The sequence below is a fragment of the Salmo salar genome, chromosome 03 (genome assembly GCF_965601325.2).
Source record: "Salmo salar chromosome 03, fSalSal1, whole genome shotgun sequence".
NCBI classification, from domain to species: Eukaryota; Metazoa; Chordata; class Actinopteri; order Salmoniformes; family Salmonidae; genus Salmo; species Salmo salar.
Window position 1 is genome coordinate 45,645,345 of NC_138293.1, and position 144,179 is coordinate 45,789,523.

General features: G+C 42.5%; 1 protein-coding gene and 1 long non-coding RNA gene across 25 annotated transcripts; both read left to right on the forward strand.

Moving 5' to 3' along the window:
• Positions 1–16,454: 16,454 nt before the first annotated feature.
• On the forward strand, positions 16,455–110,406 carry mbnl1 (muscleblind-like splicing regulator 1). 24 transcript variants are annotated; one of them, XM_014192071.3, is made up of 14 exons: positions 16,455–16,690; positions 16,860–17,010; positions 42,941–43,801; positions 93,223–93,393; positions 93,658–93,708; positions 93,943–94,155; positions 94,653–94,892; positions 96,135–96,188; positions 97,198–97,351; positions 98,265–98,300; positions 99,756–99,841; positions 101,671–101,715; positions 105,785–105,856; positions 106,515–110,406. In XM_014192071.3, exons 3-13 carry the CDS (start codon positions 43,625–43,627, stop codon positions 105,839–105,841), a joined length of 1,284 nt encoding a protein of 427 aa, XP_014047546.1. In that variant the 5' UTR covers positions 16,455–16,690; positions 16,860–17,010; positions 42,941–43,624; the 3' UTR covers positions 105,842–105,856; positions 106,515–110,406. The 24 variants fall into 24 exon arrangements, with proteins under 24 accessions (XP_014047546.1, XP_014047548.1, XP_082829651.1 ...); XM_014192073.3 differs by lacking the exons at positions 16,455–16,690; positions 16,860–17,010 and adding an exon at positions 17,593–17,818; XM_082973525.1 differs by lacking the exons at positions 16,455–16,690; positions 16,860–17,010 and adding an exon at positions 17,700–17,722.
• A 31,687-nt stretch (positions 110,407–142,093) lies between these two features.
• Positions 142,094–143,559, forward strand: LOC145877578 (uncharacterized). Its single transcript, XR_014391904.1, has 3 exons — positions 142,094–142,244; positions 143,170–143,250; positions 143,360–143,559. It is a non-coding gene; the product is annotated as an uncharacterized LOC145877578 (long non-coding RNA).
• Positions 143,560–144,179: the final 620 nt, after the last annotated feature.

Here is a 144,179-nt window from a genome sequence, read left to right on the forward strand (position 1 = left end):
TAATATATTATGGTATTTTTCACAGCAATAGAATACACAATGGTTGATTGTTTCTGCTTATTCTATTGTGGGTGTTATGTTGAATGCCACATCTGGATTCAAAATTATTCACAGTTCAATTAAATTCACAATCAATCTAAACTGAATTCAACTCAACACGATTGATCAACTCAATTAAATGAAATTCAACCCTGAACCCCTTTCACCACTACAACATCCAGAGGTTTTCCACGTGCGACCAGGACCAGGACAGCAGCCATGTGAACTGTGCTGAAAGTTACCTGGAAGGCGTCTAGTAGACCAAGCGCTACAGCGCTAACCCCAACTGTGTCTATAGCCAGAATAGTCTGCAAAATTGCAAATTGATCACAACTAAGCACAAAAAAAGATAGTATTTGAAAATAACAATAATTTTATTCCTTGATTACATTATTTTAAAAATTGTTTCACATAATTATGTCTCTTTTTTTTATTTTGTGCGAATACTTGGGAACAGATTTCTGAAATTAATTCCTTTCTACTAAAAACTTTGGGGGGCCCAAGAAAATCACTCACGGCTGGTTTTGGTCACCTGTTGCCGACCGCTGCTATACTACAATGTATGTAGGCCTATAATGTTCTTTGTTTTGTTTGTCTGTGAGTGAGACAGCTTGAAATAAAACAACCAATGTTATTTTATTGAAAGCTATGTGTTAATAAGTCATTCAACGTTCATTGGCCTACATAAGCACATAGGTATGTGTGTACATGTTTGTTTAGGAGAGTGTGTGCTGTTTGTGGCTGCCTCGCAAATGGCACCCTATTCCCTATTTAGTGCAATACTTTTGACCAAGTAGTACACTATATAGAGAATAGGGTGCCATTTAGGATGCAATCTGTGAGTGCATATTGGCATGTATCAACACTGTAGCCCATGATCTGAGTTCCTCCCATTCCACAGAACAGTGGCTCAGCTACTGTTTGCTTGCTGATAATGACAGCAACTGACAGATAGACTGACTTCCTCTCTCTCTCTGTCATGGTGTTGTGTAAACACATAAGTTGACCCAGAGGTCTGAAATGCATCTGTAGATAATGGGGCAAATGAGGATCTTAGGGTACTTTAGGGAAATGAATGGTAATGCGAAATTGAATTTTGGTTACATTGAAAAGAAACCTTTACTGTATCATAGTTGCATATCATATATTGTACGTTTAGCACATTAGTAATATACACTGCTCAAAAAAATAAAGGGAACACTTAAACAACACAATGTAACTCCAAGTCAATCACACTTCTGTGAAATCAAACTGTCCACTTAGGAAGCAACACTGATTGACAATAAATTTCACATGCTATTGTGCAAATGGAATAGACAACAGGTGGAAATTATAAGCAATTAGCAAGACACCCCCAATAAAGGAGTGGTTCTGCAGGTGGGGACCACAGACCACTTCTCAGTTCCTATGGTTCCTGGCTGATGTTTAGGTCACTTTTGAATGCTGGCGGTGCTTTCACTCTAGTGGTAGCATGAGACGGAGTCTACAACCCACACAAGTGGCTCAGGTAGTGCAGCTCATCCAGGATGGCAAATCAATGCAAGCTGTGGCAAGAAGGTTTGCTGTGTCTGTCAGCATAGTGTCCAGAGCATGGAGGCGCTACCAGGAGACAGGCCAGTACATCAGGAGACGTGAAGGAGGCCGTAGGAGGGCAACAACCCAGCAGCAGGACCGCTACCTCCGCCTTTGTGCAAGGAGGAGCAGGAGAAGCACTGCCAGAGCCCTGCAAAATGACCTCCAGCAGGCCACAAATGTGCATGTGTCTGCTCAAACGGTCAGAAACAGACTTCATGATGGTGGTATGAGGGCCCGACATCCACAGGTGGGGGTTGTGCTTACAGCCCAACACCGTGCAGGACGTTTGGCATTTGCCAGAGAACACCAAGATTGGCAAATTCGCCACTGGCGCCCTGTGCTCTTCACAGATGAAAGCAGGTTGACACTGAGCACGTGACAGACGTGACAGAGTCTGGAGACGCCGTGGAGAACGTTCTGCTGCCTGCAACATCCTTCAGCATGACCGGTTTGGCGGTGGGTCAGTCATGGTGTGGGGTGGCATTTCTTTGGGGGGCCGCACAGCCCTCCATGTGCTCGCCAGAGGTAGCCTGACTGCCATTAGGTACCGAGATGAGATCCTCAGACCCCTTATGAGACCATATGCTGGTGCGGTTGGCCCTGGGTTCCTCCTAATGCAAGACAATGCTAGACCTCATGTGGCTGGAGTGTGTCAGCAGTTCCTGCAAGAGGAAGGCATTGATGCTATGGACTGGCCCGCCCGTTCCCCAGACCTGAATCCAATTGAGCACATCTGGGACATCATGTCTCGCTCCACCCACCAACGCCACGTTGCATCACAGACTGTCCAGGAGTTGGCGGATGCTTTAGTCCAGGTCTGGGAGGAGATCCCTCAGGAGACCATCCGCCACCTCATCAGGAGCATGCCCAGGCGTTGTAGGGAGGTCATACAGGCACGTGGAGGCCACACACACTGCTGAGCCTCATTTTGACTTGTTTTAAGGACATTACATCAAAGTTGGATCAGCCTGTAGTGTGGTTTTCCACTTTAATTTTGAGTGTCACTCCAAATCCAGACCTCCATGGGTTGATAAATTGGATTTCCATTGATTATTTTTGAGTGATTTTCTTGTCAGCACATTCAACTATGTAAAGAAAAAAGTATTTAATAAGATTATTTCTTTAATTTAGATCTAGGATGTGTTGTTTAAGTGTTCCCTTTATTTTTTTGAGCAGTATATAATATGAAATGGGTTTTGGACAGCCACAAATTAATACATACCATACAAAACGTAACATATCATACTAAATGTAGTGTCTCAGATTTACTTACAGAATAATACAAAATGCTCTGAGACCAGGTTGAAAGAGCAGGTGTTCTTAATGTTTTGTATACTCAGTGTATATCTATAGACCCTTTTCCAGTACACGTCACACTGATGTCAGTGACTCTTGTCGGCAGTATGAAAGATATAGCCATCTGTGCACATTCAACATAGCCTAGATTTACTTTTTTGGGGTTCTCATACGCTTACAATTTTACCGTTTAAGTTTTTTAAAGAATAATGCAGCTGATTTGCTATGATGACACAAACATTATATCAACCAGGACATTTATACGAGCCTTAAAATCGAAGTATAATCCAAAAGTAGTGTGAAATGCACTCATAAGCAACATGTAAATAGAGGCTATTTTTGCAGACGTCCTGTATGAACTCCCCCTTGTTCTGCCACCAACTTGCGCGCATCGCCCCGGTGCGGCAATGTTTGTAAACACAGAAAGGTCTATAGAAAATGTAGTCTTTTGTTTTTAAACTGAAGTAACAATATCGACCTGCTGATGTCAGTGTCGTGTCGTGTGCTTTTTTCTGTTGTTGCTGAAGTGTGGGCCTATACCTGGCAATATGCTGTAAATTAGCTAATTGAGGAGGAGACAGAAATTCAAAGTCAGGACAGACAGGTACGAGAAAAATGTCAACGTTTGTGCGTTTGTTTGTTAAAGTTTACGATAAACGGTAGATGCACGTTGTGGTGAAGGCAGAACAGTCATACCTGTAGTTTCTTCAGTAATGCTGAAGTGCTGTGAACGGCTGTCGTTGATTTCTGCTACGATGGCCCAACGTTCACGTTGCACAGCCACTGATGCAAAAAGCGCTGACATCAAGGAAGGTCAGGAAAACAAACGCTGCTTATTACTGTATCCCTGTTTCATCATTTTAGTCAGGTCACTTGTCTGTGTGCCAACATCACAACATTGGAGGACTCATTTAATCCCCTACTGGTGTTGACCTTGAAACAGTGTATGCTTCACATTGGCTACTGAGAAAATATCAAGGGATATATTCAGGGCAACAGGGATGAGATGTATTGCCATGTTGTCCACTGTATAATGGCCATGAGTTTCTCTCTGCACCTCTGGGCTTCTGTGTTGTAAATTCTACTGTGTACTGTGAAAGTCAATACACATTTTTTGTTTACTTTCATATACAAGGGTTGATGCATAGAATGCATACATTGTTCGTATAACTTCAGTAGGCCTAGTACATCAATAGAGTTGAAAACACCCCATATCAGGCACAACAAGAGAAAACAGAGTTGCTAAGCTTACTTAGTACATTAGAATAGGTGTACCATGTCAGTCACAAGAGTATTCAAGTTTACATTGACTTTGGATGAGGGAAATCAGAGTTGCCCCAGTGTTTGCAGATCCATTGCCATGTCTTCTATAGCAACGGGTTGGGTCACAGTAACATTACAGAACAAAGTGAAATGCATGGTTAGAGTCAGAGAGACATCACACTGAGGTTCAGAAAGTGGCACCACTTGGAGTGTGAGCTGCCTAATGAAAGTGAGAGGGAAGGCAGCAGACATGTAGGACACATCTGTTTTATTATCTGATAACTGCCAAAGGGCGTCTCAGTGCACTTGCATCAGTCACCATTCCTCTTTCTGATCACTCAGGGGATATTTCAGTGTGGTTGCCGTAACTACTGGATCATATGACATTGTCACTTGGGTGTAATGTTATGGCTGCATCAAGAATGTAATGACTGTAGTAGACAAGGGAACTGAATTCCTGGTAGGCCTACTTGAGACCCACAAGGGTTTGTAGGGTTTTGTTCCAGCCTAATGTAACCGATGTGAAATGGCTAGCTAGTTAGCGGTGGTGCGCGCTAATAGCGTTTCAATCGGGTGACGTCACTCGCTCTGAGACCTGAAGTAGTTGTTCCCCTTGCTCTGCAAGGGCTGCGGCTTTTGTGGCGCGATGGGTAACGATGCTTCGTGGGTGTCAGTTGTTGATGTGTGCAGAGAGTCCCTGGTTCAATCCCAGGTTGAGGAGAGGGACGGAAGCTATACTGTTACATTGATGCTGTTGACCCGGATCACTGGTTGCTGCGGAAAAGGAGGAGGTCAAAAGGGGGCTGAGTGTAACCGATGTGAAATGGCTAGCTAGTTAGCGGTGGTGCGCGCTAATAGCGTTTCAATTGGTGACGTCACTCACTCTGAGACCTGAAGTAGTTGTTCCCCTTGCTCTGCAAGCCGGAACAACTACAGAGAGTCCCTGGTTCAATCCCAGGTTGGGGCGAGGAGAGGGACGGAAGCTATACTGTTACATTGATGCTGTCGGTTACACTCAGTCCCCTTTTGACCTCCTCCTTTTCCACAGCAACCAGTGATCCGGGTCAACAGCATCAATGTAACAGTATAGCTTCCGTCCCTCTCCTCGCCCCAACCTGGGATTGAACCAGGGACTCTCTGCACTCTCTGTTCCCCTTGCTCTACAAGCCGGAACAACTACTTCAGGTCTCAGAGCGAGTGACGTCACCAATTGAAACGCTATTAGCGCGCACCACCGCTAACTAGCTAGCCATTTCACATCGGTTACACTAACAATAATAAAACGGATTGAACTAATCAAGGAGTTGATTGTTAAAACGTTTGTTGATTCACCAATGTTAGTGTTGGGCTGGAACAAAAGCCTGAACACACAATGGATCTCCAGGATCAGTAGCGAAGAACACTGCGGCCTAGACCGCAGCCTAAAAAAGGAGTGACTTCTGAAATGTACACAGGAAAAACAGTAATCATTGCCAAAACAGATTGAGTGTTGAGATGCCAACGCCCTGAAATGATAAGCAGGGCTTTGGAATCTTTGGAAGGGCGTTACACATTATTAAGAGTCTTCATATACACCTCGCTAACTCTTATCTTTCAGCACCCACCCAGTATCTTTAGAAAAAGATCTCTCCAACAAACCATGTTGTGATGTGATAATAATTTTGGCTGTAACTTCTTGTCCCGTCAACAGTAACACCGTAGATAACTGGTGAAAAGGGGGGGGATTCAATATTCTTCAGAAAATCTAAAGATAGTTCCCAAAGGTTCTAGGGCCGATTTGCAGAACTCTGGATTAGCTGCCAATAGTCCACCAGGCAATTAGTCTTTAAAATATTTGATATATAGAAGATCTGGCCGTTGAAAACCATTAGTAACTATAAAGCAGTGTTGTCATAGTTGTAAGGCCTTGTAAGCTTTTTTAATCACTGCCTGTGAGTGTTTTGAAACCCTGAAAACGTATGTTGGGTCATTCTTATGCATTTCAAATGATCAAAAAGTCTACCAGTGTTTCAAAAATTGAGATATAAGGCCATTATGCTAGCATGGCCTTTCAACTGCCAATGTTTTTCAGGCCTTAGCCCCACTTATCATCGCCCCTGCATGGTTATGACTCAGTAATCATAGGCTATGTCTGTTTTTCTTGTCCCTCCCTCTCTCTCCTCTCCTCCTTCTCCTCTTTCTCTCTGCTAGGGGAATCCAGTATTGAGTTAATGAGGCTACTGGAGAAAGTATTTGTTGACTTTTGTGCCCAGACTGGAGCTCAGTAAGGGAGTTGTGTGTTATTAATGGGGCCACGTGATTGGCTAAAGAGGGATATAATTATGCATGGCACGCGGGCTAGCTAGTCCGGGAAATACAGTAGGTGCTGTGTGGAGTTCGCCGGTTACTAGGCCAACAAAGTGGTGAGTCGTCTGAAAATGTTTTTAAAGACTCGAGGTGTTGTGGCCTTGTCCCCCTTCCCCGGTTTGCCCCCAGATAGATCCATCCACCCATGATCCACCAAGGTATTTTAACTGTGGTGCTAGCTGTCATCATGATCCATTGGAGGGATAGTTCATCTCCATGGAATTTTATGTCGCCAATCTTTCCCATTCATTTTGGATTGAGGCCTGCAGATTTGTACTAATGGATTTACCAGGGTTGACACAACAAATGGGCTTGGAATATGGACACAACTCCGATTCAGCTTCCGGTGTTTGGCTCATATTCCATCCGACTCTGCATTTAAACCGACGACCCTCCAGTTGTTGGCCTGTCTATCTAATCTCTAGGCTACCAAGCTGCCACCCCAAAACATTTGACAGACTCTGATTTTGGGGGGGGGGGAACTATCTTTTTAATCAGTTTTACTTTCTGGTGTTTAAATGAGCATTTTAATGCCTATACTGTATAAGATTAAAGACATGGCATTCTAATGTATCAGGTTGCTCTATCACTCAACCAACCTGTCAAGATGATGGGAAAGATTTGAATGCAGAGTGGATCTTCTTTACCCTTCCCTTACCCTTTATCTTTTCCTCACCCTTACCCCTCACCCCTGTAAACTCTTCCATTAACCTTATGTGCTACCCCTTATCCCCTTCCCCCTTATCCCTAACCTAACCCTCGGCCCTATCTAATATCCATTAGCCAACATCACCTTTATCCCCACCCTCACCCATCCCTCTTGATTCTGATTGATACTGACCGGAGCCCTCAGTTTGATTCATGCTCTGATAAATCAACACCACGTAGCCGGGATTGACCCGCTCTGGTTGGCAATCCGCTTGTCTGTAACCTGCCTTAAGCAATGTGTCTACAGCATTGAGGATAACGCATTAAATCAATAAATGTTAGGCTAATTTAACCAGAGGGGCTTTCTCAAACCCAACACTACATGATTAGTGGAGATAGGACTGTAATTGAATGTGTTAATATCGATGGAGCTTTAAACTCTAATACCACCTACCTACCCCAGGACGCTTAGGGGTTGTTATTATGTTATTGCAGGGCCTGCATGATCGATAACTGTTGGTATTGAGTTGATGGGCTCCCACAACTGGCTGACTGGATCTCTTCTCTTCAGGCCTATTTCTGATGGATGAATGTATAAATGACATTGTAAGACAAGTAAGGGTGGATTTTAAGATTCAGAGTAGCCTATGTTTATAATATACTTGAAACACCTGGATAGTCAGCACGATCTCCAGGCAAGTTATTTTGAAAAGTTTGAATTAATTATTTACGTAACTGCTGCTCGAACTTGGAGACTTATAGATTATAGAAACATAGTACTGTAGCTACATTGCAGTAGATTGCCCTCTATATGAATAAACTCCTGTTCCCTTCCTATTGTAGTGGGGCCTTTTAGAGAAGTGACGAAGGGGGGTTTAGTAATGGGATTATGGCTGGTGTGAATACAGCTTTCCCAGGGCTATCCCACATTAAAATGTTGAGTCTGGCTACTCCGCTTCCAACTTTTAATTTGTGTGTCTCCCTCTCCCTATTTCCCTCTTTCTCTCTCCCTCTCAGGGACATGTCTGTGATATGAGGGGGTAAGAGGGGTGACCAGTTTTGTGATGCTACATTAGTCTGATATTGATCTGGGTTGATGGGAACACGTATCCGGGGACATGGGCAATTCTGTCCTAGATTTAAGAGAGGGAGTGGAGAGTGGGAGATAGAGTAAGACACACAGTCATGCAGGTAGGTATGGGGCTCCTGAGTGGTGCAGTGCTCTAAGGGGGTCACTACAGATACCCTGGTTCAAATCCAGGCTGTATCACAACTGGCTGTGATTGTGAGTCCCATGGGGCAGGGCACAATTGCACCAGCGTTGTCCGGGTTTGGCCGGTGTAGGCCGTCATTGTAAATAAGAATTTGTTCTTAACTAACTTGCCTAGTTAAAGGTTAAATAGAAATATGCAGGCAGGTATGCAGGCTGGCGACAGAGGAAATAGAGAGAAAGACCTGTTGTTGTTGCGGGCAGAACTGTGCACAAGATGGTTATCCACTAATGTGAATGAAGCGTCTAGTTACACTGTGAGGCTATTTAATATGACATGGCATAGTGTCATAAAATACAGCAGGGTTTGAGACTGCGACCAAAACACTCGCATTTGTGACCTTTTGACCTGGCAGTGCGACACCAATTGTTTATTGGTCTCTACACACTGGGCACACACTGGTTGAATCAATGTTGTTTTAATGTAATTTGTCAATGTATTGTGATGTGGAATCAACGTGGAAAATACATTGGATTTGAAAAAAGTCATCAACCAGTACTGTTTTCATCTCATTTCAACCAGCATTGTAAACATTGAAATTAGGTTATAACTTCAAATTAAATACATTGACTTAACCTTACTAACAGGTTGTTACATCAATCTAATTTCAACATAATCATCAGAACTATGTACACATTGAAATTGTGTTGAAAATCCCATGTAGAAACGTAGAACATATTTTTCATCCTGTGGGTGGTTGAAATTATGTTGAATTTCGTATTTGATGACATATTTTATTTGAACTTGTTTCAGTGTTGATAGTAAAATGGTATGTTTGATTCAACATCATGCCATCAACCTAAATAAAGAGGTATATTTAAAAGTGAAGCCACAGATTCCTGCCTGGACAGTGACTCCTACTGGTATATGAGGTGTAATACACTTCAGTGAGAATAGGTCTACCATCCAGACACCTACCTGTATGTACCCTGCTTAGCTTTAGAAACAAGCTGTGTTTGATTCAGCGGAACTATCATGTCAACACATTTAGATATTGGTCAGCCTCCATACTCATTTGCGTAGACTACCTAAATAACATTGAAGAGTTGAAGTAACTTATGTAACTTTTCTTACACAAGCTAACTGTAGCTAGGTATACAATCATTCAGCCATGGTTGAATGGATCTTTGGAAGTTTAGAAATAGATACCATGTTGTATTTATGTAGGCTACATTGACATCTGATTTGCCCAAAGGACACCATCATGAGGTCGAAGGAATTCTCTGTAGAGCTCCGAGACAGGATTGTGTCGAGGCACCGATTTGAGGAAGGGTACCAAAACATTTCTGCAGCATTGAAGGTCCCCAAGAACACAGTGGCCTCCATCATTGTTAAATGGAAGAAGTTTGGAAACACCAAGACTCTTTTCTAGAGCTTGCCAAACTGAGCATTCGGGGGAGAAGGGCCTTGGTCAGGGAGGTGACCAAGAACCTGATGGTCACTCTGACAGAGCTCCAGAGTTCCTCTGTGGAGATGGGAGAAGCTTCCAGAAGGACAACCATCTCTGCAGCACTCCACCATCAGGCCTTTATGGTAGAGTGGCCAGACGGAAGCAACTCCTCAGTAAAGGCACATGACAGCCCACTTGGAGTTTGCCAAAAGGCACCTAAAGACTCCCAGACCATGAGAAACAAGATTCTCTGGTCTGATGAAACCAAGATTGAACTCTTTGGCCTGAATGCCAACTGTCACGTCTGGAGGAAACCAGGCACCATCCCTATGGTGAAGCATGGTGCTGGCAGCATCATGCTGTGGGTATGTTTTTCAATGGCAGGGACTGGGAGACTAGTCAGGATAGAGGGAAAGATGAATGGAGCAAAGTTCAGAGAGATCCTTGATTAAAAACCTGCTCCAGAGTGCTCAGGACCTCAGACTGGGGCGAAGGTTCGCCTTCCAACAGGACAACGACACTAAACACACAGCCAAGACAATGCAGGAGTGGCTTCAGGACAAGTCTCTGAATGTCCTTGAGCGGCCCAACCAGAGCCCGTACTTGAACCCGATCTAACGTCTCTGGAGAGACCTGAAAATAGCTGTGCAGCGACGCTCCCCGTCCAACCTGACAGAGCTTGAGAGGATCTGCAGAGAAGAATGGGAGAAACACCCCAAATACACGTGTGCCAAGCTTGTAGCATCATACCTAAGAAGACTCGAGGCTGTAATCGCTGCCGAAGGAGCTTCTACAAAGTACTGAGTAAAGGGTCTGAATACTTATTTCTGTTTTCTATTTTTGATAAATTTGCAAAAAAATCTAAAAACCTGTTTTTGCTTTGTCATTATGGGGTTTTGTGTGTAGATTGATGAGGGAATAAAACGATTTAATACATTTTAGAATAAGGCAGTAACGTAACAAAATGTTGTCTGAATACTTTCCGAATGCACTGTATATACTTTCAAAGCAGAAGATATCTCCTTCAAATGTTGATATTTGGTTGCCTTCACAATTCAATATGATTGATAGGTTGTATTCACGTCTCAAAAAATGATGTAAAAGAATAAGACTAAATCAAAACGAACTTGAAATGCACTTCAAATAAATGTGATTTGATGTAGCCCTATTCTTCAGCTTAGATTTTTGGTTGAGATGGAGATGTGAATCCAACATATTAATAACTTGTTGGCCGAGATTAAATTTGAACTCAACCAACCATCCCTCATATACAAGACAATATAAACTCAGCAAATAAATAAACGTCCTCTCACTGTCAACTGCGTTTATTTTCAGCAAACTTAACATGTGTAAATATTTGTATGAACATAACAAGATTCAACAACTGAGACATAAACTGAACAAGTTCCACAGACATGTGACTAACAGAAATGGAATAATGTGTCCCTGAACACAGGGGGGTTCAAAATCAAAAGTAACAGTCAGAATCTGGTGTGGCCACCACCGGCATTAAGTACTGCAGTGCATCTCCTCCTCATGGACTGCACCAGATTTGCCAGTTCTTGCTGTGAGATGTTACCCCACTCTTCCACCAAGGCACCTGCAAGTTCCCGGACATTTCTGGGGGGAATGGCCCTAGCCCTCACCCTCCGATTCAACAGGCCCCAGACGTGCTCAATGGGATTGAGATCCGGGCTCTTCGCTGGCCATGGCAGAACACTGACATTCCTGTCTTGCAGGAAATCATGCACAGAACGAGCAGTATGGCTGGTGGCGTTGTCATGCTGGAGGGTCATGTCAGGATGAGCCTGCAGGAAGGGTACCACATGAGGGAGGAAGATGTCTTCCCTGTAACGCACAGCGTTGAGATTGCCTGCAATGACAACAAGCTCAGTCCGATGATGCTGTGACACACCGCCCCAGACCATGACGGACCCTCCACCTCCAAATCGATCCCGCTCCAGAGTATAGGCCTCTGTGTAACGCTCATTCCTTGGACGATAAACGCAAATCCGACCATCACCCCTGGTGAGACAAACCCGTGACTCGTCAGTGAAGAGCACTTTTTGCCAGTCCTATCTGGTCCAGTGACGGTGAGTTTGTGCCCATAGGCCGCGTTGTTGCCGGTGATGTCTGGTGAAGACCTGCCTTACAACAGGCCTACAAGCCCTCAGTCCAGCCTCTCTCAGCCTATTGCGGACAGTCTGAGCACTGACGGAGGGATTGTGCATTCCTGGTGTAACTTGGGCAGTTGTTGTTGCCATCCTGTACCTGTCCCACAGGTGTGATGTTCAGATGTACCAATCCTGTGCAGGTGTTGTTACACGTGGTCTGCCACTGCGAGGATGATCAGCTGTCCGTCCTGTCTCCTTGTAGCGCTGTCTTAGGCTTCTCACAGTTTGAACATTGCAATTTACTGCCCTGGCCACATCTGCACGTTCACGCAGATGAGCAGGGACCCTGGGCATCTTTCTTTTGGTGCTTTTCAGAGTCAGTGGAAAGGCCTCTTTAGTGTCCATAACTGTGACCTTAATTGCCTACCGTCTGTAAGCTGTTAGTGTCTTAATGACCGTTCCACATGTGCATGTTCATTAATTGTTTATGGTTCATTGAGCAAGCTTGGGAAACAGTGTTTAAACAATTTACAATGAAGATCTGTGAAGTTATTTTGATTTTTATGAATTGTCTTTGAAAGACAGGGTCCTGAAAAAGGGACGTTTCTTTTTTTGCTGAGTTTACAATGGTAAAAGTTTATTATTAATATCATGAGTTTGGCGTCCGATTTTTAGGGCTAATGGTATCTATTTCTAAACTTCCAAAGATCCATTCAACCATGGCTGAATGATTGTATACCTAGCTACAGTTAGAAATGATGGTGTCCTTTGTTGGGTAAACCAGATGTAGCCTACCTAAACCCAAGCTCACTCCTAATTTACTTTCACATACAGCTTGTGTAAAAAAAGTTATTTCAACTATTCAATGCTATTTTTGGTAGTTTACGCAAATGAGTATGGAAGCTGATCAATGTCTAAATATGTTGACATGATAGCTCAGCTGAAACGAATACTGCTTCTTTCCAAAGCTAAGTAGGATACATAGAGGTCAGAGTTTCCGTTAGAATATGCATTGGTTGCGTAACCTGATAAGGGCGTCCACCCACGGTTCTCAGAATTACAGAAATCACATTTAGTTTATGGTAATTTCTTGAACTGCATTGTTGGTTAAGGGCTTTTAAGTAAGCATTTCACGGTAAGGTTTACACCTGTTGTATTTGGCGCATGTGACAAATAAACATTTATTTGAATTCATCTTAACAGAACAAGTAACTCGGGTGCAACGGCGTGCGTAATTATTTACTGAATTTCCAATGTGCAATTTCAAGTAATTTGAAGGCACGTCCATAAGGCTAGGGGAACCTACAGTTGTTTCCCAAAAGTAAATTGAATTAAATTGCCAAAATTATATAGCCTAATTATCTTACTCCTGTCTATACAGAAAAAAATAAAATAAGAAAAAAATAGGCTACTACACCAGAAAGTATGATTTGGCAACAGAGGATCATTAGGGCCTTTAAAAATAAAAATTGTTTTTAATCACATAGCCTACAGTCAGAAAGGCCAGCAAATCGCAAATAACCAAATAAATGATTGTTGAGTTGCGACTGTCAGCGAAAAGTAGAGAGACCCAGACAGGCATAATTACAATATTAAAAAATACAATCGCGGAAAAATAGTTTGGAAATCAAATGGCTATTTGCTGTAAAGAAGACAATGAAAAGACTCCATCAGCCATATCCCCGGTGAGTGCATTTTCACTGTCTTTATCATTGGGTCAGTGCCACTTTTGTTTGTTTTTGGACAATAATTTCCTCCTCCAGGTTAGATGGACGTCATATTGTATTTGTGTCTCCCCTTTTCATAGGCCTAATATATAGATCAGACCATAGCCGTGAGAAGTAGTTTGGGGGTGGGGATGCTGCGATTTTGTTTGCCATGTCTTTTTAGCTGAAGTGTTTATATTGGTCTGCTAATACAGGGCTAGTAAAGACCCAGTTCACTACCGTTGTGAAAAAAATGTAAACTAAATGTATTTGAGTGTTTACCAGTATTTGTTACTTGGGTCTGATAATTATCTGTACAAAAATACTTACTTAATATACACTACTGTTCAGAAGTTTGGGTCACTTAGACATTTCCTTGTTTATGAAAGAAAAGCAAAACATGTTGTCCATTAAAATAACATCAAATTGATCAGAAATACAGTGTAGACATTGTTTATGTTGTAAATTACTATTGTAGCTGGAAACGGCTGATCTTTAATTGAATATCTACATATGTGTACAGAGGACCATTATCTGTAACCATCACTCCTGTGTTTCAATGGCACATTGTGTTAGCTAATCCAAGCTTATCATTTTAAAAGGCTAATTGATCATAAGAAAACCCTTTTGCAATTATGTTAGCACAGCTGAAAACTGTTGTCTGATTAAAGAAGCAATATAACTGGCCTTCTTTAGACTATATGAGTATCTGGAGCATCAGCATTTGTGGGTTTGATTACAGGCTCAAAATGGCCAGAAACAAAGACCTTTCTTCTGAAACTCGTCAGTCTGTTCTTGTTCTGAGAAATGAAGGCTATTCCATGCGAGAAATTGCCAAGAAACTGAAGATCTCGTACAACGCTGTGTACTGCTCCCTTCACAGAACAGTGCAAACAGGCTCTAACCAGAATAGAAAGAGGAATGGGAGGCTCACGTGCACAACTGAGCAAGAGGACAAGTACATTAGAGTGTCTAATTTGAGAAACAAGCGCCTCACAAGTCCTCAACTGGCAGCTTCATTAAATAGACCTGCAAAACACCAGTCTTAACGTCAACAGTGAAGAGGTGACTCCGGGATGCTGGCTTTCTCGGCAGAGTTGCAATGAAAAAGCCATATCCCAGACTGGCCAATAAAAAGAAAAGATTAAGATGGCCAAAAGAACACAGACACTGGACAGAGATATGGCTTTTTCTTTGCAACTCTGTATTTTGGGTATATGTTGTGAAAATGTTAGATATTACTGCACTGTCGGAGCTAGAAGCACAAGCATTTCACTACACCCGCAATAACATCTGCTAAACACGTTTGTGACCAATAAATTTGATTTGATTTTGATTTGAAAACAAGCTTAATAACTCAATGCATGCACACATTCCTACTGAATATGCATTCACCTGTATTGTGAATAGACCTAGGCTACATCTTTATTCACCAAGTTTATCAACAGAGATTTACTATTCAACTAAATGATAACCATTATGTTGTTGTATGGATAAAAACAATATCATATTGATTGTGTGATTGTATTTTAATTGATTGTATAAATGGAGACAGGCTAGGTGAAACAAAATTGTAAAATAAAAAATGTGACCAGATCATATGTGCTGGTGCAATCAGCTGAAAAAGTGAGAAAGAATTAGTCTAGAACCCTGATACAGTAGTTTGATAATATGACATGGCAAGAATAACATCGCAGATCAGCCTATTTCTCATAGCTAATTAGTGCTGAGATATTAGACAGGCTATTTTTACTGGCCCTGACCATCGTAGAGTCTGATTCATAGGGAAAACATTGGATCGTGCTTACGACTGCAACATTACCCTCAAGTTGACTTTTCTTTACCACTGTTTGACTTTTCCCATTGATGAGATTCTCAGAATTTTTCGCAACTCATTCAACTCAGATTGTTGTTATTGTTGTTTTATCCTTCTGGGGTTTACCGTCTATGTGACAGTAATGTATTGACCTATTACAAAGACTTCAGGATAGTGACACTTTTATATAGCCTAGTTATCACTGATTAAGCACTTACTGCTGCACTATTACAACTGACTCATGGGGGATAGGCAGGTATTAACAACATGTCAGCATTGACTTCCTCCTGAATGAACATCCTTTTTAGCAACATTTATAGTATCTCTCTCACCACCGCCTTTTCTTTCTTTCGCTCTTTCCATCTGAAGAGTTTCATTCCAAAACACTATATCCATTTTCAGAAATGATGGTAAATGAGCTTTTATTGTTGAAAGAACTGATGAAAGAGATTGGTATGCTTTTTCACAGTCTAATCATGGCATGGGTTTGTTCAATGAGACATGTATTTGTTTCAAGTCTATTACCTGATGGTTTCCTTTCAGAGAGACAAATAATCATGTTTATTTCAAAATGCTATATATCTGCCTCACTCTCAGAGAAATAAGTCATTTTGAACAGTGAAATGTAAGAAATAATGGCATTTTTAATAAAGAACTGTACAAATGATGCATTTGTGACATCAATATAAAGATAACGTGGGGAAAAAATGTTCAATACAGTAATATGAGATCTGTATATAAGACTTTTACATTTGACATTTTAGTCATTTAGCAGATGCTCTTATCCCCCCTCTCTCTGTCTACCTCTCCCTCTCTTCCCCTCTCCCTCTCTTTCTTGGCGTAGCCTGGTCGGAATGCGGCAGTGGCCTCTTGCAGACGGCAGCATCCAGGGAACCTAAAAAGGGAAGGAGTCTCACTCTGGGTTCCTGGCAGCAGTAAGAAGTAGCAGGCAGGCAGGCAGCAGGCTAAATTAGGCTGTCTCATTGACTTCCACTCCCCAGAGCCCTGTAGGCAGCCCTAAGGAAGGAAGGCCGTACCAGAGGCCCTTATTGCCTGTTGCGCTACTGTGTCTCTGAGAGTCCCTGAAGAACCTCAGTCCCTGTGAAGGAGCTAAGTGTAGGTCAGTTGTATCTGGATAGAGGAGTGTTGTACTTTTGAAAGGGTGTTTTGGGATTTTCTTGGGATGCCGATTGATAACGGATGTTCACAGACCTGACTAGAGCAAGGTAAACATGGTTGATAAGATTTTGAATGTAGATTTGATTTGACTTGTTGGTTGAATATTAACTAGAAGTCCTGTTTGTTGACACAAATCTTGTAGCTATAGCACTTTTATAAAAATCTCTTTCTCTCTCTCTTTTTCTATCGCTCTCTCTGTCTCTCCATTGGCGGCAGGTGGGGATGTGCTGAGTGCTGCTCTCCTCTCAATATTGACTTCAGAAGGCCAGTCTGTCTCCTGTCTCTACCACTGTGACAGATTGACGGACTTGGCACTGAAGGTCTGATATACAAATGCACTCAGAATCCTTCTGAACAGGAACTTGGGGTAAGTGAAACCTTGTGCCAGTGCACCTGATACTGTAGGGGGGAGGGGGGTGTATGGTGACCTAAGCTCCCCTTCTGTTTCTGTGCCCCTAAACAGAACCACTACCACACCCAACTTCCTGTTTCGAATTGTTTCACTCCTTATCTGTAATGCTGCAAACTGGTCACATGTCAGAGTGACTTCCTCTTTTCACACACACACACTGACTGCTGTGAGGGAGAGAGACAGAGAGAGCGAGAGAGAGCGAGAGGGAGCAAGAGAGGGGGGAGAGAGGAAGAGGGGGGGGAAGTGAGGGGTGGGGGGGTGAAAGAAAAAAGAGAAATATGGAGGACGGCAGGGAGAAACAATTAAGCGTTACCATGTTTGGCAGCACATAATGTAAGCAAATGATGCAAATGAGATAAGGGCAGATTGCCATGGCAACCTGCTTGTCGGATCGGCCATGGTGTGATTCGGCCGCTCGCCAGGCAGAAGGCGCTGTTGGGAGAGAGGGAAAGAGAGAGAGGGGGAGGGAGGTGGAGTGAGAGAGTGAGAGAGTGAGACAGAGGGGGAGGGAGGGAGGTGGAGTGACAGCAATAGAAAGAGGGAGGAGGGAGAGAAAGAGAGATAGGAGGGAGAGAGAGAGAGAGCGGTGGGGTGAGAAAGATAAAGAGAGGAAGTGGAGAGAGAGAAAAAACTATGGAGTTAGAAAGAGCAAGAGAGAAGAGAGATGGTGAGTTTAACCCACAATGCATTGTGGTACATTGTGACTCGGTTAAAGTGTTGTCACTCAGCCCCAGTGTCACGTCAGCGTTCTACAGACATACAGGTAAGAAGGCACAGACACAGGGGACTTAAGGGCCACCTCTCTTTAGGATGAGGATAACCTCATAGACCTAGAAATATATTGGATTTAAGCTATTATATTTACTTTGATTTGACTTTACTTTCATACTTTTCTTTATGTAAAACTATAATACATATTTGACAAATTAATTAACTGTTACACGCGACTTCCATACCATGCAGACAATACGATACACTTTAACTTTAACTTTTTGATTATATTGTGAACATTTTATAAAGATAACATTTATAAGTGCCTCGTTCAGTTGCGACTTCATGCAGAACTTGTTTTATTTTAATGTATTTTGTTTTAAAAACTTTTGTTTTAACTTTACTACTGCAATAGCTGTCAGCATCTCCACTCTTCCTTTTATGTGAGTGTTTATGAGTGTGAATGATTGAGGTTGAGATGGTGACATTTTGAAATTGTTTGCAACTATTTCTCTGCAACCTGCCTGAATCTAATAGCACACTGCACAGCCAACTGAAATATCTCTTTACACAGGGTGTTTCCATTCACTTTCATATAATCTCCCTAGATAAGGCCGAAGTTAAGAGATATGCTACTGCATACACAGTGTGGAGTCAGCTAGGGACACTATGCCCTCTGTTTCCTAAGTCTGTGACCGTTAGAATCGCACCTGCTTCTCCTATCTGCGTCAGAGTCGAGAGAGAGCCATAGAAAATGGCGCGCTGAGGGACAACTTTATCTTCATACACCAGCAAGGCAGTTATTGCTGTAAGATGAATGATATGCTTTTTTTATGTATTATTTGAGAATGTTTCTTAAATTCTTTGAGAATGTTTTTAAATGGTTTCCACTAGTTTAGCAATTGAAGTTTGCGTTATTATAATTGTTTTACTCCCAAGTTTGTCTTGTAGTTTGACTTCATCAGTCTCTTTACATTTACCATTGATTAACTTTGTTGACAAGCAAGCCAAATCACTCAAGACTCCATTCAAAAGGGGTGTTACCACACAGAACGAATGAGTAACTATTTTAGTCTCAGCAGTTATATCTCATCTCCATTCTGCTGTCTCATAACCTCACAACGACAAAATGTTGTGAAATGGCTGACGTTGAATGCTCTCTGAGCTTCCAGCCTGTCAGCGATGCTGCGTGCCATGCTATATATTTTTGGGTGATGCTCTGTAATGGTGTGTGTGTGTGTGTGTGTGTGTGTGTGTGTGTGTGTGTGTGTGTGTGTGTGTGTGTGTGTGTGTGTGTGTGTGTGTGTGTGTGTGTGTGTGTGTGTGGTGTGTGTGTGTGTGTGTGTGTGTGATAAATGGGCCATCAGGGCTTATAAAGGGTCTGGGACATTTCAGTGAGTTCACATCAGCGAGCCAGTGTAATTTACAGAAGGCTGGGAAATAGCAGGACGCTGAGCAGAGCAGAGAGGGAGACACTTAACGTTTTCACCACAGGAGGAAGAGGGAGAGGGAGAGAGAGAAAGAAAAAAAGAAAGAGAGAGAGAAATAAATAAAGAAAAAGAGAACGAGAGAGAGAGAGAGAGAGATGTCATTAAATGTTTTGGCCTGCTGTCTCTCATACAGAAAGAGAGAAAGGGGAAAGAGAGGGAAAGGGAGAGACAGAGAGACAGAGAGTAGTTGTGGATAAGATGAAATTACATTAGATTTGAAAAATGCATAAATCAGTACTGCTTTTTCATCTAATTTCAAACAGCATTGTAAACATTGAAATTAGGGTATAACTTCAAGTTAAATACATTGACTTAACCTGATTAACATTTTGTTACATCAATCAAATTTCAACATAAGAACTATGTATTCGTTGAAACTGCGTAGAAAATGCCATGTAGAAACATAAACAATCTTTTTCATCCTTAACTTTTTCCACATTTTATTGTGTTACAGCCTGAATTGAAAATAGATTAAATGTAGATTTTGTGTAACTGGCCTACACACAATAACCCATAATGTCAAAGTGGAATTATGTTTTTTTTTATTTTTTTTATTTACAAATGAATAAAAAATGTAAAGCTGAAATGTCTTGTCAACAAGTATTAAACCCCTTTCTTTTGACAAGCCTAAATAAGTTCAGTAATGCAATGTTGCATAACAAGTCACATAATAAGTTGCATGGACTCACTCTGTGTGCAATAGTAGTGTTTAACATAATTTTTTTATGACTACCTCATCTCTGTACCCCACACACACAATTATCTGTAAGGTCCGTCAGTCTAGCGGTGAATTTCAAACCCAGATTCAACCACAAAGACCAGGGAGGCTTTCCAATGCCTCACAAAGAAGGTCACCTACAGTATTGGTCGATTTTAAAACATTCATTGTATTTATACACAGTACCAGTTAAAGTTTGGACACACCTACTCATTCAAAGGATTTTCTTTGTTTTTACTATTTTCTACATTGTAGAATAATAGTGAAGACATCAAACTATGAAATAACACAAATGGAATCATGTAGTAATCAAAAAAGTGTTAAACAAATCAAAATATATTTTATATTTGAGATTCTTCAAAGTAGCCACCCTTTGCCTTGATGACAGCTTTGCACACTCTTGGCTTTATCCACAATCTAAATGTGTTTATTCAACTTTCTTGTTGTTTTTCTGTTTCATGGAAACAGTATGAGAGTTTTAACTACATTCCAACTGTAGTCAATTGTTTTATGTATTTGCTTTTTCAAGTTTTGAATGTTGTATTGTAGTAACCCTCAAGCTTTTTTTCAGAACATAATTGAACCAGGACAATTCATCACAAGATAAAACACATAATACAAAGCCTGATTTCAGTCTTAACTAAATTTTGACGAAAAGTCTAGTTACTATATTTTGCCTTTGTAGGGCAGCATAGTCTACACACGTTTTATGCATGTCGTTTGTTGTTATTGTCAGCCACTAAAGGTGGTGTGCACTACAGTCAGAGGCTCCGTGTGTAACAACGCGAAGTGGGAGATCTCTAATCAATGCAAAATGGAATTAAAATTCCGTAATTACGTTAGCTAAATGAGAAGAAGGCTACAATGAGCAACCAACAGGCAGGCTGTTGTTTAAACTGAATAGGGTTGTTGTAACATTAGACAAGGACAGAGAGCACAGCAGAATAGCCTCAACTACCCTAGCTAGCTAGCATTGGCGGATGTGGTTGATTGAGACGCAGCCCATGCAACAACAAAAAAAAAACATATCTCTAGCTTAAACAGACAGTTTTTTATTGGAATGCTAATGCCATTTCCAAGGGGGTGCGGACATCGACTCTAGGGGTTTTAAATGTAGAGAAATATCCTCTGTGGTTATGACATAGAGAAGGGATTGAGGACTGAGAGAAAATGTCCACAATCAAAATAGTGAAATAGAGAGAGAGAGAGAAATGGAGTGAGTACAAAGTACTGGCGCGATGCATCAATCACCCTGCTCCTCCATTACAGGTCAAAGCATACTATTCCTCCAATCTGGGTCAGAGTGACCTGGCCTGCATTGACCAGTAGGCTTTCAACGGACCCATATGGGGCCCCAGTTTCTCATCTAGAACAGATAATCATATCAAAGCTAATTAAAAGCAGCCATTTTGACTCAAACGTGAATGGATCTGTTTCCATGTGTTGTGTGTGATTGGTTACCATGTGTGTGAGCAGTAATGGGGAAAACTGATGTCCATCAAAGTTAAAACTTTGTGCGGTTGGAACTACCCAGCACTAGCTCAGAGAACGCTCTCAAGTCTCACATTTCAGTCCGAAATTACAAACTTTTGGCACAGAGTCTGTGCTAGGAGCTAGTATACAGCCTTCTCTCACTCTTTGTTGAGAGAGAGAATTGAAAAAGGAAGCTAGATCAAGAGAAGAGAAGGAAATCAAGAACGAGGGAGAAAGAAAGAACAAGATAGTGCTTTGAAGTGTTTGCGGAGTTGAACCCAGTTAGTCCTCTAGCTGGGGCTGTCAGAGATTGTCACCCTGGGTTTAGGCCAAGCCGTGTAAATTAGAGGTGACTTATCACCAGCGCTGGTTAGACTGGCCTACAACGCTCTGCGCCGATCTGCTGCTAACAGACAAAGCTTATCACATCATCCAGGGAGAGAAAGGGAGAGCGAGGGATGAGTGGTAGGGGGACAGAGAAAGAGAGACGGAGAGATGGGGAGCAGAGTGAGTGAGGGGAGACAGGAGTCTCAGAGGAGGGGGACAGAGAGAAAGCGAGAGAGGGGGCTGAGAGAAGAGAGCGATAGCGTGCTGGGAAACCTGTAGTGCACAGGTGCACTGCGATTTAAATGAGTGACATTTCATTGAGATACTGTAGGTGATGAAATGATGGATGCTTGGTTCAACTGGATGCTTGGTTCAACTGTTTTCAGAACTAAGCATTTCACCATAGATGTTCAAGTGAAGCCTATGTAAAGGGAAGCCGTTTGCACCAGTCACGTGCAACATCTCCACTGACCTCACATACTCTCCATCCATGGGCATAAAATTAGCCTTGGACCCAACCCTGTGGCTGTGGCTTCCCTTCCTCTCTCCCTGGCCTCTCTCCCTGGCCTCTCTCCCTGCCTTGACCAGTAAACTATGCATTAGCTTTGGGTTGGTTGCTGGGAGCTGTGTGATGGTTTCTCATGGTTGTTAAAGTCATGCATTTGAGCTGATGGTTTCTCCAGGTCAGGCTTTCTCTCTCTCTTTCTCTCTCTTGTATTGTGCCCCTGGGCTGTGGCCTTTCTAGTTGGTATACTGTATCTGTGTGCTCTGTGTTGGTTTCTTTGGTTGGTAAAATATTGTATTATTAAATATTAAAGAATTAAACATCTCACTAAAAGCTTCAGTCATACAAAAGTTATACTTAAACCCGAACCGGTCCTCCAGTAGATTAGAAAGAATGGCTCACCCTTTGTTCAAAATTGCCGTTTTGCCTTTATCCAGATTACAAGTTCTCATTTTCAGTTAATTGAAAATTAATCCTTGTTCAAAGTATCACCTTTTCTAAAACAACCCACACAAAGCTGGTTACAATGTCAATGTCATCCTCCTGAAAAGCCAGAACAAATATTAAAACAAATTTGGAAAGCCATAGTCAATCAATTAACAATATAAAAATACTAAGAGCAAAAATATTCATCTTTAATTTACAATATATGGATATTATGAGATTAGAAAGGTTCAGAATTAATGTAATACATCACAGCACAGTTACAAATATATGGCATTTACAGAGTGTTCGGAAAGTATTCCGACCCTTTCAGTTTTTCCACATTTTGTTACGTTACAGCCTTATTTGAAAATGTATTAAATAAAAAAATGTCCTCATCAAAAACAGGATTGTGTCGAGGCACAGATCTGGGGAAGGATACAAAAAATGTCTGCAGCATTGAAGGTCCCCAAGAACACAGTGGCCTCCATCATTCTTAAGTGGAAGAAGTTTGGAACCACCAAGTCTCTTCCTAGAGCTGGCCTCCCGGCCAAACTGAGCAATCGGGGGAGAAGGGCGTTGGTCAGGGAGGTGACCAAGAACCCGATGGTCACGCTGACAGAGCTCCAGAGTTCCTCTGTGGAGGTGGGAGAAGATTTCATAAGGACAACCATCTCTGCAGCACTCCACCAATCAGGCCTTTATGATAGAGTGGCCAGCCACTCCTCAGTAAAAGGCAAATGACAGCCTGCTTGGAGTTTGCCAAAAGGCACCTAAAAGAGTCACAGACCATGAAAAACAAGATTTTCTGGTCTGATGACACCAAAATGAACTCTTTGGCCTGAATGCCAAGCGTCACGTCTGGAAGAAACCTGGCACCATCCCTTCGGTGAAGCATGGTGGTGGCAGCATCATGCTGTGGGAATGTTTTTCAGTGACAGGGACTTGGGAGACTAGTCAGTATCAAGGGAAAGAATGAATGGAACAAAGTACAGAGAGATCCTTGATGAAAACCTGCCCCAGAGCTCTCAGGACCTCAGACTGCGGCAAAGGTTCACCTTCCAACAGGACAACGAACCTAAGCAAGCACAAGGCCAAGAGACACAGGAGTGGCTTCGGGAAAAGTCTCTAAATGTCCTTGAGGGGTCCACCCAGAGCCCGGACTTGAACCCGATCAAACATATCTGGAGAGACCTGAAAATAGCTGTGCAGCGACGCTCCCCATTCAACCTGACAGAGCTTGAGAGGATGAGAGGATCTGCTGGGAAAATTGGAGAAACTACCCAAATACAGGTGTGCCAAGCTTGTAGCATCATACCCAAGAAGTCTCAAGGCTGTAATCGCTGACAAAGGTGCTTCTACAATGTACAGAGTAAAGTGTCTGAATACTTATGTAAATGTCATATTTCCATTTTTTTTTATTATACATTTTCTTTAAATTGTAAAAACCTGTTTTTGCATTGTCATTATGGGGTATTGTAAGTAGATTTATGAAGAAAAACATCTATTTAATCAATTTTAGAATGATGCTGTAAAGTAACAAAATGTAAAGTCAAGGGGTCTGAATACTTTCCGAATGCACTGTAAGAGAGAGTGGTCTACGGAGATATTTGGGATGGGCTACGGAGATAGGTGGTGTGGGATTAAAAGCTTATGATCTGTTATAGTTAGGACCGGAAACACCATATACCGGATATGTCTGAGAACCATGTAATGTGTAATATCAAACTATATTTCTGACATGTAATACTGTGTATAAAAGTTCAATGTGAATAATGTATATGTAACAAAATAGCTGTAAAAAAGAACAATAATGTAAAACCAAGTTACTTTTGTGCTCCGAAGAGATGGGCCAATGTTAATAAAAATGAAAAAATATAGCTACTAGCAGCAATGAATGGGGTTCACAGGATAACAAAGCAAGTACTCTATCATGTAGGACCTATCTTACTTTATGTGTAATCAGTGAAAGCATTAGCATGTTGATTTAAATCTCAGTTGGTACACTACACTTTATCGTTCCAAAATACTTTAAAACACTCTCACAGCTGTAATGAGCTGACTGTGCAAGCGGTGGGACTTCTGGTTTCTCATTTTACAGAATAAAATATAAACTTTTTACTACTTTCAGACTACATAATAGGGCAACAATAAATGAGTATACAGATATACTAATCATGGAAGAGGAAATGACGTGGCAAGTGGCACCGTGGTAGGCACAGTTTGTCCAATGAATTAATCGTAAAATTAAGGATTAGCTGATAACTGCCAAACAAACATTCTGGATAACATAGAGAACCTCAAACTCATTGGTATGCTCGAACAACAATCATACACATCAAAGCCACCAAGATCAATCTTTTCCTCAAGCAAAACTGAAGAAAAGGATCTGCCGATTAAACATCTGAATATAACAATAGAAGATTAGGTTTTTAAACAATGTTCGCAGAAGATAAGACATTGCTGGAAAGCATAAAGGAACAGCTGAAGAAGCTGGATCTTTTGCCTGGGCTATTGGAGGAGGTTGAGGCCCGCAAGTCAGGAATAGATTACAGCAATAAAATGAAGAAGAAATACGAGCTGAAAATAAATGATTGAAAAAAGAATACCACAATGGAAGCAGAATTACGTGATCTGACGTGCAGAAGAATGAAGAGTAATATTATCATAATGGGAGTAAAGGAGGATGAAAATGAAAACTATCTGGCAAATGAGGATAAAGTGGTTTTCATGAAACGTCATCTCAAGATGACAACCGAACAGGAAGATACAATCGATTTTTAGCAGCAAAGGGGAGAGAAATCTCCATCCAATTGTAGCTCGGCTAACTCACTACAAAATGAAGGTTGCCTTGCTACAACGGGGTAGGGATCTGAAGAACAATTTCCCCATGAAATACCCCACTTTCAAAAGGCTCCAAGCAGAGAAGCAGAATGTTTGTCTAGTGGTCAATAAGTTGTATGTGAACAACCAATTGTGCAAGGACTTGAAGGTTACAACGTGGCTGTGGGTGAACTACTGCTACTGCTGAGGTAGTCCCCGATACACAACATTGCAAAACACTACACATTACAATCCTATATTCGTAAAAAAAAAATGTCATGCATGATGGACTCAACTTTTTTACTCATGCATATGGAACCTTGGACTATGTGGGCTTATAATTAGGTTTAGATTCATGGAAAGGCAAAAATGGGTGATGGTAGGCGGAGTCTTTTTTTCTTTAGAGCAGGGGTTCCCAAACTGTGGGGTGCGTGCGGTGATCCCCACCTCAAAAAATATACAAAAATAAAATAAAAAACAACTCAGTCCGGCTTTCAACTTACTCTTGAAATTTGTAATAGTAGAATGCACAAGTAGAATCCTCTTGTCATGTTAGTCATTGCATACCTTAAAGAGCTATTTATAACTTGTCCGAGATATCAAGATGAACTAGCCCATGTCAGCAAACGTTTTTTAGCTAGTTTTTTTAGCTCATATATTTTGTTGTAATGTCTGAGTCACTCAAATATCACATGCATACACATTAGACATGGCAAAATCCATAGAATTGATGAACATTTGCTTTAAAACTGCAACATTTTCTCTGTACCTCATTACAAAATGTGTAGAATTGCAGTAAATAAGTTTTAAAACTTTTCTCTCCACCAACAAGAGGGGTGTGAACAGTTTTTGTCATGAACAGTGCTTGTGTCCATAGAAATAGATGTGGCGCACAGGATGTTCCCCAATACTGGTTTAAAAGCTTATTTCTTGCAATTCTACACATTTTGTCATGCACAATATATAAACTGAACAGTGACGGACCCAAAATCAAACCTTGTGGAATGCCACATGGGTGACAAACTCTTGACTGATTAAATAGGTTCTAAACCAATATAGAACTGGACCGGAGAAGCCAACCCACCTCGCCAGTCTGTCCAGAAGGACATGATGGTCGACAGTGTCGAATGCAGCACAGAGAGTTGTTTGGCGTCTGTGTTGGCTGTGAGGTCATTTACCACTTTAACTAAGGCTGTGCAGGTCTGACAATCTTTCACCTTCTGTCTCGCCCCTCCCTATTTCTCTCTCTCCCCCTTTCTCTCACACCCTTGAAAATAACAGTGTTGATGTAATAGAGCCAGCAGTTCCTGGTTGTTGGTCTAGTGGGTGGAGCGAGCAGACAGAGAGAGAGTGAGCGAGAGAGAGCGAGCGAGAGAGAGCGAGCGAGAGTAGCCAGAAAGCTGCAGCAGAGAGTCTGTATGATTGGTGTTGCCGAATGCAGTCAGTGCTGCCTCCTCCTCCTCCACTCCTCCTCTCCAGCTGCTGCTACAGTGCAGTCGTCCAGCAAGTGGAGCTCTCCTCTGGCTGCAGTAGCCCGGAGCCCAGAGACACAGCACAGCCACCAACAGGAGCAGGGAAGGGGAGACACTAGCGCACAGAGCCAAGCCAGCAACACACACACACACACACACACACACACACACACACACACACACACACACACACAGAGGAAGGCACTCCTCTCGCACCACACCGTTCTGCGCAGCGCCTTCACTCGTTCGCTTGTTCACTCACTCTCACTCACTCCTCCGCCAGATTTCTCCCTCGTTCCACTCTGCTCTGCCTGAGAATGGTCCAGCCGGTGCCTGGGGCTCTTCTGTCGTGGCCTGTCTGAACACACACAAACATACACATATTCAATAGACACACGGATGCGCGAGCACAAACCAAACAGCAATGTGAGAGGTAAGGGTTTCCGTTTTACCCTACTCTCCTTCTTTCTCTTTCTCCCTATCTCCCTCTGTGACGAGGCGACTGTCTTTACTTATAGCAGTAGGGTCCAGCCTGTTGTAAGGGAAAGATATGCTGGGGTTTGTTAGCTTTAGGTCTATGTGTGTGTTCGCTTTGCGGGGCACTAGGTTAACATCTGTTTGTTATGTCTTGTCTTACACACACACACACACACACACACACACACACACACACACACAGAAAATGCATACCAGACTAAATACAGAAGGTCACACAATAGCTTCTATAACTTCTTTCTGTGGCGAACGCTAGAAGCAGGAATGTGTGTGTGTGTGTGTAGAAGGCTGTGGTTACTCCGGGAAGCAGGAAAGTGGATCAGTAGTTGGGATACACAGGTTCTATTCCCTCTGTCTGACTCAACAACTCAACATGTTGGAAACCAACGGGCCAACCAGAGTGAGGCTTGGTTTACGACTAAACATAAAAAAGCTTGCCTATTTTCTCTAGCATTCCTTTTTCTCTCTCTTTTTTCCCCTTTACTTTCCTTCACTCAGTTTTTTTCACTTTCTCCTCCCAACTCTGAGCGTCAGCCTGGCGGTGGTGTGGTTTTTAGCATGCACTCTCAGCGTGTGTGTGCTGTGTAAGGTGAACTCCCCGCCTGCTGCATGTAAATGATGTGTGACATGTGTAGCTGCTGCTACCTTATATGGTGAGCGCTGTATTTCAGTACAGTAAAGCCTTGCCAAACATTCTGGGTCGCGGGAGGAGAGAGTGTGTGAGGGGGTGGCTAGGTGTGTGTGTGGTGTGTGTGGTGTGTGTGTGTGTGTGTGTGTGTGTGTGTGTGTGTGTGTGTGTGTGTGTGTTTGCCTGCGTCTCTTTGTATGTGTCTCACAGAGAGGGAGTAACTGAGAGAGTGCGAGAAAAAGAGAGCGAGAGAGAGAGAGGAGGAAGAGAGCGAGCGACTCATTGAATGGAAGGTTTTTAGTTTGCGGCGCAGCACTGTTTATTTGGAGCAGCTAAGTAAGTGAATACGTACTTTGAACGGCTGAGAGAGATTCACCAATGTTGTCATTTAACGGGTTTTACGTGTGTGTTCAAGAGCAAAGTAACCCTGTTGTCTGCGTGTTATGATGAGAAGACATGTACTATAGCATTATGACTGGTTCTGCTGTGAAGGGAGACAGTTGCTGGTAGCTACTAGCTAGCACCATTGGGTCCTCCTTCTCTGGGTTTAGACTTTACAGTCCTGGCCTCTCCACTCTCTTTTCTTCTCTTCTCCTCCCTTCTGTTCTGTTCGTCTGATACTTTAAGATTATGGGCCCTGGCCTCTATTGTCTTCTACTCTCTTATCCTCCCTTCTCCTCTCCACTCAGTTCCCCATTGGTTTCCTCTTGGTGGTGTGTCTGTGGTTGAAGCACTCATGAGGAATTTTGTTGTTGTGAGTTAGATGGTTTGCAGTGGCCCATAGAGATGCACTGCTGATTACGTAGTGGGTTCTGCCTTTCCCTTATGGAATGCCTTTAATCTTTTTTTCATGTCCTTGATTTATACTGGAGATCATGCTGAGATTAAACATCTCTTTGACAAGGGAGAGTCATCCCAAGACAGCTGTATTTATTCAAATGTATTTATAAAGCCCTTTTTACATCAGCCGATGTCACAAAGTGCTGTACAGAAACCCTGCCTAAAACCCCAAACAGCAAGCAATGCAGATGTAGAGGCACGGTAGCTAGGAAAAACTCCCTAGAAAGGCTAGAACCTAGGAAGAAACCTAGAGAGGAACCAGGCTCTGAGGGGTGGCCAGTCCTCTTCTGGCTGTGCCGGGTGGAGATTATATATTTTTATTGTATTGTGATGTTCAGTTCCTCGTGGAATCAATTGCTGACACATTGCTGTGTGTTTATGTGTGTGTCTCCATGATGTGTGTGTGCATTTGTGCGACCATGCATTTTTGCATGTGTTTGTGTGCCTGTGTGTATATTTCATAGGTTCAATCATGTGTGTGTTTGTGTGCCTGCACATGTGTGAGTGTCTCCCTGTATCACTCAATGATCTATGCTCTGACCTGAGGACAGGATGAGGTGCCTGAGAGGTTCCCGCTAACAGGTTAAGCCTTCGTTGGGCGTTTGGGTCTACAGGCATGTTACTACCGTGTTACGATTGAGTTTGAACTGCGTTATGCACCATATTACACTAATATCACACTCCATAACATGCTGTCATGGCAACGGGGTAGCGGTTGATTCGATCACTGCTATATGGCACAGTCCAAACTTTAATGTTCGTTCAAGGGTTTGGCAAGTTGAATAGTCAAATACTTACTTGCAGCTTGCCTGGTTATCGGATTTCATTGTCTTAGTAGTATTATGTCTGGAATGTATGAAAAACATACTGTAGAAGAAATGACAGCAGTAGTACTCTGTTACTGCAAGGCTATACTGCAAAGCTACTAGTAGAATAATGAATGAAATATTTTTTTTTTTACATCTGTAAAAATCTCTGAAAGAGAAAAACATTTAAACTGAACATTTACTTCAGTTATCCATTCTCATTTTGACGCCAAACCCACCACCGGTGTGCGTGGCCAAAGAGCTCTATGTTCATGTCATCTGACCAAAGCACAGGTTCCAATCCAAGTGCCAATGCAGTTTAGCAAACCCCAATTTACATTTGTTGCTGACATGAAAATAGAGCTCTTTGGCCACACACACCAGTGGTGGGTTTGGCGTCAAAATGAGAATGCATGAATAGAAAAGGACCCCGTTCCTACTGTAAAATATGGTGGTGGATCTTTGATGTTATGGGGCCATTTTGCTTCCACTTGTCCTGGGGCCCTTGTTAAGGTCAACGGCATCATTAACTTTGCCCAGTACCAGGATATTTTTGCCAAAAACCTGTTTGCCTCTGCCAGGAGGCTGAAACTTGACTGCAAGTGGATCTTCCAGCAAGACAATAACTCCAAACACACATCAAAATCCACAAAGAAATGGTTCATTGGCTACAAATTCAATATTTTGCAATGGCCATCTCAGTCTCCGGACTTGAAACCCATTGAAAACCTGTGGTTTGAATTAAAAAAGGCTGTCAGTCCATAAGAGCAGATGAAGAATATCAAGGATCTGGAAGGATTCTGTATGGAGGAATAGTCTTAAGATCCCTTCCAATGTGTTCTCCAACTCATAAAACATTTTAGAAAAAAGGCTCAGTGCCATTATCCTTGCAAGGGGATGTATTGAAAGTTATTGAAAACAGGGGTGCCAATCATTTTGACTCCTACCTTTTTGACAAAAAACATCTCTCTGAGCAATTGTATTAGTATAAAATAATATTTTTTTGCATACAATATACAGTGCATTCGGAAAGTATTCAGATCCCTTGACTTTTTCCACATTTTGTTACATATTCTAAAATGGTTTAAATAGTTTTTTCCCCCTCATCAATCTACACACAATACCCCATAATGACAAAGCAAAAACAGTTTTTTAGAAAATTTTGCTAATTTATAAAAAAACGAAAACAGAAATATTACATATGTTTTCAGACCCTTTACTCAGTACTTTGTTGAAGGACCTTTTGGCAGCGATTACAGCCTCAAGTCTTCTTGGGTATGATGATACAAGCTTAGCACACCAGTATTTGGGAAGTTTTTGAATTTTTTTATTTAACTAGGCAAGTCAGTTAAGAACAAATTCTTATTTACAATGACGGCCTAGTCTGAATTGAGCTTAACCCTGGTAGGAGGAGAAAAAAAGACCATTGTTTTATTACCAGGAACTGTAATGCATGAGGGAGAGAGAAGCAGAGCAGCAGTTCAAGCAGGGAGCTTGGGAGGGGCTGTGCGTTGTGCGTCTGAGTGACGAGGGGAGCAGAGAGGGGTAGAGAGATAGCAACCAAGTTGACTTACGCTGTTAGGCTAACTTATTGTTAGTTATTTATCATCTCATCTGATTACATGCTACCTGTCTTGACTGCATCAAACCGAGATAAGCTATAGCTAGCTAGCTAAGATTAGCTAGGCTAATTGAGACTACATAACTTTACCTGTGTGCTTTCTCCCTTTCCTACAATTGGACAACAACAAGATACACGCGCCACTCTCGTGAGTGGCCCTAGTACTGATCAGAGTACATCTTATATCCACCATACAGTTCAATGTAAATGCATTGGCCACAGGCAGAGCAATAACAGGTCTGTTATAGTATGTGCAGTTTAATCCCAGACTCTTTAACAGCCACTGAGACACTAATGTAAACGTGAGCCAATAGCCTTCTCATTAGACCATAAGAGAAGCCATTATCTCCATGTGTCTGTTCATGAGTTTAACACATCCGTGCACACACACACACACACACACACACACACACACACACACACACACACACACACACACACACACACACACACACACACACACACACACACACACACACACACACACACACACAGTCATTCCGACGGTCACTCACATGGCCACACAGTAGGACATTCACGGCAGCTTAAACACACAACAGGGTACATGCGTGTGCGTGCGTGTGTCTGCGTGTGTGTGCGTGGTTAGTGACTGTGTATGTGGGCCACACAACAGATCTCATTGTCTTCTGATCCTCTGTTTGCTCTCATTGGAATGAATAGCCATTGTTTGTTGTGCGACGCTAACCAAAAACTCTCACTCTCTTGCTCACACAGACACACACACACACACACACACACCACTTCGCCCCATGACAAACCAGGCATATGCTGCAAGAGGCAAGAAAAGAGGATCTGATACTGAGGATGGTTATTATGACGATTATTAGGAGTAGATCAAGTAATTGTGTGTGTTTTGTATAATACTCACTGATGATGATGATAAGGAGAATATGAAATGGGCTATGAGGAAGGTGTTAGACCTGTCCAGTATAAGACCCTGTGCTGTATTGCTGACCTAACCCAGTGAGCCCATAGGACCGTGTTTGGTCCCAGCCCTGTCCTTGGCCTGCGGTCATCTCTCTGGTCATAAAAGCTCTCAGTCAACATGGGAAGTGGCGTTGTCAAGGAAACAGTGCTTACTCTGGGATATATGGCTCATGGCTGTGTGTCACAGTGGTGTAGAGGCGGCCCTAGATAAAGTTGCAGTGTGAGTATAAGTGTGTGTGTGTGTGTGTTAACTTAGGTGTGTATGTGTAAGTCTGAGAATGTGTGTGTGTGAATGTATGCGAGTGAGTTTGTGTCAGTGAGTGTGTGTCAGGGTGAGCGACGGCGATATTGACTTCTGATATTTAAAGCACACCAAACAGCCATGGCTGCGTTATTGCGTTTCCTCCAATGCCTTTAACTCCAAAGGCCTATCTCAGCACATCATCGCCCTGACTCTGACTCTGTGCTAATACCACTTCTTTACTAAAGAACAGGCTGAGGGAAATATAGTGCTGCTGTGTCTTTTTATTTCTGTGAACTGTGCATACAGGCAGCTCTCAGGAAAGCTGAAACAAAGGTCCTCATTACATGCTAGTTTCGTTTTACTAGCACATGCTAATAGTTTGGCTAACATCTCAAATATTTCAGTTCTCTGCTGGCACTATGCATACTTTTTTCAGACATGCACTTTAATAATTTGTATACTCTATTTTTATGCTTTGGAGGGTGGAAGTATGCAGCTAGAAGCTCAGTTTGTGATTGTAGCACGATGTCAAGCAGGGCAAGGCTAATTATCTAGCTAGTATCCAGTTATTCCTCAGGAAGCCTTATCATAACTGTGAACCACACCCTTGGTTTTTGTTGACTGCGAGGCAGTGATAGTGGTTTAGTCACAATGGCGACTCCTAAGCCATCCTGCACAATTAGAACGTAGCCTCGAACGCTGTAGCTTTCCATGTTGTCAGGCTGTCCCCCTCTGAGTCAAAATAGTAGGCTACGCTACACAATGGTTGTCACCTCACCTCCATAGCTTATAGATTTTATAGATAAGGACCTTGTTTTGATTTAATTAGACATATTCTAACACTAAAACCTATTGGGTCCATACTTGCAAACATTAGAAAAAGTTTAAACTTTAAATAACTGTCCAGTGAAAATCTCACTTTTAAAGGTTAATATTCTGTTATGTTTTTGACCCATCATATCCTTTGTGGCCAAAGCATGAAAGAAAAAAACCGTCAAACCTCCACTTGTATCCAAAACAGATTGTTTCATTTTTTTTTGCTATTTCCTCATTGAGGATGAGCTGGCTAATCAGCGGTCTACTCGCATGAATATCTTTAATGACCGGTATATGCAAACACCATTCTGTTGTTGCGGTATGCATACACCATTCCAACAGAGAAAATCTGCTTTTTAATATACTTAATTGCCATTTTTTGGAAGGAAATATATTTCACTCATATTGTATGTCATATTTCATAGAAATTCGGAAACACTGGACAGTTACTTTAAACTTTTTTCAACATCCGCATCACCGATTATTATCGTCAATGTAGTTGTTCGTAATAAAATGCTTTGTTGATTGCTAGGCATAAAAATACTATTATTGCTTGCTACATTTGAAACGAGGCCTCGTTATGGCCACAACCGGACTAGATTGTGAACGACTCTTGGCGGAATGCATTGCTTGACTGCCGTGGGGGTGATAAGTACAATGTTGTTCACGAACAGCAGCCCCCAAAACGATTTGTTCTTGAATTCGAGTTTGTTGAGCTGAGGCTGTGTATGTTTTGGTTCTACAAAGCTGTGTCCATCATAACATTCAATAATCAATTAGTTCATTCTTGCACTATGCGATTAATTATCAGTTCTAAACATGTATTTTTCTTCTCTATGCTCATGATCACTGTGCGCATATGACAGACAGAGGAAGAGGCGAGGGTGAGAGGATATAACCTGTTTTGGCATGGCCATTGTCATTGAGGGCTTCCATCATACAAAGATGTGTCCTCTATCTCTATGGCCTGCCCTGTCATTGGCTAGAATTGTCCCACCTGATCTCGCCTCTTCCCGCCTGCCTTCCATCTTTGAGGACATGTATTTCCATTGTTAATGCGGTCACTTGACTATCTTGTCAATATAACAGACAATCTTTGATATCTCCCAGCCCTACTCTCCATCTCTATTTCTCTCTATTTACTCCATCCTTCCACCAGTCTATGTGACCTTGCACCAAGTTCTGAGACCTTGGAGCGCGAGGGACTATTACCGTTAAGGATTCTGGGACAAAGCAGACCAGACAGTCATATTGAGGGCACAAAGATGGAGAAGTGTAAATGACTGTGTGTGTGTACGTGTGTTTTTCGTATAGATGTGTCCTTGTGTGTTGATGGGAGACAGTTGAAGGAAATAGACAGTAGTATAATTAAATGCAGGGAGTCATGAAGTAAGTGACACGAGAAGTCTGTGAATAAATATATCAATAGACGTAAAGGAGCACTGTCCAGGCATGATAGTGACTTAATGAGGCTTATTTATCTCATTGTCTCTCAATAATGTTGTATATGGAACAGTCAGCTACCTATCAAATGCTGTTTGGGTCAGTCAACGTCTTGTTATTTAACGTGTCAAATAACACTATTTGATGCGTCAAATAAACTAATGGTCCAATCAGGACTTGAATATGACTGCATGTCACTTAATACTTTAACATTATTATTTTACGTAGTGATTACACTATCACTCGAATTTCATATGTAACAGTGATTCACTGGTACGTATGTTATGATGCAGGTAAAGTTTTGTCTTGTGTGCCTGTGCGGCAGACACACAAGCTCTCGGTCTACAGGTCAGAAAACAAGCTATAGCTAGCTGATGGATGCAAATAATATTCTCCCTCAAAAACAGAGAAAAAAACCATAATCCGTTTCAGTAGCTATCTAGTTAGTTAGCTAACTATCTAGCAAGGTGTCATCATCGGAATACCCCGAATTTATAAAGCAGTTTTCTTATTTGGTTGATGGTCAGACCCGGTCCGGTCAACCCACTAGCCAGAGTATGAAGCTAGCTAGCTCCTATAGCTTGGGGCAACAGTTAGCTGGCTAGCTTGTTTAGTTCATTATCTATTATTTTCATGAACTAAAGTTTGGTTTCAATAAGAGAACAAGTGGCTATCTAATAGTCACATGGATTCCTAAATCATTGCTAAGAATATTGACAATGACTGCAGTTTCTGGTCATTGTTTTCAGGCTGGTTGCATTGGTGCTAGCTAGGTACCAAGCTAGCTAGCTAGTTACCCCAGAAGCTGCTAGTAACATTTTTTTTTAACCTTTATTTAACTAGGCAAGTCAGTTAATAAGAACAAATTCTTATTTTACAAGATGGCCAAACCCTCCCCTAACCCGGACATCTGTACCAAAGATATTTGTGAGTGACTGTCATACTGCAACCGAAGTCAACGTAGTAGGGAGACAGCCTACCTCCAGTTTACAAACTGTCATCGATGTTGACAAAATGCTTGATGACATATAACTTGCAGGGGGGAATGGGGGTCATGACCCCTCCCAATTTTAGAGACTGGTCAATTTGACCCCTTCATAATATACCATGATGAATTTGATTGATAGGAAATTATTTGCGCACTTTCTCTATTTACACCCCTCCGCCACCTGTAATTATGCTTTTGGTTTGGCCCAGTTCTCAGAAGCTGTGGTTTGCGGAGGCTTGTAAGGAGAAAGGAGATGCACAATAACTCCTCTCTTTAACTCTCCTCTCTCATCTTTTTAACAAACCCTCAAATCTGCGAGTTAACTTGTAACAAATGAAATAGTACAGTCAAATTTAACATGGTCAATTCATAACCACTAATAAGAATTATATAGAAAATTATGTTTTTTCAAATGGAAAAGGTTTCTGTTGCGAAGTGACAGTGGGCGTCTTGCTTATGAGCGCTATTTCTCAAAATGAGATGTAATATGTTATATTTGGCTTTTTGGTAGTATTATAAACCTTAAAAGATCTAGTTTCTAGAATTAGAGAAGAGCTGTTTCTATGAACCTTAGGCAGTAGGCCTGCAAGCCTGTTTCTCTCCCCAGTCAGAGGCAGCCTGCCTGTTTCCCAGACTGACCATTGACCAACAGCAGCAACCTATCCTCCTTCTTTATCATCCTATTTGAAGGCCAACATTGTGGATGGAAAGCACTAATCATGTTCATGCAACCTAATAATCACCATCAGAACACATCCTGAACCAACTTTAGTTTGTATTTCTATTTGAAAATCTACAACAGAAATTGGCCCACCCTAGTCTTCATTGCAACATTGCACAGCAGTAAGCTGGTTTATTTCTCCTTTATGATTTTTTTCTTCTTGATTTCAATATGGAAGGGAAACCAGGTACTGGTGTTTGTATGTTCTTGAGGAGTAAAAGTTTGAATTATTAACTACAATTGAATAATTGTGTTGTTCTTATACCATATTGATTGTGTAACAATAGTAGCAGATCATGCATTTTGGAAAGGTGAGGGGGCATGGGGGGTCATAGGATGTTCCCCATGATGAAAGGGGGTCCATGACTGAAAAGGTTTAGGAAGCACTGATCTAGGTAAGGATAGGCACAAATACAGATTGGCAACTCCATGCTTTAGCCTATTTATTTATTCAATTATGCTGGGCTACAGGTGCTAATGTGTATTGCTAAATAGCACAGCAGCCTGATGATATGGACCAATATGTTGTTAGGCTCATTTATGGAAAGGATAATTCTATTTTAGATGGTGTCAGCATAATGTTTATTTTCATTCATTTTGGAGTTGTAAAGTCATCAGAACTGACTTTCTCTACAAACAAATGACACGCCAAGCGTAGTAAATGGTACAAAAACGGGTTATGACATTTAAATTTAGTTAAAGCAGAGATATTGTGGTTACTTTCTGAACTGTTAGACCAACTTAGACCAGCAGTTTAAAGTAATACAGAAATTATTGGTATTTCAGTTGTGGTTGAAAAAGACTATAAAATAATAATAATTAAAAAAAATAGATATATTGTATGCTTAAAAAATTGAAAAAAAGATTTTTATTTTATGCTAATGGGATTGCTAAAAAAATTGATTTGTTTAGCAAGTATTGGAAACGTAAAGCTTAATAAAGAGCAGTGATTGGGCATTGGGAGGGATCTTAGACCAGATCCCTGATATCCTTAGTCTGCGCTTATGGACTGCCCTCTTCAATTCAAACCACAGGTTTTTAATGGGCTTCAAATTCAGCGCACACAACATTCTATAATATAACTGTGTTATTTGACGTGTGAAATTAAAAGCTTATTTGACGCGTCCAATAGTGTTATTTTAATTTTGACACATAAAGACCTGAACGGCCTTCTATAGCTACCTGCAGAGCTGACTGACTACCACAGCCCACGGAAACCATGGAAAGGACTGGAGAATCTGACACACATTATAGTCAGTAATTCATTAATTTGATTAGTAATCAAATTGAAAAGAGTAAATTGCTAATATAATTTATTGAAGTTTGGTTTCTAAGGTAAGGAATTTAGGGATTTATTTCTTTAGGTTTGTGTACCGGTGACTGCGGATGACTTGGTTGAGCTACTTTGTGTTCATTTCCTATTTGAAAATGTATCCACCTCACTAAACAGTATGCAATAAAAAAGCGTTAAAATTAGCTATGAGAAAGCAAAGCTTCAGAAATAAACACGTCTTAACATCAACACGCTCTGAAGCTCAAACTACATCCACCTCCATAATAAAACAACAGACAGATCAAACTTGGCCAAACAGACTTTTTCGATGGAATTAAGATGAAACATTGTGCAGCAGTTTTGAAACAGATTCAAAGTCAGATTAGAAAAGAATGTATATTTTCTTTGCTGTTTTGGGCTTTTCTCTTTCGAAGGTGTGTATTCCGTTCAGTGTCTTCCTGTCACGCCCTGATCTGTTTCACCGGTCTTTGTGCTTGTCTCCACCCCCCTCCATGTGTCACCCATCTTTCCCATTATCCCCTGTGTATCTATACCTGTGTTCTCTGTTTGTCTGTTGCCAGTTCGTTTTGTTTGTAGAACCTACCAGCGTTTTGTTTCCCTGCTCCTGTTCCTTGCTCCTGTTTTCTAGTTTCCCGGTTCTGACCGTTCTAGCTGCCCTGACCCTGCCTGTTGTCCTGTACCTTTGCCCCACTACTCTGGATTACCGACCTCTGCCTGGCCTGACCCTGAGCCCACCTGCTGTTCCGGTGTCTTACACCCTCTCTGGATTATTGACCCCTGCCTGCCTTGACCTGTCATTTGCCTGCCCCTGTTTAAAGAATAAACTTTTGTTTCTTCAACACTGTCTGCACCTGGGTCATACCTTAAAACGTGATACTTCTAAAGTGTGTGTGTGTTGTCTTTCGGTTCCAAAGTGTCTGTGTTGTTATCATTCAGTGTGTTTGGGTTCCAAAGGTCATAGTTGTCAACCGTATGTGCCATTTTTATTTGAGCCTGCATGAAGTCATCCAAGGTGAAGCCTTGTCAAGCAGTAGGGTGTTGTTTACTCAACCCCCTCATCTAGCTCTCTATCTTTCTCTCGCTGTCTCTCACTCTCTCTCTCTTCCCTTATCTCCCCCCCACTCCCACACACGCACTCTTTCTCTGGAACTATGATGCTCAGCTCTTTGTAAAAATACATCCATGTTGCCGGGTCATGGTGACCCATGGTGTCCTCCAGAGATGTGATACAGAATGTTGCAAAGTGGTTTTGTAGCGTTGCTGAATGTGCATATCGTTGCTGAACGTGCACATCATTGCTGAACGTGCACAACCTGTTCTAGGAAATTGAATTCTCTTGAGAGGGTGTAGCACTGGCCCTGCTCAGATAATGAGGGGAAACGACCCCTGTGACTCAAATCCCCCTGGGCACAGATGTCAGTTCAACGTCTAGTTTTGATTTACTTTTGGTTGAGTTGTAAACTAAGGTGAATTCAACGTGAAATCAACGAAAACTGTAATCATGCCATTGGATTTGGGTTAAAAGTTTGGAGAAAAAAAATAATAATTCCCTTACGTTTATTTCTGGCTCAATGTGCACTTTTTGCAAATCCAATCAGTTTTACATGTTGATTCAACATCATCACATAGATTTTTGATGTTGAAATTACATGGAAACAACCAGTTTTAGCCCAGTGGGATGTATCAAATTCCCATGGCAAACACAATAGTTTCATTATAAACAAACACTTTTCACTAGGGCTGTCCCTGACTAAAATACATTTTAAAAGGTGTATTTTTCCATATATAGACACACCCTATGTGTTTTAATAAAATCAACTATATGCTTGTCTGATGCTGTTTGATGAAATAAGATACAAATGACTCAAGAGGGAGCAAGAGATCAAGATAACCAGAAGACCATCCTCCTCCCGTTCCTGCTGTCTTTCGCAGATTCTGCCATTACTCTCCTGAAGTTGCTGGTAATAGGCTACATGAGGAGTCGGCAATCTTTCTCATGTGGAATGCCAATTTATATGACCATTTCTACCAATCTGTGTGCCAGTTATGGTTTTCATATGCACATTTTCGTGGAACAGTTTAATTTAATTTCTAATAACGGCTTCGTATCTCAAAATCATTGTCATGTGGTTAATCAAAATTCTATATAAATCTAAATGAAAATGATACAAACCTAAAAATTTACTTCTATTGCCATCTATGTAAAAATAGCCTACATAAATCCAACAGCCTGAGGGTAGAAAATATACTGATAAAAATTAATATCCTATAAATCACATTGGCTTATTCCATGTCTGCAACGAACTTGAAACATTGTATCAACTTTTGTGGGTCCAGCCCAAAGCTTGCTGTAGCAAACTTGCAACATTGTATAAAATATTCTGTGCCCTCAGAGTTTTCACCCCAGTGAGCTCTGGACAGACACACACAGCTGTAGGCTATTTTGCGCAATAGATAAGAGCCCATCAGGTATACCTATTTTATGACTTTCCACTGGATCAGATCGCGACATTTACCTCTTTCACCCCCCCCCCCCCCCCCTTTGTTTTTATACTGCTTCCACTCACTGTTTTTTACCTATGAATAGTTACTTTACAAATTACCTTGACTAACCTGTACCCCCGCACATTGACCCGGTACCGGTACCCCCTGTATATAGCCTCGTAATTGTTATGTAATTGTCTTGTGTTACTTTTTAATTAGATTTTTTGACTTTATTTTGTAAATATTTTCTTAACTCTATTTCTTGTTGGTTAAGGGCTTGTAAGTAAGCATTTCACGGTAAGGTCTACCTGTTGTATTCGGCGCAAGTGACAAATAAAATTGATTTGATATATGTTATCAGGTGCGCGTCCTTACTCAACATTGCGCGTCCTTACTCCAAACAAAAGACAATGACTAAATTGACAAAACACTTAAATGGATTGAAATTAACCAAAAATCGTTTCTTACAAGTGTAGCATAGGTTGTGCGCTCTGCAAACTACGTGTCCACTCTGACAATGAGAACGGTAAAATACTGTAATAATAATATAATGCATTAACAGAAATGACCATGACCAAACAAACATTGTGCATTAGAAATGATAGGAATTAATGGTAAATATAGGCTACTACTGGTGATGTATGTAATGGAGAATTGATAGACACTAACAATCAAGGCAAACAATTCACGCAATGAAGTTATGAAGCAATGAATGTGCACAAATTGGCAGGAGAGAGCGAATTCTGGAGAGAGACGTGCATTGTGGATTAGTTCACTGAGATGGGTGCGAATCAGACAGGTGTCTTGTGTGCCATTCAAAAATAGATACAGTGGGGGAAAAAAGTATTTGATCCCCTGCTGATTTTGTACGTTTGCCCACTGACAAAGAAATGATCAGTCTATAATTTTAATAGTAGGTTTATTTGAACAGTGAGAGACAGAATAACAACAAAAATATCCAGAAAAATGCATGTCAGAAATGTTATAAATTGATTTGCATTTTAATGAGGGAAATAAGTATTTGACCCCCTCTCAATCAAAAAGATTTCTGGCTCCCAGGTGTCTTTTATACAGGTAACGAGCTGAGATTAGGAGCACACTCTTAAAGGGAGTGCTCCTAACCGCAGCTTGTTACCTGTAAAAAAGACATCTGTCCACAGAAGCAATCAATCAATCAGATTCCAAACTCTCCACCATGGCCAAGACCAAAGAGCTCTCCAAGGATGTCAGGGACAAGATTGTAGACCTACACAAGGCTGGAATGAGCTACAAGACCATCGCCAAGCAGCTTGGTGAGAAGGTGACAACATTTGGTGCGATTATTCGCAAATGGAAGAAACACAAATGAACTGTCAATATGCTGTATATATTTGCTACTCCTTGAAAAAAAAATCTCAGTCGATCAACAGCCTATCGACCAAATAATCGACCAGTCGACTAAATTGGGATCAGCCCTACTTTTCACCAATGGTCACACCTACACGCAGTGGGAAAAGGGAATTGACAAGTAATCATAGGTACTGTTTGGTCAGTGATCTCAATCTGCGAATTTACTCTTTTTACGTTCTTATAACTAGCACTTCATTAATTGGTGGTAATTCACTGCGATGCTATGATAATTACTTTTGGCATGTCTAATTTTGTTTCATTGTAGAGGTTTGATATCTTTCTGGACATGCTTGAGTAGGTTTTCTTTCTCAGGAAGCAAGATTTTATTTGATCGGTTGTGAAATTTGGTAAATTGTGCAAGAGAAACAAACTCATCATCATCGTCTGCTTTCAGGAATAAGATAGTTGTCATGGCAGCGAAACTGATTATCTTGGCATGGGCTTATCTCTTTCTCTCTGGCTTTGGGTTTCGTTTTCTCACTTTTTAATTCCTCCATTTCTTTCACTCTCTCTCTCTCTGGCTCACTTTTTAACTAACCCTTTTCTCTTCCTCTCTCATGTTCTCCTCACCCCTCTCTCATGTTCTCCTCCCTCTCTCTCTCTCTCTGGTGGCAGTCAGTCAGCCAGGTCGACCTCGCCTTGGCTCCACCCCTCCCATTCACCTGGCACTCGGCCCAGAATGTTGCTGCAATTCCGCCCACTCTCATTGGTCCCCGCACACACACCGCTTCTGAGAAAGGGAAATTACCACCCTCCCCTCCAGTTCCCGCTGCTTTCGCTCTCTTTCTCTCTTACTTTCTCTTTTAAATAGATTTGCCACGTCTGGTTGTGCAGTGCTCAACTGTAAGTGATATGGGGTTTGATTAGATTTTCAGACTGAAAGAGTGCTTTGTACATGCTGTTTGTCTGTGGTATGGCGTGGTGTGTGTGTGTTTGTGGGAGTGCGGAGGGTGAAAGTTTTATTTGTTTTAGCAGACACCCTTGCATGGCTGACAGTTCTACACATTATCTGTTCCCACAGCTGCATAGGTGGGTTCTAGAGAGTGAAGAGAATGAGTAAGGGAAAGTAGCGTGCTCTTGGAAAATAACTATATCCTGCTCTAGGAGTTTCCATTGAGGAATGAATGGAGGCATAAATCAACTCTAAATCGATTCTGTGGAAGTATATCTCACCAAGCTAATGTCTCTCTCTCTTTCTCCTTCTCCCTGTCTCTCGTTCTCTACAGAGGAAGTGCCTTCCCTGACATCTGCTGCAGCTTCAATCCGCTTCTAGAGCAGAAGCTCCGCCCCCCCCCCCCCCCCGCCTCGCTTGCTGCCACGGTAACCGGAGCACAAGGATACCAACCACACCCCTCGTCACGGCCCAAGCCTAAAAAAATCCACGCCCAGACCTGCACCAGCTCCAGCCTCCAGCCCCATCATCACCAGGCTTACTGCCCTAAGCCTTCACCTGCCCTCCCGTACCACCCTACCCCTCTCTCCTTCTGGGCTCAGCCTCTCACTTTCAGACCCCGCAGTATCTCTAATCTCCATTGATCTCCGTTCAGTCATAGCCTACAGCACTGTTGTAGTCAGGAAAGAAGGATCTGAAGAGTGAACTTTCCCTCTGGGTTACATGCTGGATTGTTGGTGAGATACAAGTTGAGACAAAAAGTGGTAGTCATTCTCTGCTCAAGATCATTGTCTGTTGAGTGTGTTCTCAATGCTTTAAGGAAGATAATAACACACACACAACAATTTTACACCACATTTCACCTATCGCCTTGATACATTCACTCGGATCTTTCAGAAGAATAAGGTGTAGGGGACTTATCCGTGTCCAACCAAAGGACACACACACCAACACACACATCACGCTTTAGCCCGATTCGGACGGATTACTATTATTTTCCTGGACTGTCTTTGTCGCCATGGCGCACATGAACATGGCGCACATGCGGGACACAAAATGGCTGACACTGGAGGTGTGCCGGGAGTTCCAGAGAGGCACGTGCTCACGCTCCGACCAGGAGTGTAAGTTCGCCCACCCGGCCAAGAGCTGCCAGGTGGAGAACGGACGAGTCATCGCCTGCTTTGACTCCCTCAAGGTAAGAAGAAAGGTGATACGACACAGGATGAGCTATGGGCTACGGCCATATATGGTGCGGTGATTTGATTGTCTGGCATACAGAATGATCAAGGGGTCAGGGGTTAAGAGAAAGGAGAGGTCCTGGGGAGTTGATTGTTTTATTCAATCTGATTAGTTGTAAGGCATACATGAGAAACAGCTACCCTTCCTGGGGTCCACACAGAACACAACACAATACAGAAACACATGCAAACCGACACAACAACATAGAGACATTAACTCACAGTTTTAAAAGTTAACTCATACCCACAGGAGTACGAAGCTGGGGAAAGGTTTTGACTGAATGAGCACATGAAAACACCATATTTATGGTGTGGTTTCAAACAGCACTATTTAAACCGAAACATTCTCTCAACCTCCAACATACATTGTGTATTGTCATGAATACGTATTTTTTTACCACAGTGAGGGGTTCTCATTCAAATACTCGTTTCAATGTCTCACGTTGGGATTGGCTCCAAGCAGATTGCTACCATGAAGAACAAATCACACAATGTCTGTAAGAGATAGGGTGACCACATTTAAAATACCAAAATGTGGGACAACAGGATGCTTTTACGGGACAGTGTAGCCTATATGAATACAACATGTTGTCAGCATCGCATGGCAATCATTTGATCTCAATTAGTTTCATGGGAATATGCATTTAGATCTTCTTGAATTACTTGTGAGCGAATTAGAGCAGATGGTGTTAGCAGACTATATAGTCTTCCTGTAGGAATATTTTGTTTCAATCTAAGCAAATTCTGCCTAGTGGCGAGCGCTGTTGAGTTTTGACCGCATGAGAATTTATTTTTGACTACAGTATTACGAAGGTGGTGTTTTTAATGTAACGGTAATGTTATACTATGCTATTATATTTGGTTCTGTTATGTAAAATACAAATGAATCATTATGTGATCTTCCAAGACGTTGATTCAGCTTTGATCTAACTTTACTAAAAGATGAGCACCATTGTGAGAAGAGCACTATTGTGAGAAGTGGCGGAATGCACCCCTGCTCAAAAATTTGGTGATGCAGAAACGGGAGACAACGTGTGGTTGTTTTATGAAAATATGGGAATATTTGGCCAAGGATACTTATCTGGTTGGTCTCAGGGAATGTAAAACAGTCAGAAACTGAGACTTAAAACGAGATTGAGTGAAGTAGCAGCAAATACATTGAATAAGCAGCTAATGAGCATGGAGAGCCTCAAGTTTGACGAAATTACCTTCTTTCTTTTAGTCTAATAGGGCTATTTACTTACTTGTAGCTCTTTGTCAGAAGCACATGTTTTGTAAGTAGTTACGCATAACTGTCCTCTCCAAGTTTAGCTGGAATTTAGGCCCAAAATATCTGAGAAATGTGATTGGTTGACGATGGGCCTATGACATTGGCCTACGTATCATCTTACGCTGCTCAGAATATCAGATCTCAACAACAATTTGAGATGTGTCTTTCCCTGACATAGACTGACCAGGTGAATCCAGGTGAAAGCTATGACACCCTTATTGTTAAATCCACTTCAATCAGTGTATATGAAGGGGAGGAGACAGGTTAAAGAAAGATTTGTAATGCTTGAAACAATTGAGACATGGATTGTGTATGTGTGCCATTCAGCGGGTGAATGGACTTGACAAAATATTAAAGTGCCTTTGAACGGGGTATGGTAGTAAGTGCCAGGCGCACCGGTTTGAGTGTGTCAAAATCTGCTGGGTTTTTCACGCTCAACAGTTTCCTGTGTGTATCAAGCATTGGTGTCAACATGGGCCAGCATCACTGTGGAACGCTTTCGACACCTTGTAGTCCATGCCCCGGCGAATTGAGGCTGTTCTGAGGGCAAAACGGGGTGCAACTCAATATTAGAAAGGTGTTCCTAATGTTTTGTACACTTAGTGTATATATTTTCATAAGCATAACGTGACTGCAAGAGACAGGTTGGAATGTCTGATTGAAATACGGGACAAATCAACTTTTTTTTGAGGTGTTTGAATTTATTGATAAAATGCAGGACATGATTGTTTGGTTGCGGGACGCAGGAAAAATGGCAAAAATGCGGGACATGTGGTCACCCTAGTCGGAGACAGACAGATAAAGTGGCGAATGAGGTGAGCCCCTCCCTCTTTATAAAGCCTGTTTCACGTTAGCATTACGCATTACGTTGCACAGAATGTCATGCATTTCAATGGGGACATCAAAGTGGAAACGCAACGCCTCCTTGCAGTTGAAGGCTCCCGTTGCGAGACTGACACCACATACTTTCACATTTTTCAAACTTTTCATCGTCTTCCATCCAGCCAGAGTTCGTTGAAGAACAGGAAGTTACCAAACCACAGAAGAAATGAAAATATATGGTTTTCGATGATGGCTTTATGCTCAGTTGGTAGAGCATGGTGTTTGCAACGCCAGGGTTGTGGGTTCGATTCCCACGGGGGGCCAGTACAAAAATAAATAAATGCATGAAATGAAATGAAATGAAATGTATGCATTCACTACTGTAAGTCGCTCTGGATAAGAGCGTCTGCTAAATGACTAAAATGTCGAATGTAATAGCTAGCAACTTGTAAACAATTACCCATTCCCATAAGTGGAACTATTTTAATAGTAATGTCAAATAATACACATTGACTGTTTAGCCAATTATATTGTATGACTGTTGCCTCCCGTTTTAAGTTTATTGTGATGGTAATGCTGTTTGTTTTTTATGATAATTCTTAGGTGGAGGTCACTAGCTACAATGGTATCTTCAACCTAGCCTAACTTTTAGAAAGCTAGCTTGACTTGCTATAAAGTTAGAGAAACTGGTTGAGAAAAAAGTAACTAAACAAAACATATTTTATTATCACCTGAAACAATATATTTATCCTGTCTAGAATGAAAGGTCATATTTTGCAATCTCCCAAAAATAAATGTGATCTCTGACAAGAGACAGGCTCTCCTCCAGCTTGCATTACAAACACTACACTCTTCTATTCAGTAGCGAAGCAAGACTGACGTACTGCATAATGATATACGTCACAATGTAAACGAGGAATCAGGCGCCACTCGCCCGTCCTCTGGTCATTCTCGCCTCTCTTCCTTGCTGAAGATCACTAGGCTCCTGAAGCTCTCCTCAGAACGACTTGATCCCTGTCTTCCTACTTAAGTGTTCTCAGGCGAACCACTAAAGCTGCCAAATGTAGGACCCCAGCTTTTGTCCTTGTGTTGAAGAACTGACCAAAATGAAAGTTTCAACTTAGAATATATTTTCAAGTCTCCTGTGGTAGCTAGCGTCACATGACTAACTATCAAGACTTGGTTAGCTCTTGCTGCAAGGCATAATCTAACTTCGCTATCTCACTGGAAAGCAAGCTAACCACACTAGCATCCCTACCTGCACAGACGGTAGCATAAGCATTGCTAGCTAACTCAGAACAATTTCCCTAACCCGGAACAAGTTCCTTACCTGCCCAGACGGTAGCATTGCCAGCTCCCTCGTGTAGTACAACCTACGTTCACTCGTTTGTGTTGACTAGAATGACTGGTTTAGCCCCTCAGCATTACGGTCATGGGAGATTTTCTACCCTAAGACGAATACCCACATGGTTCCATTCGGCTAGCACTGCGCTAGCTATAACAACCTTAGCCTTCAAGCTGGCTGCTAGCTAGCGTCACTAGCCCACCACGGCTATAGTGTTTATACACAGTGTTCACTTCAGCTAGTCATTAGACACAAGGTATCTAATAAGCTAACACACCTGTCAAGGCTAATTCATGGCAGGCACTACTGTGTTAGCAGGTCATTTTCCACAAATTAGGGACATAGGAAGGGTAACAGTGGCTTGACTGTGGCACAACCTGACATCCTAGTTCAACAAATTATAGCCACTGCTACTCCACCTGAGGCAGGCACTCAACCCCCTCGTTCTTGTGCTGGCAGCTTGATGATGCTGGGAAGCTGGTTGTTACTGGCTCTTCCATCAATGGAGTAATTGCCAGCTTACTGTCTCGTTTAGTACATCTAATGTTCACTCGTTTCATTGGCTTAACTGACCGGTTTTACCTCACCGTGCTATGGTCAAAAGAGACTCTCAAGATGGAAGAAGCAACGCTATTCATGTGGTTTTCTTCAGCTAATGCGGTGCTAGCACATGTATAAACCGGTTAGCAATACTTTTCTCCCGGCATTATTATGGGCCCCTGTACCCCATGGGAATCAAACATACTCAGTCAGCTCTCGAACGAGTGCTGGAAGTTTTGTAAGGTTTCACCAAGTACTGGCCCGTGCTAGCTTAAGCTACGCTACAAGCCCTCACGGCGAACTGTAGCTAGCTCTCCACTATCTAGCGATTGCTAGGTTAGCTCTCGTATTTAGTTTACCTAGCATTAAGTTGCTTTGTGCCTACTAACTGAATCAGTCCCACAATGTGGTGATCCGGTCCACGAGACGGCCTAAAATAGTCTAGCTAACGCGGCAAGGCTGGCTGTACTAATGCTAGGCAAAGTGCTCATGCGGCCTACCTCAGCTAGCACACCGCTAGCTTAGCTATCTTGCATAGTTCACATAACATTCAGTCATTTTTGTGTTTACTTACAAGAGACTCAAAAACCAGGTCAGCTATGCCGTCAAGGCTAGCCTTGCCACAACCTGCCCCGCAGACCCGGGGACCGGGGGAGACCAGGTTGCCACTCTACGAGCCAAGATTTGGCAGCAGGGAGAGGGCGGTTTGCTAGTGCCAATGCTAACTGAGCGACCAGCGACGTAGTATGCTGCAAACCCACAGTCTCAGAACAGAGGCAGACAGTAGGGGAAACGGTCCCTTGCTGTGGCTGCATCGAGGTCCTGCCTGGTGATTCCCCTGGCGGAAAAAAGTGGTGACCGACCTAAGGGTCTGTCCCCAGCAGCAGAGAGGGGCCGCCAACAGTTCACACCGTGTCCTGGCCTGTCCCCTCTCGGATGGAACACAGATACCCCATCACAATGAGGGAGAGGCACATCTGTGCTCCTATAACCCTACCCCCCTTGCAGCTTCATTCCTATGCATCCGCTCACAGGGAAGATTGAGGGGGCTCACTCAACCCCTAAGTGTCCTCAGTGCCACAGCTCTTCCCGCAGGTTTTTCTCAAGCAGCCTAGGGAGGAAGACAAATTGTAATTCTCCACCGAGCACTGTCCCCAAATCCCAGTGACTCCACATCATTGGTGAGCGAGAATCATCTAACTTATGGGTGACTCGCCGCAAGAGCAGGGAACTGGCGTGCATGCACAGTACAGCCCTGGGTCTCGTCCACAGTTACAAAAGGGAGCATACTGCAGTTTGCTATGAAGCCACCCGTTTTCAACAGGATGCTTGCTTTAGTAGCAAGTGTGGACTTAGCTCGCATACTAGAGCAGGAAATCTCTTCTCTATTGAGCAAAGGGGCAATCAGAGCAATACCAGCAGCAGAGAGCCATCGCGGCTTCCACTCCCAATACTTCCTGGTTGCTCGACAGCCCCTCTGCGCCTTTTCAGGTTCCAGCCAGGGGTGGAAGTCAACATGTTCACTCTCCCTCCGGTCTCAATAGACAAACCGAGCAGGATGCCATCTATCTATCCTCTTCCCATGCCCTACAGCATTTTGCTGTCTGCATCTATACAGACTCTCTGCATCTAACTGTTAAGATTAATCTGTGTCTTCATTTTACTGCAGTGGGCTAAATAAAGGCCACACAGAGTGTTTCTTCGTAGTCTTAAACAAATCACTTTGAAGCAAAAGTATACACCTCACACACAATTATGGGTTTACATAAAAGAAGACACCTGTACCATGTCAGATATAGAGTGGAAATGTATTCAACTTTGAGTTTGCATCCTAATATTACACATTATTTACATCACAGAAGACTGAAATATAACAAACTGTTTGACATAGAAACACCGGATTTGAATAACATTCCATACATGAGGCCACTAGGTCATTTGACTGCAGGAAAGGACTACTAGGGCGTTATGCTGTCTCAAGCACCGCTACTATGCTGTCTCAAGCACCGCTCCAGAATGTCCCGTCATAAGTGCTAAATTGGGTTGAGATCTGGTGACTGAGAGAGACACACACTTTAAACCCCCTATGTTCCTTTGAGACCCCTCTTTCAAAGTCATTGAGATCTCATCTTCTAGTCATGGTAGACAAAATAATTGGCAGTTGGGAATTTTTAAACATGATGGGATGTCAATTGCTTAATTAACTCAGGAACCACACCTGTGTGGAAACACCTGCTTTCAATATACTTTGTATTCCTCATTTACTCAAGTGTTTCCTTTATTTTGCCAGTTACCTGTATGTAGGAGCGGACTTTTTGTCCAGAGGGAATCCCGTATACGGGGATTGGAGACCATCTCCAAGTTTGCAGCCAATTGCAACTCAATAAAACGTATACCTATAGCTTAAGCCGGGCAGGTCCATCTGGAATTGGTTCCGGACACTTACCTTTACGTGCATCTGCTACTGAGGAGAGTGAGAGCGAAGAGAGAGAGTGCGAGAGAGGCAAACTGACAGCCACAAAGAACCATAGAAATATAATCCATAGATGGTAGTTCCCATTGAAGTCAAGATTGGCAGCCAAGCGTAGCATACCCATGAGTTTAACAATCAAATTGTTTCTAAAACCCTTCTATGGATTATATGTCTATGGCCACAATGCAACAAGCTGTTCTATATTTGGTGCACATGCTGCCCAAATTGCAGTCTTCCCAACTGTAGGCCTATGTGCTTGTGATAAAACTTAATCTACAGCTATTTTTTAGAAGCTATTAATCCTCTGTGGCCAAATTAATTTCTTAAATATTAATGTCATACAGTGGATTCCTAAGCCTATAGGCCTATGCATGCAATGCCCTGATGCATTTAGTCCTCAGATCTCTGACAGTTGTAAAAAAGGCTATACAGTTTTGCAAATGCTACACATCGAAACACAAGGAATAGTTGTGAAATGTTTTTGTTCTAGGCTGTTTTTAAGGACAAATGTGTTTCGTTAAGGTAAATGTGTTTCATTTGGCCAATATCCCATTTTTATTGAGGTTTCTTTCTCGCTCTCTCTTTCTACCCTCGGATCTGAACAGGTCAACAGGTCTCTCGGATCCGAACGGGCACGTGTCTGTTTGGGTCTGTTGTTCCTACAGTCTTTACGGAAACAGGTCTGACTGTCCTCGGGTTGTCCTCAGGTTCATTCGGAACAGATCTCAATTTTTTTATTTATTTTTTATTCATGCATATTGGGTCCGGGTGGGAAAGCCACATGTCCATTTTGGAACGGGTCTAACTTTTTGGACCCGTGAAGACCTCTAGTCAATCAGATACGGTCGAGCCACCATAGATCTCTTTGCATCGCACAAACACGCATACTGCCCGCTGTTCTTTGCGCTAGCAGGAAACAAACCACTGCGGATAGACAGGCTGACACACTGAGGGTGCTGCTCTACACTTTTCGTCCTCTAAGCCTCATACTCTCCACTCTAGTCACTCTATGCCTCATACACCCCACTCTACTTTATGCCTAAGGCTCTGTTAGCGGAGATCACTCTCCTGCTTTACAATGAGCCCTGGCAGCTTCCGTCACGCAGGGATCTTCTGACCCAAGCGAACTGAGAGATTTCCCACCCTTACCCAGAAACCATGATCCTCTGGGACTGGCCCATGGGAGGATGAATCTGAATGGGACAGGCTTGCCACAATCCAGAGAGACAGAGCCCCTTCTATATGCTGACTGTATAGAAACAACTGGTGTGACCTAAAACAGATCATTCCTTACCAATGCTCCGTATACAAGGTTTTATGCTTCTTGCAGGACCTTTTGGACAGAGGGAAGGTTATAATCCACTGAGTCTAAACGCTGTCTAAGCCAGGGGAAGTGGGGTTCTACTAACATACAGTTGAAGTCGGAAGTTTACATACACCTTAGCCAAATACATTTGAACACAGTTTATCACAGTTCCTGACATTTAATCCTCGTAAAAATACCCTGTCTTAGGTCAGTTAGGATCACCACTTTATTTTAAGAATGTGAAATGTCAGAATAATAGTAGAGAGAATGATTTATTTCAGCTTTTATTTCTTTCATCACATTCCCAGTGGGTCAGAAATTGTTTAACTTGGGTCAAACGTTTTGGGTAGCCTTCCACAAGCTTCCCACAATAAGTTGGGTAAATTTTAGCCCATTCCTCCCGACAGAGCTGGTGTAACTGAGTCAGGTGTGTAGGCCTCCTTGCTGGCACACGCTTTTTCAGTCCTGCCCACAAATCTTCTATAGGATTTAGGTCAGGGCTTTGTGATGGCCACTCCAATACCTTGACTTGACTTTGTTGTCCTTAAGCCATTTTGTCACAACTTTGGAAGTATGCTTGGAGTCATTGTCTATTTGGAAGACCCATTTGCAACCAAGCTTTAACTTCCTGACTGATGTCTTGAGATGTTGCCACATAATTTTCCTGCCTCATTTTGTGAAGTGCACCAGTCCCTCCTGCACCAGGAATGATTTGAATTTCAAAATGATTTGAATTTGGCATTATTGCTATTAGCCCATAGAAACACATTAAATAACTAATTCACTACATGGAACAACACACCCCGCCCCCCCCAAAATCAAAAGAACGTTTGTTCTGAAGTGTCTGTCCTATATCTTAACATGTATTTAACCCTTTATTTTAGGCACTAAACTATCTCCATATACACTTCCATTCATTTTTTAACTGGTACCTGGGACCAGTCTTGTGAGGCTTGTGGGTGTTCACAGAGGTGTCATAACCATTCGGACACTTCTTTTGTGAGAAGACCTATTTTTGTTATGTTTCATGGTCTTACAAACACCGCTCTAGCTCTGCCATCTTTCCCCGCAGAAGGGCGATATCAGCGGATGTGGTGGATTTAGACGCAGCCCATGCAAAAAACAGATATCTTTAGCTTAAACAGACGGATTTTGATGGGATTGTTTGATTATTTACATTTACATTTTACATTTTAGTCATTTAGCAGACGCTCTTATCCAGAGCGACTTACAGTAGTGAATGCATACATTTCATACAATTTCATACATGTCATACATTTTTTTTTCTGTGCTGGCCCCCCGTGGGAATTATGTTAGTTAGATTTCCGCTGGGCCGCGGAAATTGTAAGGGAAGGGTTCAGGGCTATTTAGCCGCTATCTCGGCCTGCTTTATAGGCTTTGACAATAACAGAGTAGGGAAAAAACATCCTCTGTTGTGTCATTTTATGAAGGGAGCGCGTCGCCTATGCCCAGTCACCAAGGTTTTATTATCAGAGAACCGGGGTTACAAAAGTAACTTTGAATTTCCCACTCTGCAACTGTCATAACAGCATGATACCATCTGGCCCCTGCATGTGCTCTCTCTGGCCACTCCTACTTCAAGTCATGTGATTGGAATATGTGACGGGGTGTGTGAGGCAGAGGGGAGAAAGAGGGGAACATGCGTCACTTCAGATTCAGGAAGCCAGATTTACACATATAACTTGATGTTATAGCTATTGTCTGTTAATGGGGGAAGTGAGTTTGAAAGCGAGTCAATTGCAAATCTGTTCCAGTCAGTTTAGGAAACTCTCTGACATCCAATTTATAGCTTTGAACCGTCATCAACCACAAACTGCTGTTTTCAACGTATGAATATAACTTTAAATGTGACAGGCAAAGGTCTCCACAAAAACCATCACACTTAATAATAATGCTAATTTAGGCTTCATTAAATATGTCTCAACAACATTTTTGTCTATTTATTTATTTTATTTAACCTTTATTTAACTAGGCAAGTCAGTTAAGAACAAATTATTATTTACAATGACGGCCTACCAAAAGGCAAAAGACCTCCTGCGGGGATGGGGGCTGGGATTAAAATATAAAAATATATAAAATATAGGACAAAACACACATCACGACAAGAGAGACACCACAACACTACATAAAAAAGACCTAAGACAACAACACAGCATGGCAGCAACACAACATGACAAAAACATGGTAGCAACACAACATGGCAGCAGCACAACATAGTAGCAGCACAAAACATGGTACAAACATTATTGGGCACAGACAACAGCACAAAGTGCAAGAAGGTAGAGACAACAATACAGTGAGGGAAAAAAGTATTTGATCCCTGCTGATTTTGTACATTTGCCCACTGACAAAGAAATGATCAGTCTATAATTTTAATGGTAGGTTTATTTGAACAGTGAGAGACAGAATAACAAAAAATCCAGAAAAACGCATGTAAAAAATGTTATACATTGATTTGCATTTTAATGAGCGAAATAAGTATTTGACCCCCTCTCAATCAGAAAGATTTCTGGCTCCCAGGTGTCTTTTATACATCTCTGGAGATGAGATGGCTCAGGCAGTAGGAAGCTATGTTGTTGATATAAATTGAGAAAAGCGTAGGATCGGGCCTTGGGGTACTCCCTTGGTGACAGGCAGTGGCTGAGACAGCAGATGTTCTGACTTTATACACTGCACTCTTTGAGAGAGTGCCAAGAATGCCAAGAATGTGCAAAGCTGTCATCAAGGCAAAGGGTGGCTATGTGAAGAATCTCAAATATAACATATATTTACATTTGTTTAACACTTTTTTGGTTACTACATGATTCCATATGTGTTATTTCATAGTTTTGATGTCTTCACTAGTATTCTACAATGTAGAAAATAGTACAAATAAAAGAAAAACCCTTGAATGAGTAGGTGTTCTAAAACTTTTGACCAGTACTGTGTATGCAGACAATGTATTCCCAATCAATGTGATGAGGCTACCATTCAAACAGCTAAGACTAGCTAGCTAACTAAATGTTGTAGTTGATAATACTTGTTGGATGAATACACAACAGATGTATAATGAATGTTAGCTAGCTAGTTACCTAGCTAATAAACTTTGATTAAAACTTGTTTCCCAAGAAGTAAAGTATCTAGCTATCTTCACTTGCTACAGCCAATGGTGCTGCAACCAGCAAGCTAACTAGCTAACCAAAATGTGGCTAACTACCACATCAAGATAATTCAGCTATTTATGATCAAATGTTACCATATATAGCTAGCTAGATACTTTCTGACAATTGTACTGTGAACACAAGGATAGCTAGCTAGCAAACGTTAGCTAGCCCAAGTGTGGCTTAGCTACTGTAGCTAGCCAAGAACATCCATGATCATGACCATGATCTCTCTCTCTCTCTGTCACAAATACTGTTTCCACTTTGAGCTGTCCATAAATAAAGATCCCTGTAAACAGTAGTGTCGTCACAAGTGATTTATTATTGTTATCTAGAAGGAGAACAGTCTTCTCATTCTGCAGCATAAATCCGACCGATCACCGAAGTCATCACTGACTGAAAAATGAAAACTACTTTGAAATCCCGGCACCAGATTATTTCCTGACTGGAATAGCTGGATCAAATGTAAACTGTAAAATAGAGTTCTGATTGTGTTCTCAATATTACAATATCGAGCATGTGAGCTTTGTGCACTAAAATCACATGAATTTGAAGCTTTTCAAATTATGACATTTTCACAATTCCCTCAAATGACATAATTTCCAAGTATTCCAAAGTGCTGACTCTTTTAGTGTTATATCAAGGATAGAAAATATATTATTGCAGTATCAGCTCCGCTGAGAACCCCATTCCCTCTCTGTTTCTATCTGTCGATGTCTGTCTGTCCCTCTCGCTCTTTCTCTCCCAGTCTGCTGTGGAAGTGGTTAGGGTGTGTGGGGGGGGTCAGAGATTCTCCTCTCTAGTTCAGGCATAGAGAGCAGAGCTGAAGGTAGGGGAGGGTATAGCATCATGGTCAGTCATCTCAACACTTCCTGTGCTCCAGCCTAGGGGCAGCAATGGGGGGGGGGGGTCTGTAATTTTCCATCTATTTTTAAGTGCTGACAGAAAGGCTAACACCTCTCTTTCTCTCTCGCTCAGTGCTCCATTCGCTCTCTTTCTCTCTCTCTTTCAATGTTATTTTCTCTGGATCTCTGGAGATCTGTAGAGATGGGATGACCGACCTCTCCTCTTGGGTCTGATTCAAGGTTCTGGCCTCTGTCCAAGATGACACACACATGCACACACACACATCCCTCCCTTCCCTTAGGAGCTCCAAGACCTGGTCAGAAAGAATTTTATGGGTGTGTGTGATACAAAAGCATAAATACTGTAGGGCGTAAAAACACACACCTTGTTTTTGTGACACCAGTGATTGTAACACTGTCCTTGGCCATGCCAACTCAGGCCAGAGTAGGGCAGGGTGTATGAGCTGATTCTGAGGGCCTGTTTACAGCCAGATATGGACAGAGGAACATTGTCCGGGTGCCGCTGCTCTGAGCTAGGCTGAGCTGTATGTAATAGTTTCCTCAGAGCAGCAGAGAGGGCTGGATGGGTCAGAGCCTGGCTGTGCTGGACCCGTCAACACTGTTCTACACACAGACGTGCATGCAAACGCATACACACACATACACACGCGCGTGCACATACAGAAACGCGCACTTACAGACACGCACACCACACAGAAACGCAAACACACACTGGCCAGAGAGATCAAAGGTACAGTGTTCTTTCCTTCTAACAGACCAAGCTGCCAGAGGGCTCTGTTCCAGCCAGTGACCCAATAGAACCCACCTCAATGATCACTGATCCAACTCTGTCCTCAGTGACTAGACAGAGCTATAGAACGACAGAGCTATAGAACGACAGAACTGTTATCTGTGGAGGGATGAGTAACTGAGGGAAGGAGGGAGGAAGAAAGGGAGGGAGAGGGGGAGAGATGTGAACATGGCAAGGGGATAGGATATTTCATCAGAGAGGAGAGGAAGAGAGAAATGGTGCTCCATGTCACAGCGTAGAAAGGTCAGCCATTGGAAAATTGTCTGGCAGGCAGGCAGGGAGGGAGAGAGAGAGAGAGATGTTTTTTGGGGTGAACTTGAAGATAGTGAGCAGTTTTATCAGCTTGGGCTTGCTTGGGTTTTTCCTCACACACAGCCTTGTGTGTGAATGGGAGGCCATTGATCTGTTTTAACCGTTTGGCCACTGTTTCCACTTGTAATGAGAAACCGAGACGAGGAGAGGCCTCAGAAAGCTCAGCGTAGAAAACGACAATGCAGAAAGAGATAGAGACAGGAAATACGTAATAATGGGTGATGAGTACATGCTGTCCACAAACACACACATTCATACACACAGACTAACACAGATATAGATCGCACCCATACTCACATTCTCACTAACCACTCGTCCTACATTCACTCTTTCACTGTGAGCCTGTTCAACATCAAATAGGACAAATATGGCCTAAAGAGCTACCTAATCTCATTTAGCCTATACAGTACAGTACATTACATTACGTATGTTCTATGAAAGACGCACGCACGCACGCACGCACAGCCACACACACAAACACTCACACACACATATACGCTCTTCTCATGAGAGGAATGGCCTTATTCTTCTTCCATAATTAGCTTGAGTCTCACATGATCACGGCACATAGCGGAGCAGGTCACACCCAAACTCTGTCATTTCCCTAACACCCACACAGCTAGCTTCCCACCACTAACCCTCTCTGTCCTCCTTTCCCAGGCACAGCCCAACACTGTATTTTGTATTTGTATTTATTAAGGATCCACATTCCTGGGTTCCAGCAACATTAAGGCAGTTATATACAATTACAAATATTACATGAAATTACATTTCTTAACACTTTTCACAACACATTGTGTGTGCTCTCAGGCCACTACTCTACTACCACATATCTACAATACAAAATCAATGTGTACATGTGACATACTTCATCCCAAATGGCACCCTGTTCCCTCTATAGTGCACTACCCATACAGCTCTGGTCAAAATAAGTTCACTATGTAGGGAATAGGGTGCCATTTGGGACTCAGCCGCAGTAATCCTTCGTGCTCTCCATGCTAGGAGAATTAGAAGAGTGCACATTTCTGTCCTTTAAATAGCAGAAATTGTGTAATTGCGATTCTTCATGGGAAGACGGTATAATCAGATCTGGTAGCATAGCCACATAGTCCAGGCATAACATAATAGACATTGGAATGCCAATTAAATAGGGTTAAGGAACCTTCACTGTTGAGTTGAACACATACACTCCCGTTCAGAAGTTTGGGGTCACTTAGATATGTACTTGTTTTTTAAAGAATAACACATTTTTTTGTCCATTAAAATAACATCAAATTGATCAGAAATACAGTGTAGACATTGTTAATGTTGTAAATTACTATGGTAGCTGGAAACTGCTGGATTTTTTATGGAATATATACATAGGCGTACAGAGGCCCATCATCAGCAACCATCACTCCTGTGTTCCAATGGCACGTTGTGTTAGCTAATCCAAGTTTATCATTTTAACAGGCTAATTAATCATTAGAAAAGTCTTTTGCAATTATGTTAGCGTAGCTGAAAACTGTTGTCTGATTAAAGAAGCAATAAATCTGGCCTTCTTTAGACTAGTTGAGTATCTGGAGCATCAGCATTTGTGGGTTTGATTACAGGCTCAAAATGGGCAGAAACAAAAACCTTTCTTCTGAAACTCGTCAGTCTATTCTTGTCTGAGAAATGAAGGCTATTCTATGCGAGAAATTGCCAAGAAACTGAAGATCTCATACAACGCTGTGTGCTACACCCTTCACAGAACAGCGTAAACTGTCTCTAACCATAAAATAAAGAGGATTGGGAGGCCCCGGTGCACAACTGAGCAAGAGGACAAGTACATTAGAGTGTCTAGTTTGAGAAATAGATGCCTCACAAGACCTCAACTGGCAGCTTCATTAAATAGTGCCCGCAAAGCACCAGTCTCAACATCAACAGTGAAGAGGCGACTCCGGGATGCTGGCCTTTTAGGCAGAGTTGCAAAGAAAAAAACATATCTCAGACTGGCCAATAAAAAGGAAAGATTAAGATGGCCAAAAGAACACAGACACTGGACAGAGGAACTCTTCCAAGAAGGCCAGCATCCCGGAGTCACCTCTTCACTGTTGACGTTGAGACTGGTGTTTTGCGGGTACTAACCGATTCTCCAGGCACCACTACACCACTGCACAGGGACGATGGAAAGACAACAGTCACACAGCATGATGTTAAAGGATAAGCAGTCGATAAACTTGGACATAATAAGCCAGTACTTCCCAATCATAAGAATACAAAAATACAACCATTAAGCGTTTCCCAATCGACATGAATAACTATTACTTCCCATTGCAGAAAACATTTCACGTTTAGCACACAAAGTAACTAATGACCTAAAATTTAAAGTGGAACTGACAGCGTTTTAACTACTTTGCAGATATGAAACAAACAGACAATCATAATATCAGTAAAAAATATCTACAAAACCAACTTTATAATAGGTTTTAAAAATAGGTTATATTTGACTCAACGTTCAATGACGTTCACTAAGGCATTGGGGAGCAGTTCAATGCATGATTAATATAATTCACCACTACATTTCTTGGTAGTCCCAAAAGTATTGTTATCAGGTTGTAAATCACAGCTGGCCTGGTACATTGTTAACTGCCTCCATTCAGGATGCACTGTTTCAGTTTCAATGACTTAATATTCTGGACAAAATCAGACGAATGTAACTAAGGCTGGGAATGTCAATACAATCAAACTAGCAAGGGCAATGTTCACAAGTCAGTCATAATGTGGCTAATAGGCTAGTGTATCTATTTACAGTATGTAGCAAGCTAAAAACACAGAGCCTAAGATTAGCTAGACAGCTAGCTAGCTGCTAGGAGGATGTCATGTCATGGAGGAGTGGGTGAGAGACTGACATTTTCCCCTCATATTGTTTTTCAGTGGTTATACAGAGCTAGGCATGCAGGTGTCATTTGGTTAGCAAGAATGACTGTTATCCAGTTAGCATATCTCTTGCGTTCGCAAATTCACTCTGGCTATCTACTCCGTTTTCAGAGTGTGCCAGAGCGCCGAACAACTGATAAATTTACAAATGCGCAACACACGCTGAATATGACCGGTGTCAGTAAACTTAGAAAAAAAGTTATAGTTAGTCAAGAACACTCTAGATAACATGTAAACAGCCTAACTAGCCCTGCTACGGCGAGTAAAATGGTCAGAGTGAGGTGTTCTCTCATCTGTATCTTGAAGTAGCTAGCTAGCTAGCAAGCTAGCCAACTTTAGCCAGTTAGCTTGGGTGCTTGGTTGGGGCAAGCATGCATTGGCAGGCAAGCTGCAGAAGGACGAGGAGGCTACAAAATCCCCATTGTTTATCAGTGCAATTTTGACAGCCAACTAACGTAAACTCACCCCATTCTGGACAAATGTGCGCAACTGCGACATTCAAACAAGGCTGCAAAGAAAACTAATGGGACTGTAGCGACTGTGTTGACTTCAAAATCTGGGGTGTGAACTACGTTTCGGCTCTATAGTATAGGAGAAAAGTTGAAAAAACTGACCCTCTGTTACATCGTCACGTGTCATGCCGTAACGTACAGCACTCATAAAGCAACTATTTCTGTCTTACAATCTCTCTCCACCAGGTGTAGCACTTCTCTCATCGTTTAAAAACAAGAAATGGACAGTGACGGGGGTAAGGGGGATATCTAGTCATTGTTTGCGTCGTCACTGCCAGTGATCATGTCAGAGTGTGCGCAACTGGTCGAAGGAAGTCAGGTGCATGAGAGCAGAGATGAGTGAACAGGCACACTTTATTCAGGCAGAGGAAAACAGCCGGACGCTACTGCGTCACAACACTCCGGCCCAAAGAAAAAAGCGATAGCGCACAAATTACACAAATAGGTACAAATAACAAAACCACGGGTTACAACAATACCCGGCGTAAAACCAGCCTGTAGCGTCACACACGTAACGAACAAACAATACCACACACAGGCATGGGGGGAACAGAGGATAATATACACGTAGAGTAATGAGGGGCTGTAAACCAGGTGTGCGGGAAAACAAGACAAAACAAATGGAAAATGAAAGGTGGAGCGACGATGGCTAGAAGATCGGTGACGTCGACCGCCAAACACCGCCCGAACAAGGAGAGGGACCGACTTCGGCGGAAGTCGTGACAGATCATGACTCTCAAAAGCCATTGTTTACTTCTGAAGATCACTTTAGCACCGCCCTAAAAGCCCGATTCAAATTTGACACAAACCTTCAAATAGGTATGTAATGGTATGTAATCCCAAATATAAGAGGACTCCCATGGTGTTTACATATTTGCAGAAATCCATTCAGGTGTACAGTGTATTCGGAAAGTGTATTGACTTTTTCCAAAATGTGTTACATTACAGCCATATTCTAAAATGTATTAAACAAATAAAAATCTTATCAATCTATACACAATACCCCATAATGACAAAGCGAAAACATGGTATTTAGATTTTTTTGCAAATGTATTAAAAAACAGAAATACCTTATTTACATAAGTATTCAGGCCCTTTACTATGAGACTCGAAATTGAGCTCAGGTGCAAACTGTTTCCAATGATCATCCTTGAGATGTTTCTGCAACTTGATTGGAGTACACCTGTGGTACATTCCATTGATTGGAGATGATTTGGAAAGGCAGACACCTGTCTATATAAAGTCCCACAGTTGACAGTGCATGTCAGAGAAAAAACCAAGCCATGAGGTCAAAGGAATTGTCCGTAGAGCTCCGAGACAGGATTGTGTCGAGGCACAGATCTGGGGAAGGGTACCAAAAAATCTCTGCACCATTGAAGGTCCCAAAGAACACGGTGGTCTCCATCATTCTTAAATGGAAGATGTTTGGAACCACCAAGACTCTTCCTAGAGCTGGCTGCTTGGCCAAACTGAGCGATCGGGGGAGAAGGGCGTTGGTCAGGAACCCGATGGGGCGTTGGACCAAGAACCCGATGGTCACTCTGACAGAGCTCCAGAGTTCCTCTGTGGAGATGGGAGGACCTTCCAGAAGGACAACCATCTCTGCAGCACTCCACCAATCAGGCCTTTATGGTAGAGCGGCCAGACGGAAGCCACTCCTCAGTAAAAGGCACATGAAAGCACTCTTGGAGTTCGCCAAAAGGCACTTAAAGGACACTCAGAACATGACAAACCAGATTCTCTGGTCTGATGAAACCAAGATTGAACTCTTTGGCTTGAATGCTAAGCGTGACATCTGGAGGAAACCTGACACCATCCCTACTGTGAAGCATGGTGGTGGCAGCATCATAGTGTGGGGATGCTTTTCAGCGGCAGTGAAAATGTGACATTTCAGTTTTTTGTTTTTGCTTTGTCATTATGGGGTATTGTGCGTACATTGATGAGGGAAAAAAACTTTCATTTTAGAATATGGCTGTAACGTAACAAAATGTGGAAAAAGTCAAGGGGTCTGAATACTTTCCGAATGCACTGTATTTTGTGGCTTTTGGTGAATGCGTTCTAATGATCTAAAGTCGTGCTACTGCCTGTAAACACACAGTCTAGTTCAAAGTGAATGATGCCAGGCCCATATAAAGGCCTACTGTAGCTCTGATTGGCTATAGCGCACCGGTCTGTGTATACCGGTCCTGGACAAGACAGATGTTTTTACATTTACATTTACATTTAAGTCATTTAGCAGACGCTCTTATCCAGAGCGACTTACAAATTGGTGCATTCACCTTATGATATCCAGTGGAACAACCACTTTACAATAGTGCATCTAAATATTTTAAGGGGGGGGGGGGTTAGAAGGATTACTTTATCCTATCCTAGGTGTTCCTTAAAGAGGTGGGGTTTCAGGTGTCTCCGGAAGGTGGTGATTGACTCCGCTGTCCTGGCATCGTGAGGGAGCTTGTCAACAGTCTTTAGAACATTGTTTCATGCTTCTACTGTGAATATGGAGCGAACAAGAGGGCCTGGAAGTAGATGAGTGAGAAAATGACATGAGCTCAGAGGCGCGCGCTCACATGAGTGTGAGCTGTGTTCCTTTTCTTTTCTGATGACATTGGAATTGTCCGGTTGGAATATTACTGAAGATTTATGTTAAAAACAACTTAAAGATTGATGCTATACATCGTTTGACATATTTCTACGAAACGTAAATATAACTTTTTTTGACTTTTCGTTGTGACATTTTCGCACGCTTCCGACATTTGGAGTAGTGGACATAACGCGAATAAAAAGGAGGTATTTGGACATAAATGATGGACTTTATCGAACAAAACAAACATTTGTGGACCTGGGATTCCTGGGAGTGCATTCTGATGAAGATCATCAAAGGTAAGTGAATATTTATAATGTTATTTCTGAGTTTTGTTGACTCCACCAAATGGCGGGTTTGGTTTCGTGTCTGAATGCTGTACTCAGATTATTGCAGTGTGCTTTCGCTGTAAAGCTGTTTTGAAATCTGACACAGCGGTTGCATGAAGGAGAAGTGTATCTATAATTCTTTGAATAACAATTTAATATTTTATCAACGTTTATGATGAGTATTTCTGTAAATTGATGTGCACATTCACCGCAAGTTGTGGGAGGCAAAACATTTCTGAACATTACACGCCAATGTAAAATGGGATTTTTGGATATAAATATGAACTTTATCGCGCAAAACATACATGTATTGTGTAACATGAAGTCCTATGAGTGCCATCTGATGAAGATCAAAGGTTAGTGATTAATTTGATCTGTATTTCTGGTTTTTGTGACACCTCTCCTTGTTTGGAAAATGGCTGTGTGGTTTTTCTTGTCTAGGCGCTGTCCTAACATAATCTAATGTTATGCTTTCGCCGTAAAGCCTTTTTGAAATCAGACAATGTGGTTGGATTAACGAGAAGTGTATCTTTAAAATGGGATATAATAGTTGTATGTTTGAGAAATTTGAATTATGAGATTTGTTGTTTTGAATTTGTCGCCCTGCTATTTCACTGGCTGTTGAATAGTGTGTCCCGCAGGTGGGACAGTACACGCCAATGTAAAATGGGATTTTTGGATAAGCTCCTCTCTACTCACTTTTTTTATTCGGTCTTATTTGCTGCAGTGTCTATCAATTGTCCAAACGCATGGCCGCTTTCACACTCTATATTGCTATAGAATTTTCACAAATGCCTTAGTATACATTTGAAGTCGGAAGTTTACATACACTTATGTTGGAGTCATTAAAACTCGTTTTTCAACCACTCCACAAATTTCTTGTTAACAATCTTTAGTTTTGGCAAGTCGGTTAGGACATCTTCTTTGTGCATGACAAGTAATTTTACCAACAATTGTTTACAGACAGATTATTTCACTTATAATTCACTGAATCACAAATCCAGTGGGTCAGAAGTTTACATACACTAAGTTGACTGTGCCTTTAAACAGCTTGGAAAATTTCAGAAAATGATGTCATGACTTTAGAAGCTTCTGATAGGCTAATTGACATCATTTGAGTCAATTGGAGGTGTACCTGTGGATGTATTTCAAGGCCTACCTTCAAACTCAGTGCCTCTCTGCTTGACATCATGGGAAAATCAAAAGAAATCAGCCAAGACCTCATATAACAATTGTAGACCTCCACAAGTCTGGTTCATCCTTGGGAGCAATTTCCAATCGCCTGAAGGTACCACGTTCATCTGTACAAACAATAGTTCGCAAGTATAAACACCATGGGACCACGCAGCCGTCATATCGCTCAGGAAGGAGACGTGTTCTGTCTCCTAGAGCTGAACGTACTTTGGTGCGAAAAGTGCAAATCAATCCCAGAACAACAGCAAAGGACCTTGTGAAGATGCTGGAGGAAACAGGTGCAAAGTATCTATATCCACAGCAAAATGAGTCCTTTTTTGACATAACCTGAAAGGCATCTCAGCACGGAAAAAGCCACTGCTCAAAAACGGCCATAAAAAAGCCAGACTATGGTTTGCAACTGCAGATGGGGACAAAGATCGTACTTTTTGGAGAAATGTCCTCTGGTCTGATGAAACAAAAATAGAAGTGTTTGGCCATAATGACCATCGTTATGTTTGGTGGAAAAAGGGGTAGGATTGCAAGCCGAAGACCACCATCCCAACTGTGAAGAACAGGGGTGGCAGCATCATGTTGTCGGGGTGCTTTGCTGCAGGAGGGACTGGTGCACTTCACAAAATAGATGGCATCATGAGAAGGAAAATTACGTGGATATATTGAAGCAACATCTCAAGACATCAGTCAGGAAGTTAAAGCTTGGTCGCAAATGGGTCTTCCAAATAGACAATGACCCCAAGCATACTTCCAAAGTTGTGGCAAAATGGCTTAAGGACAACAAAGTCAAGGTATTGGCGGTATTGGAGTGGGTATCACAAAGCCCTGACCTGAACCTTTACTAGGATTAAATGTCAGGGGTGGCAGGTAGCCTAGTGGTTAAAGCATTGGACTAATAACCGAAAGGTTGCAACATCGAATCCCCGAGCTGGCAAGGTAAAACAAATCTGTTGGCTGTCATTGAAAATATATATTTTTTTTTTAACTGACTTGCCTAGTTAAAGGTAAAAAAATAAATACCTCATTCCTATGGAATTTTTTGGGACGAACTGAAAAAGCGTGTGTGAGCAATTAGGCCTACAAACCTGACTCAGTTACACCAGCTCTGTCAGGAGGAATTCACCCAACTTATTGTGGGAAGCTTGTGGGAGGCTACCTGAAACGTTTGACCTAAGTTAAACTATTTGAAGGCAATGCTACCAAATACTAATTGAGTGTATGTAAACTTCTGACCCACTGGGAATGTGACGGAAAAAATAAAAGCTGAAATAAATCATTGTCTCCTGTATTTCTGACATTTCACATTCTTAAAATAAAGTGGTGATCCTAACTGACCTAAAACAGGGAATTGTTACTATAATAACAATTGTATAAATCCTTAGCCCTTCTCTGAAGGCGGTGAAGGTCCATTGTTCCCCACTGTGTATGGGTTAGTAATAATTTGTAGTGGCTCTATTTTCCCTCAGCCTGCATTTATTCACTATTCTGAATGTCTAAAGAATCCATATGCTGTTCTGAAGTATGAACACAGAAATACTGGACATTTAGAACTCTTATTATGGTGCTGATTTGACAGAATTACAATCATGGTCTTGAATTGGACTGCCATTTTTCTGGTCTCGGTCTTGACCCGGTCTCCAGTCTTGGTCTTCAATTAGACTCGATTTGCTCCGGTCTTGGTCTTGAATCGGTCTCACTTTAGGTGATCTCGAACACAATACTAGTCACTGTGGTGTAAATACACTGCGTGCACAATTATTAGGCAAATTGTATTCCTCGGGATTAATTTTATTGTTGAACAAACACAATGCTCTCAGTCAATCCAAAATGTTATTGAACCTCAAACCTGAATGTTTAACAAAGGAAAAGTGAGTTTTGTCTTTCTCAGGGAAATATATATGTGTGCAATTATTAGGCAACTATTAGTGTGCAGAATTATTAGGCAACTAAATTACAAAAATAATTTCTCTCAACTCACTTGTTTATTCTCAATTTTTAGAGTAAGTGTAACAGATAAGTAACACAAAATGACAATTATATAACATTTTTGGCCTTTCAAAAATATTCAGTGACCAATATAGCCACCCTTATTTTCAATAACTGCCATGAGCCTTCCATCCATGGAGTCTGTCAGTTTGTTGATCTGTTCACGATCAATTTTCGCTGAAGCAGCAACCACAGCCTTCCAAATGCTGTTCAAAAAGGTGTATTGTCTTCCATCACTGTAAATCTCACGTTTGAGAAGGGCCCACAAGTTCTCAATAGGATTTAAGTCAGGTGAGGAAGGGGGCCAGGTCATTATTCAGGCATCTTTGAGGCCCTTGCTGGCTAGCCAAGCAGTGGAGTACTTGGATGCATGTGATGGAGCATTGTCCTGCATAAAGATCATGGCCTTCTAGAATGCTGAGGACTTCTTCCTGTACCACTGTTTGACGAAAGAATCTTCCAGAAACTGGCAGTAGGCTTAAGAGTTGAGTTTCAGTCCATTTTCAACCCGAAAAGGTCCAACTACCTCATCCTCAATGATAGCAGCCCATACCAGTACCCCTCCTTCACCAAGCTGGCACCTGACTCAAATTGGTGCCCTGTGTCCATTACTGATCCAGCCACGGGCACATCCATTTGGTCTATCAAGAGTCACTTTCATTTCATCTGTCCAGAAAACCTTTGAAAAATCTGTCTTCAGGTATTTCTTTGCCCAATCTTGACGCTTCAACTTGTGAATCTTATTCAGTGGTGGTCTTGTTTCAGCCTTCTTGACCTTGGCCATGTCTCTGAGCACTTGACACCTTGTAATTCTGAACACTCCAGGTAGGTTGCAGTTCTGGAATACGGTGGCACTGGAGGATAATGGGTTCCTGGTAGTTTGACATTTAATTCTTCTCAAGTCTTTTGCAGTTAATTTGCGCCTTTTCTTCCCCATGCGTTTTTTGCGCCCCAGTTGACTATTCGCAACAAAACGTTTGAATGTCCGGTGGTCACACCTCAATAGTTTAGCTATTTAAAGAGTGTCGCATCCGTCTGAAAGGCATTTTACATTTTTGGCTTTTCAGTGTCAGTAAAATTTATTTTTTGGCCCATTTTACCTGAGGTAATGAGGCTGCCTAATAATTATGCACACCTTGATATAAGGTGTTATTCACTATCGCCACACCCTCCCTCATTACACAAATACATATCACCTGAAAATGATTAAATCCAATAAGCATTCAAGTTTATATGGTTTGGAAATGTGAATAGAAATAATGATAAGATCAGAATACTCACTTGCCTAATAATTGTGCACGCAGTGTATGTACCTCTCCACTGACAGGCTGGACAAGTGTGTTTAACTGGGTTGGGACCAATGATATGTATTAACTTGAATCCACTGCGCAGCCATTTTGGTATTTCTCCTCTATTGTAAAACATTTTTTAGAAGCTATAAAAATGCATTTATTAATGTCTACATTCGTTTTTGACGAGTATATTATATTACAGACACTGTAATGCACATTTCTTAATTATATTAAGTGAACTGAACATGAAAATAAAACATTTAATAAATACTGCAGAAAGCCAGACCAGATAGACCGACAAACAGACTTGCAGGTAGGCAGGCAGACAGACAGAAATACAGACAGGCAGACACAGACGAGACCTTGTCTGCTCTCTGACACACCTCTATTTATTGCATCTGAGAGTCCGTGTGTGTTTGCATGTGTGTGTGCACATATTTTAGTGTGCTTGCTTTACTGCTTCTGTTCATGTGTGTTTCTTTGTCTGTGTGCCCTGATCTGAGCCAAGCTTACATTCCTGCTTAACTGAGGGTGGGTAACACACACACACTCTCTCTCTCTCTCTCTTTCTCTCTCTCTCTCTCTCTCTCTCTCTCTCTTGCTCCCTCTTTTTCTCTGGCTATGTGCCTCTCCTTCTTTTTCTCTCTGTTACTCTCTCTTTCTCACTTTCTCTTTCACTCTCTTTCACTTTCTCTCTCTTGCTCCCTCTCTCTTTTGCTCCCTATTTTTCTCTCACTATGTGCCTCTCCTTCTTTTTCTCTCTGTTCCTCCCTCTTTCTCACTTTCCTTCTCTCTCTCTCCTGTCAGTTGTTCCATGTTGTGTTTACATTCAGGGGTTGCATGGAACAATCAGGCTACACACACACACAGAGGTTCACCAGTTAGACATGTGGAGTAAATATTAACATGGTTATTATTCAACAGTGTTTTGTCTGAAATTACAAGACTCTGTCACTGCCAAGCTTCCCCTCCTCCCCTTCCCATTTATCCCATCCTTTAATACTGCCCATGTGCAGGTGATAGAGAGGGAGTAAAGGACAGAGAAGTGTGTGCATGGGGTTAGGAGGTCAGGGGGGTAACATGTATTTGACACATACGTCAAACATTGTATGCATGTGTTTGGGCACAGTACACACATCACCGTAGGCTACAATCTGGTCTGCCGTTTACACTGTTCATATCTCTATGCTGACATCAGCCTGGTGGTGTTGTTATTGTTCCTTACTGTATAATCTGCCACTCTTGTATGCACATATCTATACTGAAATCAGACGACAGCTCTATTGTTTGTATATCTTTGCTGAGGTCAGCCTGTTGCTAAATTGTTGGGAGAACGAGTGTATTTTTGTGTGTATGTATGTGTGTATGTGGACATGGGCAATAGGGCTGGATGGTAAACTGCAATTTACTATATACCGGTATTGATGCATGGACTGGTTTGGAGTTCAACTTTACTTTACATAATGGTATGTCAATGTTTGATTTGTTAAATGTAATATAAATGTAATAACTGAGTGATGAAACTCGAAAATTGATGGCAATCCTCCGTCCTTACCGCCAGTAAGAGACTGCTAACAGTTGAAAACTGCTAATTTGCTAGCAAGAGCTTTTGGGCAAAGATGGATTAAATTAAGATGAACGACTCAAGATGTTTACCATTGTAAAAAATATTCAAGGTTCCAGTTTGTTTAAGTGGACGTTCCCTCTCTGGCATGAGCATGCTTTCCTGCGTGAGCTCATGGTTCCTCCCTAATATCGGGCGTGCTCAAGCGAGAGAGGGAACAGCTGGCTCTGGTCTACTTTGCTCAGCCGCAAAGTGGTAGGCCACACAAGCTCACAGAGCGGGACCGCCGAGTGATGAAGCGCATAGTGCATAAACATCGTCTGTCCTCAGTTGCACCACTCACCACCGAGTTCCTAACTGCCTCTGGAAGCAACGTCAGCACAAGAACTGTTTGTCGGGAGCTTCGTGAAATTAGTTTACATAGCCGAGCAGCCGCACACAAGCCTAAGATTACCATGCGCAATACCAAGCACTAGAGTGGTGTAAAGTTCAACGCCATTGTCCTCTGGAGCAGTGGAAACGCGTTCTCTGGAATGATGAATCACGCTTCACCATCTGGCAGTCTGATGGACAAATCTGGGTTTGGCGGACGCCACGAGAACATTCCCTGCCGAATGCATAGTGCCAACTGTGTAGTTTGGTGGAGGAGGAATAATGGTCTGGGGCTGTTTTCATGGTTCAGGCTAGGCCCCTTACTACCAGTGAAGGGAAGTCTTAATGCTGCAGCATACAATTACATTCTAGACGATCTGTGCTTCTAATTTTGTGGCAACAGTTTGGGGAAGGCACTTTCCTGTTTCAGCATGACAATGCCCCCGTGCACAAAGCGAGGTCCATACAGAAATGGTTTGAGATTGGTGTGGAAGAACTTGACTTGCCTGCACAGAGTCCTGACCTCAACCCCATCGAACACCTTTGGGATGCATTGGAACGCAGACTGTGAGCCAGGCCTAATCGCCCAATATCAGTGCCCGACTTCACTAATGCTCTTGTGGCTGAATGGAAGCAAGTCCCACGCAGCAATGCTCCAACATCTAGTGGAAAGTCTTCCTAGAAGAGTGGAGGCTGTTATAGCAACAAATGGTGACCAACTCCATATTAATGAACATGATTTTGGAATGAGATGTTCGAGCACATACTTTTGCGTCATGTAGTGTATGGGTGTGCGTGTGTGTGTGTGATTTGAGTGAGATAGAGATTGGGACTACCATCCTGCACATCATCAAAGGGCGTACCGAAACAGCAGTATTACCACAGTATTACCTTGGAGACTTGACTTAAAACATTGGAAAGAGCAGATTCCCCATAATAGCCTATCCTGGCTAATACCAATGTTTCCCCTATATTCATTTAGCAGTGCCACACAATTTTATATTTCTGCAAACGCTCTTTTAAGGTCAAAGTGACAAGTTACAACAAGTTACATATCGTCCTCAGATTCTCAGATTGTCAGAGAAACCTCCAAGATAACTAGCAAGGTAGCTTGTAATCCTTGAAGTGTAGCCAACCCATAGAGAGAGATCGTGGACTCTAGTGCCCAAAATACCATTTTAGCATGGGCAGCACCATTGAGGACTTTCACCATTTTGAAGTAATCAACTGGATGGGACTTCCTATGGGTTAAGTAAGGATCACATAATTCCATCCAGGTCATCAGAAGGGATCAGCCAATAAATTATACTTGTGAGCAAACATTCCCTAACTGCAGGCATTTAATTGCCAGCCTTGGTTTTATACCTGCTCAAACAACACACTCCAGGTGGCAGTATGCACCCTTTCAGTTTCTTTACCAACTCATAGAAGTAGTAGATGAAGAATATTGACAACTTCAAAATGGTGATGGCCCATGCTCTCACAGACGTCATAATGGGATAGATACAATGTTGCGTCATCTAACTATCTCTTTGAGCCAACACTATTAATAGATATATGTAAAAAAAACAAAAATGGCTAAGATACAGTAAAGTTACGCTAGCTAAGTACATTTTGGGGTTAATACAGAATTGGCCAGTGATGTCATTGAGATCAAGAGATAAAATGAGTTTCATAGGAAGATAACATAATTACATTTTCTTGAATTTTGGAGTAGAATGTTCTTTAAAAAAGGTCCCCAGAAGAGACATTCTCACAGTCATTCAACAACAACAAAAATATCCAGGGGGGGCATGCCCCTGGACCCCCCCAAAGAAGACTGCTGAAATAAATCCTAGGGGAAACACTGCTAATACAGTGATTGAGATAGAGACAGTGTAGTAGGCTTCAGTACCTAGGATAATGGATGAGAGGAATCAAGTCAATTGTATTTGTCTTTTGCACAGACTGCAAATGGTGTACACAGTAAAATTAAATGCTTAGAATAATGAGTCACTGCTGTCTGCAGTACACTGACAACTAGCTTAATCTGTAATTATACACTATACACATCTGCTTTACACAATCAGATACGCACACGCACACACCTGCTCATGTTTAAATATAGCAACACGTAACAGTGTTTCACTATTTCCCCCCACTGCCTAACCCGAGACTTCTGTTGAATGGAACATTTTGGTGTAGAATATAATATCCATTTAACTAACTGCTCCTGTCTCTCTCCCCTCCTCCCACCTCTCCCTTCTAGTAATTTAACTGTGCTTCACATCTAGAACAATCTGACCCTGGCAACTCTCTCTCTCTCTCTCTCTCTCTCTCTCTCTCTCTCTCTCTCTCTCTCTCACACACACTATTGTGTTCTTGTTGGTCTGTGGTTAGATCAGAGGGTGTGTGTGATTGTGAGGTTGTGATGGGAACAAGAGCATGTCTTTATTCTCAGTGTCAGCCGTCCCTGTCCCTTCTCTAAACAGATTCCCTTTATATCCCCACCCATACAATGATTAGCTCACACACATACACACACACACACACACACACACACGCACACACACACACACACACACATAGCTAAATGCCCCCCTCCCACACTCTCACTCACACCATTAGACAGGTGAGAGAAGGGTTTCGGGGCAGAGCTATTCACTTAGCTCATCTCGATCAACAACTATTCATGCCATCGCTACCTCTCCACCATTCCCTCTATCACTCACTGAGTCAACTGGGGGGGGGGGGGGGGGCTATATACAGGGAGTACCAGTACCGAGTCAATGTGCAGGGGTACCAGGTAATAACATGGCTATATACAGGGAGTAGCAGTACCGAGTCAATGTGCAGGGGTACGAGATACTTGAGGTAGCTATGTACATATAGGTAGGGGTAAAGTGACTAGGCAACAGGATAGATAATAGACTGAGCTGTAGCAGCATCATGTGTGTGGGTGTATGTTTGTGTGTGTGTGTGTATTGGTCTGTCAGAGTAAGTATGTGTGAGTGTGTGGGTAGAGTCCAGTGTGTGTGCATAGAGTGGTTGCAAGTTAGTAGGGAAAAAAAGGGTTATTGCAGGTAGTCCGGGTAGCCATTTGATTAGCTATTTAGCAGCCATGTTTAGCAGTCTTATGGCTTGTGGGTAGAAGCTGTTCACGGTCCTGTTGGTTCCAGACTTGGTGCACTGGTACCGCTTGCCGTGGGGTAGCAGAGAGAACAATCTATCGCTTGGGTGGCTGAAGTCTTTGACAATATTTAGGGCCTTCCTCTGACACCGCCTGGTTTGAGGTCCTGGATGGCAGGGAGCTCGGTCCCAGTGATGTACTTGATGATGGTGATGGAGTCGTGGGTGAACAGAGAGTACAGGAGGTGACCAAGAACGCATCCCTGACGGGCCTTTGTGTTGGTGGTCAACATGGCGGATGTGTTGTTTCCTACCCTTACCAGCTGGGGGCGGCCCGTCAGGAAGTCCAGGATCCAGTTGCAGATGGAGGTGTTCAGTGCCAGGGTCCTAAGCTTGGTGATGAGTTTGGAGGGGACTATAATGTTGAATGCTGAGCTGTAGTCAATGAATAGCATTTTTACAAAGGTATTCCTTTTGTCCAGGTGGTTGAGGACAGTGTGGAGTGCGATAGAGATTGTGTAATATGTGGATCTGTTGGGACAGTATGCGAATTGGAGTGGGTCCAGAGTGTCTGGGATGATGGTCTTGATGTGAGCCATGACCAGCCTTTCTAAGCATTTCATGGCTATAGATGTGAGTGCTACGCGGCGATAGCCATTTAGGCAGGTTACCTTGGCCGGTAATAACAAATTATTATTATTATGAGATAATCTGATGTTGATACAGGATTAGGACTATGCAATTCATAGGATTACAGTTAAGAGATCAGATTACTGTAATTGTATATAATAATATAACACAGGATTAACGGGACAACTCTGCCAAATTACTGATTATCCTATAGTGGGGCAGAAACGTGCTATTTCTTATTGGTGTTCTTATCATGTCTTAGTGTTTTGTAGGCAGAGAGAGAGAGTGGGATGAGATATATTGAGAAACAGAAATGTATACTGTACACAAAAATGGGGAGACCTCTCTCAACTTTTCATCTTTTGACGTTTCAAAGGTTGGTTGCTAAGATACCATTTCCATGCTTGCAATTTGAACAATGTTTGTAGAAGGCTAAGACAACGAGAGGGACTGGAGAGGGGAGAATATCCAGATAGTATAGGCTACATGGACCTTAACTGACTGCGGCTGTGGAAAAATGCAATTTTTCAGTTACCCGCCAATCTGAATTATTAGTCAATCAACACAACCAGGGGGTGACATTTGTGCTACTGTATACTTGATACTTGACCATGGGCATTCCTGAGAGCCACCACTCTCGTCAAGTGAGAACAGCTCTATAAGTAGGCATGTCAGTGACATGGGGTGTGTCTGTCTGGTTGTGTGTACATGCGACACAGACGTACAAGGCCACCGAGTTATCAAGAAAAATGTTCCCTCCATTTTTCTGCGTATAACCCAAAGGAGAACGACTGCCACCTCTCATTTTTAAGCCACGGTAGTTCAAGGCCGACAGCGGTACTGCAGGCATTGCTTGCAGAAAACAGGATCCCCCATTATAGTGAATGGGAAAATGTCGATCGTTGTGGTCAATGTTCATGTAAAAAAATATGTTTGGGAAGACAATCATGGTATAATTGATTATAATACACTGGATGTATGTCCTTGAAGTGATTATTTAAAAATCACACACAGAAAAAGATATAAGAACAATTTAGTTGTTAATGACAGCCTGCAGTACCCCGGTTGGCCTTCAATTTGAGTTTCTCAATTAGAGGGGGCATGGACCCTACAAGGTGTCGAAAGCGTTCCACAGGGATACAGGCCCATGTTGACTCCAATGCTTCCCAGAGTTATGTCAAGTTGGCTGGATGTCCATTGGGTGGTGGACGGGATATTCACAGGAATCTGTTGAGTGTGTAAAACCCAGCAGCGTTGCAGTTCTTGACACAAACCAGTGCGCCGGGCACCTACTACCATACCCCATTCAAAGGCACTTAAGTCTTTTGTCTTGCCCGTTCACCCTTCTGAATGGCACACATACACAATCCATGTCTGAAGGCTTGAAAATCCTTATTTAACCTGTCTCCTCCCCTTCATCTATACTCATTGAAGTGGATTTAATAAGTGACATCAATAAGGGATCATGGCTTTCACCTGGATTCACCTGGTCAGTCTATGTCATGGAAAGAGCAGGTGTTCTTAATGTTTTGGTATAGCCCCAACTTAAAAACAGATTTCTAAAGCCAGCTCTCTTAGTCAGTCTACATTACGTAAACCCCTCTGTGTGGCTGTGACATGCTGTGTGGTCTGGTTTGTGTCTGTCTCTCTCCCACATAGTTTAGGGTCATAGTTAATATGTCACTGGGGGCTGTCATAGCTCTAATCATAGATTAACGCTCTCCGGACCCTTCATGCCACCATAAGCCCCCTGGACAGAGCCGGTCCCTGCCCACTAAGCCCAGTGTGTGTGAGTGTGTGTGTGTGTCACACCAATGAGCCCTAAGTCATTACCAGTGTCACCTGTGTCCCCTAAGAGAGCCATTACACCGCCCAGATGAACGCGTGGTGCAGGCCGTGCAGTGAGCAGCAAAAGCCTCCTCGCATAATGTGCTGGCTGTGTGTGTGTGTGTGTGTGTGTGTGTGTGTGTGTGTGTGTGTGTGTGTGTGTGTGTGTGTGTGTGTGTGTGTGTGTGTGTGTGTGTGTGTGTGGGGGGGGGGGGGGGTGTAGGGGGATTGCTATGTCAGTGTGTGTACATTGTATGTACAGTACATACTGGGGTTACTGGATCAGTATGTGCCTGAGTGTACCTTGTGTATAAGGATGGGGTAGATGAGAGAAACGTGTTTTCCGGTGTGTATTAGCGTGTGTATGTGTTCTCTGTGCATTATATTGTTTTAGAGTCATAGTCACAGTTATTGCCTCTTGTTAGTTTCCCAGTCGCTCTGTTTTTGTAGCCTGCTGTGTTGTGATCAGTGATGAGAAGCCTTATCTCTGCCTCTGTTCTCTGTCCCAGTGACTTCTGGACAGCCGTATTGAGAGATGAAAAGCCCCCTATCCTCAGACACACACTGTGAATGGAGCTTTGTTCCCCAACAGTCAAACAGAGTGAAAGGATGGGGCCTGGTGGTTAGCCTCTCTACTCCTCCCTGTGTGATTATATACAGAACATAAACACAGCCCATATGAGGAGTCGTGTGTTTGGATTCTGCAGGTAGAAGCGTGTGGGGGGGGGGGGTGTAAATGTAGTGTGTGTGTCTGTTCTGTGTCTGGTGTGTGTGTGTGTGTGTTTTGGAGGGCGTGAGGATTAGATGACTCAGTGATAGCGTGCCAAGGTGTCTAAAAGCTCCTTGCTGTTCTGTCCTCTGTCCAGACACACATACACACTCAGAGCTCCTCGCCGATCTGTCCTCTTGCCTTCACAGGAAGTGGTGCGGCACCTCCCAGCATTCTTTGCAGGCTGATTCATTGTTTGCTTAAATCCCACACGGTGACAAAGTATGGTGTGTGTCTGCACTTGTTGCTCTAGCCAACCATCTTGCTCCGTTCAGCACCAAATAAGAGCAGTGTCCCTGATTCTGAGGGGAGGAGGGAGAGATGAACGAAGGAGAAAGTATATGATTAAGGTTACATCTTTAAGTTGAATTAACCTGTTTCAGCTTATTCAGCTAGCAAGGTTATAGTGTCTCCTCACCTATTCTCTGTCTCTCACAAACATCTGTTAGGTATGAATGACGCAGCAAAACGAGTGAAAATACCCTACTTTACTTGCAAATAGATCAAACCCTTTTAATCCATTTATTTCTCTTAACATATGATATTTTATTATAAGCTTTGCTTAGAGCTGAATAGTCAGCTTCAAGCCACCTGGGGCCTCATGTATGTGAAAAATATGCCACAAAACATGCGTGCGCTAGTTTTCACACAACAATTGGCATTTCTAAAAACTGAACGTGACATGAGAAAGTGCTTATCCTCCTTCAAACTTTAGACCTAGTGGTTGAAGTATTGCATTGCAAGAAGGCAAAAGTAGCCTAGTAGCTTTGTGCAAATGTGGAATATATGTATGATGTAGCCTCTTATTCAAAACAAAAAAACATGTGGCTAAATATAATAACAAGATGCAATCATTTTCCATTAGTGAAAAAAGCGAATCTCGATTTTATTTTATCTTTGCATTCTTCACCTTTTCTGATTTCATACTCGCGAAATAGCCTGTAGGCCTACAACAAGGTAGGATAGGCTACCATTCGCCCATCTCTCATTTAATTGGACCCTCTTCACAGTAGTAAATAGAAAAGCTATTTATTTTGCTCAATGCGATCCAATCGAAGCGCATTTGTAGGCTACATCTGAATACTGTCATGTCAAATTTCTTGAGTAGACAATATTTAATTTATACAGATAAAAAAAACTCTGCAAAAAAAGAAACGTCCCTTTCTCAGGACCCTGTCTTTCAAAGATAATTTGTAAAAATCCAAATAACTTCACAGATCTTCATTGTAAAGGGTTTAAACACTGTTTCCCATGCTTGTTCAATGAACCATAAACAATTAATGAACATGCACCTGTGGAACTGTCGTTAAGACACTAACAGTTTACAGACTAAGATTAAAGTCACAGTTATGAAAACTTAGGACAATAAAGAGGTCTTTCTACCGACTCTGAAAAACACCAAAAGAAAGATGCCCAGGGTCCCTGCTCATCCGCGTGAACGTGCCTTAGGCATGCTGCAAGGAGGCATGAGGACTGCAGATGTGGCCAGGGCAATAAATTGCAATGTCCATACTGTGAGACGCCTAAGACAGCGCTACAGGGAGGCAGGACGGACAGCTGATCGTCCTCGCAGTGGCAGACCACGTGTAACAACACCTGCACAGGATCGGTACATCCGAACATCACACTTGCGGGACAGGTACAGGATGGCAACAACAACTTCCCGAGTTACACTAGGAACGCACAATCCCTCCATCAGTGCTCAGATTGTCCGCAATAGGCTGAGAGAGGCTGGACTGAGGGCTTGTAGGCCTGTTGTAAGGCAGGTACTCACTAGACATCACCGGCAACAACATCGCCCATGGGCACAAACCCACCGTTGCTGGACCAGACGGACTGGCAAAAAGTGCTCTTCACTGACGAGTCATGGTTTTGTCTCACCAAGGGTGATGGTCGGATTCGCATTTATCATCGAAGGAATGAGCGTTAAACCGAGGCCTGTACTCTGGAGCGGGATCAATTTGAAGGTGGACGGTCCGTCATGGTCTGGGGCGGTGTGTCAAAGCATCATCGGACTGAGCTTGTTGTCATTGCAGGCAACCTCAATGCTGTGCGTTACAGGGAAGACATCCTCCTCTCTCATGTGGTACCCTTCCTGCAGACTCATCCTGACATGACCTCCATGTTGTTTGCTGACATTTTTTATTTGATCTATTTTATTTTTTATTTCACCTTTATTTGACCAGGTAGGCCAGTTGAGAACAAGTTCTCATTTACAACTGTAACCTGGCCAAGATAAAGCAAAGCAGTGCGACAAAAACAACAACACAGAGTTACATGTAAACAAACATACAGTCCATAACACAATAGAAAAAGCTATGTACAGTGTGTGCAAATGTAGAAGATTAGGGAGGTAAGGCAATAAATAGGCCATAGAGGCGAAATAATTACAATTTAGCATTAACACTGGAGTGATAGATGTGCAGATGATGATGTGCAAGTAGAGATACTGGGGTGCAAAAGAGCAAGAAGATAAATAACAATATGGGGATGAGGTAGTTGGGTGTGCTATTTACAGATTGGCTGTGTACAGCTACAGTGATCGGTAAACTGCTTTGACAGTTGATGCTTAAATTTAGAGAGGTAGATCTCCAACTTCAGTGATTTTTGCAATTCGTTCCAGTCATTGGCAGCAGAGAACTGGAAGGAAAGGCAGCCAAAGGAAGTGTTGGCTTCGAGGATGACCAGTGAAATATATCTGCTGGAGCGCGTGCTACGGGTGAGTGTTGCTATGGTGACCAGTGAGCTGGGATAAGGTGGGGCTTTACCTAGCAAAAACTTATAGATGACCTGGAGCCAGTGGATTTGGTGACGAATATGTAGCGAGGGCCAGCCAACAAGAGCATACAGGTCGCAGTGGTGGGTAGGATATGGGGCTTTGGTGACAAGGTGGATGGCACTGTGATAGACTATATCCAGTTTGCTGAGTAGAGTGTTGGAGGCTATTTTGTAAATGACATCGCCGAAGTCGAGGATAGGTAAAATAAACGCAGTTGACAGTGGGAGGATGTTTCTTTTTTTGCTGAGTTTACATAGCATATATCATAACCATTACAGAATAAATTCCTCACCTTTTCTGGCCATATAAAGTTCCCGAAGTAGCCGTACAACAACCATGCGCATGTCTCATTTAATTGTGCCTGTTAGTCAAGTCTTTGCTCTATGCATCCGAAAGGGAGCTCGGTTTATAATATACAGTAGAATTTAACAGCTGAACAGACAGTTGATGTTTTGCATGGAAGTGCGTAGACTACCACTGCATACAGCAATTTATCTGAGGAGACAATTACAGTGGGGGAAAAAAGTATTTGATCCCTTGCTGATTTTGTACGTTTGCCCACTGACAAAGAAATGATCAGTCTATAATTTTAATGGTAGGTTTATTTAAACAGTGAGAGACAGAATAACAACAAAAAAATCCAGAAAAACAAATGTAAAAAATGTTATAAATTGATTTGCATTTTAATGAGGGAAATAAGTATTTGACCCCCTCTCAATCAGAAAGATTTGTGTCTCCCAGGTGTCTTTTATACAGGTAACGAGCTGAGATTAGGAGCACACTCTTAACTTCTTGCATCTAGGCGTTCCGCTAACGGAACCCCGTTCCGCCAGCGGAACGCCTAGCCAACAGCCAATCGAACAGCAGGGCGCGAAATTCAAAACATCAAAAGTCTAATAATTTCAATTTCTCAAACATATGACTATTTTACACCATTTTAAAGATACACTTCTCCTGAATCCAACCACGTTGTCCGATTTCAAAAAGGCTTTACAGCGAAAGCAAAACATTAGATTATGTTAGGACACCACCTAAACAAGAAAAGCCATATAGCCATTTTCCTAACAAGGAGATGTGTCACAAAACCCCAAAATCCAGCTCAAATGAAGCACTAACCTTTGACGATCTTCATCAGATGACACTCCAAGGACATCATATTACAAAATACATGTATGTTTTGTTCAATCAAGTTCATATTTATATCCAAAAACAGCATTTTACATTGGCGTGTGATGTTCAGAAAATGATTAGCCTCCAACTGACCACAATGTGCACATTAATTTACAGAAATACTCATCATAAACGTTGACAAAATATATAACAATTATTTAAAGAATTATAGATTTACTACCTCTTAATGCAACCGCTGTGTCAGATTTCAAAATAATTTTACGGAGAAAGCACATTGTTCAATATCCTGAGTACATAGCTCAACCATCAATGCAAGCTATACAGTTAGACGTCAAGCCACGGAGTCGTCAAAACTCTAAAATACTGTTATAAATATTTTCTTACCTTTGCTGATCTTTGGCGGAATGCACTCGGAAGGACTCCCACTTCCACAAGAAATGAATGCGCATGAAGTAACTACATGACCTCAGACAGTACACCGCTTGAACCGGCTGTTATTCGGTCAGAATTCACCATAGAAGACTCAAACAACTTTGTAAAGACTATTGACATCTAGTGGAAGCCTTAGGAAGTGCAAGTTGACCCCACAGACACTCTTTTCAATAGAAAATGGTCTGAAAGACTACAATTCTCAGACTTCCCACATCCTGGTTGGATTTTTCGAAGGTTTTTGCCTGCCATATGAGTTCTGTTATACTCACAGACATCATTCAAACAGTTTTAGAAACTTCCGAGCGGTTTCTATCCAAATATACTAATAATATGCAAATATTTGACTCTGGGCCCGAGTAGTAGGCCGTTTAATTTGGGTATGTTTTTCATCCGGCCGTGAAAATACTGCCCCCTATAGCGAAGAGGTTAAAGGCGGCGCTCCTAATCTCAGCTTGTTACCTGTATAAAAGACACCTGTCCACAGAAGCAATCAATCAATCAAATTCCAAACTCTCCACCATGGCCAAGACCAAAGAGCTCTCCAAGGATGTCAAGGACAAGATTGTAGACCTACACAAGGCTGGAATGGGCTACAAGACCATCGCCAAGCAGCTTGATGAGAAGGTGACAACAGTTGGTGCGATTATTCGCAAATGGAAGAAACACAAAAGAACTGTCAATCTCCCTCGGCCTGGGGCTCCATGCAAGATCTCACCTCGTGGAGTTGCAATGATCATGAGAACGATGAGGAATCAGCCCAGAACTACACGGGAGGATCTTGTCAATGATCTCAAGGCAGCTGGGACCATAGTCACCAAGAAAACAATTGGTAACACACTACGCCGTGAAGGACTGAAATCCTGCAGCGCCCGCAAGGTCCCCCTGCTCAAGAAAGCACATATACATGCCTGTCTGAAGTTTGCCAATGAACATCTGAATGATTCAGAGGACAACTGGGTGAAAGTGTTGTAGTCAGATGAGACCAAATTGGAGCACTTTGGCATCAACTCAACTCGCCGTGTTTGGAGGAGGAGGAATGCTGCCTATGACCCCAAGAACACCATCCCCACCGTCAAACATGGAGGTGGAAACATGTTGCTTTGGGGGTGTTTTTCTGCTAAGGGGACAGGACAACTTCACCGCATCAAAGGGACGATGGACGGGGCCATGTACCGTCAAATCTTGGGTGAGAACCTCCTTCCCTCAGCCAGGGCATTGAAAATGGGTCGTGGATGGGTATTCCAGCATGACAATGACCCAAAACACACGGCCAAGGCAACAAAGGAGTGGCTCAAGAAGAAGCACATTAACCTCTTACATCTAGACGTTCCGCTAGCGCAACACCTGCTCCAATATTCAATGATAGGCGTGGCGCGAATTACAAATTCCTCTAAAATACAAAAACTTCAATTTTTCAAACATATGACTATTTCACAGCATTTTAAAGACAAGACTCGCCTTTATCTAACCACACTGTCCGATTTCAAAAAGGCTTTACAGCGAAAGCAAAACATCAGATTATGTCAGCAGAGTACCCAGCCAGAAATAATCAGACACCCATTTTTCAAGCTAGCATATAATGTCACAAAAAACAAAACCACAGCTAAATGCAGCACTAACCTTTGATGATCTTCATCAGATGACACACCTAGGACATTATGTTATAATATACATGCATGTTTTGTTCAATCAAGTTCATATTTATATCAAAAAACAGCTTTTTACATTAGCATGTGACGTTCAGAACTAGCATACCCCCCGCAAACCTCCGGGGAATTTACTAAATTACTCACGATAAACGTTCACAAAAAACATAACAATTATTTTAAGAATTATAGATACAGAACTCCTTTGTGCAATCGAGGTGTCCGATTTTGAAATAGCTTTTCGGTGAAAGCACATTTTGCAATATTCTGAGTAGATAGCCCAGCCATCACGGCTAGCTATTTAGACACCCACCAAGTTTAGCCCTGACCAAAGTCAGATTTACTATTAGAAAAGTTTGATTACCTTTGATGTTCTTCGTCAGAATGCACTCCCAGGACGGCTACTTCAATAACAAATGTTGGTTTGGTTCAAAATAATCCGTAGTTATATCCAAACAGCGGTGTTTTGTTCGTGCGTTCAAGACACTATCCGAAGTGTAAATAAGGGTCACGAGCATGGCGCATTTCGTGACAAAAGATTTCTAAATATTCCATTACCGTACTTCGAAGCATGTCAACCGCTGTTTAAAATCAATTTTTATGCCATTTTCTCGTAAAAAAGCGATAATATTCTGACTGGGAATCTGCGTTTAGGTAAACAGACGAAAGAAAACAAAGCATGGGGTCCACGCGGGCACGCGCCTGAGTCTCACAGTACTGTAACCAGCCACTATCCAAACGCGCTACTTTTTTACAACCAGAGCCTGCAAAGCCACGATTCAGCTTTTTGCCGCCTTCTGAGAGCCCATGGGAGCCGTAGGAAGTGTCACGTAACAGCAGAGATCCTCTGTAATGGATAGAGATAATCAAGAAGGGCAAGAAATTGTCAGACAGGGCACTTCCTGCATGGAATCTTCTCAGGTTTTGGCCTGCCAAATGAGTTCTGTTATACTCACAGACACCATTCAAACAGTTTTAGAAACTTTGGAGTGTTTTCTATCCAAAGCTAATAATTATATGCATATTCTAGTTTCTGGGCAGGAGTAATAATCAGATTAAATCGGGTATGTTTTTTATCCGGCTGTAAAAATACTGCCCCCTAGCCATAACAGGTTAAGGTCCTGGAGTGGCCTAGCCAGTCTCCAGACCTTAATCCCATAGAAAATCTGTGGAGGGAGCTGAAGGTTCGAGTTGCCAAACGTCAGCCTCGAAACCTTAATGACTTGGAGAAAATCTGCAAAGAGGAGTGGGACAAAATCCCTCCTAAGATGTGTGCAAAACTGGTGGCCAACTACAAGAAACGTCTGACCTCTGTGATTGCCAACAAGTACTAAGTCATGTTTTGCAGAGGGGTCAAATACTCATTTCCCTCATTAAAATGCAAATCATTTTATAACATTTTTGACATGCGTTTTTCTGGATTTTTTTACATTTACATCATTACATTTTAGTCATTTAGCAGACGCTCTTATCCAGAGCGACTTACAGTAGTGAATACATACATTTCATTTTCATTTCATGCATTTTTTGTTTTTGTACTGGCCCCCCGTGGGAATCAAACCCACAACCCTGGCGTTGCACACACCATGCTCTACCAACTGAACCACACTGTTCAAATAAATCTACCATTAAAATTATAGACTGATAATTTCTTTGTCAGTGGGCAAACGTACAAAATCAGCAGGGGATCAAATACTTTTTCCCTCACTGTATAATGCTCATTCACACGCGCACAATTTCATGATGGGTCAGATTTATAACGGAAACATGGTGTACACCAAGTTTATGAATCAAAATATTTTTCTGAAATGGCACACGAAGGTCTTTAGTATAAAATGTACACAATGGTTATAAATGAGGCCCCTGGTACTTTAGAACAGTGGAATAAGGCTTGTTTTCCACCAGCAGAGGAAAGAGAGGAAAGAGAGACCTCAGATTTGTCAGGCTATATTTATAAGACTATTCTTATGAAACAGTATTACCCAGCTGCTTCTCATAATGTGGTTCTCATTATAATGAAAGTATACTAATGATAACTTACATTAGACAGAGATATAAGGAACTGTTGCATATGGATGTATAGGATATTTGAATAATGAAGACAATTTCATTGTTGTAGTGTGCCTTGCTTTTCCTCTCCTTACGAAATAATAGTGATTATATGCCTTTATAAGTCTGTGGCGTTCCATTACAGAGTTTCCTTTATGTATCTGTGAGGGATCAGTGAGCAAGCAGGGATTCCGCTGTTGTTAGTGCTGGAATTTGGCTGTTGTTAGGACTGGAACACTGGGCTGGTCTGTTGCCGTGTACTTGGTGGGTGCTCCTCAAGGCCCCTGATGTAATAACAGCACAGAAGCAAAAAAACATCATATGAGAGCGAACATCTGTCTGACTGTCTCTCTTTCCCCGTCTCTCTATTTATCTCTCATTCTCTCTCTTTGCCAATCTCTTTCTTTTTATCTCTATCCATCTACATGTATCTCTGTTGGCGTGTGTCTCTTGCTCCCTCTACCTTATCACTCTTGCACTCTCTCCCCCTCATTCCTCTCTATCTCTGACCGTCACTAAGGACTTCTCATGCAGCAGGTTCTAGTATTTCACTGACACAGGGTTACGCTACCGTATGTGAATCACTATGTCTATCCCCTGCACAGCGTACACAGGCTGACATTTCCTCTGCTGGGGCATATTTCACTATTCAAAATGGCAGCCTTCTTTAGCCACTGCTCTTATTTCTGCATAAGAGATGACTCAGCAGAGCAGCCGTGTCAGTAATGTCAGGCCCTAATGGTTTCCTATGCGGGGGTCAACGGTCCTCCCTCGCCGAATGCCACTAGAGTAAGTCCAACGTGGAACGGATGGGGTCAGGTGGGGGGGAGCGCAACGTGATCCCTCACGGCTCGTTAACTAGCCCCCCCACCCCGCATGCCAGTCTCTGGCTGACTGCTATCAGAGCTGCAGCTCTGTTTCAGAGCTCCCCCTCGCTGCTCACCATTATGTGTCAGAATGTTTATGAATGCCAGTTCAGCTCATGAGATTTGAGCCCATACTAGTAGCTTTGAATATGCTCACTTCTGCTCAGTTTTAGATCTTCTTTTTGGGAACAGTTCTGCTTAGAGCTAGAACCTCTTTTCAGAACACTTCTTCGTTGTTCTAATCAAATGTTTATTGGTCACATGCGCCGAATACCACATGCGCCAAATACAACATTTCACTGTAAGTAGACCTTACAGTGAAATGCTTACTTACAAGCCCTTAACCAACAATGCAGTTTTAAGAAAAATAAGTGTTAAGTAAAAAATAGATAAGTAAAACATGTAAATAACTAATATTTAAAGAGCAGCAGTAAAATAACAGTTGTGAGGCTATATACAGGGGGTACTTGTACAGCGTCAATGTGCGGGGCCACAGGTTAGTCGAGGTAATTGAGCTAGTATGTACATGTAGGTAGAGTTAAAGTGACTATGCATAGATAATAAAATGAGAGTAGCAGCAGTGTAAAAGAGGGGGTGGGGACAATGCAAATAGTCTGGGTAGCTATTTGATTAGCTGTTCAGGAGTCTTATGGCTTGGGGTTAGAAGCTGTTAAGAAGGCTTTTGGACCTAGACTTGGTTCTCCGGTACTGCTTGCCGACAACAGTCTATGACAAGGGTGGCTGGAGTCTTTGACAATTTTTAGGGCCTTCCTCTGACACCGCCTGGTATAGAGGTCCTGGATGGCAGGAAGCTTGGCCCCAGTGATGTACTACCCTCTGTAGTACCTTGAGGTCGGAGGCCGAGCAGTTGCCATACCATGCCAACCAGTCAGGATGCTCTCGATGGTGCAGCTGTAAAACCTTTTCAGGATCTGAGGACCCATGCCAAATCCTGAGGGGGAATAGGCTTTGTCTGTCTTGGTGTGTTTGGACCATGATAGTTTGTTGGTGTTGTGGACACCAAAGGAACTCAAAGTTCTCAACCTGCTCCACTACAGCCCCGTCGAGGAGAATGGGGGCGTGCTCTGTCCTTCTTTTTCTGTAGTCCACAATCATCTCCTTTGTCTTGCTCACGTTGAGGGAGAGGTTGTTATCCTGGCACCACAAAGCCAGGTCTCTGACCTCCTCCCTATTTGCTGTCTCATTATTGTCGGTGATCAGGCCTACCACTGTTGTGTCGTCGGCAAACTTAATGATGGTGTTGGAGTCATGCCTGGCCATGCAGTCCTGGGTGAACAGGGAGTACAGGAGGGGACTAAGCACGCAGTCTTGAGGGGCCCCCGTGTTGAGGATCAGCGTGGCAGATGTGTTGTTACTAGAGGTCGACCGATTAATCGGCATGGCCGATTTAATTAGGGCCGATTTCAAGTTTTCATAACAATCGGTAATCGGCATTTTTGGACGCCGGGTATGGCCGGTTACATTGCACTCCACGAGGAGACTGCGTGGCAGGCTGACCACCTGTTATGCGAGTGCAGCAAGGAGCCAAGGTAAGTTAGCTAGCATTAAACTTATCTTATAAAAAACAATCAATTTTAACATTTTAGTCATTTAGCAGACGCTCTTATCCAGAGCGACTTACAGTAGTGAATGCATACATTTCATACATATTTTTTTTATATATATATATTTTTTTCGAACCCACAACCCTGGTGTTGCAAACACCATGCTCTACCAACTGAGCTACAACTGAGCTACCAACTGAGCTAACATAACCACTAGTTAACTACACATGTTTGATGATATTACTAGTTTAACTAGCTTGTCCTGCGTTGCAAATAATCAATGGGGTGCCTGTTAATTTCTCATTGAATCACATCCTACTTCGCCAAACGGGTGATGATTTAACAAGCACATTCGTGAAAAAAGCACTGTCGTTGCACCAATGTACCTAACCATAAACATCAATGTCTTTCTTAAAATCAATACACAAGTATATATTTTTAAACCTGCATATTTAGTTAAAAGAAAATCATGTCAGCAGGCAATAATAACTAGGGAAATTGTGTCACTACTCTTGCGTTCTGTGCAAGCAGAGTCAGGGTATATGCAGCAGTTTGGGCTGCCTGGCTCGTTGCGAACTGTGTGTAGACCATTTCTTCCTAACAAAGACCGTAATTAATTTGCCAGAATTTTACATAATTATTACATAACATTGAAGGTTGTGCAATGTAACAGCAATATGTAGACTTATGGATGCCACCCGTTCGATAAAATACGGAACGGTTCCGTATTTCATTCAAACAGCACTTTCCTGTGTTTGCCAGCAGCTCTTCGCAATGCTTGAAGCACAATGCTGTTTATGACTTCAAGCCTATCAACTCCCGAGATTAGGCTGACAATACTATAGTGACTATAAGAACATCCAATAGTCAAAGGTATATGAAATACAAATGGTGTAGAAAGAAATAGTCCTATAATTCCTATAATAACTTCAACCTAAAACTTCTTAACTGGGAATATTGAAGACTCATGTTAAAAGGAACCACCAGCTTTCATATGTTCTCATGTTCTGAACAAGGAACTTAAACGTTAGCTTTTTTACATGGCACATATTGCACTTTTACTTTCTTCTCCAACACTGTGTTTTTGCATTATTTAAACCAAATTGAACATGTTTCATTATTTATTTGAGACTACATTTATTTTTATTTATGTATTATATTAAGTTAAAATAAAAGTGTTCATTCAGTATTGCTGTAATTGTCATTATTCCAAATATATATATAAAAATCGGCCGATTTAATCGGTAGCAGCTTTTTTTTGGTCCTCCAATAATCGGTATCGGTGTTGAAAAATCTGAATCGGTAAAGCTCTAGTTGTCACCTACCCTTACCACCTGGGGGTGGCTTGTCAGGAAGTCAAGGATCCAGTTGCAGAGGGAGGTGTTTAGTCCCAGGATTCTTAGCTTAGTTATGAGCTTTGAGGGCACTATGGTGTTGAACGGTGAGCTGTAGACAATGAATAGCATTCTCACATAGGTGTTCCTTTTGTCCAGGTGGGAAAGGGCAGTGTGGAGTGTGTCATCTGTGGATCTGTTGGGGTGATCTGCAAATTGGAGTGGGTCTAGGGTTTCTGGGATAATGGTGTTGATTTGAGCCATGACCAGCCTTTCAAAGCACTTCATGATTACAGTTGTGAGTGCTACGTGTCGGTAGTCCTTTAGGCAGGTTACCTTAGTGTTCTTGGGCACAGGGACTATGGTGGTCTGCTTGAAACATGTTATTACAGACTCAGTCAGGGAGAGGTTGAACATGTCAGTGAAGACACTTGCCAGTTGGTCAGCGCATGCTCAGAGTACTCGTCCTGGTGTGAATATTGACCTGTTTGAAGGTCTTACATTGGTGTAGTACGATTCATCTTAGTCCTGTATTGACGCTTTGCCTGTTTGATGGTTTGTCTGAGGGTATAGCGGGATTTCTTATAAGCGTCCGGGTTAAAGTCCCACTCCTTGAAATCAGCAGCTCTGATTGGGTATGTGCGTACGGTTACTGTGGGGACGATGTCATCGATGCACTTATTGATGAAGCCAGTGACTGAGGTGATGTACTCATCAATGCCATCGGAAGAATCCCGAAACATATTCCAGTCTGTACTAGCAAAACAGTCCTGTAGCTTAGCATCTGCGTCATCTGACCACTTCCGTATTGAGTGAGTCACTGGTACTTCCTGCTTTAGTTTTTGCTTGTATGCAGGAATCAGGAGGATATAATTATGGTCAGATTTGCCAAATGGAGGGCGAGGGAGAGCTTTGTATGCATCTCTGTGTGTGGAGTAAAGGTGGCCAAAAGTTTTTTTTCCTCTGGTTGTATATTTAACATGCTGGTAGAAATGAGGTAAAACTGATTTATTTTCCCTGCATTAAAGTCCCCGGTCATTACGAGCACCGCCTCTGGATGACCAAATCTCTTTTCAGGAAAGTAATCTGTAGATTTAGAACATCTTTTCAGAACAGTTCTGTATGGGTCTAGAACCTCTTTCAAAACAAGCTCTGCATAATTTCTCTCCAAGTTTCTGACTCACAGCTTTTGAACATTAGCCAGTTAGTCCATCAGTCCAGTCTAAGAACTGTATCGATATTTCAATTTGGCCTCTCCTTTTTGACCTCTCTGAACATGTTTACAATCATAACTCCTGTTAACTTGGTGATGTGTTACCATCACATAGAGCACATAGCCCTTCTGCCTGCATGCACCATTTAACTTGAATGACAGAGAGGTTGATTCTTTCAGCTAGTGTTGGGCGGTATCCAGATTTTCATACCATCATATCGTTTCTGTACCATACCTGGGTATACGTATTAGTGAATGTGCACACAAGGGGCGCTATTTGTATAAATACAATTTAGACAACAGGGATCTTGATCCAGGAGGGGATTGAATGTCTATGCTGTAACGAAGAAGCTTGATCTTGAAATCGTGCCTCTTAGTTAGCAAATTAGCAAACCAAATGCATAGCTGGAGTCCTGAGCTAGATATAATTTATTTGACACATCTTAGATTTCTTATAGTTATACTTAACTTATAGTTAGGTATAAGCAGTGGCGTAGCAGCCCCCCCCCCCCATAACAATGTATATTTAAAAAAAATACCATATTGAAAATCATATTTTGAAATACCCAGATATATGGTATAAACGGTATATCGCCCAAGCCTACTTTCAACCATTTACCATTTAACCTACATTTCATATGCCAGTCGTTAAGCCTTCACCATTATCTATAGCAATTTAGGTTAAGTACATGTAGTGATATGGTTTAATAACAGTGCTTAAACCAGCCAGTCAGTCACACAGCAGTGCTGAGGCAGGGATCATGAGTTCAAATTTGACCCAGTTGTTGACATTTCTGAGTCACAAGTCTCAACAAGTCAGATGTCTGCGTAGGCTAGACGTCCCTCTCTTTGTGATAGACACTGTCCGAGAGGCATAACACACACACACACACACACACACACACACTGTCCCGAGGCGTTACGTCTCCTGTTGTAGTTGTGACTGACGTGGTGTGCTGTGACGCAGACACAATAACACTCTTATGCACAACACTTTTTCCTGCCTGTATCTGAGTAACGAAACTTCTGAGGGTGCATCCTAATTGTCCAACGTGGTTTCCTCTCCTTATCTCCTTTCCTTCCTCTCCACTGATCTGAAAACCCAGGATGAAAGCAATATGGAGAATGCCCACCAGGAATTTGCTTCCTTTGACCTGTCCAAGTATTTCATGTCATTGCGAATAGAGGAAAGGAGACAAAGAGAGGCATATATGTTAGACTATTGAGAAGCACCCAGGCAGCAGCTCTATTTGTGATTGAGTGTGCCCACTAGGCACTGATGTAAATTCAACACCTATTCCACATTGGTTCAATGTAATTTCATAAAAATGATGTGGAAACAACGTTGATTCAACCAGTGTGTCCCCAGTGGGAGGACCCTGCTGCCACGGCCGGTCGGCTCAGCTGTGCCCATGGAATGTCAGTAAATAAATATCTGTTGTAAAGAACAGGGCTATGTGCATGATGTGTGTGCGCCACCTGTTACATGAACATGACTCCAGTGTGTGTGTACGCCTGTGTGTGACACTTGAACTATTCTGACCCCAGTCCACCAGTATTTTTGCGACTCAGACCCCTCCTTCTTGGCAGTGTGTATTCCTAGCAGACAGCATAAAACGATCTCTCCTAGTTCATTATCTCTTGGCACTGACGCTTTGAAGTTTGACCTCATATTGCCCTGTGATACAATATCTATGTATCATATGAGTGAAATGTATTTATATCTCCTGTCTGACATGTAGCCTAGCTGGATGTCTGGATAGCAGTCCATCCAGCCAGCAGCATATCACCCTGCACCAGCAGCACACCACCCTGCACCAGCAGCACACCACCCTGCACCAGCAGCATAACACCCTGCATCCCACTGCTGGCTTGTTTCTGTAGCTAAGCAGGGTTGGTCCTGGTCAGTCTCTGGATGGGAGACCAGTTGCTGCTGAAAGTGGTGTTGGAGGGCCAGTAGGACGCACTTTTTCCTCAGGTCTAAAAAAATATCCCAATGCCCCCGGGGTAGTGATTGGGGACATTTCCCTGTGTAGGGTGCTGTCTTTCGGATGGGATGTTAAATGGGTGTCCTGACTCTCTGAGGTCATCAAAGATCCCATGGCACTTATCATAAGAGTAGGGGTGTTAACCTCGGTGTCCTGGCTAAATTCCCAAGCTGTCCCTCATACCATCACAGTCACCTAATCATCCCCAGCTTACAAGTGGCTAATTCATCCCCCTCCTCACCCCTGTAACGATTCCCCAGGTTGTTGCTGTAAATGAGAACATGTTCTCAGTCAACTTACCTGGTAAAATAACAGTAAAATTGAAAAAAAATAAAAAATAGGGTCACAGAGACCCTCTTCTGACCTGAACATACACATGTATGAAGACACACGTGCAAGTATGCATAAAGACACACGCACTGACATATGCACAAAGAAACACACATAGACATTTCTGTCCCACAGGATAGAGCAGAAATAAAGATCCCTTAACAATTAGTTAGTGCCTGGCATAGCCCAGACCTAGGGTGAAACAGGGTTAGGGGCGTGCAGCTATAAACAGCTCCCAGCATATCACACACACACACAGTCACACAGAAACACGCACACAGTCGTCAGCTGAAAGTGGCACTCCAGTCTCCTTTTCACTTCTTTTAACACCTGATTACTTAACAAAAGGCACATCTCAATAGGTGGTCCAGGTAAGTCATGATGTAGCAAAAGTGTGTGTGTGGGGGGGGGGGGGGTCCTTTCCTCTTTTGTTCTCTATTTCTCCTCTATTGTTCCTCAAGCAAGGGACGAGGCTGATGACATCACTAATTCCCAACAGGCCAACTCTTTGATTATTATTTTTTTTAATTTCACCTTTATTTAACCAGGTAGACCAGTTGAGAACAAGTTATCATTTACAACTGCGACCTGGCCAAAGCAAAGCAGTGCAACAAAAAAAAAAAAAACACAGAGTTACACATGGGATAAACAAAAGTACAGTCAATAACACAATAGAAAATCTATATACAGTGTGTGCAAAAGGAGTAAGGAGTTAGTAGTAGCGAAGTAATTACAATTTAGCAAATTAACAGTGGAGTGATAATGTCCAGATGATGATGTGCAAGTATAAATTCTGGTGTGCAAAAGAGCAAAAAAAAAGTAAATAAAAACAATATGGGGATGAGGTAGGTAGTTGGATGGGCTATTTACAGATTGGCTGTGTATAGCTCCGGCGATCGGTAAGCTGCTCAGATAGCTGATGCTTAAAGTTAGTGAGTGAGATCTAAGTCTCCAACTTCAGCGATTTTTGCAATTCGTTCCAGTTATTGGCAGCAGAGAACTGGAAGGAAAGGCAGCCAAAGTGTTGGCTTTGGGGATGACCAGTGAGATATACCTGCTGGAGCGCATGCTACGGGTGGGTGTTGCTATAGTGACCAGTGAGCTGAGATAAGGCGGAGCTTTACCTAGCAAAGACTTATAGATGACCTGGAGCCAGTGGGTTCGGCGACGAATATGTAGCGAGAGCCAGCCGACGAGAGCATACAGGTTGCAGTGGTGGGTGGTATATGGGGCTTTGGTGACAAAACGGATGACATCGCCGAATTCGAGGATCGGTAGGATAGTCAGTTTTACGAGGGTATGTTTGGCAGCGTGAGTGAAGGAGGCTTTGTTGCGAAATAGGAAGCCGATTCTAGATTTAATTTTGGATTGGAGATGCTTAATATGAGTCTGGAAGGAGAGTTTACAGTCTAGCCAGACACCTATGTATTTGTAGTTGTCCACATATTCTAAGTCAGAACCGTCCAGAGTAGTGATGCTAGTTGGGCGGGCAGGTGCAAGCAGCGATGGTTTGAAGGGCATGCATTTAGTTATACTAGCATTTAAGAGCAGTTGGAGGCCACGGAATGAGTGTTGTATGGCATTGACGCTCGTTTGGAGGTTTGTTAACACAGTGTCCAAAGAAGGGCCAGAATTATTTAGAATGGTTGTCGTCTGTATAGAGGTGGATCAAGGAATCACCTGCAGCAAGAGCGGCATCGTTGATATATACAGAGAAAAGAGTTGGCCTGAGAATTGAACCCTGTGGTACCCCCATAGAGACTGCCAGAGGTCCAGACAACAGGCCCTCCGATTTGACACACTGAATTCTATCAGAGAAGTAGTTGGTGAACCAGGCGAGGCAGTCTCCTTGAAGTTTGTTGTCTCTAAAAAACACAATTTTCCTCAAAAAATTTTTTGTGTGTACTTTACTGTATTTATATTTGGGGATATCGCTTTTCAACAGTAAAAGTTCAAGAATCACTGGAGGACATCTTTAAAGCAGGGCTGTCTGAATCTGAATCAACTTACTTTACTTTGACACATTGCTTCTCTCTCTTGCTGTCCAACAACCCCCCCCCCCCCCCCACTCCCCTATCGCACCTCCCTCTCCCTCTCTCAGGGCCGTTGTTCCAGGGAGAACTGTAAGTACCTTCACCCTCCTGGCCACCTAAAGACCCAGCTGGAGATCAACGGCAGGAACAACCTAATCCAACAGAAGAACATGGCCATGCTGGCCCAGCAGATGCAACTCGCAAACGCCATGATGCCCGGCACACAGCTCCAGCCTATGGTGAGACAAATACAGTAGGGATGTGAAGTCACACACATACACAATGGTGAGAGAACACACACATGCACAAATGTGCGCACACACACACACACACACACACACACACACACACACACACACACACACACACACACACACACACACACACACACACACACACACACACACACACACACACGTGAGTGGAAAAGAATATAACTGAACTGTGACTGAATCCCAGGACCTGAAACCCCTCTTCATTTTATTCAACCTTTGCCAATCCAGGTTAGTCTCTATGACCTGGTCCAAGACAGCAACAGGTTCAGTTTACATCAAGTAATTACATGACAACACTTACAGTCGGTTGCGTCTCAAATGGCACTCTATTCCCTATATAGTGTACTACTTCTGACCATGCAGAGCCCTAAAGCAGTGCACTATATAGGGAATTCAGTATCAGTTTAGATAAGCCACATAACATTGAATACAGTACATTTAACATACCAGGAAATATAACCTCTCACCTTTGACCCTTGTCTCTATCTGCCCACCCCCTCCTCCCGTTTGCAGCCTATGTTCTCTATGGCACCAGGCCTGGCCACCAATGCCAGCGCGGCGGCAGCAGCCTTCAACCCATACCTGGGCCCGGTATCGCCTGGCCTGATGCAGGCAGAGATCATGCCCAACCCGCAGGTCCTCATGGCAGGCCACCCCAACCATGGCCAGGTCCCCAATGCTGCAGCCGCAGCTGCACAGAAACTCATGAGGACAGACAGACTGGAGGTAAGAGATTCAGATTGACGGACAACCCCTTCCCCCACTCCAGCAGCCTGTACTGATTCTAGGCCACAACATGCTGTGTTAACAAAAAGCCAGTGCTGCCCTCTGCTGCACTTCAAATGCCATGTCCAACACACAGTGACTTTGCTCAATGCTTATGTCTGTCTGTATGACTGTAACCAAGTTTCCATCTACAGTTTTTATGTGTGTAAAGTCATACCGTATAAAAAAAAAATCACGACCGTTGTGATGGAAACAGGAAGTTTTGGTCCAATTTTATAAATGCTGATAGATAATGAAATGAATGAAAATGAATGAATTATGCGTTCATATGAATTATGAAAATGAATTATGCGATAAATGGCGGTGGATATGTTTTTAATGCAGATTTTAGAATATTCACATGAAAATCTGTCGCCAATTGGATGGAAACCAAGCTAGTGTGTATCAATGTATATCCATGTATTCACCCCTCCCCCACACCCTCTCCCCATTGCCAGGTGTGTCGTGAGTACCAGCGGGGCAACTGCTCCCGGGGGGAGAATGACTGCCGCTTTTCCCACCCCTCCGACAGCACCATGATTGACACCAACGACAACACGGTCACCGTGTGTATGGACTACATCAAGGGCCGCTGCTCCAGGGAGAAGTGCAAGTACTTCCACCCTCCGGCCCACCTGCAGGCCAAGATCAAGGCTGCACAGCATCAGGTGAACCAGGCCACTGCCGCCGCAGCCATGGTGAGTAGTCCGCCATCTTGGATCATCTAGGAAACAGTCGCATTGTAGGAATGAGGAAATACACACAGTAGGATGAAGCCGCCCGTAGCCACAGCTCTAAGGTCAGTTATGTGTTTTGACGTTGCAATGGATATGGTTAGGATTTGGGGAGGGTAAGCAGAGAAACTGATCTTAGATATGTGCCTACAGGTAACGTCTCTATTATATTATATGGCTCAGTCTTTTTCTCTGCCTGATGGCGTTAGCTGATAAAAAAAACAGACGTTTAGCTGATCTGACTGATCGTATCTGTATCTACATCCTCTGTCTCAATGTGTGCTTCCCCTGCATAGGTTCCTCTTGGCATTCAATGCATTTAATAATGTGCTTATCTGACTGCAGCCTAAGTCTAATATAACAATGGTCATTCCTCTCTAGCTGAACATCCACAGCTAAACTAGCATTGTAACACTTGTCTATTGTTCCTAGTATTTGCCATGCTTTGTATGAAGAGCAAAAAACAAACGTTGTGGTGTTTAATCATTGTAATGAGACAATGACTATGATGTGCACAGTAAAAGATTAGAGTGTATTGCTTTTTGATCGTTTAATAGTCCCACTTGTCACACTTTAAACATTCTATAGCTCATATTGCTTAATAAAGTCTTCATAAACCCTTTATAAGGCCTGCATAGATGCTTCATAATCATTTATAAGCAAATGTCACACTATATAAAGGTTATATAACAGGTCCTTACATCTGGTGCTATACCAGATGTGGTATAAACCCTATACTACACTTCATAAAGTATGACATTTGTTCATAAATGATTTATGAAGCATTTATGTAGACCTTATAAAGGGTTTATGAATGCTTCATAAGTTATAGTTATTTTAAAGTGTGATCATATCACTCAATGCCCAGTGTTTTGAAGTAATGACAGTGTACATTCCATTTTATTCTTGTTTACATCTTTTCACAGTATTTGATTTAGCTAGACCATTATTGAACTCATGACCATGTATGTACTGTACTGTAGCGCTCAGCCGTAGTACTGTAGTGTCTACACACTGTGCATGCCCTAGTCATGTTATCCCCTTGTATACTGCATTCCAATGATTTGTTTTTTTATTTGTTTTTTTTTCTCACCTACCCGAACTGCACTGCTGCCCCCATGATGCACCTCTGCTTGCTGGTTTATGTTAATGCGCTTGAACCCCATTGGCCCATTGCCATCATGTGCTCGCTGCCTGCTAATTAAGACTCAGTCGGCTGTCAAATCACTGAAGCGACCCCTCGACGCAACCTTTGACCTGGTACTATGACCTTTCACCTTTTAGCTTGGCATGTGGCTTTGTTGTCGTAGTGCAATGTCTTAACCCAGATATAGCTACTTTAATTATTGTTTGTTATCGTAATGTGTTTTATTTTCTCCTGTTGCTATATGTGTCATTATTGCCTGTGATAAACTGATTGTGGCTTCCTTCCCGGCTTTGACTGAATTGACCATCTCCATCATGTTTGCGATTAAAAACCTGCTTCCCAAACAAACATCAATTCGACAAGTGAATCTCTAAAAAGGGCCACAATCAATTAATCACCTATAGCTTATGTTAACAGTAGGAGAGGGTTGAGGACATTTTAGCTTTTAACAGTAAATGTAAATGGTGGCATGGCTCTAGCTTATGTACAATGTGTTGTAAATCAGTAGTATGTATGTACAGTATATATGCATGTATTTGTTCCTAGTGCATGTCTGATTGAGTGGGATAGGACTAAAGTCATATTGTAGGGATCCATTCCAACCCGAGTTAAGAAGATTGCTCATAATTCAGTTGATCATGGCGCTAGCAGTGCAGCCCTCTCTCTCTCTCTGCTTCCTATCTCTTCCTCTTCTAGCTGCCTTATTGTTTTATTAATAGAGCAATGCTTGCTTTAGTTGCATTAAGTCAGCGCAAGGTGTATTTATACAGTATATCCTCCATATTAAGCTTAGTAACTGATTGTATCATGGATATGAATGCTTTATAGAGTCACTATGTAGCCCCAGTTAGTGCCATGCTCTTGCTTGTGTAGTAATGGTGTAGACTGCTGCTTGCTTGCTGGTGTTACACACGGTTACACGTTGTTGTTGTGATGTTCTTTTATCCTCTAACTTAACAACAATTCTCTTTTTTGTTTTCTTTCCCATTTTTACCTCCAACACACCATCTCCTCACGCCTCCCTCACACACCTCTTTCTCTCTCCTATCTCTCTCTCTCTCTCTCTCTCTCTCTCTCTCTCTCCCCCATCCCTCTTTCCCTCCCTCCATTGGGGCTGGGCAGGGGATCCCCCATAGTGTCATGCCACCCATGCCCAAGCGGGCAGCCCTGGAGAAGCCTAATGGGGCTTCTGCCATGTTCAACACTGGCATGCTCCAGTACCAACACGCCTTGGCCAACATGCAGTTTCAGCAGCAGGCTGCCTTCCTCCCCTCAGGTATGGCTCCCAGGGCGCCCACGTTGCTTTCATATGGTCTCTTTCATACGTAGAACTAAAACGAGTAGACCTGCCTGGACATTGAAGGTAGTTAGAGCTCAGCAATAGAGTTAGAGTACGTAGAAGGTGAACAGTGCAAACATTGTTATAACAATATTAAAGGCTCCACGCCGCCATCTAAATCTGGAAGTGGTGCAGGTGTTCAGGTTCTCTCGCTGGTAATGTGCTTTGGTTTGGGCTGGGGGGCTGTGCATGTGGTCAGATGGAGACTGCATTGGGAAGTGTTTCCTTTCTGTCCCCTTGCATCTGTTTGGCAACATAATGTATGTCCTGCTTCCATATTCAACTGCTACACTGTTTCGATTCTGTCTTGAGCGTGTGTGTATGCTATGTGTCACTATCATGATTATTATTATGACTTTTACTATTTATATTCATTGATTGATGATTGCTATTACTATTATTATCACTGTTTATTGCACATTAATATCCATGTTTTTATCTGATCTGTATTGACTCTCTACCTGATTCTCCTTATTGCCTAGTTTGGTCAGTACCAGGGTTGGGGTCAATTCCACTTCAATTCCAGTCAATTTAGAAACACTGAAATTCAAATTCAAATTCTCTTCAATGGTTTTCAATGAGATATGTGTTAAATTGGAATTGGAATTAGGTTACCATTTTGAATTAACTGGAATTTAAATGGAATTTTCCCCAACCCTGGTCAGCACACCTGTATTTTCACTGATGACTACTTACTGTGTTACTGAATGCTGTCCAGTTAATTAATTAACCTGATCTCTTCCTTCATTCTAACGAACCTTGTGACGGGCTGTTTGATTTCTCTCCCCCTTTTCCGATCCACTTCCTGTTGTACACTTCCTGTTGCACTGCATGATGTGCATTTGGGCAGGCTCAATATTCTGCATGACCCCCACCGCCGGTGTTGGTAGGTTCCAGCTTTCCTTCTCCACCAATTAGCTTTCAGCCTTGCCAGTGACTCGCACATCAATCTATCTATCCATCACATCTGAGTGAACCCATATAGTTTTATAGCATGATTCCCACTTTTTTGTGCGGTCTAGTCAACTGCTAGGGTCGTTGTCACACGAGTGACCATAGGAGTTAGCAAGATAGGAGCACTCAATAACCATAGGTGTTGGCAAGACAGCACAAACAGATCTGGGATCAGGCTAATAGTTTTAATTTCCCTCCATTTAATAATCCTCAGAATGGTCAGATCCACATGTAGTTGGATCTGCCTTTGCTTTGACTGAGTCACAGGGTTGGTTGTGGCATATAATATCTACTCATTTGCACATTTCCTTTGTCATTTAAAAAATAATAATACTGTGTTTAGTCATAACTATAAATTGTAATACTGGCGATATACACTGAGTGTGAAAAACATTAGGAACACCTTCCTAATATTAAGTTGCACCCCCTTTTACCATCAGAACAGTCTCGATTCGTTGACACACGAACTACAAGGTGTCGAAAGCATTCCACAGGGATGCTGGCCCATGTTGACTCCGATGCTTCTCACAGTTGTGTCAAGTTGGCTGCATGTCCTTTGGGTGGTGGTGGACCATTCTTGATACACACGGGAAACTGTTGAGCGGGAAAACCCCAGAAGCATTGCAGTTCTTGACACACTCAAATTAGTGCACCTGGCACCTTCTACCATACCCCGTTCAAAAGCATCTTCTTGCCTCCTCTGCCCAGCTTCACCCCTTAACCTGTCTCCTCCTCTTCATCTACACTGATTGAAGTGGATTTAACAAGTGACATCAATAAGGGATCATACTGTAGCTTTCACCTGGATTTGCCTGGTCAGTCTGTCATGGCAAGAGCAGGTGTTCCTAATGTTTTGTGCACTCAGTGTATGTTTTAATGTACGTTTTATTCTGTTTCAGGTGTACTACCAAACATGTTACTGTAAATATTCCTTAGACTCTATACCGCTTTTGTCTGGTATAACCTCAATATGCCATCCACAGATGTACCAATCTGAATCCCTATCCCTTTAACACCCATAGCTAGATTCCAATCATATAACTTACTCCCTTCTCCTCTCCCTCGTGTCTTTCCCTTCTCAGATCAGAAAGGACTGGAAGTGTTTAAGAAATATGGTTACTGCCAACCCAACCTTCTTCTAGGTTAGGTGTTTTCTGCATCATATTGCTTAAACGTATCCAATCCTCTCAGATCTTCAAGTATGCATCAGCGAGGGCAGAGAGAAAGGAAGTGAGTTATTGAATTAGAATCGGGCCCTTGCCCCTCTCCCCCCCTCTCCCCCCTCTCCCCCCTCACCTGTCCCTCACGTTTGCCTGGTGCCCAATTGGCCACACTCTACTCCTCCTCTATGGGTTTTTGCTTATCTGATTTTCCCTTTTGACAAAAGTACCCATGATGCACGGTGGTACGCAAGCGTCTGCAGCCACCACATCTGCCACAAGCGTTCCCTTCGCAAACGCCTCAGCCAATCAGGTTTGCTCCTCTCTCTCTCTCTCATGTACAGTGCATTCGGAAACCCCTTCCCCATTTCGTTACGTTACAGCCTTATTCTAAAATGGATTAAATATTTTTTTCCCCCTCATCCATCTACACACAATACCACATAATGACGAAGCGAAAACTGTTTTATCGATTTTTTTGCAAATGTATTAGAATTAAAAAACAGAAATACCTTATTTACACAAGTATTCAGATCCTTTGCTATGAGACTCAAAATTTAGCTCTGGTGCATCCTGTTTCTAATTGACCATCCTTGAGATGTTTCAACAACTTGATTGGAGTCCACCTGTGGTAAAATCAATTGACTGGACATGATTTGGAAAGGCACACACCTGTCTTTATAAGGTCCGATAATTGACAGTGCATGTCAGAGCAAAACCTAGCCATGAGGTCGAAGGAATTGTCCGTAGAGCTCCGAGACAGGATTGTGTTGAGGCACAGATCTGGAGAAGGGTACCAAAACATGTCTGCAGCATTGAAAGTCCCCAAGGACACAGTGGCCTCCATCATTCTTAAATGGAAGAAGTTTGGAACCACCAAGACTCTTCCTAAACTGAGAAATCGGGGAAAAGGGCCTCGGTCAGGGAGGTGACCAAGAACCCAATGATCACTCTCACAGAGCTCCAGATTTCTCTGTGGAGATGGGAGAAACTTCTTGAAGGACAACCATCTCTGCAGCACTCCACCAATCCGGCCTTTATGGTAGAGTGGCCAGACGGAGGCCACTCCTCAGTAAAAGGCACATGACAGCCTGCTTGGAGTTTGTCTGAAGGCACCTAAAGACTCTCAGACCATGACAAACACGATTCTCTGGTCTGATGAAACAAGCGTCACGTCTGGAGGAAACCTGGCACCATCCCTACGGTGAAGCATGGTGGTGGCAGCATCATGCTGTGGGGATGTTTTTCAGCGACAGGGACTGGGAGACTAGTCAGGGTTGAGGGAAAGATGAATGGATCCTTGATGAAAACCTGCTCCAGACCTCCGACTGGGGCAAAGGTTCACCTTCCAACAGGACAATGATCCTAAGTATACAGCCAAGACAACGCAGGAGTGGCTTTGGGACAAGTCTCTCAATGTCCTTGAATGGCCCAGCCAGAGCCCGGACTTGAACCCGATCGAACATTTCTGGAGAGACCTGAAAATAGCTGTGCAGCGACGCGCCCCATCCAACCTGACAGAGCTTGATAGGATCTGCAGAGAAGAATAGGATAAACTCCCCAAATACAGGTGTGCCAAGCTTGTAGCGTCATACCCAAGAGGACTTGGCTGTAATCGCTACTCAAGGCTGTAATCGCTGCAAAAGGTGCTTCAACAAAGAATTAAGTAAAGGGTCTGAAATGTCTAAAAACCAGTTTTAGCTTCGTCATTATAGGGTTTTGTGTGTAGATTGCTGAGGATTTTTGTTTTATTTCTTACATTTTAGAATAAGGCTGGAATGTAACATAATGTGGAAAAAGTCAAGGGGTCTGAATACTTTCCGAAGGCACTGTGTATACAGTATATATATCTGCCTTTCACGCACAGTGCACATGGAGGTTCTGTAGGTGCTTCTCTGTCTGCTAGGGATGGGATGGGAGACAGTCTCCCTCTTGTTGGCCTACACTGGTTGTTGAGTATAACCATTTAACAAAAGGTTATTAGAACAGTACATCTATGTATCATGTTAATGGTAAACTTTGAATGTAGTTATAAAACAAGTTATATATGTCATTAACTAGTCATTCTGGGGAGACATTTACTCTATGTCATTCATGTTTGATGTAATTTTAACCTTGATCTTTGTCCTTTCTCATTTTGAGGACTCTTCCTTATCAAAGTTGACTACCAACGAATACATGCAATTGGTATGTATGAGGTAGTTTTCCTTATTTTTGTCAAGCGTTTTGCACAGTAGGTGCAGCAGTTGCTATCTGTGCCATTTGGTGCTCGGCTTATGTTTTTCTGCTGCTGCCTACATGCAGTCAAAGCTATTACAGTGTCTGAGGACTCCACTTTTTTTTTCTTCCGCTGCTTAGGCCCTTGAGTGAGGAGTATACAGTGGGGTCAGAAATCACTGACACCCTTGATAAAGATGTCAAAGAGCTCTATTTACATGTCACCTGACCAAAGCACCAGTTCCAATCCAAGTGCTAATGTTGTTTAGCAAACTCCAGGCATTTACATTTGTCATGAAAATTGAGCTCAATGGCCACGCACAGCACTGGTGGGTTTGGTGTCGAAATTAGAATGCATAAGCAGAAAAGAACCCCATACCTACTGTAAAATATAGTGGTAGATCTTTGATGTTATGGGGCTATTTTGCTTCCTCTGGTCCTGGGGCCCTTGCTAAGGTCACTTTCCCCAGTACCAGGATATTTTAGCCAAAAACCTGGTTGCCTCTGCCAGGAGGCTGAAACTTGGCCGCAAGTGGATCTTCTAGCAAGACAATAATCCCAAGCAGACATCAAAATCCACATTTTGCAATGGCCATCTCAGTCTCCGGACATGAAACCCATTGAAAACCTGTGGTTTGAATTGAAGAGGGCAGTCCATAAGCACAGACAAAGGATATCAAGGATCTGGGAGGATTCTGTATTGAGGAATGGTCTAAGATCCCTCCCAATGTGTTCTTCAACATTTTAGAAAAAGGCTCAGTGCCGTTATCCTCTCAAGGGGAAGTGTTGAAAGGTATTGAAAACAGGGGTGTCAATAATTTTGACCCCTACCTATTTTTGTATTTTTTTTGTATTACTTGTTAAACAAAATCTCATTCTCTGAGCAATTGTATTAGTATAAAATAATATAATTTCCCCCAAAATATTGGCATACAATATAGCTCAGTATTTCAATTATTTATTTTATACAGTAATTTTTGCTAATCTTTCTCAAGGGTGTCAATAATTTCAGACCATACTGTATGTGGTCAAATAGGACAAGGGAAAGAATACATGTACATAGTGAAATATTAACATATTGTACAGTGAGGAAAAAAAGTATTTGATCCCCTGCTGATTTTGTACATTTGCCCACTGACAAAGAAATGATCAGTCTATAATTTTAATGGTAGGTTTCTTTGAACTGAATAACAACAAAAAAAGAGACAGAATAACAACAACAAAAATCCAGAAAAACACGTCAAAAATGTTATAAATTGATTTGCATTCTAATGAGGGAAATAAGTATTTGACCCCCTCTCAATCAGAAAGATTTCTGGCTCCCAGGTGTCTTTTATACAGGTAACGAGCTGAGATTAGGAGCACACTCTTAAAGGGTGTGCTCCTAACCGCAGCTTGTTACCTGTAAAAAAGACATCTGTCCACAGAAGTAATCAATCAATCAGATTCCAAACTCTCCACCATGGCCAAGACCAAAGAGCTCTCCAAGGATGTCAGGGACAAGATTGTAGACCTACACAAGGCTGGAATGGGCTACAAGACCATCGCCAAGCAGCTTGGTGAGAAGGTGACAACAGTTGGTGCGAATATTCGCAAATTGGAGAAACACAAAAGAACTGTCAATCTCCCTCGGCCTGGGGCTCCATGCAAGATCTCACCTCGTGGAGTTGCAATGATCATGAGAACGATGAGGAATCAGCCCAGAACTACATGGGAGGATCTTGTCAATGATCTCAAGGCAGCTGGGACCATAGTTACCAAGAAAACAATTGGTAACATACTACGCCGTGAAGGACTGAAATCCTGCAGCGCCCGCAAGGTCCCCCTGCTCAAGAAAGCACATATACATGCCCGTCTGAAGTTTGCCGATGAACATCAAAATGATTCAGAGGACAACTGGTGAAAGTGTTGTGGTCAGATGAGACCAAAATGGAGCTCTTTGGCATCAACTCAACTCGCCTTGTTTGGAGGAGGAGGAACGCTGCCTATGACCCCAAGAACACCATCCCCACCGTCAAACATGGAGGTGGAAACATGCTTTTGGAGGTGTTTTTCTGCTAAGGGGACAGGACAACTTCACCGCATCACAGGGACGATGGACGGGGCCATGTACCGTCAAATCTTGGGTGAGAACCTCCTTCCCTCAGCCAGGGCATTGAAAATGGGTCGTGGATGGGTATTCCAGCATGACAATGACCCAAATCACATGGCCAAAGCAACAAAGGAGTGGCTCAAGAAGAAGCACATTAAGGTCCTGGAGTGGCCTAGCCAGTCTCCAGACCTAATCCCATAGAAAATCTGTGGAGGGAGCTGAAGGTTCGAGTTGCCAAACGTCAGCCTCGAAACCTTAATGACTTGGAGAAGATCTGCAAAGAGGAGTGGGATAAAATCCCTCCTAAGATGTGTGCAAAACTGGTGGCCAACTACAAGAAACGTCTGACCTCTGTGATTGCCAACAAGTACTAAGTCATGTTTTGCAGAGGGGTCAAATACTCATTTCCCTCATTAAAATGCAAATAATTTTATAACATTTTTGACATGCGTTTTTTTGGATTTGTTTGTTGTTATTCTGTCTCTCACTGCTCAAATAAACCTACCATTAAAATTATAGACTGATCATTTCTTTGTCAGTGGGCAAACGTACAAAATCAACAGGGGATCAAATACTTTTTTCCCTCACGTATAATGTAATGGGAGTGCAACAACCCTTAAAGTTAAAGACATTAGTTGAAACTTTATTATCCCAAGGAAAAAAATGTATGCTTAACTAACTGCACTCCAGGGAACAGAACCGAAACACCCCCCAAAAAACATTTTTGGGGAGACAGAATCAGAACCAGGAAGGAAAGAGATCTATACTGTTCCAGTTCAGAAGCGTTATTTTAAAATCATGGGAACCGGTTAATAATATTATGTTAGGTTCCAGGAATTATTTTCAGTCCCTCAAAAAAATACTACAAGGCAGCTATGCAAAGCCCTCCCTCTGTCACTCAGAAACTTATTCCAGTGTCTGCCTGCCAGCTGAAAATATTTGCCAGTGTGAGCATGTAGGCAACCTGCCTCTCCCCCTCTGAAGCTTAGGCTACTGTAACCTACTGACGTTACAAGTGTGATTCAGAAATTAGGGAGAGATTTTTAATTAGGGAAAAATGTATTAACTTTTTCAATACTATAGCTTTTACATTTCACATTGGATTTATTAACTATTGTTTTTAATTATGGTGCCACTCTGCACACACAAGCTTGTTAGCTAGATAGCTAGCTAGCTCTGGTCCAATGTTAACTCTCGGAAGTTCAATAGACATTCAAAGATTTTCCATAGAAGCCGTTCTTCCGTAGGTATAGTTCTGTGGGCCTAATTGAGATAATGCATGTCATAACAATATGCCCAGAGCTTCAAGCCAAGCCTCCTCCTTCACCCTGTCTCGCTCTCCCCCCACCCGCAAAATTGAAGTCGCTTCTCGCGCCCTACACTTGTCTGTCTGTCCATCGCAGATTTAAACAACTATAGCTTGCCTGCTCCATACTACTCTATCCTGTCATTTAATGTCGAGCTAATGTAAAAAACTATTTCAGAGGTTTAAAAAGGAAAAAAGAACCGGTTCAGAACTTTATTTTACAGGTTGGAACAGTGGAACGGAAAGAAAAACAATACAAAACGATTGGAAAATAATTTTGGTTCCAACCACTGGGTGCAGGTATACAAGCTGTAGGACTTAAGTTTGCACGAGGAGACACCTCACTAGCGACTGACATTTTATTTTCTTCCTTCCACCCCCTTCCTCCACCCTCCCCTTGCCAAACATTCCAAAAATGATGCTTGACCGTTGATTAGCAGGTTTCAGTGATCCTATAAAATGCTTTGTTTTATCTATGCAACATTGTAACCACATTTTGTCTTATCTTCATCTCCTTTTCGGTAATGAACTCGAAAATGTGGTTAAAACTGCTGATGTGTGGTAGTGGGGCTAGTGGATGTCCGATGATATGCGTAAGATGTTTGCTGTGTTTGATTTCTCTGACCTGTCTCCATCCCCAGATTCCAATCATTTCTGCCGATCATCTGAGTAGTCACAAGTATCTGACTCAAATGTAGTTCGAGTCAAGAACAGTGAGTTTCTATTCATCTCTGTTTCGTTACAGTATGTTTAACTATGCAGCTAGTGTTTTTGTTTTATTTTTATACATTTAAAGGGGCAATCGGCAATCATAGATTTTTGGACATTGAAATGAATATATACCCATTGATTCTTGAAGAATATTACTTATAGATGCCTCCTGGGCTCAGTTTAACTCTTGAACCCCATCAGAATCCACATTCTAAGCTTGTTTTCATCCTATATTTGTAAACAATGTAAATGCAAACATTGAATTTATTTAGATTTGTTTGGGTAAAAACATTATACAGCAAGATGTACACTGTATTTCCAGACGATAGCACTTAAAAGTATACATTTAAACACTTGTTTCCAAAGTGCTCCTTGATGGTAATAACATAAACAATTTTGATATCATGAATGGTCAGTCCTTACATCCAGAGCTCTGTCTATGAATTAGATGTTGGTTATATTTCTCCAGACCCATCTTTCAGCTTTTTACCAAAGCAGTGGCGGGGTGGCCGCAAGGTTATTGATTAAACTGCAGATTGCCGATTTAAGCAACCTTTCAGCGAGCAAAAAGAAGATCCAGATCTTGGAAGACGAGCTACATATGAAAATAACTTTTCTAACTTCCAAAAAAAATGTAATTCCTTGTTTGTTGTTTTGCAGATCAAATGACTGTGTGCTGGCACTGTACAAGCCTAAAGAGTTCCGCCTTTATGTATATAATGTTCAGAATGTCAAGCAATGGACATGAGGAGAATCGGTCATCATCTCTCAGTCGCTCCGCAATGCTGTTCTTGTCACACATGCCAACATCGGTGTGCCCAGTCGATGCCATGCCATGACACACATACATACATACACACACACACCTCCTTGTCCTCCAAGTCAACACCCAGCTGAGAAGAGGAGTGTCTGTCTATCCATGCTGACAGACAGACACTGAGTACATTCACAATACACCTGTGTGTTCAAACACATTTATTTTTTACATTTTTGCACACACATGAGGCTGAGAGCGAGATGTTGTGGCGTCTAACGTACAGAATACTGTGTTGGTACGTCGGTAGACCAAGACAGCATTTTTTATTTGTTTTGTTTTTAAATTAATACATTTGTTTTCATGGTTTACAAAAAAAATGCAAATGTGCACCTTGAATTTTAATTGAAATCAGAAAGGCACAACACATTTTAGCATGTACAGTTTTCTGTTTTTTAAAAGGCTTCTAGTGAAGCTAGATGATAAAATGAGGGTCAGGGACATATGAATGTTCTGGGTAAGAAACACACCTGTGTACCTTTGAAAGCACAGCCATGCTAGCTTTAACCACCTAAATTGTGCCATAGAGGCCATACATCCCAAACCAGAGTGTTATTTCAGCAGTGTTATTCTGTTTACCTAAGATATGTGTTTTTATGGCTCGAGTTTTGTTTTTTTTACGTAATTTCTCCATTGTGTATTTTCTTTATATATATATATATTGTGCCATTTGATTTTTGGTTGTTATTAGGAATGGGTTCCTCTCCAGCCTTTGATCTCTCTTGCAATGAAAAAAAAAATAGAGGTGCCTTTTATCAATTTGTTTTTGTTTTGCCTTTCTGTTTTTGCTTTATTGTTGTATTTATCAGATGGGGTGATCTATGACTCAGAGCTCATAGTGACTGGGAGAGTTGTAAGTCAGTAGACTCTAATGCCTGTTGAAGTGATATGGGGCGTACTAGCTCTCCATGAGGTCTCATTTTCTTGTCCCCAACCTTAAAGGAAAAATCCACTCAAAAACGATCTTTTGGTATTATATCAAAATGTAGTTTTTGAGTTGATTTTTTCGTTATAGGTGGAGGGACTCTAAAAGTGTGTCTAGAAAGAAGCACTGTCAAATCATGTGTTGTTAAAAAAATATAAGTTTGATTAGGTCATAAGAAGATATGCACTTGATTGAGTGTTTTTGTGCTCCCCCAGACCTATTACCTCTCAATAGACACATTTTACTTCAATTGAGGTAATACAACAAATAACTAATTTGATGTGAATTTATCAAACAGAAGGAAAAAGTATCTCACTTTTTTGATCAGATTTGATCTGATTCAGGATACCAAAGCACAGTTCTGCTCATGCACGAAGGGAGTTTATGGCCAAATTCAAGGAAGGTTGAACACAGAATTGGGGGAGCAGAGATTTCATTTCAAAACCCTTGTTTTCACATGCCATTATGTTGTGGGATTTTGTTTTGTTGTTTTGACTGAGGTGTAAGATCTCTTTTCTGATTGTAATGTACTTCTATTGAAGCCTTAGATTACAGGACTGGGTTACATCCCAATCAAATGTACTTTCAATCACCATACAGGCAATGAACACCAATTATATATTATAGTCCGTACACATACATACACCTTATAATGTTTTGGTTTAGTTTTTTTCTCAAGTAACAATTTACTCTTAAATTTCATTGAACTCATGTGTTATGTATTACTTAAGGATTTTAATCTATTTGAATATTTAGTTTGTAGATTTCTGCCTTATTATATTCTACTTGACAACATTATTATATAGCCGTTGTAAATTTAGAGATTTGGATTTTCAAACCATACTAATGATTAATAATAATATGTGGAGTCAGAATAAGTATTCACATCATTCTTGTAGCTGGACATCTGAAGAAGTTGATCAAAAATGTTGATCAAAGGCCTTTTGATATTGATACAATGAACGGCATCAGTTGGTGAGTTGCCGAGGCATCAACTCTGGCTGAAAACGAATGTTTTAACTAGCTACAAGTCGAGATCTTGTTTGAAAATACACTATTGGTCAAATGTTTTAGAACACCTACTCATTCAAGGGTTTTTCTTTTTATTATTTTCTACATTGTGCTCAGCATATGTGGGAACTCCTTCAAGACTGTTGGAAAAGCATTCCAGGTGAAGCTGGTTGAGAGAATGCCAAGAGTCTGCAAAGCTGTCATCAAGGCAAAGGGTGGCTATTTGAAGAATCTCAAATATAAAATATATTTTGATTTGTTGAACACTTTTTTGGTTACCACATGATTCCATATGTGTTATTTCATAGTTTGATGTCTTCACTATTATTCTACAATGTAGAAAATAGTAAAAACAAAGAAAAACCCTTGAATGAGTAGGTGTTCTAAAACTTTTGACCGGTAGTGTATATTGTGTCGAAATTTAGATCGTCCATGTTTAGAGAAGGAACAAAAAGTTATTTTCTACTGTATCCATTAATTAAAATATATATATATATATTGTTTTAATATTTCTTAAGATTGCCCTGAATGTCAGCGCAAAATGAACAGTGAGATTGATGGGTCTGTGGAGTTTGGTGAATAGTGAGAGTAGAGGTGAGGTAGTGGACTTTGCTGAATCGGGAAGGTCGGTAATGCTGCAGATGAACGAACTCTAACCTAAGGGACGAAGGTTGACTTTTTGCACTTCTGTACATAGTCAATGAACAGAGAAAAAAAAACATTTATCATATTGAGATATTATTTTGAATAAAAAATTCTATAATGATAAGTACTTTTTTAGGTTAATTTAAAAAAAATCGAAACGGATAGACCAGCTAAACAAATTTGCTTGCAAAAAGAAAGAAAATGGTGCCAGTTTCTAGGCCAATGCATTCAGAAAAAGCTGTGTTTTTAAGCTTTTGTCAGTGGCTAGTAGTTTGCCAGGAAATCCTCAAGGGGCGTAATCCACTCCCACTCACTCCCCCTGTAGTATATGATATACAATAAATATCATATATTGTCCATATTTCAAATCTTGGAACAGGCCATTCATGCCTAGCCCTACGGTACAATAACTACAAAAATATATATTACAAACCATTTCAAATTTTAGTTTCATTTCATTGCATGTAAAAAGAACACAAATGTAAATCTATATGAGTAGATATGGAAAGTTTATATTTTCAATTTACAAAAATAAATTTGGGGAGAAGGGGGAAATAAGACTTTAGACAAGTAATCGAACACTTGCACTTGTGATATACATTTTTTACCAAGAAACTACATGAGCTCTCAAGAATAAAATGTAACGTTAACACAAAACCACCCCAGAAATATTCTCTAATCACCGTAAGATCACTCAAGTCAACATTGACTCACAGGGCACAGCTAATGCTACCAGACAACTGTGCACTCAGCAGGTGAAGGCTCCCCACCATACCAAATGTATAGGTAAATACTCTTTCAAATGAATGTAACCGTCTTCAGTCAAGGTCATCCTATTTCTGACTCGAGGTCGCTGTATAAGTGCTATGGAACCAAAGCGTCACTTTCTCCAAACCAACCAGAGCTGCGTGGGCAGATTTCACTGTCTCTCAGCTTAAACCAAGGTCTTTCTTCCCTGCAGGGGGCACACATGCTTGACTGTTTAGTATGTGTGAACACTTAATTTTTTTGCTTATAGTTGCTACAGAATAATGTACTACTCTTGTCTTCAGATTTGTTTTATGCACATTTTATTGTTGCCATAATTGACTCTTGCTGTTCTGAATTATATATTAAAAAAAAATTGAATAAAAAAAAAAACTGATTTGCTCACGCAACTCATCTGTGGTCTTCCTGTTTGCATGTTAACTTTGTCTATAACACATTACTGTAAAGGTCCAATGCAGCTGTTTTTATCTCAATATGAAATCATTTCTGGGTAACCATTAAGTACCTTACTATGATTGTTGTCCATTAAAATGGTCAAAAAGAGCATTTTCTCAAGCAATAATTTTACTAGGACTGTCTGTGAGTGGTCTGAGTGGGGAGGGGAAACTGAAATCTAGCTGGTGTTGTCAGAGAGGTTTGGAACTCTCTTATTGGTCTATTAACTAATTTACTGCCTAGTAGGCCAAATTCACCAGGTAGGCCAAAACTCCACCCGGCCAAAACTCCATACCACTAAAACAAGCTGACATTTCAGGCTGTCTTTTGAAGCATCTCTTACTCTAAAAGGGCATTATCATAATTTTCATTATTATTATTCCAACCTCATAGTGTGGAAATATATATAAAACACAGGAAAATCACGTATTTGACTGCACTGGGCCTTTAAATAGATGACAAGACACCTTTCCGAGGAGATTATAGTTTTCTGTTCCTTTGCTTCCTAGAGTATAGCCCTCGTTCACGGTCATGTTTGTGGAAAGTAAATTACAGTCATGAATTTGATAGAGAAAATATGCTTATAATAAACATATGCCACAACTTATAACGAACAAAATATAAACGCAACCTGTAAAATGTTGGTCCCATCTTTCATTAGCTGAAATAAAAGATTCCAGAAATGTTCCATATGCACAAAAAGCATATTTCTCTCAAATTTTGTGCACAAATTTGTTTACATTCCTGTTAGTGAGCACTTCTCCTTTGCCAAGATAATCCATCCACCTGACAGGTGTGGCATATCAAGAAGCTGATTAAACAGCATGACAATAAATGGCAATCGAAAATGTGCAGTTTTGTCACACAACATAATGCTACTGATGTCTCAAGTTTTGATTGAGCGTGCAATTGGCATGCTGACTGCAGGAATGTCCACCAGAGCTGATGCCAGAGAATTCAATGTTCATTTCTCTACCATAAACCGCCTCCAACGTCATTTTAGAGAATTTGGCAGTACTTCCAACTGGCCTTACAACCACAGACAGCGTGTAACCACGCCAGCCACCTATGGGATCGTCGAGACCAGTCACCCAGACAGCTGATGAAACTGAGAAGTATTTATGTCTGTAATAAAGCCCTTTTCTGGGGGAACACTCATTCTGATTGGCTGGGCCTGGCTCCCCAAGTTGGTGGGTCTATTCTCTCCCAGGACCACCTATGGCTGGCCCCTGCACAGTCCTGTGAAATCCATAGATTAGAGCCTAATGAATTTATTTAAATTGACTCATTTCCTTATATGAACTGTAACGCAGTGAAATCTTTGAAATTATTTTTGTTCGGTATAATTACTACTAATTCCTCTTTATTCTGTACTTTCAGAAACCACACAAACAGTACTGAACATTATTTGCCAACGTAACTGGAGCTGGACATCTTTCTTGCCGAAGATTGAGGCCAGCTTTTGTATGCTAGCAACATACTGTATGAACGTACACTCCTTTTACAGTTTAACTAGAGGAAAAAAACAGCAATAACAGACAAAGGCCTATATTTGTCTATTCTATTGAAGTAGTAGTTGTGTTTGAACAACAAAAACAAAAACGAGTTTTATTAGAAGGAAAAAAACTGACTGTCATTTAATTATAAATATGCATAACCCATATTTCAATATTAATGTAGTGACCGAACAACAAAAATGGCACCCCCCTCCCCACCCCTAAAGGCATAGTATTATGGCAGGTCACCTGTCAAGGCTGTCAGTCAGTAATTGCTGCAGATGTGCTCAATAGTGCTTAAGCATATGATACTCCCCAAAGCATGGTGCAAGACGCAGGGGTGTGTCACAAGCTAAACACATGTACTTTGTCAACCTTCCTTCTCCTGGTGCTGGACAGGCAGACTACAGTGTCTCTGTGTGCAACTGCCTTGAACAGCAGTTTGAGGGACTTTGGAGGCAAAATGTTGTGCCGTGAGGCGTAAGGGATTGTCTGCAGGAGGACGGCCCCCAGTGGATGGACGCCGGGTGGTGTGGTGCTCTTCCAGCAGCACTTTCAGGAAGTTCTCTGGGTACTTTTGGTAGGTAATCACCTCACCTATGGGGGAGAGGGAGTGGGCAGGATGAGGAAGTGGAGAAGATGATGAGAGAGTGGGGAGGTGGGTGAGATATTGTCAATATAATTGCATAATGGAACTGTAGTCATTTGTATGTCCAATTACAAAAAAAAAATACTTGTTCAGTAATCATCTCACCTGGCGGTGAACTATGTGGCCATTGAGGACAGCAGTGTCGATCAGGTGGAAAAATATTTTCTTGTGCCACTGGGTGGTTTTCAGAGTGCATTCCACGAAGCTGTTTATCATGTCTGCCTTATCCACAGCCCCCATTTGGAAGTTATATTCAAGCGCACCTCAATTTGCTTTATATATTGCTATTAAAAAACACTATATTCAAATATCCTACGTATCTTAATTTCCATCATTTAAAATTAATATGCAAAATAATGTTGACAGTTTGTGAAAAGGATTGTTACCTATAACCAGGATTACCATTGCATTACATTTTTGTCAAGCATTTATTATTTTCGCAAACAATTATTGTGATTCATCCTATATTGTCCCTAACATCCTTAGCCCCTTGCAACAGATGTGGGATACATACACACACACACACACACACTCACTCTTACACACTCAACCCCTTTCCCCCACACGCAACCATAAGCTCAGATGCTCAAAGGTTGTTACATCCCAGAGCCCAACTCAAGAAAGGACCTGATTTATGAATGCATATACAGTTACAGCTGTTTGAGAAAGCATGCAAGGTAGAGCAAAAATTGGCAAAAATGGGGAGATTTGATTAACCATTGTCAAGTCCTAGGTGAAGGAGATCAGATCCACCCCGTTCCCCTGAAACACATACACACACTGGTCCTCCATTGTGACCATTTTCCCAAGCATCTCTGTGCAGTCAGACCTTTGATTATGTTGTGCCACCAGGGCCACAGTAATATGCCCCCTCTCTGAATGTCCGAGTGTGACCCCTTCCCCATGGGTTACTGCAGCCAGTGTTGCCAACACTGCCACTACCTGGGTGGCAGGACCCCACCGGAATCCCCACCGGCTAGGTACAAGGTCGTCAAGGTTCTCATTAGCAGCTTTGAGAATTTCCTTGTATATTATGCTCCCCCATCAGGGGGCTCTGGCTTTGTAGGACCAACCCTGCCAAGCAGGCTCAGAATCTTGAGGGGGCGGTGCTGCTCTAGGTCTCTGAACGCATTATGGCTGCATACAGGCCGCTTACAGCAGGCCCATAAAACAGATAGGGACTTCTCTTTAGTGTATGGGTCGTTCAGGTGGGTGTCTAGTGTATAAGGTTGTGGACCGTTTCATCACAACCCCTGCTCACAGGCACACATTGGTTCTGGGATATGCAACCATTTCCTTTCTCACTCACTTAACGCCACACTTTTCCAAACACCAAAAACACACACCTCACCTTCCATCACAATACAGCCCCACATACCCACATACTGTGCCTTCTATGTCTTCTGTTTGCTGTATTTCTATCTCCACCATGTTGAAATAGTACTTTTGTGTTCCAATTAGTTATATTTGAAGATTCTATCTATTTTCTTGTATTATTACAATCCTAGTGGTTAGAGCGTTGGGCCAGTAACCGAAAGGTTGTTGGATCAAATCCCCGAGCTGACAAGGCAGGGGCGGAAATCCCGGGGGGGACACGACCCCCCCATCCTGCGAAAAATATGATTTGTCCCCCCCAATATATCACTGAAACATAACTATGTAATTTCAATAATATTAATAATACGCAATGAAACCAATTGTGCTGATTATAGACACTTAATAGCGCGTTCTTAAGTTTCAAAAGATTGCGACCCCCCCCACCCTTTGCCTCACAATAGTTTGATCCACTGCCAGTTCCTTAGTTGGCAATGTAACAGAGGGGTCGTATCCACTGTCTGAAAGGCACTCAATGAACGTAACTGACGTGAGGTTAATCCAGTCAATCGCACACACACACTAGCTGAATATGCAGAGCTAGTGCGCAAATATTAACTATTAAGCTAGCTAGTACCTATTCCATTTATGTGGCCTCGTCAAAGATGGAATCTTTGCTATCGTCAATTTATTCCAAGATCAGCATGCAGATGATGTAAGTTAGTGCTTCAAAGTCCCTGTGATAAGGTTAGCGATAAACTGGAGACCAAACTGAACTACACTCTCTTCTACCATTGTCTTAAATATATTTAATGGTCTCGTTGCAAAAGCTAAATTGTCGCAAGGGAACGTTTATTCATTTATTTTATTTCACCTTTATTTAACCCGGGTAGCAAAGATTATAGCAAACACCACTGAAACGGAATTGGTGCTCGCTAGCTTTGCAAATTCAGCTATTGTTGGAAGCCAGCCAATATGAAACAAACTATTACAATTACAAAAGGTTGCAGCATATGTTGTGTAAATGGTGAACTCATACAGCTGTCAACTCTTGTCATTTTAATCCGTTTCCATTTGCTAGCTACCTTTTAGATCGAAGCCCAAATAGAATGATAAAAGATAAGATGATTGAAGCCCATCTCCTACTGTAAATAATGTGTGTGTGTAGCCAGCCAGCCAGGTAGAAAAATGGCAGAAAAATAAAAGACGGACATCAGAGTATTTTTCAGTACACCAAAACGCAAAGTAGGAACCCTAGTAGCCTAATATCTCAAAGACTAGTTGATAAAATGTTCATAAGAAAGAAATGAAATTCTAATGGAAATGTTTCACAATGATGTCATTAGGCAGAGCAGGCAACAGATGGCACACAGACAGCAGAGTTGGGGACAGATATGCAGGGACAGACTGGCAGAGACAGGGAGTCTAAGTTTGTTGAGTCTTTGTTTGGCAACATTATGAAAGGTTCTCAATTTTTTTACTTGTAAAATAGGAACATAATTGGAAAATGCCATGGATACCCCCACTCTCAACTTAAACTGGTGACTGAACTAAGATTTGTTAAAGGCAATGGTATTGCTGTTGTGATTAGTTGTGTAGTTTTGGGTACCGGTAGTTAGGAGTACGGCAAACACCTTATTTCTTTGGTTCCTCAATATACATTTACCATATTACAATGTAGGCTATGTGTTACAGCACTACTTTTGGTGTCCCCCTCAGGAATTGCTCTTGAGAAAATTTAATGTAATTGTCCCCTCCAAAGTTGATATCACATTTTCGCCCCTGTGACAAGGTACAAATCTGTTGTTCTGTCCCTGAACAAGGCAGTTAACCCACTGTTCCAAGGCCGTCATTGTAAATAAGAATTTGTTCTTAACTGACTTGCCTAGTTAAATAAAGATTCAATAAAAAAAAAAAATTAACAAAATCCCTACCCTGGCTAGTATTCGGTGTTCCATTATTCAAATCTATGGGAACGTTGTAATATTTAGAATAGCCATGGAGTAGTCTTTGTGTCTCTGAACATTTGGTTATCAATAAACACTTAATCGATAACGAGAGTGGGATTTGAAGCGCTGTAAGAAAGAATTCCTTCACTACGTTTTCGGGAACCTCTCCTTCTCTTTCTTTGATACCCATAACTACTAGATTTTCTCTCATAGATCTAGTCTGTATGTCTAGTAAGGCTTCTCTCATAAAGATGTTCTCCTTTTTAAGTTCATTAACGTCCGTTTCTATCTTATTGACTATCCCTTTTAGCTTGTTTGTTTCTTTCTTCATTATTGCAGCTCTTTCGTCACTCATTTCAAGGCTCGCCTTCAACTCCTTTATATCCTTACTGACTAATTCAAGTAGGCCCAGTTCGTCATGTGTCAACTTTAACAGATCGCTTTCCACAATTACCAGTCCCAGTGGTGAAATGCATAAATCGTTTGTATCTGTGGAGGAGTCGCGTTTCCTTTTCGATATTGATTCTCCACATTTACTCTCCATCATGTTTGAGTGTTGCTTGTTTCGTAATACATTTATCTAGCCTTATGATTTGTTTTGTCTACTTATCCAAATTGAATGTAATTACCCCCAAGTATATAAAGCGGTAATATTTAGTCTAACTTACTGATATTGAATATCACGTATTCATCTTGAGGCGATTTTGATCTTTCTCCTTGAACTCCACCTTCCCCTCTCTGCATCTTCCAAATGTTGGCATCCCCTTCCTGTTCAACCGGACTGTGCCCTAAGCACCTGTGCTGTTGGAGAGAAGATGCTGGAAAAGTGTGTGACTACTGCCCCAATTGTCCACATACAAAGTGTGGCCATTCCCGAGATGAAGAGCCAGCATGGTAATCACCATGGACCCAGACACAACAAACCCCTCATAATGTTGGATGTCAGTGGTGGACCCTCTGCAGATTATAATGTCCTGGACAAATCCTGTCTTCACAAATCAAATTCTATTTGTCACATGCTTCATAAACAACCGGTGAAGATAGGAGTAGACTAACAGTGAAATGCTTACTTCACAACAATGCAGAGAGAAAAACACATATACATATATATACATATATATATACATACATATATATATATACATACATATATATACATACATACATACATACATACATACACACACATACATACATACATACATACATATACACATACATACATACATACATACATATATATATATATATATATATATACACACTGTATATAATAACACAAGGAATACACAATGAGTAACATAAAACGTTGCACAAAATAAAGAACTTGACCCCAAACCTGTGCCTTTTGGAGGGAATGTATTGACGGAACGCCAGCCTACCCTTCCATAACATCAGGGACTCGTCAATGCATAGGTCCTTTTATGGCACAAAGACCAGACCAAATGCTGATGTCAGCCTGGTAAGAACATTTCTTATTTTGTGTAAGGGGTCATTTAGGATGGCAGTAGCATTGTTGACGAAATGCAGGCATCGCAGCAGAACTAGGAAGCGTTCTTGGGAAAAGAGAGTGGCAAAGAAGAGAATTGCAAACATGGGATCTGTCCTCCAGTATTCCCTTAGGGAGTTCTTCTTCACTATTCCATGAGAAGGACTATCACCAGGAAGGTATACATTTCACTAATTGTGGTTGTCACTCATTTAGCAAGCTTCTCCATCACTCCTGGCTCTCTCTTCTCCTGTAGCTCCAAAGTATAGCAATTGGTCCACTTCACTATGTCTACCAACAGCTCCTCTGTCAGAAACCGTTTGAAGCACTCCAGACTGGGACTCATCAAAGCCAACAGCATAGGCTGGAAGGGTGAAATGGCTGCCAGACTTCCAGCTACCGCAGACCTCTCATACTTCACCCACAGTTGGTCTGCCACCATCACCACCAGCATCTTCAGAGTGACCTGGGACTTTGTCGGTGGGCAAGGGGTCCTCAGATTCAGGGTTCTCAATAGCCACAAAGTTGGCAAGCAGCTCATCATTGTCACTGTCAGAATCCAATTCCTCATTTTCATACTCAGACTCATTGTCAGAATTGAAAAAAATCTCCAGAATTTCCACATTTGTGAGTTGTCTCCTTTTGAAAGACATTGCTAATGCTACATCTTAGCCCACTAGCAACATACAGTGCATTCTGGAAAGTATTCAGACCTCTTGACTTTTTCCACATTTTGTTGCGTTACAGCTAGGGATGCATGATATATCGGTGAACATATCAGAATCGGCCGATATTAGCTAAAAATGCCAACATCGGTATCGACCCGATGTCTAGTTTAACGATGATGTGCAAAACCGATGTCAAATCTGACCTATATATGTGATGACGCCACGTAAAATTTGGCGCTACACGTGCAACACAGAATTCCTAACCTAGCCCACAATGTCTGCTGTGTGGATCGAGCAGTCAACAAGTCGAGCAGTCATTTGAAAGAATAAGAACATTTCAGCGAGACAACTTAAAGGCGAAATCCATTAACACCAAGATAATGGAATTCATTGCCCTTGACAATCAACCGTTCTCTGTCATGGGTGATGTTGGCTTTCGCCGACTGGTCGAGCACCGGTACACATATTGCCCTACCGATGTTACACCGTAATAGCGTCACTACTATTAGCTTCACGACATACTATGGAATGCTGTTTGGGTCTTTGAGTGTCAAAAAAGATATACGTCAAATAAAACTATTTGACGCATTAAATAAGCTTTTAATTTGACATGTCAAATAACACAGATCTATAATAGAATGTTGTGTGTTCTGAATTTGCACGTGCAAGCCAAGCACCACCATTACTATCAGTAGCACTGTCAAAGCTGTACAAACAAGTGTGCAAACAAGCAAACACCTGCCATGAAAGATGTGTTTCCAATACAGCGTTGGTAATAAAGCATTATTTGTTCGACCGCAACTTCTGGGGTAGCTAGCTAGCTTTAGCTTGGTACCTAGCTAGCACCAATACAACAAGCCTGAAATCAATGACCAGGAGAAACTGCAGTCATTTTCATTATTCTTAGCAATGATTTAGGAATCCTTGTGATTAAGTATTAGCTAGGTAGCCACTTGTTGTTCGCCTATTGAAATTGAACTTCAGTTCATGAAAATAAATAGCTAGCCAGCTACTTAACCCTGTTGCCCAAAGATAACATTATAAGCAGCCAGCTAGCTTCATCTGGCTAATGATGCTCGACCGGACTGGGTTATGTGTTGTGAAGCTAGCCACATTAAGGATTAGGCACAGTAGTGGAATTTGCGGTTTGCCTTCAAAATGAAAGTATCTCTTTGAAAGCGATGCAGAAGGTTACAATTGGTGTAATCATGCCATATTTAGACTAGATAATGTTAAACAAGGTTGAAATGTGAAGCAATGAAATGGGGTATCAGTCTACTGGGTGACACCCACAGAACACAACTGTGAAGAGTTTACGCAAATATTAGCGCTGTAGCTCCTATCGTGGGACTGTGTGTGAAATCACCTCCCCAGTCAGCTTATTGTGTGTATTGACATTCATATTGCACTGTACAGATTTACCTAAGGATTGGGGATCAATGAAATCAGTCTACTCAATACCCAAGATATTTTTTCCCCAACGTCCTCCTCAGAGTTCTCAGACTCCAAAACATGCACGCAGTATTGTTTTTCCTCAGGAATAGTGTTCAATACACAAGGGTTGACAATAAATGTGGCTCAATTCACAGTTGTTTCAGAGTCCCGCAATAAGAGCTATGACGCCAATGCTCTCTGGGTGTCACTGAGTAGACTAATACCCCATGTCATTGATCCACAATCCATAGGTAAGGCTGTACAGTGAAATAAGTATGCCCCCAATGCAATTCTAAAGTATAATACATCCAGTGTGATTTCAACAGATTTTTGTCAAATTAACAAATTATTGTCTTTTGTTGATTTTCTAGAACAACATTCCGACCTCGATTAGCATGATCTATTCAATTATGGCATAATTCTACTATTTGTATTCATTTGCATCACTGTCAATTACATACTTTTATTTTGAAGGCCAACGGCAAAGTCCACTATTGTGGCAAATCCTTAGTGTGTCTAGCATCACATACATGGGTCCGACCACCATTAATCAAATAAGAACTGTCTTATAAATTAGGGTTATTTCTGATGACACCTAGCTATATAGTTAGCTAGCTAGCTTTAGCTACTGAAACAGATGTCGTTTTGCTATGTTTTTGGGGAAGAACATTGTTTGCATCCATGAGCTAGCTTGCTTTTTTTATGACCAGCACTGTAGGTGCACGAGACAAAACTTTACCAGCATCATAGCATACGTGTCGATGAATCGTTGTGACATATGAAATGCACTGAGATGCAGTGCCTTATACCGCTGCGTCCATCTGTGTGTGTTAACTATTTAACTGTACTAGAATGCTTAAAAGGCTGCAATTTTCTTTTATACCGGTTATCGGTATCGCTTTTTTTTTGGCAAGGAAAATATCGCTATCGGCCAAAAATGTCATGTCATATTGGTGCATCACTAGTTACAGCCTTATTCTAAAATGAATTAAATCAAAAAGAATACTCATCTATACACAATACCCCTTAATGACAAAGCGAAAACAGGTGGAGACATTTTTGCCAATTTATTCAAACTAACAAACAGAATTACCTTACTTACATAAGTCGGGTGTGCCCAAACAGTCGATCGCGGAGTGCTTGCCATTCGATCGTGAGATGATTTTACATCTACAAAATTTCAGCCACACAAATCAATGCCTATAATCTCTTTCTGTTTTAATGTTCGACAGTCCTCCATTCACAGCAATGTCTGAAAAGTCACGTGATTTACATAAAATATGACCAGTCCCTGCCCACTTACTGATATATGCCGAGTTGGCGGACGGCATCTGACCGCGCTAACTCCAAGTCAGGTCACGGTGATGCCAGGTAGGTAGCTAGCTAGCTAACTGTGTAGCCAGATTCGTTCTTAAGTTGTGTGGTCGACAGCAGCAATAATGAGTGAAGGGAAGGATACAAAAAACAGAAAACGTATCATTTCCACAAGGAATGGGAGGAGGATCATTTTTTCGTCATGTCAAACTCAAAATGTGTGTGCCTCATCTGCCATAATAGCATCGCTATCCCAAAGACTTAGAACAACATTTTAAATCCACACACAATTCCAGTGTAACGGCCGTCGTAGGAAGTGGACCAAAATGCAGCGGGTACGTGAATGCTCATATTTATTTTATGACGAACATTACACAAAAACAACAAAACGAAAAAACGAACGACAGCTAGACAGTCTTGCAGGCTAAACATAACAATGCAAAAACAACCTCCCACAATTCCCACAACAAACACACCTCTATACATAGGACCTTCAATCAGAGGCAACGAGGAACAGCTGCCTCCAATTGAAGGCCCAATCCCAATAAACTAAACATAGAACTAAACACCCTAGATCTAACATAGAAATACACAACATAGAACATAACCAAAACCCCGGAATAACCTAAACAAACACCCCTCTACATTAACACATACTCTAACACACCCCGAACCACATAAAACAAATACCCCACTGCCACGTCCTGACCAAAGGTGCAGACCCCAGATGCACCTCACACAAAAAAATAAACCCCAAAATAAACCCCCCAAACTAAAGGGAGTGAAGGGAGGGTGGCTACTGTCAACAACGGTTCCCATGCTACACCCCCCCCCCTCCCCAATCCTCCTTCTGTGGAGGTGGCTCAGGCTCTGGCCTTAGTCCCCACCTAACCTGTCCACCCCCGCTGAATGCCTCTGGCTGAAGCGCATCGCTGTAGACCTCGGGCTGAAGCGCTTCGCTGTAGACCTCGGGCAGAAGAGTGACTCTGGGAGCTCCGGACTGTAGGTCAACTCTGGGGGTTCCGGACAGTAGGCCGTCTCACTTGGTTCCGGACTGTAGGCCGTCTCACTCGGTTCCGGACTGTGGGCCATCTCTAGACGGGGCACTGTCGCAGGACACTCTGGACGGGGTACTGTTGCAGGAAGCTCTGGACGGGGCACTGTTGCCGGAAGCTCTGGATGGGGCACTGTTGCCGGAAGCTCTGGACGAGGTACTGTTGTCGGAAGCTCGGGACTGGGCTGACGCACTGGAAGCCTGATGCGTGGGGCTGGTAGTGGAGGTACCAGACTGGAGACACGCACCCCAAGGCTAGTGCGAAGAGCAGGAACAGGACGAGTTGGACTGGGCTGACGCACTGGAAGCCTGGTGCGTGGGGCTGGTACTGGAGGTACCAGACTGGAGACACGCACCTCAGGGCTAGTGCGGGGAGCAGGAACAGGACGAGTTGGACTGGGCTGACGCACTGGAAGCCTGGTGCGTGGTGCTGGTAGTGGAGGTACCAGACTGGAGACACGCACCCCAAGGCTAGTGCGAGGAGCAGGAACAGGATGAGTTGGACTGGGCTGACGCACTGGAAGCCTGGTGCGTGGGGCTGGTACTGGAGGTACCAGACTGGAGACACGCACCTCAGGGCTAGTGCGGGGAGCAGGAACAGGACGAGTTGGACTGGGCTGACGCACTGGAAGCCTGGTGCGTGGTGCTGGCTTAGGATGTGCCAGACTGGAAACACGCACCTCAGGGCTAGTGCGAGGAGCGGGAACAGGATACACTGGGCCGTGAAGGCGCACTGGTGGTCTCGAGCGCAGTACTGGCACCACCCTTACTGGCTGGATGCCCGCTTCCCCCTGGCAAATGCGGGGCGCTGTCACCGCGCACACCGGCCTGTGAATGCTTGGCCTCGACGCCGTGCGCATCACTCCATAGCACAGGACCTGACCAATAACAGGCTGCTTCCGATAAGCACGGGGAATTGGCTTGGGGCTTAACCCTGGCCCAGCCAAACTACCCGTGTGCCCCCCCCCAATTTTTTTTATTGGGGCTGCCTCTCAGGCTTAAATGCCAACCGTGTACCCCTGTAACAGTCCCGGTTTTCTCCAGCCTTCCTCCATGGTCCCTTTCCGGCTAATATCTCCTCCCAAGTCCACGACTCAAAATAATTCCTTTCATGCTCCTTACTCCGCTGCTTGGTCCGTTGGTGGTGGGAGGTTCTGTAACGGCCGTCGTAGGAAGTGGACCAAAATGCAGCGGGTACGTGAATGTTCATATTTATTTTATGACGAACATTACACAAAAACAACAAAATGAAAAACGAACGACAGCTAGACAGTCTTGCAGGCTAAACATAACAATGCAAAAACAACCTCCCACAATTCCCACAACAAACACACCCCTATACATAGGACCTTCAATCAGAGGCAACGAGGAACAGCTGCCTCCAATTGAAGGCCCAATCCCAATAAACTAAACATAGAACTAAACACCCTAGATCTAACATAGAAATACACAACATAGAACATAACTAAAACCCCGGAATAACCTAAACAAACACCCCTCTACATAAACACATACTCTAATACACCCCAAACCACATAAAACAAATACCCCACTGCAACGTCCTGACCAAACTACAATAACAAATAACCCCTTTACTGGTCAGAACGTGACATCCAGGAAAGAGATTTTCCAGCAAAGACTGAATTACGAACAAGAACAAAAAATCAACTGGCTGCACAGCAGTCAATTTTTACAAGGCCCGTGACCAAAGGGAGGCGGCAACCATCGCATCTTATCGTGTGAGTCATGTTCTTGCTAAGCATAAAAAGTAGTTCAAAGATGGGGAGATGATCAAGGAAGCATTTACTGAGGCTGCAGACTCGCTGTTTGGGGATTTTAAGAACAAGACTGAAATTATGGCTGCCATCAATGACATTCAGTTGTCCAGAAATACGGTGACAAGAAGATGTGAGGGAATAGCTGAGGACCTCGAGGATCAACTGAAGAAGGATATTGGCAACTGAGAGTGTTATTCCCTCCAGTTTGACGAGTCCACAGATACAGTAGATGTGGCACAGTTATGCATTTTCATCAGAATGGTATTTGACAACATGAGTACGAAGGAGGAACCACATGCCATTTTGCAACTAAAAGGACATACAAGGGCCGAAGATATTTTTCAAGCTTTTATAGAGTTTGCTAACAAATTCCAACTGCCCTTTTGTAAGCTTGTCTCCATTACTACCGATGGGGCACCCGATATGGTAGGCCGCATTAGTGGGTTCATTGCATTGTGCAAACAAGATCATTTTCCCCAGAATTTCTTAGTTATCCCTGTGTAATTCATCAGCAAGCTTTGTGTGGGAAGATGTGAAACATGAAAGAGGTGATGGATGTTGTGTTGAAGATTGTGTGTTCTATTCGAGCAAGAAGCCTACAGCTGAGGCTATTTCGTGCTCACTTAGAAGAGACTTGAAGCGGAGCATACAGACCTGCTGCTGCACACGGATGTGCTGTGGCTGAGCTGAGGTACATTTTTATGGAGGATACCGCACAGCTTGACAGTGCACGTTACGTGGAGCAAGTCCAGAGCATCTTATCTGAATTTGACTGTTGTTTGCATCACTTGAGCCTATTGCCACTTATATGTGCTTTCCGTTTGGCACAGACATAAATGTGGAAGTCATTGCCTCCAAAATGGGATCACTTTTTTATTTGGACACAACTATAGTAGAAACTGAAATTGTCAACCTTCAAAATGATATTCAGCTGAAATCCAGGGCAACCACTGAGATGAAGGACGAGTTCTGGGAGCTAATGCTAGAAGAGAAGTATCCCAACATAAGAAGCTCTCAACTTCTCAGCCCTTTTTGGATCAACCTACCTCTGTGAGTCTGCATTTTCTCACATGAAGATAATAAAGTCCAAGTACAGATCTACTATGGCTGATGACCACCTTGTGGCCTGCATGAGACTTGCAACAAGCTGTAACAACCCTGACTAATAAAAACGACTTGCCTCCATCCAATGCCAAAAGTCACACTAAAGTAGGAAATGAAATTAGTTGCACTTATTTGTGGAAAACATGTTATTGGTCCACATTATATTTCGGTATCAAATAGGTATCATAGCGGCAGGTCCATACTCAGTGGTGTGTTGCATTTCATACAATTTGTTGGTTGGTTTAGATTTAGAGTCTGGTAGATCTCATCAGGCTGGCAAATGAAAAAGTAGATCACTGTCACGACTTCCGTCGAAGTTGGTGCCTCTCCTTGTTTGGGCGGCGTTCGGTGGTCATCGTCACCGGCTTTCTAGCTACCACCGATCCATGTTTCTTTGTCCATTTGTTATGTCTTGATTGTTCACACCTGGTTCTCATCTCGTTATGATTATTTCCCTATTTAAACCCTCTGGTTCTAATGATGTTTTGTGCGTTATTGTTTTCCTGTTGACGTGTTAGTTGTGTTTTGTCTATAGTGTTTATCCCTGCGTGGATTTTGACTGATGAGTCTTTCTAGAGTAAATTACGTTATTTTACTCAGTTCGGTGTCCTGCGCTTGACTCTATTCCTCACCTCCACTATACTGACACTGACAGAATAACGTACCTGTTACGTCCTGACCATAGTAAGTTGTTATTTTCTATGGTAGAGTAGGTCAGGGCGTGACAGGGGGTGTTTGTCTGTTTTTCTATTTCTATGTTCAGTTTCTAGTTTTGTATTTCTGTTGGTTTTTGTTTGGCATGACCTCCAATTAGAGGCAGCCGGTTGTCGTTATCTCTAATTGGAGGTCCTATTTAAGTTGATGTTTGTCCCACCTGTTTTTGTGGGTGATTATTTTTTGAGTAGTGTGTTTTCCTCTCTGCGTCACGGTTTGTTGTTTTTGTGTTTTCAAGTATTTAAGTGTATTGCATTAAGTTTCACGTTTAATAAATATGTGGAACTACGAACACGCTGCATTTTGGTCTGCTCCTTCGAACAGCCATGACAGCACCATATTATGGAGTCAGCAGGCGCATCAGTTCCTCCGGTACCAGTAGAGGAACAAGTCCAGCAGCACACGACAATGCTACAACATCTTGGCACAGCCATGGATCGCGTGCTGCTCACCATGGAGCATTGGGAAAAGTTTTTTTTTCCTACAACTTCATCCACATCACCTCAACCAACACCACCGCTGCCCACCCCTCCGTCAATTGGACCCAATGGGATTAGGCTCTCGCTTCAGGGGCTTATGATGGAACTGCTGCAGGGTGTAAGGGTTTCCTGCTCCAGATGGAACTATACCTGGCTACCGTTCACCCAGTGCCCTCGGGATACGAGAGCGTGTCTGCCCTCATCTCCTGTCTGTCTGGGAAAGCCCTTGTGTGGGCCAACGCGGAATGGGGGAGTATAGACGCAACGTTGGTCCTCTATGGGAATTTCACTTGTCGCTTTCAGGCTGTCTTCGATCATCCACCAGAGGGGAGAGCGGCGGGTGAACGGTTATTCCATCTCAGACAGGGGATGAGGAGTGCTCAAGAGTTCGCACTGGACTTTAGGACCCTGGCTGCCAGCGCGGGATGGAATGAGAGGGCTCTGATCGAGCATTACCAATGTTGTCTACGAGAGGACGTCCGTCGGGAGCTGGCGTGTAGGGACACCACTCTTACCCTCAACCAGCTGGTGGATTTATCCATCTGGCTGGATAACCTGTTGGCTACCCGCGGATGTCCAGATCGGGGTCCGTCCGTTCCATCCCCCAGTACCTCCAATTCTACACCCATGGAGCTCGGGGGTGCTGCTCTAAGGGGGGCCGGAGGGGGAGCTATTTCCTGCACTACCTGTGGCCGCAGAGGTCACACTGCTGGTCGGTGCTGGAGAGGTACCCCAGGAAATTGAGGCAGCAGGCAGGGCACTGGTGGATCATCCCAGGTGAGTAGGCACCCAACTCACCCAGAGCTTCCTGTTGCGCACATGTATATATCTATAGAGTTCCCTGAGTTTTCCCCAAATTCTCAGCATAAGGCACTAGTAGATTCAGGCGCAGCTGGGAACTTCATTGATTGTGTGTTTGCTCGTAGTTTAGGGCTTCCTATTGTTCCTGTTGATGTGCCCTTCCCTGGACATTCTTTAGATAGTCGTCCTTTAGGATCGGGTCTTATAAGGGAGGTCACCGTTCCACTATGCATGAGAACGCAGGGGGGTCATGAGAGAATTAGTATTTTCCTGATTGATTCTCCTGCGTTTCCAGTGGTATTGGGGTTTCCCTGGTTGGCTTATCATGACCCCACTATTTCGTGGCAACAGAAGGCTCTTAAGGGATGGTCACATCAGTGTTCAGGGAGGTGTATAGGTGTTTCCATAGGTGCAACTACGGTGGAGAGTCCAAACCAGGTCTCCACCATGCACATCCCCTCTGAATATGCCGATTTGGCTCTCGCCTTCTGTAAAAAGAAGGCGACTCAATTACCACCCCATCGACGGGGGGACTGTGCGATAAATCTCTTGGCAGACACTACACTTCCCAGGAGTCACGTGTGTCCTCTGTCATAGGAGGAGACGGCGGCTATGGAAACAAATGTCACCGAATCTCTGGGACAGGGATACATTCGGCCTTCCATTTCACCTGCCTCCTCGAGTTTCTTTTTTGTGAAGAAAAAAGATTGAGGTTTGCGCCCGTGCATTGACTATTGAGGTTTAAATCAGATCACTGTGAAGTATAGTTACCCTCTGCCTCTTATAGCCAGTGTGACTGAGTCATTGCATGGGGTGCACTTCTTCACCAAATTGGATCTCAGGAGTGCTTACAACCTGGTGCGTATCCGGAAGGGTGATTGTTACGTTCCCCAGTTTCTGTTGTGGTTTGTGTATTATCATGTATGTATTTCAGGAGATGGATTCCTGAAGTTCTCAACGAGCAGCTGATTGGGCAATCAACATTGATTGTTTGGAGAGCTGACCCCGCCCCCTCATCAGGACGCAGCTGTCTCCAATTACTAACTTCTTCTGAAGCTATATAAGCCCCAGTTCTGTTGCTCAGAAGGGAGATGATTGCTGAGAGACAAGGCTAATGGCTGAGGGTTATAGCATGTTGGTTGTTTCCAAGAATTTTGGTATGTACTGTGTCCGTTGTTGCTGAGGGAGCTGATTGGTTGTGTGTGTCAGTAGGATGCAGTGTTTTGATTATTGACTTACATTTGTGTTATTCTGTTTCATTTGTTCCCAGGGGGGAAGGGGAAGGCACCTAGGGAGTGTTTAGGCAAGAGGCCCGCGGGCATACATATACCCGTAGTAGTTTGCTGTCTATGCACACTAGGAAAGACCTGGGCGGACCATCCCCTGTATTTTGGTTAGTGCACCAGGTGGTGCTAGATAGGTAAGTAGTGGGTAGTCAGGTAAGGTAGGAGAGGGGGCTTTGATATTTACTTTCTTTGCTTTGGTTCCGTCCAGCCCCTTTTTTCCAAACCTTACCACGTGAAGGAATAAATTCCCTGTTAACGGTATTCTCTGCCTATTTGTCATACTTGTTCACACCTACACTTCCCTACCTTATTCACAACAAGGAGAGTTGAGTTGTAGCAGGGTGTTGCGTTCCCTCTTTCTAGAGGCGTGCGTAACATAATGGGGGCTCATCCGGGATCCCATTAAACCCCCCCGGACCCTGCTGCACTGAGCTTTCTGTGATTTGTGAGTAAAGGGTGACTAGTTTAGTTTGTGGTTAGTTCAGTGTTGAGCGTCATAGCATTAGCTATTTGTTGGCTCTTGTGTTTGGTGTAGTAGTTTACAATGGCTACTTTTGATGTACAATCCTTTTTGGATAACCCGTCGTGGGAGGTGTATAATAAGTGTCGTAAAAGTGATTTAATGACCTTGGCTGACCATTATTCATTGTCTATTTCGCACAATTTAGTTAAGGCGGAGGTTAAGAAACTAGTGTTAAATGTATTGTTAGAAGAGGAGGTGCTTGTGTTACCGCTGCCTGAACCTACTACCCCTGTAGGGGATGTTGCTGCTCCTGTAAGCCCGTCGGTTTCTGAGACCGAAGGCGAGGCTAAAGCTCCAGCCACATTGCCCCGTTTTGATCCGCTCTCCCCACTGTCAACTGGTGATGCCAGAAGGGATGTCCGTTCTATACAGTTTCAACTGGAAGCGGAAGAGAGAGCCCAAATTAGGCGAGAAAATCTCCAGTTAGAAATCTGTAAAATAGAGGCTGAAAAAGAAAGAGAACAGCGGCAGTTGGAAATCTGTAAAATAGAGGCTGAAAAAGAAAGAGAACAGCGGCAGATGGATTTCAAAATGCGCCAAATGGAATTGGAGGCAGAGACAGCGAGGCTAGCCTTTGTTCCTACTGTGCCTGTTAGTGAGTCGTCCTCACCAGCTGGAGTTTCCAACACGTTTGACATTAGTAGGCAGATTGCCTTAGTACCTTTGTTTAGAGAATCAGAGGTTGACTCCTATTTTTGTGTGTTTGAACGTATAGCCGTAGCCTTGAAATGGCCTGAAGAAGTATGGTGCTTATTACTTCAGTGTAAATTAACTGGAAAAGCCCAAGAGGTTTTATCAGCGCTACCTTTGGAAGATAGTTTGAACTATGAAGTGGTCAAAGCTACCGTTCTTCGTGCTTATGAGCTTGTGCCTGAGGCATACCGACAGAGATTTAGGTCTCATAGAAAGTCTCCTAGTAAGACTTATGTGGAATTTGCTAGAGACAAGGGAAATCTGTTTGATAAATGGCATGCTGCTAGTAAGGTAACTGATTTCAACTCTCTCCGGGAGTTAATTTTGTTGGAAGAGTTTAAAAATTGCTTACCCGAACGCATTGTAGTATACCTAAATGAACAGAAAGTATCCTCCCTGTCAGAAGCGTCTGTGTTGGCAGACGAGTTTGTGTTGACGCACAAGAGTGTGTTTTCGGCTCATACTGAGAGTAGAGCTACTGAGTTGCCTACTTTTAGTCCCAGTCGGCCCACAGTATATCAAGCACGCCAGAAAAATGAGCGTCCCTGTTTCTATTGTCATAAAGTGGGACATGTGATTAATGATTGCTTCCTACTAAAACGCAAACAAGGGATGCCTTTTCGTGCCAAGCCGCCAACAGGTGTTGGGCTAATTCGTACTGTTGTGAGGTCTGAAACAAAACAGGTGCCTCAGAGTAAATGTAGTTTGAAAGTCTCAGTACCCGACCGCAGTTACGAACCGTTCATTTTTGAGGGGTTTGTGTCCATAGCGAATGACGAAGCATCTCAGCGTCCTGTTAAAATCCTTAGAGATACAGGGGCGGCGCAGTCATTTATATTGGTTGATGTGTTGCCCTTATCCGACAATACATACTGTGGTTCCAGTGTGTTAGTTCAGGGTATTGAAATGGGTTTTGTCCCAGTGCCGTTGCACTTTGTGAATGTACACTCTGAGTTAATCAGTGGAATATTCAGAGTAGGGGTACGTCCTAAGTTGCCAGTAAAAGGTGTGACCTTTATAATGGGTAACGATATTGCTGGAGGAAAGGTAGTACCCGTATTGGAAGTGTTGGATAAAAGTGACCACTCTCTCTCCAATGAGTTGGCACAGAGTTATCCCCATGTGTTCCCCGCTTGTGCTGTCACTCGTGCTCAGGCAAGACAAATGGGTGACGTGATAGATTTGTCAAAAACTGTTTTGTTTAAAGAAGTTGATCAAGAGGATGGGTTGTGTACTACCTCTAAGAAGCTGATCACCTCTGACAAACAGCCCAGGGGAAGTGAAATCGCGCCCCAATTACATGACATTCTTTTGACTGTCACCCCCGAGAAGGTGATTGAATGTCAAAAGGGAGACATCAGTCTTCGCAAGTGTTTTGCTTCAGTAACTTCCATTGAGGAAGCTAAAACTAAAGAGACTGCCTACTTTATGGAAGCAGGAGTTTTGATGCGTAAATGGGCAGCTCATGACACCGTTAGTGACTGGAGTGAAGTGTGTCAAGTGGTTGTTCCTACACCATTCCGACAGCAGGTGCTGTCACTCGCCCATGACCAGGCGTGGTCCGGACACTTAGGGATCACGAAGACTTATAACCGAGTCCTTCGACATTTTTTTTGGCCAGGTTTGAAGTCTGACGTTGTCCAATTCTGTAAGACATGCCACGTATGTCAACTCACTGGGAAAGCGAATCAAACAGTTCCACGTGCGCCGCTCTGCCCGATTCCTGTGGTGGGGGAACCGTTTGAAAAAGTGATAATTGATTGTGTAGGTCCATTGCCGAAAACCAGGTCAGGTAACCAGTTCTTACTAACAATAATGTGTAGTGCTACTCGATACCCAGAGGCTATTCCTCTACGGACAATAACGGCTAAGACTGTGGTGAAGGCATTAGTGAAGTTCTTCTCTACGTTTGGACTCCCTAAAGTAATCCAAACTGACCAGGGATCCAACTTTATGTCAAAGCTGTTCTCTAGTGTGTTAAAGACGCTGTGTATTTCCCATCAGGTCTCCAGTCCGTATCATCCAGAGAGTCAAGGGGCTCTCGAACGCTGGCATCAGACGCTGAAGGCAATGCTACGCAAGTATTGCATGGATACCAGTACTGATTGGGATGAGGGGGTGCCCTTTGTCTTATTTGCTATTAGGGAAACAATACAAGAGTCCTTAGGGTTCAGCCCTGCTGACCTTGTGTTTGGACACAACCCACGGGGTCCGCTAAAGGTTTTGAAGGAGCATATCTTATCTCCTACACCCAGTAGCGCCCCTAAAAATGTGTTGGATTATGTCAGTAAGATGCGGGAGAGACTGCACGCTGCAGGTGCATTAGCCCAAAAGTCTCTCTCCTCTACTCAAAAACGCATGAAGTTGCATTATGACAAAAAGGCTGTTGGCCGTTCTTTTGCACCAGGTGATCAAGTTTTAGTTTTGTTGCCAATCCCTGGCTCATCTCTGTCAGCACGTTTTTCTGGACCATATCTTGTGGAAAAGAAACTCAGTGACACCAATTATGTGATAAAGACCCCAGATCGGAGGCGTTCTTCCCGAATGTGTCATGTTAACATGCTGAAAGCATATTATATGCGTGATTCTCCCAACAGCTCCTCAAGAAAGCCTGTCCAGCCCGCCATTTCCAGTGTGGCTGCGGTGGTGCTGAAGCCTGGCTGGTATCTAGAGGAGGATAAGGAGGATGGGTTGGAGTTACGCCATACGTTACAGCAGTGTGAACGCTTATGTAATTCAGAGATGCTGAAAAAGTTACCATCTCAAATGGAACATTTGGATAAAGACCAAACTAAGGATCTTGTCTTATTGATAAACAGTTTTCTCACTGTGTTTCAGGATGTTCCAAGTCGCACGTCCATCTTGGAACATGACGTGGATGTGGGGGACGCTGTTCCTATAAGTCAGCATCCGTACCGGGTTAATGCAAAGAAAAGGGAGGTAATGAAAAGTGAGGTAGCTTATTTATTACAGAATGACATGGCAAAACCCAGTAACAGCTCCTGGAGTTCCCCGTGTATTCTTGTTCCTAAGCCTGACGGTACGTCTCGCTTATGTACGGACTATCGTCGAGTAAATGCCGTTACAAAGACTGATTCTTTTCCTCTACCTCGCTTAGATGACTGCATTGATAGAATTGGCTCTGCTGCTTACGTTAGTAAATTAGATTTGCTAAAAGGTTATTGGCAGGTGCCTTTGACCTCTCGAGCTTCTGACATCTCGGCTTTCGTTACGCCAGATAACTTCGTACAATATTCTGTGATGCCCTTTGGAATGTGTAATGCACCTGCTACTTTTCAGCGGTTAGTTAACATTGTTTTTGCCGATGTACCAAATTGTACTGCTTATCTTGACGATGTGGTAATACATTCGTCTACTTGGTCTGATCATTTCGCCACCTTGAAAAGTGTGTTTCAGCGGTTGGCGAATGCTTCTTTAACCCTCAATTTGGCCAAGTGTGAGTTTGGGAAGGCTACAGTGACTTACTTAGGGAAACAAGTGGGACGAGGTCAAGTGCGCCCAGTAACTGGCAAAGTGGAAGCAATTGTTGCTTTTCCTGCTCCCACGACTCGCCGCCAGTTGCGCAGATTCCTGGGGATGGTAGGTTACTATCGTACTTTCTGTAAGAATTTCTCGACGGTAGTAGCTCCCCTTTCATCTCTGCTTAGTCCGAAGGTACCATTTAAGTGGTCCCAGGACTGTAACTATGCTTTTGAGTCCGCTAAAGCGCTACTTTGTAGTGCCCCAGTGCTTGCCGCCCCCAACTTTGACAAACCTTTTAAGTTGGAGGTAGACGCTAGTATAGTGGGGGTGGGTGCGGTTCTCTTGCAGGAAGATGAAGATGGAGTGGATCGACCCGTCAGTTTCTTCTCCCGTAAGTTCAACTCGTGTCAGTCAAGGTACTCCACAATTGAACAGGAAACGCTGGCTTTATTGCTAGCATTACAGTTCTTTGAGGTATATGTGGGTTCCAGTGCCTTGCCTGTAATGGTCTTCACGGACCATAATCCTTTGGTGTTCTTAAAGCAAATGTACAATCAGAACCGCCGCCTTATGCGGTGGGCTCTGATTGTACAAGGATATAATGTACAGATAGCCTATGTGAAGGGCTCGGCAAATGTGGTTGCCGACGCTCTATCACGGGTTTAGTAACTGGGGAAGCGTTGATTTTTGTTATTGCAAACTGTATGTTTGCATTTTTTGTGTTGGGCGTGTTACGTTCCCCAGTTTCTGTTGTGGTTTGTGTATTATCATGTATGTATTTCAGGAGATGGATTCCTGAAGTTCTCAACGAGCAGCTGATTGGGCAATCAACATTGATTGTTTGGAGAGCTGACCCCGCCCCCTCATCAGGACGCAGCTGTCTCCAATTACTAACTTCTTCTGAAGCTATATAAGCCCCAGTTCTGTTGCTCAGAAGGGAGATGATTGCTGAGAGACAAGGCTAATGGCTGAGGGTTATAGCATGTTGGTTGTTTCCAAGAATTTTGGTATGTACTGTGTCCGTTGTTGCTGAGGGAGCTGATTGGTTGTGTGTGTCAATAGGATGCAGTGTTTTGATTATTGACTTACATTTGTGTTATTCTGTTTCATTTGTTCCCAGGGGGGAAGGGGAAGGCACCTAGGGAGTGTTTAGGCAAGAGGCCCGCGGGCATACATATACCCGTAGTAGTTTGCTGTCTATGCACACTAGGAAAGACCTGGGCGGACCATCCCCTGTATTTTGGTTAGTGCACCAGGTGGTGCTAGATAGGTAAGTAGTGGGTAGTCAGGTAAGGTAGGAGAGGGGGCTTTGATATTTACTTTCTTTGCTTTGGTTCCGTCCAGCCCCTTTTTTCCAAACCTTACCACGTGAAGGAATAAATTCCCTGTTAACGGTATTCTCTGCCTATTCGTCATACTTGTTCACACCTACACTTCCCTACCTTATTCACAACAAGGAGAGTTGAGTTGTAGCAGGGTGTTGCGTTCCCTCTTTCTAGAGGCGTGCGTAACAGTGATGAATGGAAGACAGCATTTAGTACCACATCTGGGCACTATGAGTATCTTGTCATGCCGTACGGGTTGATGAATGCTCCATCCGTTTTCCAATCCTTTGCTGACAAGATTTTCAGGGACCTGTACGGACAGGGCGTAGTGGTGTATATAGATGACATTCTAATATACTCCACTACACGTGCCGAGCATGTGGCTATGGTGCGCAAGGTGCTTGGTCGACTGCTGGAGCATGACCTGTCTGTGAAGGCTGAAAAATGTTTGTTCTTCCTACAGTCCGTCTCCTTTCTAGGGTATCGTCTGTCAGAGTCAGCGGTGGAGATGGAGAATGCCCGCATTTTAGCCGTGCGTAATTGGCCGACTCCAACCACGGTAAAGGAAGTGCAGCGGTTCTTAGGGTTTGCCAACTACTACCGGAGATTTATCCGGGGCTTTGGGCAGGTAGCGGCTCCCATTACCTCACTGCTTAAGGGGGGACCGGTGCGACTGCAGTGGTCAGCTGGGGCAGACAGGGCTTTTAATCAACTAAAGGCTCAGTTTACCTAGGTTCCGGTGTTGGCTCATCCTGATCCCTCCTTACAGTTCATAGTAGAGGTGGACGCGTCCGAGGCTGGGATAGGAGCTGTACTGTCTCAGCGCTCGGGAACGCCACCTAAACTCCGTCCCTGTGCGTTCTTCTCGAAGAAGCTCAGCCCGGCGGAGAGAAACTATGATGTGGGGGATCGGGAGTTGTTGGCTGTAGTTGGAGCTCTGAAAGCGTGGAGGCATTGGCTTGAGGGGGCTAAACACCCTTTTCTCATTTGGACTGATCACCACAATCTGGAGTACATCCGGGCGGCGAGGAGAATGAATCCTCGCCAGGCAAGGTGGGCCATGTTTTTCCACCCGTTTTGTGTTTACTCTATCCTATCGACCAGGTTCCCAGAACGCTAAGGCAGACGCACTGTCTCGCATGTATGACACAGAGGAACGATCCATGGATCCCACTCCCATACAGTGGGGGAAAAAAGTATTTGATCCCCTGCTGATTTTGTATGTTTGCCCACTGATAAAGAAAGGATCAGTCTATAATTCTAATGGTAGGTTTATTTGAACAGTGAGAGACAGAATAACAACAAAAAATCCAGAAAAACGCATGTCAAAAATGTTATGAATTGATTTGCATTTTAAACACGATTCTCTGGTCTGATGAAACAAGCGTCACGTCTGGAGGAAACCTGGCACCATCCCTACGGTGAAGCATGGTGGTGGCAGCATCATGCTGTGGGGATGTTTTTCAGCGACAGGGACTGGGAGACTAGTCAATATCAAGGAAAAGATGAACGGAATAAAGTACAGAGATCCTTGATGAAAACCTGCTCCAGAGTGCTCAGGACCTCAGACTGGATCTTCAAACAGGACAACGACCCTAAGCACACAGCCAAGACAACATAGGAGTGGCTTTGGGACAAGTCTCTAAATGTCCTTGAGTCTGGGCCACTCAATCGAACATCGCTGGCGAGACCTGAAAATAGCTGTGCAGTGATGCTCCCCATCCAACCTGACAGAGCTTGAGCTCAAATACAGGTGTACCAAGCTTGTAGCATCATACCTAAGAAGACTTGAGGCTGTAATTACTGCCAAAGGTGCTTCAACAAAGTACTGAGTAAATGGTCTATATATACTTATGTATATGCGATTTCTGTATTTTTTTTTGTTGCAAAAATTACTAAAAACCTGTTTTTGCTTTGTCATTATGGGGTATTGTGTGTAGATTGATGAGGGGGAAAAAACGATTTAATCCATTTTAGAATAAGGCTGTAATGTAACAAAATGTGGAAAAAGTCAAGGGGTCTGAATACTTTCCGAATGCACTGTATAGTATAGCTATAGATAATTTAATTGAGACCTGATATTGTTCTCCAGCAAAGAATCAGGGATGAGGGGCAGCATCGGGCAATGTTGAAGTTTAATCGATTACAAATTGCATGACCCTCCCCTGGACTAAACCCTAACATTGAAAAAGCATTGTCCTCCCCTTTTTTTCTCCGGGTCCCAGTTCCGAAAATAATGATTACACCCCAAATCAGCTAGATGCAGGCAAGAGTGTGCAAGACGGTACTGAATGTGTCACTGTCTGTCACCTTGATTACTCCAATTTGTCTCTCGACCTGTGCACCTACGTTAAAAACTTTCATTTGTAGGCTAGGTTGTAGCAATCTCATGATGGGTATAGGGAAAATTCGAGTATCATGTAGTAGCCTAAACCTATCGATGTTACATTGAGCTGGCTGAATGGAATATGAATGAGTCATCCAAAATGTTGTAATAGAAATAAGGCCATGCTGATAAATTAAAACAAAAGAAATCTCCCTAATCTTAAACGGAACCTACCACCACTTGCGGTGACCGAAAAGGCTCGACAGAGGATGTATTATCTGTGCCAGCTGTGGAAACTCAAACTCTCTCTGACAATTCTGGTTCGGTTCTACAAGTCCATCATTGAGTCCATCCTCAGCTCTTCTATCACCATCATTGAGTCCATCCTCAGCACTTCTATCACCATCTGGTTTGGGTCCGCATCTACAACTGCAAGGACAAACTGCAGCACCTCATCTGGTCTGCAAAGAAGTTAATTGGCTGTCACCTGCCCTCCATCAAGGACCAGCACGCCTCCAGGACAAGAAAGCGTCCAGGTTAGATGATCGCCGATCCCAGACCCCTCATCTTTAAAAGACTCCTCTCTGGCAGAAGGTTTAGATGATTCATGACCAAAACAGACAGTTACCTGAACAGTTTCTTCCCCCATGGCGTGGCCCTCATTAACCGGCCCTCGAGCGCTTATGGATTAAGTGACTTTGTATTGAGCCGATTACTACACATTGTCATCAATGACCTCCAATAAAAATCTGCAATACACTGCATTTGCACTGTAAACCTCCGTACAACACTGTATATGCACAGTATATGTTTTCCACGGCAGCATCCCTCCCTCTGTTTATATATAGATACAGTATAACCCCTCTGTAAATTATATATTTCCAATGTAATCAGACTATAATTCAGAGTTTTACGGTTTTTGTTTACTGCTCCGATATTGAATATTCTGTATGATGTGTATGTGAACTTGTGTCTGTATTCTGTTTGTAAACTGAGCAATAAAAAGAAACATCCCTTTTTCAGGACCCTGTCTTTCAATGATAATTCGTAAAAATCCAAATAACTTCACAGATCCTCATTGTAAAGGGTTTAAAAACTGTTTCCAGTGCTTGTTCAATGAACCATAAACAATTAATGAACATGCACCTGTGGAATGGTCGTTAAGACACTAACAGCTTACAGGCGGTAGACAATTAAGGTCACAGCTATGAAAACTTAGGACACTAAAGAGGCCTTTCTACTGACTCTGAAAAACACCAAAAGAAAGATGCCCAGGGTCTGTGCTCATCTGTGTGAATGTGCCTTAGGTATGCTGCAAGGAGGCATGAGGACTGCAGATGTGGCCAGGGCAATAAATGGCAATATCTGTACTGTGAGCGCTAAGACAGCGCTACAGGGAGACAGGACGGACAGCTGATAGTCCTCGCAGTGGCAGACCACGTGTAACAACACCTGCACAGGATCGGTACATCCGGACAGCACACCTGCAGGACAGGTACAGGATGGCAACAACAACTGCCCGAGTTACACCAGGAACGCACAATCCCTCCATCAGTGCTCAGACTGTCCGCAATAGGCTGAGAGAGGCTGGACTGAGGGCTTGTAGGCCTGTTGTAAGGCAGGTCCTCACCAGACATCACCGGCAACAATGTCGCCTATGGGCACAAACCCACCGTTGCTGGACCAGACAAGACTGGCAAAAAGTGCTCTTCACTGACGAGTCGCGGTTTTGTCTCACCAGGGGTGATGGTCGGATTCGCGTTTATTGTCGAAGGAATGAGCGTTACACCGAGGCCTGTACTCTGGAGCGGGTTCGATTTGGAGGTGGAGGGTCTGTCATGGTCTGGGGTGGTGTGTCACAGCATCATCGGACTGAGTTTGTTGTCATTGCAGGCAATCTCAACGCTGTGCATTACAGGGAAGACATCCTCCTCCCTCATGTGGTACCCTTCCTGCAGGTTCATCCTGACATGACCCTCCAGCATGACAATGCCACCAGCCATACTGCTCATTCTGTGTGTGATTTCCTGCACGACAGGAATGTCAAGGTTCTGCCATGACCAGCGAAGAGCCCGGATCTCAATCCCATTGAGCATGTCTGGGACCTGTTGGATCGGAGGGTGAGGGCTAGGGCCATTCCCCCCAGAAATGTCCGGGAACTTGCAGGTGCCTTGGTGGAAGAGTGGGATAACATCTCACAGCAAGATCTAGACCCATTTCAGTGTTTGCAAACATTGCCGCATGTGGGCGATGCGCAAAAGTTTGTGGCAGAACAAGGGGGAGTTCTTATAGAACGCCTGCAAAAAAAGTCTCAATTTTCATGTTGCTTATGAGTGCATTTCACACTACTTTTGGATTATAAATATGATTTTAAGGTTTGTATGAATGCCCTGCTTAATATAATGTTTGTGTCATTATCGCAAATCAACTGCATTATACTTAAAAAACACTTCAACTTCAACCAGTAAAACGGCTCTTTGGTTAGCTTTTGCAACAGCATATATTAATGAGCAGCTGCATCCGAAAAAAAATATTTTGCAAAGATCCCAACCAAATATAATCTTAGCGATTGTTCAAGGAAGAATCAAAACATCATTGTAAGCATATGAGAATCCCAAAAAGTTATTTTGTTTAGAAGTAATAAAAATGTAAATCTAGGCTGTTGGACGCAGATGGCGATGGCTTTCTTACTGCCACAAAGACTCACGCGCATCTGTTCGTGACGTCAGTATGTCATGTACTGGAAAGGGGACTATTGCTTGCAGCATCTTCTCACTAAAGGTCAGTTTATACTTGGTCTAACGACATGTCTGTAGACAATTAGAATGCGACAAGTGTCGCTGGTCAAAACAACATTTAATTTATACTCTGTTGCGGAATGTCTGTAGACTGATGCTGTGACTGTCAGTTTCTTTGTCGCACAGACATGAAAAAAGTTTAAGTCTCTGCTATTGTTGCAACGTCCGTTGTCATGGTTACCGAACTGCCAGAGCAAGGAGACCAAATCCTACTGTCACAAAAAGATGCAGGAGTTCTAAAATTCTCACATAGAATGACCTGCTTTTGTTTTGTCACACTGTGGCAATAAGCTATTTTCTGTAAGCTCGTCATTACATTGTAAATAATTATGTTGTTGTGGGTTTATTTTCCTGTAATAACGAATAAAAAGTAGCTAAATTTGCAACTGTACTCTGGTCATTATTTGAAATGACTAGCCATCTAGCTGACTAGCTAGCAACGAACCAAAACATTGTTTAGAAAATTGCTTTTAGTTGCCTGGCTTGCTAGGTTGACATTTACTCAATACATTTTTAAACGGATGTGTTTATTGGTGTTAAAATAGAGAAAGTATGCTATTTGGAGCACCGGGCTGCCGATGTCATGCAGAGGCTGTATTTTTGTGTTGATACATGTTTGATGTCGGACGACAATAGAATGTTCATGATGTCCCTATGACAATTGTCTACAGACATGTCAATAGATGGACTGTAAGCCAGCCTTAAAGGGGAATTTCACCCTGGGGGAATCTGGGCTTGTTTTCATCATGTCCGAGGCCTTTCTAGGACAGTGAGATGTTTCACACATAATTACCCAGGAGGAAGGCAGGTCTGGGCTTCGCATGCTGAATGATACACCCACAATTGATACATTTAAAAATAAATATAGTCTTGGTTTGTGGCATTTTGTGACGGCTCTATGTTATGCTGATTGTGCTATACATTTTTGTGCGTGAAGATATGATTGTCCTTGTTCGATAGAGCCATTGGACGTCTTTCGGCGGCATTGATAAATATACAAGCAGACATATTTTTTCCAGTCTCTGAAAGACTACAACTTGTGTTGGGCGGTGCTTCGTGCTCTGTCCCCAGTCCCTGCACCAAGGCAGGCTTTTTTGAAGGCGAGGCAGACACTAACAACACAATCCTTTGGGAAAAATTGAAAGAACTAACCAGACACAATGGCTTCAAGTGATTCCTCTCATCAACACAAATTCCACAATGGAGCATTTATTGATGTTCTATTATCTCCATGGTGACATTCAACCATACATGTTTCAACCCGAATATAGCGAAGAGGATTTGAAACAAAGAGTTGGATTTAGCTGACATTAGAAGCTCAGCTACAGCCGATGCCAGCACCAAGAGGGCAGATGACAAATATGTTATTTTTCCTGCAAGTCACCTAGCTAGCTAACTTTAGTTTATCTACTGAAACCCATATTGTGTATTGCTGGCTAACATACTACTGTGTTACAGTGGGGGGAAAATTTTATTTTTGCTAACTTAGCTAGGTATCTATGACTAAAAATAGAAGAGCTTTCACAAAATATGAGATCTTTTGTATCTCGATTGTAAAACCTCTTCTCTTTTTAGTCGTAGATATGGCTACTAAACAGCAAGTTACAACGTTACAACCAGCCACCTAAAGCTACGTTTACCAGCAAACTTTAGCACTTGACTGGAGTTGACTAGCTAGTTAGCCTGGTGCCTGCTAACTTTAACTTTTTAGCAAACGTGTGTCATGACGTTGCCCTGTTGGGGGAGGTTTATGAACCCCCCCCATAAATACATACCCCTTTTCTCTCCACTCTACAGAATGGACCCTTGGAAAGCCTTTTTGTTAACATAGAGAGAGTATTGTAACGTCAAAAGGTTGGGGAAAAGGACAATCTTTATGTAATGCAACCAGTTGAAAGTGTCCGTTGGTACTTAAAGAATATGATGTCAGATCAGTTGTCGTCTGAGACATTATTACTGATGATAGGATGACATAAACTGTATCTTAGAAAGTCTACACATTCTAGTCATCAGATTCACAAGGAATTGTTGTGCAATTTAAATGTTTAAATATGAAACTATTTGTGAAAAGATTAAATGTAATTTTAGCTTCTAAATGAGAAAATTGTTTTCATAAGTGAACTATGCTCACTCAGTGGCCCCGCACAAGTGAACAAGTATTGGTTGGGAACTATGAAGCATGCCCTTCTCTCCCCTACTACAAAAAACATTGCGCCGGTAATATGGGTCATATGTTTTGAACTGCTAGAAACTAGCCATTTTCTCTGTAGTAATGGTGAAAACATAACGGTCACGAATCTGCGCTCAATTTATTCTCTATGGCACTCAGAGGCTGTGGGTACAGCGAAGCCTATAATCACAACAATTATACCGCGTTCACGTCCTGTCGGAAACTGGGAAATTTCCGTCTTGCTAACCTAGTCAGACACCCGAGTTTCCCACTTGGGAGGTACATGTACCAGATGTTTTATTTAACTAGGCAAGTCAGTTAAGAACAAATTCTTACTTACAGTACATTGACGGCCTACCCCGGCCAAACACGGAGTCAACCAATGGAAAGCTCTAAGCAAATAGCTTACGTTCATTTGAATGAACACTGGGCCTCATAACTGTTGCGTATATTTCACACTAAATATCTGCATGCGGCAATTCTGAAAAGCATGCGCACTTACAAAAATATTAAGATTCATAAACTTGGTGCATGCCAAACATACGCATATGTTATAGACTTGACTCCATTCACCTTTTATGGTGACAATAATGCCCTTTATTTGTATAATTTGCAACTATTGGAATTAGATCATGGCAGTTTGTAAAAGAAAGAGCGATGGCAATTTATCACATTTCAGTAGAGGTGTAGGCAGAATGCTTTATTTCAAGATTTGAACACGATATCCCAGAACCCCCAACTATCGTTTGTAGTCGCCGCTGGCATGACGTCAACATATTTTGTGGCTGTGTTATCTAGTGGAAACGCAGTGTAGACAATTTTGACTTTGTGGCTGTGGTAACTAGTGACAACCCAATAGAGTTGAGACATTTGAGATCGAGGATGCTGATGCAATATCAGTTACGGACAAGATTGAAGATAATGCGACTCCATTTTTACCAACAGGTACTAAAAATGTTATACATGTTGTAATATTCACGCTGTCAGTCAGAAAGGTAGCTAGCTAACAACATGGTTGATAATAGTTACCGTGAATTTCCATGCCTGGTTCAAGACAGCAATATGACCAGGGGTGAAAGTAAGGCTGTATGGTTCGGTATGGTGTCCTGGCAAAATAAATACTGTGGGTACGCCGTACCAGTAAAACATGAGCCAATCACAATAATTGTCAAAATGCCAAGACAATTGTAGGCTACTACATCACTTTTTTTTCATTACCGCATGTCAGAGGCATGAAAAATGTGCAAATGGTCTTGATAAAGGGTGGAATAGGCTACGCTCTAAAAATGCTATGGTTCCACGAGAACACTGAAATGCTGCCAAGGCAGAGATGAGTGAAGACAACGAGATGTGCGCGGACAACATTGGACACATACATTCTGGCCTCAATTTTTGGTACACATGGGTGGTCCCATACCAGGAAGAAATGACATCTACTTTCACCCCTGAATATGATGATAGCTTTAGTACATTTGTTATCACACGTGCATAAAAAAAGCAGTGTAAAATAATGAATTTTGACTATCATAGCTCTGTATTCATTCCAATTTGTAAATCGCTCTGGATAAGAGCGTCTGCTAAATGACGTAAATGTAAATGAAAATAATCTTGGCATTGGAATGCATTCAAACCTTTGCCCTTTTGACCTCAAGCCTTTGCCCTTCTGACTCCTAGATAAACCAGCTAGCTAATAATATTACTGGAATGGCTCCTTGATTCTCGAGAGCTATGGCTATGAAGATGTTGTGTATGGATTGTAGAACTGTTATACTCGACTCTTCTGCATGAAAATCCTTATTGGTTATACATAAAAGACCATGTAGTGAACAATACAATCCTAATAAGTGTTGTGTAAATGTTTTTTTTTCAGTATGATCCCAGTTTTGAAGTGCTGGACAGGAAGACCTTGAAAGGGCTGCCCGACTGCAAGAAGAGGCTGGCCGAGATGAAGGTTAGTAAAAATATTTCACCTGTGGTACTGTTCACCCATTTCACAACATATCACAGAACATTTTGCTGAATTGTGTAATTTCATGTTGCTTTTTTTCTTATCTTTACAGGCTAAATTGCAAGAACTTTCCTTTGAAGAAAGGGGAGATGTGCTGGAGCTGGCTGCTTTTCATCTACCTGCCTGGAGTGATTTTTGACATCATGGAGTACCGGAGAGCTATCTCAGGGTCTCCTGACAACCTCGCTGGTGCACCTGCATGAATTGCAGGGAGACTCCTGCACCTTACAATACACAACTGCTGCCATTTCACCACTGTAATATTCAAATTATTTATTAGCAAGTACGTTTACATAACAGGTTAACACTTTCCACAACTACACTGTACTTTATTCTTCATTTAGATCCCAATTAGGAAAAATACTCAATTTAGTGATATTTTTGTAAGTCGATTTTTGTGTGAATTTTTCCTTGGTCTGGGTGATATCAGTTGAGTACTTTATCAGAATGTTTCTCACCAAAGCATGTGAGCGGAGTTGAGCGGTTTGAAATCCCACTCATCGCTCATGGAGCGGTTTCGCACTGCTCCAGCCCTCCATTTCCTTTCCAACCACTCCGCTAAAGACTGCTCTGCACTCACAGGAAAATAAAAAACTCATCATGCAAATCTTTTTCACAACCGAGAGGACAACTAACACTTACATCTTGTTGCACAACGCATTCGCCAATACTGGACGATGGTTACAAAGGTTGTAGTCAAGTGCTGCCAGTAGGGTTCCAGCCTCATTGACTGGAGACGGAAAAGCAAACCACGTATGTGAGTATTTGATTCTGGAAGGACTCCAGCTCAGATGTAGACCTAGATCAGGATTGGTCTACTCCAGTCCTCGGGGCCTGATTGGTATCACACTTTCCCCCAGCCCTAAAACTAT

Excerpts from the sequence above, each read along its gene's own strand:
- mbnl1 (XM_014192071.3), top strand. The coding sequence starts at position 43,625 with ATGGCGCACATGAACATGGCGCACATGCGGGACACAAAATGGCTGACA. Across the intron at positions 43,802-93,222 it reads CCTGCTTTGACTCCCTCAAG|GGCCGTTGTTCCAGGGAGAA; the intron begins GTAAGAAGAAAG and ends TCCCTCTCTCAG. Across the intron at positions 94,893-96,134 it reads CCACTGCCGCCGCAGCCATG|ACTCAGTCGGCTGTCAAATC; the intron begins GTGAGTAGTCCG and ends CTGCTAATTAAG.